Source organism: Vanellus vanellus (assembly GCF_965231255.1).
Source record: "Vanellus vanellus genome assembly, chromosome: 5".
Lineage (NCBI taxonomy): Eukaryota > Metazoa > Chordata > Aves > Charadriiformes > Charadriidae > Vanellus > Vanellus vanellus.
Window position 1 is genome coordinate 27,993,469 of NC_138910.1, and position 134,266 is coordinate 28,127,734.

Below are 134,266 nucleotides of genomic sequence, written 5' to 3' on the forward strand. Positions count from 1 at the left end.
ACCCGAAAGAAGTAATTTGGAGAGCCGGCTTGGGTTCTTGTGAAGTTTTCAGATAAATACCATCCTAACAGGCGGCCTCAGAAGCCACTCGGCAGAAAGGCAAATGCCTGACTAGAAACATGGTTCAAACCACTGCTCTGCTTCTTCAGGAACTTTCTTCAGCTAGATAAGTTTGCACTGCCACCTAGCTTTGGTGAAATAGTACAATTCGGGGGCGGGGGGGAATAATAATAATAAAAAAAAAAAGTTACTTTGCTCCCCAGTACAGCTAACTGGAGAATGTACAACTTCTTCAATAAGTGAATTTATTGCAACGGCAGTATGCAATATGGCCTTTCTTGCCGTGCCTTTGACGTCTTTCTGAACCGCAAGGAGGAATGAATGTAGTACATCCATACACTTTGAAGCCGCACCAGCATATGGGAATTAGCCTGAGACTCAAAAGCAATACAGAGTGCCTTCAACAAGCACTCTCCCTAATATGGCATTTGGTGCCATAAAAGCCAGTGTCCACAGATTCTAAAGGTAATGGGGACCATTTTGTCATTTACTTTCACTTCATTTGATGCCAAAGATGTGGATCACTCACGTAAATTTTCTCTCTAAAATCTGCAGTGTAAAGACAAGTGAATGTGCGCATATTTTTTAAAAAAATCAAAATAAAGTATGTGAAGAATGAAGTATTTTCTTGCAAGTCTATGAAAACATACACAAAATGCTTATCTCCCAACTGGCTTTAGTGAATTTTTGCACTTTAACCAAAATATCCTTGAACAAAAGTTAGTTTGATATTACAGCATATTGTGAAAAACATACCTCAAATACTGGAAGAAGCATTAAGATTCTTTTTAGTACAAACAATGCAAAGAAGTGAAACTAAAGCATTTTATTTATCTTTGAAATAGTTTACGTAAGTCAGTACATGTGATAATGTTGCCTTGGAAATTGTATAATTCCTATTCAGATTTTATTATTAAGATGTAAATAAAATGTTGGCTGCCTGTTCTTAGGATATGAAGCAAATTCAATTAGCTTTTATAAACCAGGTAGACAAAAAAATGAATGTACAATGTCCTGATGGTGGCAAGGTTATAAAGTATCACTCAAATTCATTTTATTAAAAAGAACCCCAACAAGTTAAGCATATGAATACTGTTTCTTCTGCAAGTTCAATTATTTTGTTAATTTTCAGTTATGTAATGAAAACAGTTAAATCATTTAAGTGCAGCTGGAATCTCCTTCTTAGACAACTATAGGAAGTTTGGTTTGAATTGTCTTAACACGTTAAAAATACTTGATGTGGTGTAGCATCAATTATAGTAGTTAACTGGAGACTACTCACTGCGAGACAGACCACGGGTATAAACTGAAGTGAGAGGTTCCAGATGGACATCAGGAAAAACATCTTCCTCATGACGACAGCCAGGCATCGGCACAGGGGTGCAGAGGGATGGTGTCGTCTCCATCCTTGGAGGTTTCAAGGCCGGACTGGAGGAAGCCCTGAGCAACCAGATGTGGTCTCACAGCTGGACCCGCTCTGAGCTGGTTGGGCTAGAGCCCTGCTGGGGCCCCGTCCAGCCCAAAGGATGCTGCAACTCTGATCCTGCTCTACAGCCGCTAACTCCAGTGCAAAGAGCAGAACTGGCTACAGGACTCCTATAATAATTAATTGCCTACGAAGCGGGCATTTGATTGTCTGTGAATTTGGCCTTTACTCCTGGCCAGCTTTGTCTGCAGAAACAGCATGAGATTTCCAACAAGTAACAGCATGTTCTTAGAAGACAAATAATAATAATCTGCAGTACTTCTTTGCCTTGTGTATTTATCACAGGTGAGAATTTTTCACAAGTAGTATTTAAAATAAAATAAAATATAGTAGCTATAGCTCCTATGTAAGGCCTTAGGCCCTTGATTTAACAAAATCTTAAAGGACTGGATTTCACATGATACTTGACTGTTTACTGAAGAAAGAACTTGCAACAACTCATTCTAGTCACGAGACAATGCAGCTTTCATACCGTGATTTGTCAGCCGCCCTCTGAACGATTCAGAGACAAGTGACCAGGAAAACGTTCATTATCCCCGTGGTCCTGCAGATGGGCGAACTTGGTCTGCTACTTTTCGTCGCCTCAGAGAAAGCCAGTTCCCAGAAAGAATATAGTCTTAATTTTCTGTGATCTGAACTAACAGTATTAAATAAGTTACCAAAAACCCAAACACTCCTAAAAATTACGTTTATGCCCTATAAGGAAGTTATAAAAATTTAAGTCAAGTCAAGTTATTTATCATAACTTTATTTGCAGCAGCAGCAAAAACTATGCTGAATATCATTTCAGTTCTAGGGTATACAAAATATTTTTAAATACTTATTTTGTACAAAGAGTAGTCTTTAAAATATATTTCCACAAAGAAAAGCCGTATAAGACATTAGCATATTCTTTTGTATTACTGTTTAACTAGAAATGATTTGAAAGCAAATACATTAAGGCAACATTAAAAACGATAACTAGAAATAGAAGTACTTGATTAAAAAAATAAATAAATCTATATTTTGCCACCATTCTTCGGCATGAGGTGGTACCATACCTCCCCTCACCAGCTCTATTTGAACTGAGCTACCTGACAACACAGATAGCAGCCGCAGACTTAAAAGCTTCTCATACTATATTTATTGCAAAAGCTAGAATAATTTCAAAGAAAAAAATATTTTCTTCTATTCTGATGGACACTTCTCAAACCCCAAATTTATAAGAGACCAATGTAATCAGTTTTCATTTTTTCTTGTTAAGCCTGTTTCTTTACAATTAAATACCACCTCATAAAAATATATAACTTTATAAAAATTTAAATCCAGAAATATTACAAACATCCCTGCTAAGCTTCTGCTACAACGACTGAATTCAGCGAGAGAAAACCTGGGACCTTGGAAAGCTGTGCAGAGAGGCGAGAAAGGATTCTTTAATACTGAACTTGCAGCGTGTCCCTTCTAGATGCAATTGCACGTTGCTTGGGAACTCTCCAGGTCATCAGTGTTCACTCCGTAGAGATTAATAAGTTGAGGATGCACCCTGTGAAGTCAGGAAGTCAAACTTTTATCAATTTCATTAACTCTCGCAAGGGGTGTGCCACTTCTGAGGGTTGGGGGAAGGGGGATGGACAAATACGTATCAACTGCTATATGGAATAAAATCAGGTGAATTACATTTTGATGATTCCTATAAGGTCATCTTTAGAAGTATGTATTATATATCCTATAACATGATCTGCCTTTTATTTTACGTTCCAGACTCTTACTCTGAGCTTTGTGCCTTCAACTAATCCTGCGTGCACTGCAGAAGCACGAGCCACCGCCCGTTTAATTCCACTGATAATCCTCCCGTTGCCCTGTGTATTCATCGGCTCTGTCTCAGCTCCTCGATAGGGAGGCTATTCTTAAGCAGCACTAAGTTTCCCATAACTGAACAACTACATGTTTTTATTAACCTCAAACATGCTGCTTTCCAAGCAGGAATCCTTACCCTGAAATGAGCTCCTCCCCGGAGTCACAGACCTTTATATACATCTGTTCTCCTCTAAGAAACAGAAGGGCAAAGGAACAGGCAGAAAGCAGAGAAGAAGTAGAGCTGGAAGCTGAAGAAGCACCAGAAAGGAGAGGCCACGTGGGTCATAACAAACCTTCCCAAAGATGGGCACAAGGCAAGAGGGCAGAGCCCCAAACAACGGCAAAAGGGCCAAGACCGGGCAGGGCGGAGCGCTACTATTCTCATCACATTCACAACACCCAGTTTTGGCACCATCTGTATTATCTACAGACAAAATACATTTAAGATTGCGGTACTGATCTGTTCCAGGTATACAGTCCATAAGCGTAATACTTAGCCTTACCGCACGTGAACTTCTGATGCTTCTTTCATTAAGTCTCCATCTATATTCCAAGGGTAATTTCCTTCTGCAGAAGCAGTGTTCAAATACGTATGTTCTTTGGCATCAAGCCCGCTTTTAAGCTTCGGTTGTACTTTCACTTCTTGAACCGTGTAGGTCTCGACAAAGGGAAAATTGAACTAAACCAAACACAGATATATATTAAATGAAAATGAAAGATATTGGGGGTAGCTTAGCGACAAACTGGATTATTTGAAATTAAAAAGCTTGCTTTTTTTTTTTTGTGCGTCTTAAGTAAATGGGAACACTTAACTCAAGCTTTGACCGCATGAGGCTTTCTTTATATGTTGCAGGCAGCATTTATAGATTAACATGCTATTTTTTTTCCTAAATAGTGCCTCAGAAAAAAATGGTAATGTTCCATTTGCATTCCCATATCGGACTCGCTTAATCTACAGGTGAGGTGGTATATTTTGCACACCCCAAAAATGTAACGTGCTTTCAGGATATGCGAAAGCCCAGGCGGATTTTTTCCTGCGCTCTGTTCATTATTACCAGTAATCCTGTCCTAAACAAGGCTAGTTAGAATTCCAGTAAGTGGTCATCTTCCGTTTAAAGGAGGGTCCACATCTCCTTGTCTAATTTCTAACTAAAACTGCAGAGTAGAAAAGCAAAGCCTTACTCCAAATGCATAAATGGAAAGCATAAACTATTTCCTAAATGCAGCTATTAGTGCTGTCACATGGAATTGTGACAGCAAATTGTGACCTCTCCCCCAAACTCTCTGACCATCGACGAATTCAAACCTAAACCTTCTCGTAAAAGTGATTTCACATAATCCCGAAGCACTCGAATGAGTACCAGTGTGCTTAGGCCACGCAGCGGGTATTTAGGACAGCAGCGAGGCACTATGTTTGGATGCCTCATTTTTCCTCTTCAAAGACAGAATAATGAGCACAATTTTGAAATGCAGTTCTGCAAACGCTCGTAACTAGATGGAATGCATACCTGCTAGAAATCAACGGTCACAGTTGGCTGCTGCCAGCACGGCATGCAGTGATTTGCTGAAGTTATGGACTTTACCTATTTCTGACAAAAATTGTTACATGATGCCCCCCCCCCCCACCAGTCTGTGTTCTGGACCTCTGCACTACACAAAATTTAAACACACCACACATTTCCTTTATTGTGGTGAAAGGGCTTTACACCCATAAAACTACGGTAGAACACAAATACAATTTAAACCACAACAGATGGGCTGAAATAGGCTAATCGGTATTAGTCTAGTGATTTAAAAAAAAAAAAAAATCAGATAAAAAGGGGGCTAATGTATTCTGACAGGAAGCTAAGTCTCCTTATGAGGATGCTAACATTAACTCTTGCAGCCTATCTACCTTCATGATTAACCGTTCTTTTTATAATCACCAGAAAGAAATTAACAGTACCTGATTTTTTACGCTGGCGTATCTTTTCAGATGTTTTACAAACTCTGTTCGAGAAGTATTTTGTACAACAATAAGAGCCATGCTTCCATTATTCAACCTGAAAAGCAGACCAATTTAGTTCCCAAAAGAAAATTCATTAATTTGGAATTTAAAAACCTCTTCAATAGTCTAGATTAAAAAAAAATAAATAAAAAAAATCTAGAAAGAGTAAATTAGTAGAATAGTCTCAATGTTTTATTTACATTTTTTTGCCAACCCCCACCCCTCCCATAGAACAATATGAACTATGCAACTGAGGTTATTTAGCATTAATATATTTATAACATACACTGTAACAATAAAATTGTACTCCCTTATCAATATCCATAATTTATTGAATGTAATACATATAGTTTAAAAAAAAAAAAAAACAACCTGCTTTTCTACATAACTGATGGTTTTTAAACATTGGGCATCACAAATTTCTCTTTTTGCTTATCTCTGCAGCAAAGTATAACGATTCCCATAAATGCTGTGAGGCAGAGCTTTACCAAGAAACCATTCCCACGACGCATGCAGGCACACCCCCATCATATAACCTCCTCTATTAACACTCACGCTGCCCTAACAAAGATCCTGATCTTCAACTACGCCACCATTCAAACTCTCCAAGCAGTTCTCAGTACAGTTTTACTTACACATTTCACCAAGCACATAAAATTTAAAAGCTAAGGGAATTTCGCACGAGATAAAACAGTCATATACTAGAGACTAATCAAGAAGAGACCCTACAGTGCAGATACTCAATCGTCCTAGAGTATCCAGTCGCCATTGATATTTTAGCATCTTTGAGAGTTTGGGCGAGACAACGAGCTAGTTATCAGTTCACGGATTCCTTAATGCAACTGTACCTCGTCGCAGGAGTGAACAACCTGAATCTCAGTGCAACCACGCCTACATCCTGTTTAAGTTATGGAGACAAATCAACATTCACCAATAGTATCTGATGAACATGCCAATCACTGCTGAAATTGTATTCTATATAGAAATTATGTATGTCCTATCTTCTGAATATATATTTATTTATTTATTTATTCAGCATGCATGCTTGGAAAATATGTTGAGAATGTTTAAAAAAAAAAAAAAAAAAAAATATATATATATATATATATATATATATTTCCAGCCTATCGCCACACATTTCTCCCCACTCATAGTTCTCTGCCTACTGAACAACTGCATCGGGAATGTTCTCAGACTACGATACAGCACCATCTAGGAAGGTAATTTTTACGTAAGCTTTAAACAAGTCACCTGGCATTGCATTACTTTGCTGATTTGGAAAACGCTGATGGTGAAACTGAAAAAGTTGCCTCCTTATCATATTTGCTGCAATAAAAGGGCACAGCAAGCTACTGGGCAATGCATTTGGCACTATGGACTTTTATCTTCAGAGATGACTACGGAGTCTCATTAATTCTCTTGGAAGTCCAACTTGCAGCCAAGAAGAACACCACCTATCCTCTGAGAAACAAATGTCCCCTACAGCTCACGTAGTGCAGACAGTTACACGTATCTTGACACGTTTCTGCATATTTAGACTAGAGTTACGGGCAGCAGGCAAAGCCTTCTTTCCGCTTCAAACGTCTTCACAAGGCAATAAACCTCTTGGGGAAAATAGGACAGAGCGAAGAAATCTAGATGAGTTTAGCTGACACTTCCATAATGGGTCTTGAGTCTCTAAAAATTAGTGCAACATTTATGTTTCCCTTATTGAAAAGCCTTACTGTCAAGATGCTATTCACTATGAGAAATTAAGCACTTGTCTGAAGAGTCTACTTTTCCTATCCTACTAGCTGACTGCACTCCAAAGATTATTTTTTAAAAGGGGGGGAGGGGGAGGGAGGGAGAAGGGTGGCCTTATATGAAAGGATGGGGGGGATCCACTGAGCAACTGCACTGCGGGAGAAACAGGCTCATTCAAACCTGCAATAATTGCATGGACTGGTCATAAAATTCCCTGTCACTGAGAAACAGGTGCCGGAACAGATGGAAAGAGAAAGCAAAAGCTAAAAAAAAAAAAATAAAATAATTTCTTCAATTCTTGTCAGAATTTTTCTACTGACTGGTATATAACATACTAAACGCTGAACAAAGTAAGTTCCTAAGTGGGGAACAGCACCAGGGCACTCTCTTGAGGTATATGAGGCTTAGCAGGACCCCTGTAGCAAAGAAAACTTCTCAGTGAGAGTTTCATCAAAAACATTTGTTTCTACGTTGTTTCCAAGAAGTACAATTCTACCAGATCAGCCAGTACTTTTGAAGAAAAATACCTGATCAATTCTAAGGCACATCTATTTTCACCTAATGATAATCAAATGAAACAAAACAGACTCGTTCTACAAACTTCCCTGAGTGATGGGGATGTCCTATTTAAAGGATACACACTCATATATACGAGTTTCTGTGTTTGTTTTTTGAGGGAGAGTGTTGCGTTTCATGTACAACTACAAAGTTCGTACTTGCTATTATGCTTAATCATCTGCTGGATACATCAAGTACAAATATTTATCACCCGATAACTGTTTTGATCACCTCAAAGCATGCTCTCGACAATGAGTTAAAGGCAAAATGAGTCAATATCAACAACCAGATTACATATTCACTTGTTTCCGAAAAGCCTACATGTAGAAGCTGCATTTCCCAAGTTCAGGGAGAAAAAATAAAAGGGGGGGACGGGGGGGAGGAAGAAAAAAAAGGCGACAAGAGTGAAATTTCAGTTCTTCATAACAGGAGAAAGATTCACACTTCATTTTTCCAGGTCATAAAGCAGAAGATGAGGGTCACTTTTGTATTTGAAAAAATAATAATAAAAAAAAAAATTCTAAGAATGAAGTTTCTACATATAGCCAAATCCTATGACAGATGACTGCTCGATGACTACTACTTAAGTCAGACTTGCCAACTGGTTTAGTCACAGCAATTATCCACTCATTATTCTAGTTAGACTGCTTGACCTTATTTGCCTGATCCAAAAACTGATTACAATTCCTGGGATTATTGAGTCTGCTGCAGTCCGTGCTCCCTCCCCCATTCCAGAGGGTCTAGACTACCTAAACACAGGCTCGTATTCTCGGAAAAGCCAAGGTCTTAAGGTAAGATGTCAGAATTTATAGACATGACTAATTCTCTAAACCCCTACTGACCTCGTATTAGGTGCCAAGCCTCTTGGTGCCATCGAACACAGACAAGGGATTGCCATAATGCTCACATTCAGGAAGTGACCCTGAATTTTGTGCCATCGATCCTTGCTACCTAAACATAGCAGAGCAATTCTATATTACTCCAGTTTAACCAGCCACCGTCCGCTTTTAAACAACCACAAATGCAAAAACTCACCTTTTTTCTTAGTTTTCTCTTTCTTCTTCCTAAAAGGGTGGAAACGTGTAAGTAAAATAATTTACAGTCATTTTAGCACATTTAAAATCAACAGCTACTTTGGAAAAAAAGTAAGATCTCAATGGAAGAAAGGATTAAGGGAACTGAACAAACCAGTAATACTGACTGGAAGACTGCTTTGTAACAAATCCTCTGTAGTCTACAGGGAACATTTGAGAAAGTGTAAAAATTTGGACTTGTCAAAATAATTTGTTTTTAAATACTGTTTTACCCAGTGATCGAATTTGAACAAAATTAAGAATTTGTACAATTTTATCTTCAGAGATACATATTTTTGTAGCTTTAGTGAATTGTCTGACTCGGTTTTACTTACCTGTCATTCTCATGAGAGTCTTCCTGGGGAATTTGTAGAGGTAGAAATGATAATTCGCATTCCTCTGGCCTAGAAAAGTATTGATATTTACTATCATGTAAACCACTATTCTAACCGCTAGACAGATTTTATCCAAGCTAAGATGATTTTAAGGAGATGCTGAACATGAAGAATTTATCTCCTCTTTAACACATAAGAGGGATATACATCACATCCGAGTTAAATCTGTCTGCCATTAAGAAGTCAAGACAGCTAAACTACTGGTGTCTGTATTTTTACCACATTAATTTTTGTATTTTCCTCAGAAAAAAATTAGGAACGCTAGTAAAATATAACAGGTCATGGCATACTTGAGATCTGCCAGTGTTTTGATAAAAGCAAAATCCTTCCTCTGACTGGAGGGCATCCAACGGTGTTTTTCAGCCAAAGCTAGAGTCCTTGCACCAAAACCAAACATAGCTGAGAACCCAAACCGCAAAAGCTTGCTTGGAGTACTGAAAGTACAGACATCTACTGGTTGAATATGTCCTAAAATGTCAAAGATAAAATCAGAAATTACAAATAACGTCTCTATTTCAAATGGAACACAACTTAGCATTTCTTTTGCACCTAATTTAGCGGACGCTTCTCTCTTTAGGAAGTCAAGTTTTACTAATGGAAACCAGACTCAATCTAGATACAATTACGACTATAAAACTAGTCATTTCAAAGAACAACGTTCAGATGCTTCGAAATGTTAAAAAAGCTATGGCAAAAATTCAGCTACTTCATCAAGCAGCAAAAGGTCTGACTCAATTCTATTCAAATTTTCAACAATTAATATCAAAGAAAATATGATTGCTACATAAATAGTTGCAACCACCAAATATTTGTAATGACTGAAAATTGTACTGGAGGAAATATGGGAGCTCTTAAACATAGGGTTTAACTGTATTCACGCTTAGAGTTACAGAATTTAGACATCTAATTCTGTTCGAGATAGGGTATATAAATTTTTTCTGTAATAGAACCTGGGTGGTTTCCATTAGATTGAGTGTCTGTGATTATAAAAGACAGTTTTAGATTCTGTCTGTAAACACTTGTGTATTGCTATCTAAGAAATAGAGCAAAGGCTCTTCCACTGCTGAGTGCAAGGTCTAGAAAATAGATACTCCAGGTGGACCTTCCCCATTATTCTCTTTTTTTGATTTGGAAAAATAAAAGTACCCTAAAGAAAGATTGCTCTGAGAGGAATATTAAGAATATGAGCTAAGCACTTACTATTTCCTAAGACCTGAAAAATAAGGTTTGCACAAGCGACCTAGTTTTTCCCCTTTAGGATAATTACATTTTCACATTCAAGAACCTATTTATTGTGCAGACCAAATGGCAAGTGATAAAGTTTTTCCTACTAATGAAGCTTTCTTATGGAAACTGTTAGTATTTAAAAGAAGTGCACCCAGAGCTAAAAAGCTGAATGATACTTTCTCAGTAATAAGACAATATGATAATACTTTTTTGAAAAGTCCAATCCTAACCACTTCCTCAAGCTGAAAGTACTGTGTATTCTCCTATTGTCTTCAGCAGGTACATGAAATTAAAATAATCAAGTGATTAAGCAACCAATCGTTGCGTAGTAACACACACAGAGTAACAGTATTCACACAATCAAGTCTGGAAAAGGTTACCTATTGCATTAAAAAATCATCACTAACAGGGCATGAATACAAAAATCAGACATTATTTCGCGGCAGATTTTAGTTGCCAAAAGATGAGGTCCACAACCTTTCCTACTAAACTATACGCAAAGAATCATAACTTTCCCAGTACACTATAAATCAGGATAGAATCATCTGGTTTTAAAAGTCTCACAATATAGTTTACAGTGATATAGCATAACTGTAAGCCTTTACTAAACAACTGGTTATGGCAAACTTCTAAATGCTGCTTCGTTATTTCAAATCTGATAATGTACGTAAAAATATTTACCCATTATGATGTGCAACGTTGCAGTCACTGCATGCTTAATACCATAGAGAGTGTGGGCCAAAATATTAGTAGTACCTGTAAAAGTGAACATAAACTATTGTAGAAATGAGAGATACAGAATAGCAAGAAAAAAAAAAATATATATACAACATTTTTTGAATGAAGAAACTGGGACACTTATTGCATTTTGAGAAAAGAAAGCCTCCCCACAAATTACTTAGTCTTGGTAACAGCAGAAATGCTGAACAGCACAAATTAAAACCATTAAAACTTCCAGCAGTCTAGAAAATTCTCTCTGCAAATTCATTCATAAAGTGCCATAAAAACCAATGGGGGGGGGGAGGGTGTGAGGGGAAGCTTTGCAAAAATTGCTAAACCACCTTCCTAAAAATCACTTCTTCTATACGTAAGTGCTGTACGGAGCAAGTGTACTGGAAGGCAGATTAGCTAATAGATATTTGGGGAATATTTTTAAGTTGGCAAAATACTATAATACCCAGCAGGTGTAGAACTGTACGTGTCCCAGACAAAATTCTCCTAGATCTAGTCTAAGATAGCTGCTGTGCCTCCTGCAGGCTACATTTTACATTCTTAGAAGCAATAGCGAATAAAATTAAGTACTGCACATCAGCTCTACGTACGAGAACACATTAATGAATGAAAAACAGAGAGAACGTAGAATTTGACATGCGTCTGACAAATTGTCGACCGGCATTCGGTGCATTAAAATGGACACATCTAACCTGTCTTTGTCATTGCCTGGACATTGGCAGACCAGTTGCACTACTAGCCACCAGAGAGAAGAGATTAATTCATCTTGTAACAAGGGAATGAGTAGTAAATCAGCCGATAAATAGAAAGCAAAAGTCAAGTACTAGCAATGCGAGCACGGAGTTGGAAGAGAGAGGGGAAAACTGGCTACCGGTTTGTAAAAGAAAGAAGCACGGTTCCGGAGACCCGTGTTTGGTGGCGATTGATACATCAAGTCACTTCACCTGTGTAAGAAACAAGGATATATATGTAAACTTTGCCCTTCTGCTTTAATGTATAGGACATTGTGTATCTGTGTGTCAGCTGACGTAAACAGCAATTTGTTTTAAAAATCCTGAACAAGGAATGGTCGCATCTTCCCGAAATGAGTACGGTTTAAACAGAATTCCAAGTTGATTTTTTCACTGGTCACATCTCTGGCGTTTCTTAGCCAAGCAGGAGGGCCACAGGATTCACTTCTGCAAAAATAAAGAATCAGGGCCTGCTGCCACCAAGCAGACAGAATATTGAGCTTCTTTATATAACTGATTAAGGGATGAATAATTCAATAATGGATTAATTAAAATAACAAAAGTTACAAAAGAACAATTTCGAACCTATCATTCCATAAAGGAATGAGTCCAGTTAGATTTTCAAATCATTTTCTTGTTGCTTGAATTATTTAATATGTTACAGCAGCAATAGACAATTCTGGATGTTAAATTTGCCTTAAGTTTTATGGAAGCATTTAGACTTGTCTTTTAAAAGTGAGGGAAAGAAAAGAGGAAAGGGAAAGGCCATCACATTTCAAACAAGAGGCACTCAATATTTAAACAAGTATCACATACCAGACTGAAAAATTATGTTTGTCCCAAAACTGCAATCTTTGATGTCACATTAGTGGTAGGAAAAAAAATACTAAATTTGGAAAAACTGACATACGTAGTTACAAAGCTCTAAAGGCATCTTGTCATCCTTATTTGGGAGTATATGCTGCTTTTTTTTTTTTTCAATAATTTCTCTAAATAAGAACTTGTAAAATAACTGGGAATTGTATCTCAGTATCTCACAGAACACCTATTACATCCTTAGAGCACCTTATTCTCTGAAAGTAATTCAGAATACTCAGAACCTCATGGAAAGCCTTTTCCTAACGTCAGAGAGAGGACCTCTGAGTAAGGCTCTCAGGGTTCCTACTATGTGAAGGAAACAAGTGAAGTACAACTATTAAGATAACAGATACAAAACATTCTTTGAAGTTTACATCTCCAGTGGTACATGGAAGAAGTCTGGTTATGTACAGTTTTATTCTTTGAACAATTAAAAAAGTAATTTCATTCACACATTTCTCAGAATTTTGTAGGTGACTATCCTATTAATTTCTTTCTCCTTTTCCTTAAAAAAGTAATCTTTAAATAAACCCAGAAAATTGGGATGATGAAGTACTTTGAAAGAAGAATAATCTGACAACTTCAAAAGCTAAATGCAAGTCTTCACTTTTTTCTCTGAAAAGAAAGTCTCTCTAGATACACTAACAGAAGTCCAGTTTACTGCGAATATTACAATTTCAATCGTTTATAGCCAATATTTTATATCCAACAACTCAACTGAAAGTAATTGGAATTTTCTTTTCTGTACAATATGCATAAAAAAGAAAAGGCAAAAACGTAGCTCTAGATACCATTTACTATACAAAATCATGGAATCATAGAATGATTTGGGTTGGAAGGGACCTTAAAGACCAACTAGTTCCACCCCACCCCACCATGGGCAGGGACACCTTCCACTAGACCGGGTTGCTCAAAGCTGCATCCATCCAGCCTGGCCTTGAACACTTGAAGGGATGGGGCAGAATAGTGAGGTTTTTTTCAATTCAGTGACATAAAATACAGTTCTATAAGGAAAATTCAAGCACAAAAAAAAAAAAAAAAAAAGGTTTGACCTAAAAAGCAATTATTCACAGAATGATACAAGTATGTGCCCAACACAATTTCATATTTGAATGACATATGACATTTAGTCTCTAGATTCCACTAATTCTGCTTAGCCAGTGAAGCTAGCTAAAGTAGCAGCTCAAAAATACTCAAATATTTCCTTCAATCAATTTTTTCCAACTCTTATAAACTTTTATGGGAACCTCCCCAAAACAAAGGAAATCGCACAGACAAAGAGCAGATCGTTACAAGTCATGCAAATCATGATTATTTCCTGTAAATTGGCAACAGGGAAGTTGCTATTCTGAAAAAAGATTTTTCTTTGTCACTGAAAAGCACTAGGCTGAATATACTTCTGAAAATCTGTCTTAAAACTGGGATTCCTCATTTTAGTAAGAGTAATTTATCAATACAGATGGCAGCACAATAACAAATGACCACAGCTGAAGTCAATACCAATCTTCATACTGACTTTAATGAGAGTTAAATCTCATTCTTACTAAACAGGATAGGCACGAGTAATTGCATCCTTCTCTTAAATCTGTGGAGCTCATTAACATTTGCAGAAGTAAACAAGGCAAAATCCCACCCTTTCGTGACTCCTGGGAAAACAAAGTTCTGCCTGTGTTCAAAACCGTAAGTAATGCATCCACCCTTTCACAAGCTGAAGAGCTAGAACTTTCACAGTTTTGCAGTAGCAAGTACCATCACCTTCTCTAAAAAGCTCTTACTACATGCCTAACAGCATTTTGGTTCCAGTAATGACTGAATAATGTGTCTCATTAGCTAAATCCTATACAAGCAGGATGCCACACCAAAAAAAAAATAAAAGCTTATAAACAGAACCAAAACCAATTAAAGTTATCGTCGAAAAAATATTAGACTATAAGCTTCGGTGATTTAAGTGGTGATTCAACAATAGTGGTTTTAATGCTATTATTCATCTTCCCAAGTCATCTAAACCTTTTTCTCCCCCCTGTGTAAGCTTGGAATATTATTTACCAGTAACAAGATGGTTCCCCTGAACACTATCGTATTACTTCAGAGACTAATAACCTTCTTTGATGCTTAAGTATGGGCTTGCACCCCACACAGATTAGTAAAAGTCACATGTTTACATCTCACTCCAACTACTCAATTTACTGTAAAAAGGTTTCATCTATACAACTCCAGCGTCTCTGTCACCAATGTTTTGGGTTTTTTTTAAAAGAAACAAAGAAGATTTTATTATTCAAAAAAAATATAATTCTGTTCAAAATATTAACCCATTTTCCTGACATCACAAACAACTTCCTACAACCTCCTTCCTATGAAAAGTCCAAAAGTGTCATAGTAAAGGACAAAGTATCTGCAGGTCATGTAAAGCACGACTGATGAAGGTACCAAACAGAAATCGTAGAGCAAAAAAATTGTCCTTGGAAGTGCAAGCACTTCTGCAGTACAATTAACTTAATTAACCAGACAACATGAATATTCATAAGGCTGTTAATGTCTCCCCCATCCAAACAGATAAATGTGATGTAATGACTTCCTAGTCAAGCATAGCTAAAATTCTGATGAAAACTGCACCAACATTTTGGTTCTTTGCCTGAAATATCACAGAAATTAACAGTCCCTCAGTAATATTTTATTTTCTGAATTAATTGGAAATAATGAATTTATTTAAATGAACCATTTAGGACCAAAAGGTTCCCAATCATCAGATACAGATCGTCTCTTGTTCTGTAACAACTGGATAGCTTTTTTTAATGTCCTTCCAGTTCCCCCTCCCCTTTCTCCCATTCCCCCCTCAGTACAGTTTCTTAGCAGTAGTTCCCATGGCAACAAACACTCTTGCTAATGGCCAGCAGTACAACCGCAGCCTTCCCCACATCTCATCCATTTGATTTGGACCAGAATAAGGCAGCTCAGTAGAGTATTTTAGTATAAACACACTCCCCTTCGGACCTTTCTCTTCAGGAGGTAACCTGTTTCCAGAGCTGCGCCTTCCCACCAAGTTGGCTGAAACTTCAAAATGCTGTCTTAACTACTTATAATAGAGGATAAAACCAGATTTTAAGCCACTCAAATAATGCTATCCCATAGTAGAGTTTCTATTTTTACTCGGCTGCAGAATCATAGTAATTTGGTATAATGGATTTCGGGGGGAGAGTTGAATTAATTGACCATTGCAAGTGCAAGGTCCTGCACCTGGGGAGGAAGAACGTAAAGCACCAGTATAGGTTAGGGGCAGACCTGCTGGGAAGTAGTTCTGAGGAGAAGGATCTGGGGATCCTAGTAGACAGTAAATTATCCATGGCCCAGCAATGTGCCCTTGTCGCCAAAAAGGCCAATGGAATCCTGGGCTGCATAGGGAAGAGTGTGGCCAGTAGGTCGAGGGAGGTCATTCTCCCCCTCTACTCTGCACTGGTGAGGCCACAACTGGAATACTGTGTCCAGTTTTGGGCTCCCCAGTTCAAGAGGGACAGGGAACTGCTGGAGTGAGTCCAGCGAAGGGCAACTAAGATGATTAAGGGATTGGAGCATCTCCCTTACGAGGAAAGGCTGAGAGAGCTGGGACTCTTTAGCCTGGAGAAGAGAAGGCTGAGGGGAGACCTTATTATGTCATACAAGTATCTAAAGGGTGGGTTGAAGGAGGATGGAGCCAGGCTCTTTTCAATGGTTCCAAGTAACAGGACGAGGGGCAATGGGCACAAGTTAGAACACAGGAAGTTCCGTTCAAATACACGGAAACACTTCTTTACGGTGAGGGTGACAGAGCACTGGAACAGGCTGCCCAGGGAGGTTGTGGAGTCCCCTTCCCTGGAGATTTTCAAGACCCACCTGGATGCAGTCCTGAGTAATGTGCTCTGGGCAATCCTGCTTTGGCAGGGGAGTTGGACTAGATGATCTCCAGAGCTCCCTTCCAACTCTGAAACTCCGTGATTCTGTGACCATTGAGTTCCATCTTCTTCATGTACAAAAGTATCATAATTATCTGTTCCCTAACTGTCTAATTTTTGGAATATCAATAACATGGAAATAAAATAACCTATAGATTATTTTAAAGGACCTATTGAGAAGTTTCTTACACTACCATTCTATAAATTGTCCTCACCCTCTTTTAACAGTCTATGGCATTGTGTGTAACAAGATATACAGCATTCTTTGGGGTTTACGGATCTGTCTTGATCATGACATATTTGAGTTAAACTGAAGAGAGTAAGCACTAAGGATGAGGCATGGTGACCTAAGCACGCCCAAACAGCTTGGAGTCAAGTGCTGGAGAGATCCCGTCTCAACACCATCAAGATATTCACAGCGACTAAGCTGAGAAGTGATGGTCCAACTGCTGTACTAAAATTCGTTTGCTTCATGTCTTTGAGGTTATTGTATCTTTTATCAATACATTTCCAAGCTTCTTAACTTGAAAAAAGCTAGGGTGATCTTGCAGTTTTACAAGCAACTGCTTTTAGAAGTGCAAAGCAAGTCAGAGCACTTAAAACCTGCTCGCTCAGTTCAGAAGTGACTTGCTCCTTTTTTTTTGTAGAAAACAGAAAACAATGATTTGCTGTTAACCTGGCTGCAGGAATTTTTTCCTTACCAGTTAAAAACATCTGAGAAATTACATGAAGTAGTCACATCAACATCCACACCAGAGGGTAGTGTCCATGCAAAAATACTCCTTCTCTTTTAAAGAGAAGTGATTCATACACCAGTCCAGAATCAACCCTGCCTGTACTAATTCTAGTTAAGCCTCCCAGCCCGGCTCAAGTTATACTCCAAGAAGAGCAAACACGAGAACTGGGAGAAGAGGCAACCCCCCACCACAAAATAAAGAAACAAACAAAAACCCTACAAGATGCAAGTACAAGTTAATAAAGGAGCAAGAGGATTTTTCCAGAGAGATGCATACATTTTCAGGTCTGTAGAAGTAATGGAAAGAGAAAGCAGTTTTGTGTGCACAGTAATTATATATATATATATATCAAAAAAATGCATTCCTGGGACACCATTTAAAAATAGACCCTAAGCATGAATCCAACTGAGAATCCTGCCAAGAAAACTAGAGAGAGGAGTGAAACAGCATGGCTTATATTAAGGAAATTCTAGAAAACAAAAGTTTTCATTTGGTATCATTTCTGGCAGCATATAAAGGCAAAACTTAATCTTTGCATGGATCGGCTGAAAATTATTTTAGTTTTCTTCTTCCTGAGCTTCTTCCTTTAGGCAAAGAGCTCATCTGTGCCATTACTATAAATTATCATAATGATTTAAAATCTAGTCATTTGTAATCAATCTAAATCACTAATTTAGGGCATTTATTCAACATCTCCCTTAAGTAACTGAAGCTTTAGCACCAAGAACTGCCTTTAGTAGCCAAAACTGTAAAAAAATGCCGGAGGGACTTAAAACGGATGACCTACAAAACGTAACAGTAGCTTTTAGTCTCACCTGCTGGTATGACTCCAAGAGGCACTGGGGCTCTGACAGGAGCTGGAATATAGTCTGTGTCTTTTCCAGCATCTATCTGGGCTTTAAGTAGTAGACCGTGAGCAACTTCACTGACGGATCCGTCTCCACCGACACAAACTACCCTATTACAAAACAAAAATGCTCAACAGTTCAAAATAAACTCTTCCCATAGCTGAGCAAACAAGTGGAAGGCAGCTGTCACACACCATATATAACAATATTTCAAATAGTTAAAAACTATTCTTTAAGAACGAGTTAGGGCTTCACTGTCAGATTAGTGAATGTTAACTAACAAGATATAAGCATCCTTATTTCTGCTTTCTTCTACCTGAGCAGGAGTAAATACATTTAACAACTTACAGAATATTTCTCACCTTATCACACCGTATTCATGCAAACTGATCAGATGGAAGAGTTAAGCACATGCTCAAGTGCCTTAGTGGAAAAGTTCTTTAAGTCTTTCAATGCTGACCCACACAAGCATTCCAAAGCTTTTTAATTGCCCTTAATAATAACAACTCACCAAATACTACAAAAGAAAAAAAAAAAAAAAAAACAAACAACAAACCAAAAAACTTGAAAATAGCTAATTCCACACACTATGCAAGCAGTTGAGGGATTTAGCAAGGTATAAAACCCTAGTGCCAGCAATCCTTTGCATGAAGGTACTTAATCACTGCTTCTGGAGCATGTAATTAAACTCCCACCTGCTGTGGTTATAGAGAGAAATGCATTTGTCTGTAAAAGCTCTGTTACAGCAAACATCTTTTTTTTCTTTTCTGTTTGTTTTTTTTTATTATTATTATTATTTAAGTAACTATTAAACTGATTTTCCAAATAAGTAAGGTTTGAAAGTTAAATGTTTTTAAGATAAACACATTTTAATCATAAAAATAGTAATAGTACACTCCAAGCCTTTACAATATAAATATCAGATTTACTTTAGGAGGCACTTAAAATATCTTTTTTTCATGTATCTGTATGAATGCAGCTGTGAAACTATGTCCAATAATTCAACCAGATAAAACCGGCAAGCTCTTTATAAGAAAATACTCATTATGTTATTAAATATTTAAATTAAATTATCACAGCTCCTTTAACCTTCTTCTTCAGTTCCTATCATTATTTCCTAGCTATTTTTTAATTTCTCTATTTTTAGGAATATTTCCTCTATCTATCTAAACACTGCCCACATTAAAAAAAAAAAAAAGCGAAAGTTTTAAAAGTTTGGAGCACATTTTCTTCCTGCTCATAATGAGGAGTTATCTCCTGTCTTTTGTCTCATTTTTGGTTTAGATTGTTTTATTCCTAGGCTTAAAAGCTTCTGCCAGAGCAGCAAAATCAGTTAATCTTTGTAGTCTGATAAATTGTACACTTGGAAGTACTTACGTGGATTGTCTTCTGACTATTAAAACTTTTCAATACAGATACATTTTCTTCTCATTTTGGGGGGCTGTGTTTGTTGTTATTTGAAAGAGATGAAGATTCCAAGGAATAACAAAGAAATGCTGCTAACTTTAATTTTTATTAATTTAGCATTAATCATCGAGAGTAGCCTTTTTGGCTGGAAAAAGAGATGCCACCAGGGACCAGGGAGTCCAAAGCTAATCAGTGAGAACTACACATAAGGAGTAGAAAGTCTTAAGCAAACAGATTTGACTAAGGTCTTGAAGAAGGCTTCTCAGAGGAAGAAACATCTGTCTAACCATCAGACAGAAGTTTCTTAATCAACTATTCCCTAAATTCTGACTAACCCAGGCTACTCTAAACAATATCTATAATTCCTTAGGCTCCTGATTAGGGAAGAAATACACGCATGTATATTGTGTATTTCTCTCACTGTACAAACAAGAAAACGCAGCTGAGATAGCAGCATCACAAATGCACTCTCTCCATTTGTCACCAAGGCTTGGCCCCAAGGCAGGGGAAAAAAAAAGCATGCTGCCAAGTTGTGGCAAAGTACCTAAATTTCCAGTGTCGGAAAGGGAAAAAAAAAAAAAAAAAAAAAGCGGACCGCAAAAGGTGGAGTATATGAAATACATGACATATGCCTATGACCTGCAAAACAGAGTGGGAACTGGGGAAATCAGAGACCAAAAATTATATATAGAAATAAACAGCTTTGACAAAGAATTACAAGATAGCAGTATTGCTTACAGGAAGCACTGAGATACAAACTTCCAATTCACTACTGCAAACTGTAAGCTTCAATTTACTTCATACGCTGTTTAACACGTAAGGAACCATAACTCTCTTAGACAGAAATTCCAGATCAGAAACTGTACGTTGCTATACTGCTTACCTGTTATAATGAATAAAACACTGTTGGGCCTTGCCCTTTATACATTTTTACTTGAACTGGCTTTCGGTCAATCTGAAATAGGCAACACTTGAAAAGCACGAGCTGAGTTAGAGCAGCAGAACAAATGGATGCAGGCACGGCCTTCAGTCCCCACCTAACCCATCTCCAGTCGCTTCCGAGCTTGGGCAACGCAGATCAGGCCTACATGAGCTCCGCCATGTAGGAACAGCACAAAACCTACCTTACCTCTTACCACCACATACAGTGCCTTCCGCACCTTAAAGGAGGTACAGAAGTGCTTGAGTATTTTCTGAACAGGGCACTAAGTGACAGATACGGTATCCGACTGGAACAAAACTGGAGAGGAAGCCAGGGCAGAACAGTAAAGAGCTGAAGCCTGCCAAATCACAAGCAATGCTGCTCAATACACAATCAAAACTTCTCAAGATTTAAGGGAAATAGTGAAAAGACATTATGTCAGGTGGCTGCTAGAATTGCTAAAAGCGTGATTTTTCATCAGTAGGACAATTTCACTGTTGTGAAGTTAATTTTCAATCCAAACCAGATCCCACGCATTTTCAGGTTTAATTTTCAATAAACCAAACATGGAATTAAAATTTTATTTGGGAAACACTGAGGTGGTTTTGGAGGCCTATAAGATATTTGTATCTATGGCAAAATTTCTTAGGCTAGACAGCAATGAGGAAGTCACAAAGGACTTCACAGGAACATAATCAAAAGTATACCATAAGCCTTTAAATGATTTGAAAAAGAAAATCCCATTTTCAAATATTCTCTTCCTGTTCTTAACAACTCTAACGATAATGGAGAAGAGAGAGACCGGTGATGTTTTGTAGCTTGCTTTTTCAAAGTATTAGTCTTTTAGCACGATATGAATGCTGACCTCATCCTATCAGTCTCTGTAGATTTTACTTGAAAATAGCAATTAAGGTATCTCTATGAACATCAGCGTAAAGAGTTACCCTTGCAACTCTTCTTCCCTATGATCTTATATCAAAAAGCATCTCAAGTTAGCTATTTAATAAGATGTCTTTCTGTATTGTGCTTTATTGAATGAGTACAAAGATGGGATGGAGGCCAGGCTATTTGAGAAGTTATAAAACTCATTTTTCAAAGACTTCAGAAATTTCATTTTTGCTTATAACCTCTGATTAAAAAAAAAAAGCTAATTTCCACATGAGACAAAAAAACAACCCAACACTTAAACAGTTAACTTAGAAAGGACAGGGTTCTTTTCACCTCAGAACTCCTAGCATCTTATCAACTTAAGGGTTATTTTCTTCCAGCTTCTTCTGTTCCTATTTGCCCTTAGTTCGGGCTACTGGAGAGAAGTCTTACAGGGGAAGTACTCCAGTGACTCTACCCAATGATCAAAGATGAAACAACTCAAATGTGACTCCGAATAGAAGGGGTTTGTGCAAGAAGATACAACCCAGGCTTTTTCTTCTCTGTCTTCATATGTGCTTCCCAGGACAATCTGGTTCCCCAGCTAGCACCCCAAAAGGCATGTCGTAATTGGAAAGAAATTAGCCTCAGAATCTGGAATACATACATACATTTTCAGATATATTTTCTGCCCTTACTCTGTGAGTTTCTAGAACCAATAGAAATTTATTAAACTATAAAACACTACTTAAGCCTGCATATTCCAATATGAGTTGTAAGAATGCTCTAAGACTTCCACAGTATGCAAAACTATTCTTATGTATTATTGAATCTTATTATTGAATGATTAAAATAAGAATGCCAAAGATTGCAGGATTAATCCACATAGCAAGGTCTTTAAAAATGATTGAATGAGCATTTTCACTCTTGACTTCAAGTAAATTTGAATGTTGGGGGTTTTTTTAATGGAAAAATCATTCAAGTTACTTTTAGATAAAACGTTCTTCTTACGAACCATTTGAATGGATAAGAGTGATAAGCACTTGCGCCTGTCTTGCAAATACGAGGCTGAGGCTTTCATGAAGCATATTTAAGAAAGCTTTATGTTTATTTACTGTTATTTAGGAATCTAAAGCACATAACTATTGTCAGTAAATAACAAAAAGCGTTTAATGAGAACTGATTTTTCTAAGGCTTAATATATATGTGAAGCAGAGTAACGCATGAAATACTAGCATAGTTTTGGATGGAATAGAAATAAAAAAATAGTGTAATGAGGTTTACTAACGTTAATTGTCACTAGCCAACTTACCCATCAAATGCTTGGAGTTCACATTCTTTAAGAACTGAGAGAGCATGTCCTTCATATTCAGTTACTGTGGAAAATAACATTATTTACTTATCAGAAGATTAGATAATTTAAGAGGTTTTTTTTTAATTTTTTGCCCTTCAAACCTAAGGAACATAGAATAATTCAGTTCAGATTTTTTTTTTTAATCATTAAATGCATTAAAAGTATGAGAAGGCACGTTTTACAGTTACATGAAAACTCAGCTGCCATCAGACACGTGGCTATTTAGTGCATTTAAATTCAGAGAATTAGTGAATATGTTTGTCGCACCAAAATGCAAGTTTTAGCATTGACGCAGTTGGTAAACTTCAGGAAAACGTAAGCATATCCTCAGTTAAGATTGAATTATTTCAGTATCAATCAAACTTAATTGCCTTTGTGTTAGGATATGCAAATTGCTAAATCAAAAAATATGAGGAGTTAAACGCAGAAGTATGAAATCAAGCCAGATACCAGTGACAACAGAATATAACACACAGAGGAAGGTGGCACAAGTATACACCAGAGTTCATAGCCTCTGGAGGAAATGAATCTGTCACTCCACATTGATGTCTCTGTGTTTGCTGATACCCTATATAGTACTGTAAATGCCAGTGAAGACAGGATAAACTGGCATACTACAGATGGCACAAAGCATCATAACTACATTTAGCATTTTCTAGGCCGGCTTTGCCAGAAGAGACAGCCCAGCTGCAGCCACCCATCAAAGATTTTTGCTGACTGACATGACACTTGCAGATGGATTTTTTGTGTAAGAATGTGCATCATTATATGCAAAATTACATTAATCTTTCATGCTTGTCTGTCCCTGGTGCTAGTATAGTTCAAGGCTTATCTCCAGTGTTTCTAAACACTGTTAAAATTATTAGTCTTGGTGTCTAAAACAATCATTCCGTATCTGTACCTGTTATAACCGTATTTCTACAGACTATTCAAATGCTGCTTCCGAGAATTGAGAACACCTCTCTCTCCCCCTGTGTATGCACACACATTCGAATGTGTGTATATATAACTTTATTTAAAAAAACAAAAAACAAAGTAAGAGTGATAAAATTTTTACACTTCACACTAAACAATTGTATATCAGCATACAACTTCAAAATCTCCCAACCAGTATTAGCAAAGTTCCAGTGCTTGGTGTTTTGGAAATTCTTAATTGAAAACTAGAGTTATTTTGATTATATCAAAGGCAGAGAATTATCATTTCGCTACAGAAATATCTATCACTATAATAGCTTTCAGAAATTATTTACAGAATTTACTTTCATGCAGGACCTCTTCTGGAAGATCAGAACACAGTATTTCAGCTGTTGTACTCAGGTTTGCTTTTACTGATGGGAATTATCCTTTTATCATTATGTGTAGATTGTGAAAAAAGTGACCAATAAAACTATGCATCAAGCGAAAATGCAGAAAGGTTCAAATATCTTACCATTGCTTAACTGTGAAAGAAACTCTTCCCGTGAAAACACACAGTTGGTTACCAGGCTACGTGCCTTTTTAAATTAACATGATGACATTTAGAAAGTTATGAGTACAGTCTAATTAAAATAGTACAGTCAGTAAGATTTTATTTTGTAAAGGAAAACACGCTCAGTGGTTTCCTAAGATAACGTATGTAAGTTACATTTACTATTACAAAATTAATTCACTCAAAGAACAAGGACACAAAAAGAAAGAGGACTCTACAGAGAAATCATTAAAAGTACTAAAAATGACTAGTCTTAGCCAGATTGATGTGGACTCCATCCTCTTTGCATCTAATGGCTTAAATTTGGAAATTATATAGGAGGACTACTGCAAGGCTTAACACTGGGCATAATTCCAAGGAATTTAAAATTTGATGAGAGAACGACAGCGGTACAACAGCATCTGTTTTGAAGCACTGTAACAAAAAGGTAATGAAAAAATGAAGTTTCCAGGAAAAACTTAATGAGAACAGATAGAAAATCAACCAAGTAGAAAACAACTGAAAAAATCCAACACAGACATAAGACGACCATGTCTAAAAAGTTTTCTGCGGGCCTGACAACCTGCAGAGGACACATAAAAGTCAGTCTGATAGGCAGAATAAAGCTAGATGTTTGAATATTTGGTTCTGTTCCAATTCAGGGCAAAAAAGGCAAAAGCAAACACAAAACCAAAGAAACCCACACAATAAATTTTGTTAAGAGGAGGGAAGAGCTTCTTTCACCATTTGATAAGGATTCAGATTACATATTTGGCAAAAATATTATCACAAAAATATTATTTAATGCTGTTTTCAACCATTTCTATTGCATAATTGAAAAAGTTTTCCTTTTTCAAGGACATTTTGTTCCCAACTTGTAAATTCCAGGATGCATGAAGTTTCACGCAATACCATTCTGAAAGAAGGGGACCGACAGCGTACCTCATTTGAACAAAGTTACACACACTCCAGAACATCGTAACACCCTATCTCACATAGTCAACAAGAAACTAAGGCTTCAGCCCCTGCATGTAGCAATGTATCATTAGTTCAACACTTCAAAATGTGGGACACTTCAATACGACGTATAAATACTGGCTCTCGTGTCACAGACTAATGTCAACAGGATTAAAACTGCTAATGATAACAACAGATTATCTGGTGTTGACAATGGATAAAAAAAAAAATTAAATATTTACTGTATAGTAAGTTTAAACCAATGTTATTTGTCCAGTTCTCAATCACTCTTTTTTCCTTTGTGTTCTGCCCTAAAAATGGGGATGTGGGGAATGTTGTTGTTTTTGCCTAAACATCCAGCCTGTTATTGTGCATAAACAGAAGCAGAAGAGTCAAAACTAGGGAAGAGAAGTAAGACAAACCAGGAGTCTGTTGGGGTTACCGTTATTTACTTTTCTTTAGTATGCATAAGACTTTGCAAGATAATATATTTCTAAAACACTACTTCCATATATCACTATTTGCCAGTACTTGCTCGCTCCACCTTTGGGATACCTACTTTTGTTGAACTGGATTTTTAGAAGAGTCACCGTTCTTTTCTAACAGCCGCGTCCCAACTGCAACACTCAAGCTTGCCAAACTCTTAAAAGACTGTATAAAGACCAAATTTTAAGTATTGCTTAGCCTTAGCTACAGTTAAATTACCATTTCAGTTTAAATTTGCTAATTCGCACTTTCTACTGCACTAAACACTTCAGAGATTTGTTTATTCCATGTAAAAAAAATAAGCCCTAAAAGCAGCAAACCACAATTCACTCCTTCAGACCTATGGTTAATTTCGCTAAAATTAATACATCTGTAGTGTGCAAAGTAGTTTGGCCAAAAAAAAAAAAACAGAAAACCCTACCAAATTCAGAGATAACTGGAGAAAGTAAATGCTATTTCAGAACCCACTTATCTACATCCATGCCTTTGACTGCTGTATATCCTTGAGCAGGAGAGAATACCGCCACTCCAAACTTCTAAATAAATAAAAAGTTTATTCCAACGGGAGTTAAAATGAAGAATAAGAGCTGGCAAGCCTCATCAGGTAGGAAGCAATAGACAGCTACCAAAATACGAGACTGGATGAGGAGAGCTCTGTCTTTCAGCATTCCACTGTCACAGTTTGTTGGGTTTTTTGGTGTTTTGGGGTTGGTTTTTTTTGGTAACCTGCAAGTACTGTATTGTATTGTGTATGCACTGGAAGTCACTTCAGAGGTTCAAGTTTGCTATAAGATCTTTGTGTACAATTAATTTTAAGCTTTAAATACGTGTATGTGAAAAGACTAAAAGTAAACCTATTTTCGGTGTAAAAATTGTACAAAAGCCTTCAACTTTTACTACCTAATACACCTTTGTACACCACTATGTACGTAAATATTGGCCACGTTTCAAAAAAACCTGTAACAGCAAGATGCAGACTCCAACCACACAAAATCCAAAACAATTATGGGAGGGAAAAAAGCCTGTTCAATTTACTTGAAATAAGGCACTTAGTTTTATTAGAAGATGGTACCAGTAGACAGCGCTTTCACTCAGCACCCTCCATCCCCACCCTCCTTAGTTTTTTAAATACATAGTTCTTAACTATTTATTTCTCTACGAGTATTTAAAACTGTAATGTAGTTTTCTCATTTTGCCTGTAGGAGGAGTGTTAGGCAGCTAATAAGCACTATAGTATTTGGACATTGTCAAAATAAGCTTATTTTAAGGATAAGCCATTAAACATTTATCTGGCTATAACAAGTAGTTTATTTTCAAAATTTAAAAGAAAAATAATTAAAAATTAAACTACAAACTGTATTCAATTACATAAAATGTTTTTAAAACCACTGCAAATTATATTCATAGCTTATATTAAATTCTATTAATTAATCTAAAAAACTATTGACACAGATATGCTTATTAGTTTAGGATTCCAGGTGACATGACATAGCTAAAAATGTAATCTTACACAGGTTAATGATAATGCTGCCTTTAACACAGTCTAACTAACAAGACTATGTTCGCAGTAAAGATAAAAGGAACACTAACCAGTAGTAAGGAATAAAATTTTAAAAAGGTAATTTTCTTTAAACACTTTAAATACTTGTTTATAATTAATAACTAATTTAACAATATGACATAGTCAGTCTAACTAAGGTTTGCATGACAAAAAAACCTTCTTTTAAAAAATTGTGACCAACCAAGGCTAAGTTCAGTTTCTGAGACAGTATTATCACCAATCTGTTTACACTGCCATCTATGCCTTGCATGTGAAAAATATGTTGGTGAGAATCAAAACTTATATAAAGCTTCTGGTATTCTCTTATCAACAAAGGGAAGTTAAGAAATTATCATCACAGAATTCTAACACAAACTTTTTCACACTTGTTCTCAGGCATCTTTAATCTTCAATTGACTTTACTTCAAATTGTGGGCTAAGCAATTTAAAAATACATAGATACAGGTAATAAAATCAGCAAGATAAATCTCATATACAAACACTTATTGCATTATTATATCCTCATGCCTAAATTAGATTTGCTCAGAATGATTTTTGTCCTACAACCTGAACTACTCATGACTTCACAAGAAGTTTAAGGGACAACTGTAGGATGAGCCCTCTGTCTAGTAGTTTGCTTAAAGATGGAACTGATTACTTTGCAAGCCAACCACAAAAGCCACAGGTGTTAAAATATCTTGCACCAGAGTTTACACTTCATGAGGATATGAAATGCACAATCGAGAATCAGCAGTGTATTAAAGGGAATTGTAATACTATGGACAAAAAATTATTTGGAATGGGAAATACTAATATAATTTTTCTGGAAACTTGGGTGGGTTTTGGGACCAAATTTGATGCAGCATTAAGTTTTGGTCTCGTCACAGAAGGGGGTAGAAGTAACGACCAGATCATTAATATTTTACTGCTTTAAGAAAATGTACTGTTCAATTTCTTATAAAAAGTCAATCAAATGAAACAGCCAAAGGGCAAATTCAGGACATAAAGCAGAACACTGGCAGAAACTGGGGCCTTAAACCCAAACCTGCAATCAGGAACCCACTGCTGAACAGAAGGCAGCATCACTACAACATTAAAGTTGTACCTTCGTGTTCTCCAGACACCAAGTCGTGCCCACGTGCCTCGTGAGAACTGCCCTTGTCATCACAGAACTTAATCACTTCGGCTTCCAGGTCATCCCTGAAACTGAGTCAGAATCCAGAAATAATGTGTCCTTCGGATAAGCCCCTCTTATGATGTCAGGCCAATAGGTGTTCTCAGAAAAGAAGTCATATTTAAGGATATGTGTTTGTCAGAACGCAGGAACAACTCTTAGCGAGCATATACAAGAGCGTCAGATATTAAATGCTGTTTATAAAAGATGTTATAAAAGTTTCTTTTTCTAGAATGTTTGCTTGAAAAAAATACAAAAAAAAAAAATATTACTAGTATTGATAGCTGTAGGGGAAAAATATTCAATGAATACCAGAATTACTAAAACATTTAGGCAGGCCTCACCTCGAGTACTGTGTTCAGTTTTGGGCCCCTCACTACAAGAAGGACATTGAGGTGTTGGAGCGTGTCCAGAGAAGGGCTACAAAGCTGGTGAAGCGTCTGGAGGACAAACCTTATGAGGAACGACTGAGGGATCTGGGGTTGTTTAGCCTGGAGAAGAGGAGGCTGAGGGGAGACCTTATCACCCTCTACAACTACCTGAAAGGAGGTTTTAGAGAGATGGGATCTGACCTCTTCTCCCTGGCGACAAGTGATAGGACAAGAGGAAACGGGTTCAAGTTATGTCAGGGCAGGTTTAGATTGGATATTAGGAAGCATTTTTTCACTGAAAGGGTTATTAAACATTGGAATAGGCTGCCCAGAGAGGTGGTGGATTCACCATCCCTGGAGGTGTTTAAGAAAAGGGTAGATGAGCTGCTTAGGGACATGGTTTAGGAGTGGTGGTGTTTTTATCAGGGTAGGTTAACGGTTGGACTTGATCTTAAAGGTCCCTTCCAACCTCACTAATTCTATGATTCTATGATTTTTTGACAAAATAAAAATATATTGTATTGTATTAACTACCGTTCCTAATGCACTACTTGCAGGCAAAGCCAATAAGGATTAGCAGTAAATTCAAGTTGTCTCGCATGCTTAGCTGCCAGTTTCACAAAGGATTAAACTATGCTTTTGAGGCAACTTACCTGTGACATCAGTTTTGATGTCCGCAAGCTTAAAAAGAGGTGCAACTTGTTCATAATAAACATGAGTGGCTTCTCTTTTGTGGCTGCTTGGATTAACAAACACTTTTAAGGATTTTGGTCTATTTTGAAAGCCTAAAAGAAAACATAAAACATTTAAGATTACACACAGCCCAGCTATCTTTACAGCTTAAATGAATTTTTAATATTACAACCATTACAGTACTTTAACAGGATAAGTAAATCATAGTCTAAAAAAAGTCTCAATTTCTTCTTGGATGGTGAGCTATTTATTTACAGTATTTAAATTATTTACACTATTTAATTACAGTAATGATTACTTTTCTCTGTACAGCTAATAAACAGTAGAAATGAATCACACACTAACCAAAACATTGTAGGAACCAGGAAAAAAAAAAAAAAAAGTATGTGTCATAACCTAGTTAAAGCCTGATACAGGAGCAGGGTGAATGTGGAAAAGTTATAAAGATTGGGCAACAAAAAAAAAAAAAAAAAAAAAAAGGCAAACCAAAACCAAAGCAAACATCAAAACATATCCTTTTTGGAATTTAATATGAAACACTGCCAGCAGACATATGACAATAACACCCAACAAAACTGATACTACAGTCCAATACTTTTGTTTTCTGAGACTGCAAATCAAATAGTGCAAAGGAAATTCCCTGACCTTGAAAGAAGTCTGAAGAAATACAAAGAAATAGAAAACCTGGTAATATCATTCAGAAATCTGAGAAATATTGTTCATTTTATTTTTTTAAAAGTTACATTTAGGTCTTCAAAGTAACGAACTCTGAAAAAACAACACTGAGAAATACTGCTATGCAAACAGTACCCTGTCTTGCACATTGATCCCATTAAGTAATTTTATTATTTGGAATATGGCATTTTGTTGCATTGTAAATAATTCATGCTAAAACAATAACATTACTTTTCAAGTTCTCTTTTCTAGAATTCCTACAGTTGCTGTGATTCAGTGAGGTTGGTTTGTTACTAAAAAAGCAACTGGTGGCATGCAATACTGCTGTTTCTTTGGTAGTTTTTTTAAAATATATTATTTGAACAACTTTGTATTCAATTAATAACTTTATAAATTCTAAATTTTCTTTTAGTATCAGGTTACACTATCACTTTCTTGGCCAAGTGAAAGCTAGAATATCTGGCAAGTACACTGCTTTCAAAACTCAAGAACAAAATCAGTAGTAGGCCACAACTCCAAAAGGAATGCAGAGTGAAAGCCTGGTTTCCCGCCCCATGTAGAGCGCTACTTCAATTTTTACAGCCACATGTACCTTCAGAGCATCAGCTGAGACTTTCTGAAGCTCTTCCCACCTACTCTACCTCAACACCTGAACAGGAACAATTCCTCAGAGAAATTATAGCTAATTACTATTTCAGCATCAAAGGGGAAAGTATTCCTTCAGCTCAAACCATAACAATTATAAAAATCCCACAGATTATTTTTTCACTTATTTAAACACATCAGAGAATCTGTAAATGAAAACTAGTACTTTATCCAGTTCGTGTTAGTAAATCTGAAAAGATTTCTTAGATACTGAAGGAAATTGCTGCTGTAACCTGAAAGCATACATAAAACCCAAGATTACTAATTATATTTATGGCAAAATGTTACACACAGTGCCATGTCATTGCATGGCAAATTAATCCTGACGAATCCTTAATGCCTGATGAATCCTGAATGTCTTCAGCAATAAGCCTTAGTACCTATATTTAAAAGTATTGGAGATAAAAAGCAAATAGGGAACTTGCTGAGGCCAGCAGATGTGCTGGAGGGCAGGGCTGCCATTCACAAGGACCCCGATTAGCTACAAGTAAGGTTTGACAAAAGCCTCAAGATGTTCAAATAAAGACAAACGTGAAGTCCGGCACCCGGCCTGGCAAAACCCTAACAGTGCAGGCTGGGGATTGACCAACTGTGTAGCACCTCTTTAGAAAGAATGTGAAGTTCCTGATGGACAGGGAGCTGGAACAGGAGTAAACTGTGCCACTGATGCCATGAAGGCCAACTGCTTACTGGGCTGCATTAACAAGGAGGACAATCAGAAGTTCAAAGGGTATCACTATGCCCTTGGATTCAACATCTTTTGAGCCTGACTCTTAAAACCTGCATCCACATTTCGGGCTCCAGCACAAGACTGATAAAGTGGATTGAGTCCAACGGGGGACAGTGACAACAAGGGGCTGAAACAGGCCACATAGAAGAGGCAGAGGTAGCTGGCCTTGGATAGCCTTAAGAAGATAATCTACCAAAATGATGTCCTTAAGTATCTACTGTGGAAGCAACAAAGACCACCAAGCCAGACTTCTTGCAGGTGGCAAGAACAAAAAGGCAACAGACATAAGTTGCAGCAAGGAATATTCCAATCTGAAATAAAGAAGAAACACTCCTCACGATGAGGGCGGTTAAGCCATGGATCACATTGCCCAGAGAGGCTGTGGAATGGCAATCTGTAAAGATTTCCAAAACTTATCTGGATGTGGCTCTTAGCAACCTGATCTTGTTTAGAAGCTCACCTGCTACGAGCAGGAAGCTGGAATAGATAATTTCCAGAGGTACATTCCAATCTAAATTAGTCTTGATTCTCTGGAAGCAGAAACAAGCACTGCAGATATGTACTGTAGTATAATTTCCAATCATAGGAATTACCACAGAAATATGGAAGACTACACAAAAGTTCCCAAAGACTATTAAAACACATAAATCATCATCATAAAGACATTATAATAATCATTATACAAGACATTTAATGGAAATCCGCTATCTGGTATTGTTTCAGTCTTTTAGAAATCATAAAAATATTAAGACCAAAAAAGTAATTTCTGTGACTTGATTATTCTGCCTAAAGTGTCAACAGAAATTAAATTGAAAACTACAAGAATAAGGACTCCTGATTTAAAAAAAAAAAATTAGCCACATTGATAAATACGCTGTAGTATTTCTTACCTTCTCTACAAGAGATCTATGTGTGATCAGTTGGCCCTAAATGCTCAACCCCCACCAACACCCAGAGCCACAAAACTGTAAAAACTGACTACAGAGTCTTTGATTTCTGAGTAAAGCTTAATAAAGCTTTAAACTTAATATACATATATATAAAAATATAATGCATGAAGCAGAGGGAAAGAATAGGAAAGTAGAGAACTTGTATAAGTAGAGAAAGGTGATGAAGCATCATAAATTCTGTTACCCAGACAGTGCGAGTTACAATACTGCTAAACCACCATTAGGAGAAAACTGAAGGGAAAAAAAAGCAAACATTGGTATCTCACTTACGTGTTTTTTGAGTTTTAAGTGTAAATATTTAAGCCCCGGGTGGCAATATAAAGTTTTAAAAGAAAGCATAAGCAGGCAAAAGAATACAGACTTTTCAATTGATGGGGAAAAAAAGCCTAGGTTTTTAAGGAAACAGTTAAATTTTTGGTTTGGGTTTTTGGGTGTTTTTTTTTAAAAAAAACAAAAAAAAACAAAAAAAACGCATTCATTAAATGATTCTAAATCAGGAACTGTATTTATGGTCATATACATTAGGTCATTGTTGAAAAGTAGATCAGAGTTAATACATAAACCCTAGCAAGATTTTTCAAGAACCAAATGAATTCACAAGATAAAAGTGTTAGAATACTCCCTTTATGCCTAAATGAATATCAATTTACTTTTTTAGAGAAGTAAACTATATTATTTATAGAAATAAACACCACAAACAAGGCATTTGAGTGGAGTTATGGTACACTGCTGATGTGGTTTTGTTTGTGCCAAATGATTGCCAACTGACATGAAAGGATGATCATGACAAAAGTTATTATTTATCATTATTACCATTAACTGGACATGTTACAACCCACCAAACAACTGACTTAAATGAAAGACTATCCAATGTCAAAAATTTACATTTTCACACAACTGTATAGTGAAACTTTTTTAAAAGTATTTTTTAAATAATAGCAATCTTTTACTTTTCTTTAAACGACATCTATATGAATGAATCAATCTCGTTTACTACAGTCTGCAACTGATGTCAGTCTGTCAGCCTTTTGGTGTCCCCCTAACTGGTATTCTGTTATTGTTTTCCGTGGCTGCTCCATTTGAAACGAACCAGCAGCCTAAAGCAGGAAGGCCAACTGTTCCTCTGGTACTAACAAATGTGCTAATATGCACTAGTTTAAACTTGATCTATCAAGTGAATCAGTGAACCATGAAGGGTGGTGGGTCAATCAGGGTGTTCTGAAAACAAAGGCTCATAGGGCAGCAGAGACGCTATACTCAGACATACATCTGTGCTGCTTTCAGTTCTTAGCTTTATGAAAATGGGTTTATGTTACAAAAGTTAAGAGGCTGGAATCATGTCATTATTGCATACATTTATAAATAGTCTATGCAACAGTAAGAATATTATACATGAGGAAAAGTAATAATATGAGACACATTTGCGAATGTAACTATGGAGACACCACTGTTAATATTAACTGACCAAAGTTAATGTTTAACATTAATGGTTTAATTAAAACTTCATGCATGAAGTTTCAGACATTCGTATCAAATCCCACTGTGAGAGATACTACAGAGGAGTAGATAAAAATAAAATGCGCTTCATGCAATTTTTTGCTACTTTTTCATTTATTCTTAACCATATTTACCCTCTTCTGATAGTTTACAGAGTTTTTAAGTAAAACTTTTTCAAATCAACTTTTATTAAAAATGTCTTATCTTGCTAAAAAAATAAATAAAAGGATAAGCATTGATAATTATGCATTTTCTCTTTGATAATTATGCATTTTCTCTCATTTCTGGGGCTATCAACCCTTTAAGTAACACTGGGCATTTGCATACACAGAGGATTTTAAGTTAAACAGTGAATTCCACTGACACAGCAGGTCCACTGTACATGCCCATAAGTCCAGTACAAAAAGATGCGAATGTATAAATCGAAATCACCGAGAGTCAGGTGTACGATAGGTCTGACGCGAGATCAGCAGCATACTACAATCTGTCTAAGCTGCCATTTGGGACTTTCCAGGAGCCAGTCCAGAACCAAGGCTCCATAGGTGCACGCTTGAAGAAGGCAGTGGTTGTTTTACATCAGTTTAACAAATATGCAATATACAGAAGATCAATTTTCCTGAACACTACATCACTGAGCAAGTTCTTCATATCTAGCTGGCATGCATATGAACAGCCGCAATGTTACGCAGAAAATAAGAACTTCTTTAAAAGTGGGAAGATGGTAGTACATGTGTTTTGTTACCCTGTCACACACACACATGAAAAGACATTAATAGCAGCCACAATAACTAAACTCTAAACAACTATATTATATCTGCGTGCTCACTTATATGATGACAGGCTTCATAAAAAATTACAGCCTAGTTAAACTTTAAATTGAAGTACTCTGAACACAAATCCAAAGCAACAAAGGATACCCACTATGAAGACAGTAAGGATGAACAGGAAAAAAAGGAAAAACCAGGCAAGAAACGTTCATGTCAGACACAAAACACACAGTAAAAGGGAAACTGTACATGGTGTTTCAGAAAAAAAAAAAAAAAAAAAAAAAAAAGAAAAGAAACCTTCACTAGAACGAATCTCCAGATAAAACTCTAGCTCATGTCATCACTGATAAACTTGCTATTGTTGTTCCTTAAATTACTATTTATGCATAAAAATCTAAAAACCTGTCAGAGTATGGTAAACAAATAGAAATGGCATTTATCTTCAAAGGAGCAACACCTTTTCATCAAATTTAGCGATTCTGACAAATGAAAGCACATGTTTACCAATAGCCATACCCAAACACACACTCTACTTTGGCAAGTCACCTGTTTTTAATTTGCTCCAGCCTAGAAGTAATAAAAAGCCTTCAAATAAATAATGCAGCAGTTAATGAAAAATTACTTTGTGATCAGAGAGATTAGGAAAAAAAAAAAAAAAAAAGATATGTACACTTAAATTTTGACTATTTTAGAAGGATTACATTTTAACTTTATCCTGCAGTTCATAAGAAAACAATAAAGAAGCCAATATGAGTTCATTAACATAGATGTCACAAGCACTACCATGAAAACAAGCTGTGGCAAAAACTATGAAAATTCATCACTGTTTCAAACACAGATACATCAATGTGCCTGTTGAGATTTCAGTTAGTGAGGAATCAACAGAACTTATCTGCACTTTATACTTTTAGTCCAGTCTTGAATCCCGCTGGGAACTTCTTGCCAATGTTCAGTACGTTTTAAATAAGACTTTTGTTTCTGATTTAAACCATTACTGTATCATCACTGTTTAAATTAATGATAATGTGCCACACTAAATGCAAAAATGCTGCTGCGTTTTTGCCGGTTTTCTCGCTAGAAATGCAGCTTGAATATCTACTCAGTCTTCAAAATGTAACAGCGTAGAACTACTTTTATTGCAATTACAGAACTTAAAACAATATACACATTAGTAAATGGTATTTTGGGGCTTGAGTTTGGTTGCTGTTCTTATGTGTCCTGTGTCCGTGTCCCCCTTCCCCCCCCCGCCCCAAGTCCTGATTGTTCCTGCAATACAAGGAAAGGAGAAAAATGTAAGGATTACAGATCAAGAAAAATCTGTGCAAGATTACAGCTTCTGGAGAAAAGCTGAAGGAAGAACTAAGAACAGCAACATTGCACACAGGGCTTTTTTTCAGGTTCAGGTAGCTTCCAATTACAAAGCTATAAAACAGAGACTGCACCTCGAAAGTCAAGACAACCTGAGCAGGAGATACTGAAGCTTTTTTTCTGTGAACATATGGTATCACTGCTCCTGATGGATGGAGGGTAATCTGGGAACAAAACAGACATTTACTCCCTATGCAGATGTCCCTGCCTTTATGGGTAGCTGGAGATCTGCAAGAATCTTGGCACTTCTGCAAATTTAGATATTTCGTAATAAAGTCTTTCAAAAAAGGGCAAGGGAAGGCACTTTTATTTGGAAAATCCAAAGCATATTCTAAGCAAACAGTGTAAGAATGCACATACAATGTAAACATTGTAAGAATGCAATATGAGTTTTAATAACTCATATTATTTTACTTTCTCCAATGTCTGCTTTTGACAAAGTCACTTTAGTGAAGTAAACTATAAATCACTATTGAAAGTGTTATTACAAACACTACAGATGTGTAAGATTTGAATTCTGTAATCTGGCTCAGTATTAACAATTCAGCTATTACAAGACGGATTGTTTTTCTTCTGTAATAAACAAACTCATTTGCTATAGTCTGTAAACAGAGACATATTTTGGAGCTAAATCAGAGAGTTTGGTTTGTGGGGGTTTTGGTTTTTTTTTTTGCCTTTTTTTTTTTTTTTAAAATCATAAGTGTGCTATATTCTATGTCTTTCCAATGTTGATAGTATTAAATTACAGTGAAAGGCTTTGGTTTGTTGGGTTTTTCCCTAAATGGTGAATTTTTTTTTCTTAATTTTGATACAGCTTCCATGAAAAAAAAAAAAAAAAAAAAAAAAAAAAATTGCAACTATCCTTAAACTTTAAACACTAAACAAAGCATCCTGAAACTGGCATTAGTCCAGGAAAACACAGAAAGATATTTTTAAAATGAAGAATTGCCTCTCATCACTAGCTAGTGTCCATACATTTTGTATAAAATTACACAGTAAGAGTCCTACAAAACCTTAAGAGCCTGTGAATTTATGAAGAAGAGGAAAGCCTCTCCCATTAGTCTCTTAAAGAATCTGCAGGTCTCAAGTGAGAGCTCTTTAGGAGCTCTTCAGAGACTTCCGAGTGACCCGTTTAGGGTCACTCGGAAGTCTCTGAAGAGTGCCCAGGACTGCAACATCTGTAGTACCATTAGATGTGCTGCAATTCCAAGTGAAACCATCAACAATATATTTTATTTCTTTAAGAAACAGATTTCCCAGAAGACTCTTCAGTCAGAATATAGTAAGCTACTTATTTTTAGTAGCTTCCAAAACACTTCCAAAAAATAGCATCAATTAGTTTAATTTTTACGGATGCATTAGTCAATTATTGACATTTTCCTAGATGTTACACTTCACCATGTAAAACTTCAGTAGTAAACATTTCCCAGCAATAATATTCATATCTGTGTCTTAATTTCCACAGGCAAAACATTTTTCTAGGCTTCACTCAACTGTATGTATTGCCAATAGAAACAAGTCTGAAATAATAATGACATCAACCCCAATTAAGTGCTTACCATTCAAAATTTCCTTTAGATGTCTAAACCATGATTGACAATGATCTTCACTTAAGTTATTTAAATGAATAGCACAGTCTGTTAGTTTATTCTCTTCTTTATTCAAGCATTTAAAAATTGTGATACCCAACAAAGTACCACCCTTTTTTTGCCCTACAAAACGACGACGTTTCAGTTTTACTGAAAATACATCTTTCATTTCAATAATCTCCTCTTGAGCCTGTAAAACCATACTGGAATCACCTGTAGGGAAAAAAAAAAAAAAAAAAAAAAAAGAAAAATCAGCGTTCTCAATATGATTACGAGTAATATCTTAAAAAAAACCCAAACTGTTATGTCTTCATCTCTAGCTTCACTTGTTGCATCTGCTCATGCCTATATTGAAACTCATTGCATATCATTTGCCTCAATCACTAGTCTTATATTTTACCAACTTTCTGGTATGTAGGTTGGGCATCCAGCTATACAAATAACATGAATTCAAAGAGGTTATTTAATCCCTTTCCTGATATTGAAAATAAAATGAATAAAATACCACTTTTTTTTTTTTATATTTGCATTCAAAAAGCATATTCTTCATTGTATTCCCCTAAATGGTAGCAATTATAGCACTTGTATTCTCCTAAATCCTGGATCAGAAAGTGTGCTATGACCCAAGCTGACTATATGGTCAATGTATTTTTCACTTGATACACCTTCTGCCTTTTGGGTTCAGGCTAGAGACACATCAGAAAATAGTTAAAAATAGAAAAATAAACCAAAAGCATGTCACCCATCTTATCTTTCATTTTTGAGTTACCAATTTACTTTAGAAGACAAGTAAAAGAAAAACAATTTCAAAAGTTCTTGCGACAGTTCAAGACCCTCACCCCAGGGGAGATTTGTGTTAGCGCTGGAACAGTAAGTGAAGGTTTTCTTATCTCGGGAATGTTATAGACACGGACACTGTGGCTGCAAATACTATAACTTCAGTGACACTAATTCCAAATGCCTTTTGGAGATGTACCAATTGAACCACTGTGGTACAGGCTCTCCTTCTGCTCTCTTGAGCTGTAAAACACCCGATTCCTCAAAAACAAAGGCAGCTACGCAGACTGACGGTAAAATGTCACCGTTCCTGTAGGTGTCGGATACTCTGGATGTGAAAAGAAAAGTTTTCCTGCTTTCTTTGTAATTACAGCCCATCCAATATGCTAGACCAATAAAGGTCCCTTTGCAGCCCAAGGCAAGAAAAGCTAGAAACCAAAAACCTTTTCCAAATCTAGCAGCAGCTCATTCAAGTGTTTTTTCAATGGCAAAAGCCATAACAGGTTCTGTTTGATGAATATTTGCTGCATGATGTTCTAAAGTGCTTGGGAGAAGCTGCGAAAGACCTTTTCAACTGTCATCCTGGAGAAGATGGACAGCACCGTAGGTGTGAGACTGCAAAACCACGAATCACTGATTTCACTACACCACATGAAGCTGGGGGCTTCAGGGTGTCATACTTTTTCTGAGCAGAAAAATAAACAAGCCTGTGTCAACCCTAGTAACAGACTGAGGCTGGCATTTCTCAACATCATTTCTTGAACCAGACTATGCAGTGATCACCTTTCTATCCAGAAATCCTGGAAGACTGCACCCCAGCAATGCTAACACAGCTGAAGCTTAAGGCAGTATTACCTCTCCTGACAATTCTCAACCAACCCATTTTTTCCTGTTCCGTACCAAATAACCTACTGCAGATAGAAGCATGACCTCATTATACTTCCTATATATTTTTACAACTCGTTACATTTTACCATCTTAATTTCTCCATACATCAGTTACTAAGGTGTAAAATCGGACTAAAATCATTCCATTCTTAGCAGGAATACTGTGACAAGTAAATGTTTTTGTGCACTGAGATAGTACATGGGAAATTTCCTGTATTGCAGATTTTCAGAAGTATGCAGCAAATAAACAGGAGGAAACTCAACAAACAGAAAACAAAACAAAGCTTAAAATACTTTAATCATTGCTATAAAAGTATTTTCTACAAGATACACTGAATGAAACCAGGGTGCTGAGAGGAAAACAATTGTACGATTCCATTTGAACGATAATTTTGCATAGACTCAAAGGGTGAGTGGACATTGTGCAAGCAACCTTAATACTAACATTACCAAATCAGAGATCTTGATTTTTTCAAATTTTAGATTGTTCTTCTAAAACATCTGGGGGTAAATGCTGATTTTATGCATATACATCACAAATAAATGACAAACATTGGCCTATTTGTCCTGCACAAATCGGGTAAAAAGAAGGCCCATTAAAACACTTTTTATTCCCCCATTAGCTTGAATAGAATGACATTTAGTCATAAGCCAGGTCGTGTCTATTCTTTTCGTGCTACTATTTCAGCCAGATTTTTATTTGCTTTTACATCTTCCTCTTACTCTGTATTTGTCAAATTCTTGTGTTGCTCAGATGCGTCAAAACTTTTGAAATTTAAAATAATACATTCTTACTAGGCAGCACTACACTTTCAAAAGTAGTATTTGACTCTAGTTGTTCTACTGGAATAATTTCCAGTTACAGCTTGGAGAAGCACATAAACTGTAGGAATACGGAATCATACAAAAGCATCATCCACAAGTTTAAAATTGTAAAGGAAATACTGAACTAGCTAGTAGCATTAGGACAGCCAATTTTTACTAAAGTTGAAAAGAAATCTCCATAAAAGTCCCTAGGCACACTCTATCATTTTCATCTTCTATTTTTACTAAAAATAGTATCATTGCAAATACAATAAAGTTTTATAAAACAATTCAGATAAAGAAAATTTAAGTAATGATTTAAATTCATAAAATATTTCTAGTATGTGATAACAACCAAGTTTACTATAAAAATAAAGTATATCTTGGATCAGACACTTTTTTAAACTTCAAAAAACCCTATTGTTTCGCTAGTATCATATTGGTTATTGCTAGCTGTTTCAGGACATTAACTGTCCTCTCACATTACTTAGAAAGATATTGGGTACCATCTGTTCTTCCAAGAGATTTAAGTATACATCTATTAGATATCATGCTATTTATTTAATTCAGTACCCACTTCCTATTGTTGTATCTTCTGAAAAAAAAAAAAAAAAAAAAAAGAAAAGTCAATTTAATTACAAGGAATAAAGATAATCTCTTCTACCAGGCTGCTCTGTCATCGTGAGAGCAGAGAGGGAACCTGTATAAAGTAGGTTACAGGCGTTAGGAAGAGTAAAACTAACAGCACTTAACATTTAACACAGATCTAACAAAAACAGAATATATGGCACTTTAAAAAAAAATTACTATAAGCCAAGGGCTTGTCTAAATCAATCTCAGCACATCTGTCTGATGTAGAGCGTAAACAGGATTAGAGTTGGATTTATCTGCTTGACGCTAATTGTACTCACAGTTTCTGCACATGTCCACTTTTTTCTTCCCCCAAATACAGCATGAAGAAAGCCTGCCTAGATATATGAATTTCTAGGAAGTTTTATTTATCCTCTCACTGATTTCAAGCAATGAGACTACCCTACATTTTTCCTATTTATGGTAGTCTAATCTCTTCTTTAACAAAAAAATTATGTCTAAATACACCACACTGAGCTAAATAAAAGGGTGAGGGACTAATACACTCAAATACAGTTTAATTATAAATCGCAAACCAAATTTTAATTAGTTAAGAGTGTTAAACAAGGCTTTAAACAAATAGATTATCTCATGTTTACAGCAAAATTGATGGGAACATACACAAATAAAAAAGCAGTACTACTGAAAAATACAACGGTTTGTAAAGAGAAGTGTGTTATTAAAATATAAACACCAACACTTCAAGAACAAAACACTTATTGGACTGTTTTCCTGCTATAGAGGCCCAACATCTAGAAGTGGTACTTGACGACTTAATTTCCATAACAAATACCTGGAGTACAGGGAAAACAGTAGAAAATACACATGAAATGTGACTGTGTAATTAAAGTATGAGAACTGGACAAGAGGAAAATGTGTTATACTCCCTTGATCATAAATTCTTTCTATGACCTTTGGCAAGACACCCAGCCCCACTTAACTACATTTAACAGATAAATCTCCTACACACTTTAGGCTCTCTGTCCCATTACACTCTCAAAGTTTACGTCATTAATAATTGATTGCTATAACTGAGTGCAGTGTAACATAACAGAAATAATTACAAATAAAAATCATCAAGACTATACCAAATAAAATACAGTGATCAACAGTAATTACTATAGAACTGATTACAGATCATCCTGCACTGTACGAACGCTATTTTCAAAATAAGCGTTCAGTATGGTTATGGACGGGGCTTTGAGCAACCCAGTCTAGTGGAAGGTGCCCCTGCCCATGGCAGGGGGGTTGGAACTAGATGATCTTTAAGGTTCCTTCCAACTTAAACCATTCTATATACAATAAAATATAACTGCATTAATATAAAACCAAAAAGGAAATAAATATAATAAAAAATGAAATTAGTTTTGACAATATATCTACAAATGCAGGCTTAGGAATATTTAAGATTAATGTGATAATGCCTAATGCATATAAAACAGCAACTATTAAGTCCATTTTCCCCTTGTGTCTGCAAAGCACAGTAGGAAGCAACTGATTCATAAAACCTCTACAGTTTTCAGCTACAACTATGATTGAGAAGGACTGGCAATGAGAAATATAAAGGAACAAGTATGATCATTCTTGCCAGAAGAGCTGAGAATCACTGTATAGCTCGTCGGGCTATTTAACATTAATTTAAAGACTCTAAACATGAGACAGAAAAGCTATTTTCGGAACATATGAATTTTCAAGGGTTTGGGTTTTTCTATTTCAAAAAGACAGCCCATGCACCACCTTTGGCAAAATTTGAAGCTATGCCTGTTACTCTCTTCTGCAAGCACAGAAAGCAAAATTGCACCTTCTGCTTGCCAAGAGTACCAAAGCGTAAGCTGAGGAGAAGGTGGTACAGCGAGGGCCAGGTTGGGGAAGGGCTGTTTTTTCCTTGAAAATTACCTTTACGCTACTTTAGTCCTCCTTTTAAATGGTATTGTAAGAGAAGCATAACACAACCAAAGCCCTAGTCTAGAAAAACATTTCTCAGACTGTGTGTAACGACCTCCTCGGGAGCAACAAGGAGTTCAGAAAGTACTACAAAGTACTAAAGAGATGCATCTCAGTTCCTCCAGAGCTGGAGAGTAAAAGCAGGGTGTAACTACTAACTTCATCTTTTAATGGCAGCTACTCACTTGCAGCAACAGCTGTATTGCTTCAGGGCAGAAAATTGAGCTTAAAAAAATCTGGCAGGAACACAACCAATTTTCAATCTCCTTCTCTAGAGAATCTGAGGTTGAAAGGGATGCATTTTGCCAAGACAAAGCAATACCTCGCTGCTAATCCCTCTTCCAATACAGGCACCTACCCCGACTCACCTGCCACAACTGCATAGTCCAGCCCTTTTCCAAAACTCTATCACTTGGCAAAACCAAGCTGAGTCAATTCAACTCCCTAAAGTAACATAGACTGTCCACTTTATTTTCAGGTTTTGTGCTGCCACAGTCTTCTGACAAGTTGTTTAATATAATCAGTTCAACACAAGTCCTACGAAACCAGAGATGCTTCACAGTGATAAGAAAATACACAGCAGGGAAGAAGGAAGGACTGGGACTGTCTCCTTTCATCAGCAGGAAGTCAACATGGTTTGAGCCAATCTGCTGTGCATTTTCATTTCCAATTCCTAACTCCCCAAAGATCACGCACACAGATCAACAAGAGTCAACAAGAACTGGGAAAGATGCGTTGTGTTTTTTCTTACTTTTTTGCATCTTACCAACTAAAAAAAAATTATAACTCTCAGAATAAAACTCCACTTTATAAACCTATAATGGCACATTAGGTTAGTTTCACAGTATAGAAAGTTACACACTATTTTAATACAGCAGTAAAAAGCATTATTCACTATTTCGGCTTAGGAAGTCATCTTATTTTAAAGTACTATCATAGATAGCTATCTCTAAAAATAAGATTGTTATGAAGAATAACCTATATACTAAATATATAGATTTGTTCAAACAATATATACTTCAGGCTCCAATTTTTCAACTCAAACTCATCCAAAAAAAAATAAAAAAACCAAACCACAAACAGAAACACCCCCAGTAATTTTCCAATGCAAATCTGAGATCATGGGATAAAGCCTTATCCTAGATAACAGAAATTAAAATATTTTATTTCTCTGTTTAGTAGTTCTTACAAATAATAATAAAAAAAAAAATGTGATAAATACAACAATATAAACTGGCCGCGATGGTCTTGTGCAAGTTTCAATGCATTCTACAGAATGTGAAAAGTTTTTTTTCATTCTTTGCTCAGAGTATTTCTCAACAATTTTACTATATTCATAGCATGAGTAAACACATCTAAAATTGCAATCTCCTACCTTTCATCCTCCCCTCTCGTCTCTCTCCATGATTCAAACTGCTCTTTCCCCCAAGACCCCTTGACCAGCTGATTCCAATCCCTGTTCTCCATCATCTCTTTTAAAAACTAAGCCTCACACTTCTGAACATCCTCACCAAACCTATAGGGCTGTTGCAGATACATGCCCCTGTGCCCAGCATCGTACCATCCCAGCAACTGCAGGAAGAGCAGCTTCAGGAGACATTTGGTGTAGTCCTTGAAGTCCTGAGTTGGACCATGCTCAAGGACTTAAAATTTGGCTAAGTTTCACTACACCTTTAAAAGATGGCAATAGGCAAACCTCTGACGAAAAAACCACCACTGCCAAACTGCCTAGTTCTGGCTGAAACAAAAAGAAAGATGATGCTGGCAACTGGCAGAGGAAACACGGGAACAGTTCAATTAATCCCATAGCATAAGGGGAGAGTTTAGTACAGTTCAGAGGTCATCTTTCCTGGAGCAGACTCCTCCTGGCGGGTAGCCAGACCTGGGGACTTCCCCTCTGAGTGCAACCCGATCTCAAGAGTGACACTTGCACCCAGCATACGGGGTCTCCGTGATGTCCAGCAGGCCATGGACAGGGCCCATCTTCTTGTAATGAGGCTCATTAGACATCTGCCCAACAAGCTTTTATTAATGTCTTGTTCTATCTCTGTTTCAGAGCAGTGAAGTGCCTTGCTTATTAATTACAGGCTAACGGCAGAACTTTGTCAGAGAAGCATACCAAAACTGGTAGTTTGAAAAGACGACCTTCTTGAATAAATACCTCCATGGAAAAGCGTGATTAAAGCTTAGCACAAGGCGTAACGCTGTTCCAGGCAAGAAGCATCACCTTAAGGAAGAGTTTCCCCTTCATTCTCCAGCAAAGGATTCGAGGGAGATGATTAAATGAAAAATAATCCACCTGACAAGTTATGGGGAATAATGCTGTAGAGAACAACAAGACTAGCTGAAAGGAAGCAAGACAGACAGTGAGTGATTCTGAACCCGAAATACTGGAGAGGATGCATGCAGCAAAGACTTTGCTTTTTAATAGTTATATTTCCTCATTAACACCACACCAAGAAAGAGGTCACTGAAAATAAATTTACGGCAGAAAGCTCATCATTTTATGTTAAGAGTATGGCCCACATACTGCCTGATTTCATAATATGATTGGACAAGTAGCAGCAAACCTTTTATTAAGTGCCTGAGGCTTTAGGGCTTTTAATATCGTAACTTAAAGGAGTTATGTAGAAGACTTTGGAGTAACAACAGGGTGACAAACATCAATGATTTCCATCATTTTGTAAAACCTCTGCAAACACAAGCATCAGATTAAATGACTAGTCTTACATAGACCAACAATACAACCATCATATAATATATATTTTATATATATATATTCATTAAAAGAGAGAGATTTCTGAAATAAAACAGAAGACTGGGATCTAATGGATTACATTATTTAATACAACAACCTAGCAGAGCTGAAAGATACTAAAGTATCCCCAAAGAGGAAACATGAGCTTAATTTTACATTCCTTTGAAAAAAAAAACCTCACACATATGCCCTGTTTTGTACCTACTATTTCATGTCAGAATCGTGGCAATTACTTCTGTCACTTCAGCAAATGGGGGGGGGGGGCAATCAAAATAGCCTCTTATGGCCAAAGATATCACTGAGTTTATGAACCACAATTTAATAAATAGTTCTACTTGGACTCTTACCGGCATAAAACTTGCTTCAGCCTCAAATACAGATGTACAAACCACCCACAGTGCTAAATACCAGTTTCACTTTCCGAGAACTCTATGTGCCTCAAATTTCTAGAAGAGATCAAAATTCAGATAAGATTTTCAAGCCAACATTTTCTTCAGGAAAAAAGAACAGACACATCCCATTCTAAACAAAGTACAATTTCCTTCCTTAAGCTATTGGTAATTTATGTATATTAGCCATTAATGCTTTTATGTATTGAAGCATAGCTATTAGCTGCTAGATAGGCTCATCTATGAGCTCATTGTTTAACAGCTACGTTTGGCTTTATCCTCATTGATCTTTGGGGGTTTTTTTTGTTTGTTTTGGTTTTTTTTTTTAGGAGCTTTCTTCATAAACTCAGCCATCCTTTGTATCATTCTATCTGCGCCTTCTACACTAGCCCAAGGGTAAGAGACAGCAACAGCACCACCAGAATCCTCTGACAAGCATAAACCCCTTCCTTCACCCCAACGCTCTTCAGCTCAGTCGCCACATAGGAATAGGAAGAACGTAAGCGACACCACTTTGCCTGCAGGGATGAATGAATCCTATTTTGTTCACGTACACCACACTTGTAACAGACTTAAAAGAAAAGCAACAAGAAACCCCACAGTATTTTGTTAGATGATCTTTATCATATACATGTTTTTTCCCCCCTTCCTCTTAAGGGAGCTGTTCATATTTCTCAAACTTTGTAAAGTATTTCAGCATATTAAAAATACACATTATACATGATATGTGTATAATACAAAAATGACTTGGAATGCAATGCAAAATTTAAGGTACACTTAGTCAACTGTGCAGTATACAAATTACCCCTTCATATAAAAGGAAAGCTTACAAAATGCAATACTCCAGAAGCTTTCTGGTATTACAATTATTGTTATTGTATGGAATTGACTACTCTTGCAGTGATGCATAATCCTGTGATTGTGGAAATTACATTCTCAGACTTTCATCAATTTTGAAATTTTGTTTGTAGCTTAACACTATGACAAAGCTCTCACAGAAGATTTGATACCAATATGATGTGACACAACTGAACCAAACCTTAATTTCACTCACAGTAAGAAATCACAGGATTAAGTAACACTGTGCAGTCTTTCAGAAAAGTTTATTGCTTCCAGATGGATGCAAGTTTCCTTTCAGCACTGATTGTATCTTCTGTACACAGGGTGCCAATGTTACCATAAATATAGACAAAAGCAGTTATAAAGATAAATTATTAAAATATTGACATAAACAGGCTCATACAATACTGGCTCTCTCCACAAAGGAAGGAGAACTACATTAAAGTGATGTGTGTATCACAAATGTTCAATATAAAAACAGGTACACCCTTTTTAGAAATTACAGCCCGTACATGAACAAGCACAAATTTACAAGGTATCCATAAAATGACTTCTAATTCAAACTGCGTGCTCTTTGCCCCATGTTGTGTAGTGCCATGTGTTTCACTGCATGGTGCATACTACCAAGATGTCCACCTGTGCCCATGTATCTGCGCAGCAAGCTAAGTATATGCTTATTTCATTTAGCAGCAGAACTGTTGAATACACACTGCAATACACTTACGTTGAAATAGAACTAAAATTGTAAATAATAAATGTCTTTAACCTAATTTAAATTTTGAACCATGTACATCAGACACTGGCAAAGCGTATCAACAGCTCTACAAAATGTTTTCCAGACAAAAAACATTTCTGGGGAATATCTGATTAGACTGTAAGAAAATTATATATGCTATTTTGGAAATCAAAATACACTCAAAAATTACCAGGTAAATTCAGTATTTTGAGTTGTTTTAATATTTTATGTTGTTATCCAGTTCAGGAATTATAAGAATAAATGGTAATAAGTAATTTAAAACACAGTATGTGAAATTTTCATAAGATTCTCAAAAATCAAAAGATCTCCATCTTGGTTTTGAATTGTGTAAGAACCACTGCATAAAGTAGAATAAGTTAATTAATGCATTTTAAAGAACATGCAGAATCCATAAAATGCTTTGTGAATAAAATTTTAGCATTGAGCACCATGAAATTCAAAATTAACTACCGGCATAGAAATAACTTTCACTTTTACATCAAACCACATTAGTATACAAAGTTATATGGAAAAACCTACTTATTTTCTGACAGGCATATCAACTGCTTCAAAACAGAGACACTAGTCAAAAAAACCAACCAAAAAAAACCCCACCTCAAAATTTTCCACGATGACTTTCATCCTTGCATGCGCCAATAGCCTCAAACAAGCAGTCTCCTATCTATTTCGAGTATATTCCTTGACATCTCCTGTCTACTCCTCTTAACTCCAGTACGGTAACTGTAGCTACACACCACATTTACATATCTATTCCTAATTGCAGTCTATTTCTAATCCTAGTACAAAAAAGTACTAAAATCAAACAGAAAGGCTGCTGATCGACATATCAGAAAACTCAAATTCGGATGAGTTTTCTCTGTTGGATTAACACGTGTCAGATGAGAAAGATACAATTCAAACCCCTCGTAATACATAGGGATTTGTACTACCCCAAACTTCTAAATGCTAGCATTACACCACATGGACATATACGTAAAGAGATTGCTGCTATGAAGTTGAACTAAATATCTTATTTGCCGATCCTAAGAATTTTACGCACAGAATAAAGACCCTGCATATGGCTGCAGGATCAGAGCGAGAGTCATATTCAAGGCACCCATACAGCAAATAAAAGAGATGCATCTTCAGACTGTCTCCAACAGGCACTTGCACAGTATGTGCATTACTGTTACCGTTCTATCTAAATTTTCTTCTATTGCAACGTTAAACTTACCTGGTGCATTTAAAAGTTTACTTAACAAATCTGAGTTTCTACACCTATCCAGCCACACATTACAAACCAGACAATAATCTCTGGTAGCCTTAAAGTGAAACACTGCACAAAAATTATCATCACCTGTGTTCAAGAATTAGTTACTAGAGATACCTTGGCACACATCTTTAAGCTGTTGACATAACAAATGGATGTTTTACATGGAGGGTCATCTTCTACCCCGTGAACATCAGAAATCTTCTGAAGGAGATTTATGGGAAAATACCAGCTAAGCATATTGAAGTTCCAATTTTTCCTGATCTTGAGGTTGATGAAACTAATTACTCTTCCGGAATGGTTTGTAATGGTTTCAGACTCACATCCTACACAAGTTTAGATATTGTATTTGGAATATGACTTCCTTCTCCACAATAAAAATAAAAAAACAAGACTATAGTAATTATAGACATATGTATGAGCAATATTTTTGAGGCACTAATGGCTAAGAAATACAGGTTTCCTATACAGTCTGATACTGTATTTTAATTCTTAACAACATTTAATAAAATTAACCTCTTGACATTTTGTCAGACAAAGAACACATTCTTTATCAATCCACCAACAAAAATAAGTACCTTTCAGATGGAAGGCTAGGCAAACTGAAGTTCAAATTCTACCACGAAAGCTTGCTTACTCGTGCAAATACAGATGGAGTTACAGACTAGCGTTGTGTGTGCTTTTACATAAAACATCATTTAAATATAATTTAACGTGTTTCTGGTACATAAGACCAGCAATACCAGATCAGAGCAAAAGTCCATCTGTCCCAGTATCTTATGTCAAACCGTAGCCATAAGCAGATGCTAAGAGAAGAGAAGGAATAAAGCAAGCATTTATTCTATTTTCCACTAATACTTTTCCACTCCTCACCTGTTTTCATGTGGGACACCCTGAACTGACTGCAGTTTCTACACATTTAACAGCACTCAAATGAGGCCTTCCATCTCCAGCTGAATCCACAAAATCTTTAAGCGTTAACAATATCCCTTGGTAGTAAGTTTTGCAGTTCTCTTACTTGCTGTATGATTATTCCTTTTGTTTTGAGCCTAGTTCTTCTTAGCCTTAATTAGATGCCCCATATTTCTTATATTGGAAGACAGAAAGCCATTGCTATCTACTCTCCAGGCCCCATCTCAACTGCCCGCCTTTCAGACCAAAAAGTGCCAGCCTAGTCCATCACTGTCATCCAGTCGCCGTCCCTTGCCATTAACCATTGTCACCCCCTGAACCTTATCCAGTCCCACATCACCTTTGTCGAGAACACCAGAATTGCACACGCTATTCAAGATGTGGTGAAATAACCTTTGGTTTATAGAGCATACAAACATCTGGGTTAGTCTCCATTTATGTTCTAATGATCCTTAACATAATAATCCTAACAACTGTTTAAGTGACAGATGACATTTCCCCCATAATACACCTATGATTATATATGTTAGGAATGGTCTAGCTACAGCTCCTGATCTTGATCCCAAGCTGATGGCATTCAGATAGGAGATCGATACATTACACTAATCTTAATTATATCAACTCTTGGACTCACTGTCCCATTGCCTAGTCAAATCTGTAAAACGGCCGTGCCTCTGAAGCTCTGCTGTAGGACATAACTGACACTCTCTAAATGCCTTTCACTCCTATTTTAACAGTCCCCATACAAACAAAATCAGCATTTTTGCTTTTCTGTGTTTATCCCATGCCATTTTTCTTCTCCATACTCCTTCCAGACCACATTGTTAATATACGAAAGGCACTTGGAACTTTCCAGGCAGCCTTCACTCCATGAATTAGACAAAGAAAACAAACATTAGAAACATAAAACAAAGAGAAACATATTTAAGAACAGCTTTCTTTTTACTGTAAGTTCGTTTGATTAGTCTTCTCCTGCATACAAACTAATATTGCTAAACTGTTAAACTTGCAAATGTAAAAAGCAGCAGCTACTTTAACGAAGACAAACAAGCATATATGTATAAATTACATTGTAAGTTTAGTACTGAATTTCTGTGTGTACGTTCCACAAATGGTTTCCATAAAACAAGTGAGATCTAGGGACAAAATTTCAAAAACACCACCTGTTTGTTTCCATCATATTTTAAATAATTAACTCCTCAACAAACATAAGTGCAAAAAACCCCTTTTTATTTCATTTTTGTTGGTACTACAGTAAAAAAAAAAAAAAAAAAAAAGAAAACTACAAACATTTATCAGGTACTATCTCTTTTCTTCTGCTAAGCATTGTTTTCTAAAACAACTGCAGTTATTACTACTCTTCCATCACAAAAGATCTATGGAACAGAAAAGGATCTGGAGGATATTCTTAGTTTAATCACAGCTTTGTTTAATGAGCGTGTTGCAGTCAAGTGACCAAGAAACATTACATTTCACATGAAATACTCAGAAGCATTCTTTTTCCTTTAATAAAAATAATACCAAGTTAAAAATAGACATCTATGTACAATCTTCTCCCGATTATTGTAACGTATCAATTTATTTAGGTTTAGTCTGGAATGTGCCAACTGCAGGATTTACTAAATCAAACCACAAATGCGTTTAAAGTTTGACGTCGACATGAGTTAGCACCATCTATAGCCATCTAACTGTTAGTGTATATTATTCACTGGTGCTATGATAATTTCGATCCCTAACTAATTACCTCACCCCCAGTTACACTACGCAGATGTGACAGAGCAGGCCTTTGGGAAGTCCAAAACCATCCAAGTATGAAATCGTTCAGTACCTTTCTTGACAGAGCTGTTTGACAAGGCTCCAAAAGGCCCCGCGACAAACAGTGTACCAGCGAGAAGACTTGGACAGGAGCAATCTCATTTTGAATCATCTTCAGAACAGTCAACAGATCAGCCAGACAAAGATGTGCTCTTTTCACACAGAAAACCATCAAATTATCTTGAAATTTTTCCTGTTTACTTCTAGCAATTTATTTACAAGAATTTTCACTTAGGTTAGAATAACACGGGTTTTTTAAAGCCATTTTCCTACATTATTTCTAAGTGAAAATACATATTCTATTTCTACTACACTGTACTAAAACAATACAGAAAAATATAAATACAAAGATGATTTTTAAATATCTGTCAAACAGGGCGGTTTAATAGAACAATGAGCATTTAATTACTCAAACTCAGAACAGCGCCTGCAAAACAACATTATATTTTGTCGTAAGTATTTATCACTGTTACCCTTTACTTGATCATTTGTATGTCAAATTTTGTTTTTCCAAGACTGTCTGCGCTGTGTAAAGATCTGTTTCCAGGATACGTATAATTGTGCAGTACATAACATCTGTTGCTTTGCGTTTTCGGAGCTTTGCAACCCATACTTTCCTATATTCACTCGTGTGTATGGACTGACAGAAGAGATATACTGTCACAGTTCAAATAAACCCACAACTACGGCAATTACTCTGTACTGAAAAGCATTTAAGCAACTACCATTTTACATAGCCCAAATAGACAAGAGCCAGGAAATCCGGAGTTCAGAATTGAATTCTGCTCGTGAACTGACCATTTGTTTAAAATTGCAACACACAGGCAAGGAACAGCTACACGCTAGATTAGAGAACTCTGAGGTAAACTGAGTTACTGTACATTTTTTTTTTGTCAAGAGATTTAATATATTCCTACAACTAAATGAGAAGCCAGGGGAGGGAGGAAGTTGCACCAGATCTTAAACATAAGAAGTAGAATTTTCTTTTATCAAATCCCTTATAGAAAGGCTACCATACATCAAGGATCACAGGAAAACTCAGACCTACAATTTTTTTTTTTTTGTAAAGCACCTTTTATCTTTTTTTTTTTTCTTTTTTTATACAAAAATATTTATCTGTGTCTGTTACCACTAAAAGACCATGAGAGGAAAGAGCAGGTTCCATACTACTAGCAAGGAAAACTAATTGTTCCTTGTAACATAAAGCCAAAGGTAGGCGTGGAAAATAATTTTTAATTCTTATCCTGGGATCATATGAATAATTTATGATCCACTCTGGTTTCTGAGCTTCTATTTTACAAAAAGTAAGCATTGTGTGGCTTACAATAATTCTACGTGCTCTTGCTTACAATCATGACAAAACCTCCAAAGTAAGTGTGGCTTGAAGCATTTTCTTGGCTTTGCAGCTCATCTCTGAGCACCAAACTCACTCCCAAAAGATAAACTCAGCTAATACTATCCTATACCATAAACAAGCCACTCCTGATAACTGTACCTAAATAATGGGGACTGGGATGTTGTGTGAAAATCAGCTTATTGATTCTTCTCCAAAGAGCTGGTGATATTGGTAATTCTAATAACACAAAACTTCCAGGTTTGTGGGCCATTTCTTGCTGGAGTTAACTTGGGGGGGGGGGCGGAATGTTATGACTCCATGAGGAAACACACAACAGGAAAGAGACCTTACAGGAAGCAAAATGTTCTCATTCAATAATGCATTTTTAATCTGAATATTTTGATAATAACAAAATACATGTTCACAAAGAAATTTGGGTTCAACCAAGAAAGCTACAAACACATTTTAAATGAGGTAACTAATTCTTTTTCCTGTAGCAGCATTGTCACTGAAAAGTATGAAATCAATTACTCTTAACTTCAAAATCACGTTTGGAATTAATACAGTTTGGCATAAAAAGGTGTAACTAGATGACAACGCATATCAATAAATGAAGCTAAAGAAGTACCAGAAGCCTAATTATTTTTCAAAATATTAAGTCTCATGCATGCTTAAATACACATTTAACTTTTAAAACCATGAACAGTATTACGTTAAAGTAACTACTGTCTCTATACAAGGATACATTGTAAATTGGAAAAAAAATAATAGCCACTTTTCCAAATCACAAAAAAAAAAAAAAAAAAAAAAAATCAGCACACCACTTTTTCCTGCAGAGGGCCACAGCAAAACAGTTGGATAGTAAAATCTGAAGACCTACAAAAAGGGGTTCCATGCTTAGCCAGATTCTTCGATGTCTCCAACTCTTCATCATAACTGCATAAATCCAGCTACCCAGATAACATCTACATGTGAAAGACGTTATAGTACATCTTGGTAATTCATCCAAGAGGAGGAGTTTCCAACACGCTCAGAACTCACTTTTGGCTGCATTTACAGGGTCATGACTTCCCTGCCAGTTGCAGTGCCACATGCACAACTGAATTTTAGTTGTGCTTGCAATTTCACTTATTCAGCTACACCTGAAGATATGATCCTAAACTGGTATCACTATCCAAAGGATATTATCTGCACTTCAACTAAAGGGGGAAGGGTTCCTAAACTGCAAGAGGGGAGTTCCAAAACTTCTTCCCTAGTGAAATAATTTGAGAAATACCATCCGTATACTTAGTCTGCAGACAAAAATATTTTTGAGACCACCTAAACAGTTGGAAGGAGGAAGTTCTAGTCACTATCAAGTTAGCAGTTTAAAAAAAAAATATATCATTAAGTGGTATTTTAAAAGGTTAATTTATTAACTTTACAGTTGCACTCAACTCTGTAGTATGTCAGAGAATGGTGAAACCCAATTAACTCAAACACTGACAGTTAATGTCTACGAGACAGAAATCAATTTAGAAAAGGATCTTAGTATAATGCAATTCTATAGCAGTCCCAGTAGTAAATGACAAAAAGGTCACATTTTGAAAGGAAACAGCAGATACCACCACAAAACTAGCAGATGTTCCTAAAGGATCATCTGTACAAAAACATAAGCATATGTGAGAGAAATCCAACACTATCACAAAATCAGTTGGTGTCTAACATAATAGCAGTTCCTTATGGCAATATGGTGATACGTGTATCACATACTCAACACATTATGGTTTTTTGTCTGCACATACTGTTACAACATAAGTCATAAAAAACAGGACCACTGATTTCCTCGAAAGGAAAACATTAGTTCCACGACCCACTGATGTTAAGGTACACAAAAACTGTTCAGTTCTTCAGGTTTATGTTCTCAGATTTTCAGCCATTGAGGCTTTTTCATAAATTGTCTAAGAAGGACACAAATATTTTTAGAGCACTACGTGTACTGAAGGAAAAACTTCCTTCTAAAAGCAATGCATAATATAGTTGGATATACCTAAATGAAACAGCAAAGGGATTCCTTCTATCCAATAACTATTTGGTTTTTGTGTAATTGCAACATCTATTATTTACCTGCTGCTTTTGTAACATACATCATTAACAAATAAGATATCTTCAATGAAAGGAAAATTGTTTATCTAAGTTTTGTTTATTTTGACTCCAAGAGTAGATGACAGACTTTCCGGTTTTATTTTTGTTTCTATTTTGTAACTGTAAAATAAAGATAGAAATGCCTTAATCTTAGCATGTCTTTTGCTGAGATACAAAATAAGAAAATGCAGAAGAACATCATATTCTGATTTTTAATTTGTTTATTACCATGCACAGTTACAACTACGGAGGCAGGCTTATATGGATTTACCATAGCAGAAGACACCATTAGGCACCCACAACTATCTCACACAAGGTGCTACAGAACCACATCCTACATGCAGTCCAAGGAAAGAAACAGCCGCAAGGAAAGTAAGCAGCAGTCTCAGATTCCAAGTGGCCAAGCTAGTCATCAAATTTTGTATTTTTTTCTTGTAGACATTATAAAAAAAATAATAAATTATGAAAGAATTTCAGGACTTATGTAGTTTCTTGGACATTTACAGAGCACTGCTTCTAAGTGTAAGGCATTACCAGAAAGAAACCATGCCTTTTCCAATAAGCTACACTCGAAAGTCAAGGTAAGTTGGCAACATTCGATGCAACAGGAAAGGCATAAAGGTGCATAGAAGAGGGGTACAAATTCAGGGATGATATGGTAAAATGAAACCCAAGAAAAGATTACAACAGCATCTAGAATATGAAAGAGGGGTAAAAAAAATAAAATAGTGTTTCTCAAAGGCTGAAGAACAGGACAATTCATAAACTGAAACACGATATTTAGGCTTAGATAAGGGATTTGCCTGCGTTCTGGTTTTAATGGTTTTAAAAGAACATTAATTTACACTGAGGAAGGGCCTCTTAGCCCTATAGCACTATCATGGTCACGAAAATAGCACTAGCATGGACAAAGATTGGTTAGTATATCAATAGTTTTTTAATATACACTTTCGGATTCTTTCCATCATGGTATATAAGGAAAACCATCGATTTACTCTTGCACACCTTTGCAGAGAAAGCATAGACAAAAGAGTTGGCAGTTACTCTATGAAGTTGGATAACTTTTTTTTTTTTTTTTTTAAAAAATGAACTTGCATCCTACCTCTCTTTACCTCACCACTTTATTATGTCTCCTCTGACTTTCCAGGGATTTCCCTACCGTGTACCACACACACCTCACACACTATAGCACCACCCTGCATGTCTTCCTATCTGCCCAGCAACAGCTTCAGTTTCCCCTCCATTCACTAATATCCCTCTCTGTAGTACCCACAAATCCCTCCCACACTCATATGGCACTTCACCAAAACCCTTATACTCCCCTTAATGTATCAGCTCACCCCCACCACAGTATTCTTGATTGCTCCTTGATTCCAACCTATCTTTCTTCAATCGGCCTGCTCCGTAGCCAAAAAACAGCACCAGCAACGTCTGGCTTGTTACTGGTGTGCCAACTGCCTGATGATGCGTAATGCGCCAAGCGCCCAGCCAGCCCTCGCTCGCCAGGCAGGCGGAGGAGATGAATAAAGCAGAGCATCGCCTTATCTCGAATAGTATATGGCAAGGTGTAATTATCACATAGTGCAACAGAAAAATGAAGAAAAAAAAAAAAAAAAACCACAAAACCAACCACAAAACCAAAATCCATCGCCTTTAGGCAAGTCTAAAACTTGCCATTTTACGGCCTACAAGAGCTTTAAGACAACACAAACCACAGTATCACCAACAGAATGAGTTTTGCATTAACAAGAAAAGGCCATGAAGAAGAGTTACTACGTTGTGTGAAAGCTAAATAAATCTTGTTATTTCAAACTCATGTAGCTCGTTACAACTCACTAACACTTATGCAGCTTAACCTGTATGTAAACCCAAACACACACAAATGCAATTTGCAAGGTCTGGCACAGAAACATTCTCTGCAACAAACACTTAAATGCCTAATCTCTCTCTCTTTGGAGGCAGAGAATTAAGGTACCTGCAAAAGCCACTACTAGACACCCAGGGTATGTTAATCCCTTTCAACATAAGCAGAGAGGTGCATAAACATGTGAAATACAACAAAAACACCAGAAAGCATGAAACAACATAAATTGTTCCACAAACATGTAGCCATGAACTGATCTGCTGATAAAGGATAAAAGACACACAAAGAACCAAGACATTATGTCTAAAAGTCACCTGAAATAAAGAACAAATTTTGAAACCTTTGATTAGTATACTCCATTTCCCTAAATACTTTTATTTTTTTTCATGAAAAGTTGTAAATTAATAAGTTCTTTTGCAGTTTCATGCAGCATTTATCTAAAAGACATTAATTTTATGGACTTCCATGAAAAAAAAATTTAAGAGCGTCTTAGAAGTTCAGACACCATGGGATTGTTTAAAACTGCATGCTTTCTTCCTTGAATGTACTTCTTAAAGCCACATATTAATGTGATACATGTACTTCTCACTCGTAGTTGCACTTCATATTCTTTATTTTTATGTCTTCCTTAAAAATAATTTTCCTATTTGGACAATAGATAAGCCACTTAGAGAAACTGTTCTCTACACATCAGAAGTAGAATCAAAGGCTTTGAATTTGACCAACTCCAGTAATTCACATTTTGTAGCAGCCAGTTCCCATTTCCATTATTCCTGACTGACCGATAGACTGACAGATGTCTTACTTTAGAGATCCCAAACAGACTATTGGTATCTATTTCAGCCACATCTGTTCCTAAATAGCCTTGGCAGCAGGCCACTATGCACTCGGAATTAATTTTAAGTCCTTTATTGCTAACTCTTTCACCGTTGCAATACATCAGTGCTTTTTTTTCTTATTGCTGCACTTATGTAGTATATTTATAGATCTGTATTTTAGATTAATATCAACAAGAACTGTAGTATACTATACATAAGAATAGTGTACTTAAACAATACATTCATCTTTTTTACTTCATTATGAAAACATATATTCATTAATACATTCACCTCCGGTCTGTTCCAGAGATCTTACTTTCTTAGCAGTCAATTAATTTAGAATATTATGTTTGATTACTTATACTGAAAAAGCAAATTTTATTCAAGTTATTATTATCCAAATATTCAGTCCAGCCTACATGCTGTCAGTCTGAGAGAACAATTTCATATACCCTTCAGTCAAGTACACTACACACACAAGAAACTACACGTATAAAAAGTTTTCCATAATGATCAAAAGCCCCCAGATTTCACATACCAGTAAAACACTGAGAGAGTGCCAGTCCTGTTCCATTTCCTATCTGCCAGAAATCTGCTGAAAAGCTGCAATTATTGTAAATCGGGAAATTCTGTGGCAATCTTTAAAAAGATGCTGAAGGCTTTAAAGAAATATCAGGATTAAAGTTCTCATTCAACAACAAATAATAAGCCATATTGGACAAACAGCATACAGACAACTGAATTGACACTATTTGTACTGAAACTGTTCTAAGACACAAATGATTCCCACATCCACTGCTGCTGATCCCCGAAATTTCATTAGCTTTTAAATTTTAGCCCCTCAAAAAAAATATCCACCCTAAGCATTTGTTCTTAAATGTAAATTATTTTTTTTTCCATCATTCAGTCATTCTTATTATCTTCTGGGAACTTCTAAAAATCACATAGAATTTTCAACTCTGTACTTAAGGTAGCTTTCTCTGCTATGGTTTTGAAGCAGCATCCAAAAGAAGCAGCTCTACAGTTTGGGGCTGGATTATTAATACAGAGAGAGAAGTCTTGGTTTTAGTTCATTTCAGTGATTGTATCTATAGCATAGGAAAAACACACAGAAAGAAGCCAGAGAAAAAAAAAAAAAAAAAATTAGCAACTACTGACTGTGAGCTCTACGTCTCATTGCAACGCTCACTGCATTGTTAAAAGCAAGCAACCAGCTACGGGTCAGAGGGTATCCGGCTCCAGTGAGAAGAAAAGGCTCAGCTGAGCTGTGCACCCGGGCTGTAACTGCGGCGTTTCCGAGGGGGCAGCTGAGCCATGCCTTGCACTGCCCACATTCCCACTTGACACAGTCACTCCCTCAAGCTCCTCAGCCAGTTGCCTGCCCAGGCCTTACTTCAGCCCAAAGCTTTGACATAACAGAGAGCACACAAAATTCATCATGGGTCATGCTTATTTGTGAGGGGGAGAGGAGGCTGCTGGGGAGCTTAGTACAAGGTGTGGAGTGAACAACAAAGGAAACCACCAAAAATCCTCAGCGAGCACTGGTAGCCAGAAATCTGTAGGAGACAGAAGTTGCAGAAATCAAAAGGAGACCAAAGAAGGAATTCTGCCCGATAATCACGCTGTCAAAAGCTCCAAAGAAACAGTGCAATGGGGCAGAACTACGCATACGTGAGCATGACATGATCAAGCCCAGGCACAGCAGATGTCACCTGCTTGGGAACTTTAAGCTGGAGCTTTGAGTTCTATTTAGGCGAAGCTGAAGGAGCCAAGTCCACCCGAGCTACCACATGTAAGGACATATGATGGGAACCACAGAACTGCAAATGACAAACGACAACTTCAGCAAGACAGGAATGCTTTTGGGGAACTATTGGAGGTGCGAGGTTAGGGAAAATGGGAGAAAGCAACTACCTGGCGGTTCTCTGACTTGACAGACTGGAATCCCTGCCATAGAAGGAAGGCCTTTTCCTAAAATAGGAACCACAGAGGTAAAACCATCCTGACCTACTGTATCCAAGATGGAAGGAAAATTGGACAAGATTTTCGCTGGATTCATCCCTGTGAGGGCAACAAGCCCTACACAGTGAATTTTTCAGCTCCTACTCACCTCATCTGCTGTCACTGGCAGGCTCACATGGAGCCACACTGGCCTGAAGGAAGGGGTCACGAGTATCCTTCTGAATGCTGCTCAGGTAGACCATTGTGTTCCCATCACTAAGTGGCCAGAAGGATCTCAGAAACAACCTAATAGTTTTCCTTTTAAGATTATTTCATTCTCAAGGAGAGCCTGGAACAGCTACAGATGACATAGTGGTTGCATCTATACCAACAGAGGAACTGAAAATCCCTTTATCTTCAATGTCAGTACTTGACGTTTAAGAATTTGAAAATCCTATAGTAAAAACTCATAGCCTACCACAGACTTCAGCAAAAACCCTGCACTTAGAAGACACCACTGTCTTTTCTATCGAAGCTAGTAAAGAAGCAGGACATCAAGAGCTTCTCAGAAACCAAAATACTCAGCAGCTCAGTGCTATATGGTACAAAACTGCATTGTCAGAGACAGAGAAGTATCAGCATATATTTAATACATGTGCAGTAAAAGCCCAAATTCTGATAAAATTGACACCAACTTGTCAGCGCTGTTTTCCATACGACTCCTGAAGTTCTGCTACTTGCAATATGCCTGACTTTAAGCACTGTGTATTTTATTACCTCTCAGGAACTAAGACAGAAAAGCTCCCACTATTTGTGAGTAGTCTAAGGATGAAAAGATCTTATGTAAAGTAGCAACTTAATGAGGTGGATTTTTCCTAGGAAAAAAACAAAACAAAAACACTACCAACCCAGAATATACTCCCATCCCTGGAAGTATGAAGCAATACATACTGGAATTCATTCTCCCTATCTGTATGTTAAAATCCTTCACTGGTGACAATTAAAAGACAATTGTTCCTGTATATGACAATTCAAGCTACATTAAAGTAGCCAGAACATAAAGTGGCAATCAAATTAGAGCACTGCACACAGAACTAAATAATTAATAAATCACACTTCAGATCATATACACAGAGACCTGTAGTTAATCCCAAAAGGGAAGGAAGAGAGGCTACAGCACTAACAGCATTACTAAGGCACCCAGACTGGCTCCACAAGAGGAAAGACCATACGCACATCACTGCAGCTGTCATCAGAACTCAACGGTCCTGCTGTAAAGCAGGTATTTTAGTCCAAGCACAACACTGCATTAACACGGTTACGCTATTTGGGGGATAAGAGTCAATAGCCGTGCATGGCACCGTGTTAGTTTGATTTCAGTAGCTCTGGTATCCTAACATGGTTACATGAAATCAAGCGTAATGACTTCAGCTGTGAGCATCTGAGTATTTCTCTGCTGCAGCAGCAGCACTGGAATCGCAGGCTTCCACACCACTCTCAAGCTTCTGCAGCATACAGGCTAACTTGAAGAGGAACAGATTATCATAACATAGAAAAACTAGTATGTGGAAGAAACTTCGTTTCTCTGTATGCTAAGTTTATGGCTGTTGGATCTTACCCATATGAAGTTTTAAGTTCTGTTCAAAATAACATGAAAGTAAAACTGGTATTTTAGGCCTGGACAAGCTAACGGTGCCATACCAGAGGGCAACTGTGCTGTCTGGAAACTCTGCATTCCTGAACACAACTTCTCCTTCACATCAGCACTGGGAGGTCACTGCAGTATACAAGCACTTTTAAGAGTGCATATTTCATTTTGAAAGTGAGTTCATATTTTCACAGTTTCTAGGAGAAAAAAAAAAAAAAAAGACTAACTTCATAAGTTTAAGAAGCATTCCTTTTCTTCTAAAACTTTTGTGTATAATGTTTCACTTGATCAAATCCTTTATAACAACACTTTCTCACAGCGTGGTGCTTTATCAGAAAAGCACAAAAGCACAGAGCAAGGACAACCTGCCACAGAAGCCTCATCACAAAACCCAGGCACATCTCACAAAACCATACCCACCTACACACGCTCCAGTTTATGTACCCGTCAAGGAGATTAAGCCGAAAAAAGCTGATGCAGCAAAACCAAACCCAAATCCTCTTACTGCCCTGCCTGGGGCTAAGAAGCCATAAAAACAACATCTCTTACATTTTGTCCTTTTACGTGTCACCCGCCAAGAAGTAAAGGCTCTTGCCTGGAAGAGCTGCTCCAGATACGAGACGCTCACTGCCTTACAAACTATTTGGGTTTTTTTTAATCACCAGCATAACCTCGAAGGGAAGACACACGCCACTGACTCCAACTAGTTTGCCGTAATCCCGCTTTAAGGCGACTCCCCATCGCCCTGCCCGGCGAGGCCCCGGCCGCGGGGAGCCCAGCCTGGCCCCGGCCGGCCCCGCGCTGCCGCCTCCCGCCCCCCGCTCCCGGAGGCGGCCCGGGCCCGGGCCCGGCCCCCGCACCACCCCCCGCCCCGCCCCGCCCCGGCCCACCTGTGGGGCTCTCGGGCAAGATGGGGCTCCAGCGGAGCCGCCGGGCGCTCAGCACCACGTCGCAGCTCCTCTTGCTGATCTCGAAGATGCCCCTGAGGAGGGGCTCCTCTCCCGCCTCGGCCGGCGGGGCCGCCGCCAGCGGGGCCACCCTCCGCCGCCGCTCCTCGGAGGAGCGGGGGCGAGCGGCGCCCACCGCCACCGCCTGCGGGGGCTGTTCCGGTGGCGGGGGGCGGCCGCCGGCCGTACCCTCGGGCCAGGCCCGTCTCTGCGGGCGGAGGAAAGGAGCCGTGGCGCCCAGCATGGCGGCGGCACCGCCGCCCCGCGACACCGGCCCGCTGGCGGCGTCCCGGCCGCTGCCAAGGCAGCGCCCGCCCCGCCCCGCGGGCGGGGCCGCGGCCGCCCAGGGGCCGGCGGGAGGGCGTCCGGTCCGGCAGCCGCCTCGTCCTTCGCCGGGCCGCCCGTCCCCTCGCAGGCAGTGGGACAGGCTGAGCCCCTCCTGGGGGGAAACCTCTCCTTTTGCTGCTGAGGGGGAGCGGAGCCCTTCGCTGCCATCGGCGGGGCGGCACCGCGCCGGGTCACCGGGGAGCGGGCCGAGGGCAGGCCGGGGACACGGGCCTGCTGAGGCTGCCCCGGGCACCGGGACAAACCCGGGACCCCAGATTAGGTACGGTGCTTCGTAGGGTGGCGGCGTGGACGGTCCAAAGGCCCTCTGGCTTCTTACAGACTTGTTCTCCTGAGTTATGTCCCCAGGGAGAGCTGTGAGGGAATTCTCCAGCTGCAGGAGTTCTGCCTTGTCGGAGTCCCACCTCTCTTCTGCTATCCTCTTATCGCTAAAATAATAACGATTATTTAGCTTTGGAAAGCTATGACATGAAGTTGTCATAGCCCTGTCGTACTAAAAAGGTCAAGTCTTTCACAGGTTGTACCTATGGCTTAGCCTGAAGGTAAATACCATGATGACATTCGCGCTGCCGAACAGAGTATTATCACAAACCCAGGTTACCCTCCGTAACAACAGGAACACAATGACTCAGAATCAGGTATAAACTCGTACAACGTAAGATTCTCTGTCAAGTGTGCCAAGGGAGAAAGCGTACCCGGAATGTTGCAGAGCTGTCCTTCACCCTCAAAGCTTAAACGCAGCGGAGGGAGACACACTTCTTTGCTGCCGCTCTGTAAATCATAGATTTCAGCGTTTGGAGGTATGACAGATTTCCTCACAGGTGCTGTAAGATTCACTGATGACAATCACATCAGAGCTCTGGCATCAACTCCAACGTATAAGGTGCTCCTGAGCCTGTAAGGGCTTAACTGGAAGCAAAACAGCAAGGGTTTTTTTAGTTCCGAGTTGTAAAATGTCATGGTGGCTTATTCGTGCACAAAAAGGACAACTTTAAATGAGCAGTTTAATAATTTTATCTTTAGTATTTGTAACAAGACAAATATACATCGTCCCTCTATGAAATAAAGCAATAAGTTAAAAATACTGCCTTTTGCAGATCGATACAAATTACAATTCAAACTGCATGTCAAAATATCCAAGGCTCTTCCTGTGATTTATGTTACTCTAGAAGAGAAATGCTGTTACAGGTAAGGAAATCTGATTGTCTGCAATCAAACCAGCTGAGAGTCTGTGAGGTGACACATGATTTCACAACTATTAAGCTGTCTCCCTTAATAGTTCCAGAAAAAATCTGTACGAAGCTGCTAATTACGTAGCTGACAAAACAGTTTTAAGACATATTTTAAAAGTCGCTATGATATATATATACTTATACAATATATATATACAATACAGCTTTTTGATACTTATTTCCATCTATTACCTTGCCGAGTTTAAAGTACGCTCTGAATATTTGTTAAATATACAACCTGTAAGCACTCTTCATTTTGCATCGAGCCATTGATACAGCTTTCACTGCAATGTAGCCCTCACCAATTTGCCTTTCTGAATCATAACATGACTGCATAAGGTTTCTGCTTGCTTAAGGCTGTTAGTGTCAATAGTCTTATTCTGACTTTAATTGTGTCAATATTTTTTGTCCCTTAGATCTTCTTTGTTGGGATATAAGTGTCTTGACTGCAGAGTAATCGGATAAAATAAAGTGTAAACAATTGAAATTATGTGTAAACTATGGAAGTTTTGTGCAAAATAATATTTTTTTGCCTAAAGGTAACCGAGTAACAAGGCAGGAAAAACTGCAAGCCAAACAAACAAGCTTGGCTTACCAATTTATCATTCTGGTACAACAGTAGATGAACCAATTAAACTTGTGTCTGTTATTTGGCATCGGTGATCTTTAATGTGTTTGCACTGATGTCATTCAAAAGGAGAGCTAAATCATTAACTAGAAGATAAAGCACAACATGAAACTGGATATAGTTGAATCAATTTTGAGGCTGTATGCACTTTATAATCCCCTGTAGTCATTTCTATTTGTTTCTGGGACTATTTATTAGCCCATCCCATCTATATATATTATATATACCAGATAATTTCTCGTAAGGTACAGGAAAGGATAAGCTGATAACTTAGAACCATAAAATAATACTGTTTTCAGGACAGTGGAATACTTACAGTTCCTAAGAGACTTGTAATACCCTTCAGCTAATGTCATTAAAACTTCTAACACCCTTTGACGTTGCTTGAAAGGAGTATTAAATGAGTAACTGTTAAGATACTAAAATCATAGTATCATTTAGGTTGGAAACAACCTTTAAGATCATCGAGTCCAACTGAAAAAAAAACCCAACGCTGCCAAGTCCACCACTAAACCACATCCCTAAGTGACACATCTACATGTCTTTTAATGTAGCAGACAAAAACATAAAATAGTAAGGGAACTGTATATAGTAACAAAAGCCACAGGAGGAACATACAAGTCCGTTCACTCTTGGTTTGCTGCTGTTCACAAATCCTCAATCCCCACACTACTTTGTTAAGTCTGAGACGGATGCTTTTTCCTGGGTGGAAAAAATAATATTCTAAGCAAGTCTACTCTAATAGACTTTTTTTTATATATATATAAAAACTTTCAGATTTGTACATTGAATTTGGAAAAAATACAGAATAGTCCAGCAATATAATTTTATCCCTTTTCTAGGCTATATCTGGAACTCCTCTCACACATAAGACTTCCTTGTCCTTTCTTGTAAGAAGGGTTGTGGGTATTGATGATCCGATGTAGTATCTGGTGTGATGCTCCCACATTAGAGAAAAAAAAAAACTGAGGCACAAGAAAAACAGTAAATGTGTAACAGGAATTGTATAGTAGACAGCAAAATAGTGTAGAGCACTGACCCTACATGTAATGGCCTTGATTTCTTCTACATCTTTGATCATAGCCAGTATTTGGAAGTGGAACATATAGGTACTTGTGATAGCAGAGCGATCAAGGGACATCTAGAAATACAGTATGCTGCACGAGGAATAGGGATGATGTAGAAAGCATTGCAAGTCACCCAAAGTGGCTAAAATGTGTTTTACTTTCCTGTTCTCTCATGTGCGTTTTGATTCAATTGCAACAGGTACGTGAACATACGAGATGCCCTATTCACCTCCAAATAAGGTTTAAGTTGAAGGAATTTTTTTTAGATGAATACTGCAAATTAAATTTTGCAGCTCTTCAGATAGCCTCCAGAAGTATTCTTCAAATATTTATAAATATTTAGTGTTTTCCATACATGAAATAACTCTTTGCCTTTGAAATTAATTTACCTTCTTTGATTTAAGGGTGACTAAATATGCAGCGCACAAGGACATTTAGTTCATCAGCAGTTCTCTACAAGACATAGCTGTTCTCTTTTTCTAGTGATAAGTATGGAAAGTATGCATTCTTACACTATACCAGGAATAAAAAAAAATAATCCTAGAATTGAGTCCGCAAAACAGTTTTGTGCTGTGTTTTATAGTCTGGATCCCGGGTTACTATATTATTTCATTTTAGTTACTTACAGAGCCAGTGGAGCTGCCTTAGAAATTGTCTTAATATTTTTTGTTTGATTGTTTTAAACAAACAGCTGAAGGAAAGAAAAAGGGGCAAAAAGGGGGTGGGGGGCACGCCAGAAAGGGGAGCAAAGCCCTTGTCAGAGCACAGCAAGGGCCAGCTAATCCCTAAGGGCCAGGGTGCAAAGAGGGACACCAGGGCTAGCAAGGCAGGGGCCTTTCTGTCCAGGGCCTACCTGGTGGTACCTGAACGAGGTATCCCAGGGAGGATGCTAGAATCCCCCAAGAATCCAAATCATCAGGCAAGTTCACAATGATGAGGCGGGGTTGAGGCCAGGACAGGCTATCAGTTTGCAGATCTGGATTAGCAGGGCCATAGCTGAACTGGAAACCAGCATCTGTAACAGAAGAGCTGGTAGCTCCAGGCTGATCTTAAATAGAGCTCCAGACCCTTGGGCGGGGTTGGTGGGGGCTTGCAGATGGGGCTGGTCAGGGTTTGTTAAGGCTCGGTAGTGCCCTCAGGGATCTCACAGCCAGAAGCACAGGAGGGATATCAAGAAGTGGTGAGGGCAGACTGCCCTATAAAAGGAATGGAGCTGAAAATGACCACAAGTCAGGTAGGGCCCCATATACTTGACCAGGGTGAGCAGAGCTGTGCATAGCCAAGTTCAGCCAAAAGTCCAGGCTAGACAAACCCATTGCAATGAGGTAAGTCCAACATCAAGCTGAAAAGCAGAGTCAGCAGGTTAGGGTCTGGTCTGGTGACAGGAACCAGCATCAGTGCTAGCCTAGCAGCCACCAAGGAAGCATATACTGCCAAGGCAGATCCAAGGTCAAGCAAGGGTATCAAGTCTGTGGGGAGGGTCACAGGCATGGCTGCAATATCATGAAGGCAGATGCCAGGGGTAGGAGTCTCTTCTTAAACACAGGTCTTGAGTGAGGGAGAGAAAATCCCCCCTCGTGGTTTCTTAGAGCTTGTTCTCAGCAGTCTGGACCTGGAGAAGATGTTGCTCCATGCCAGGATGCATGTGCCTGTGCTCAAGGTGGCTCAACTAGGAGAGGGGAGCATCCTATGGGCCCAGACAAGAGGTAGTAGGAAACGCAGAGGTGAGCTAACCTCCCCTTAATAAACAGTGAAATCTCTGGATGAAGGAAATAATCTGTTGCTGTTTAGATGCTAAGAAGTTGTGGGAGTCTCGGAAGTCTTTTCCAGAAGAACCCTGTGAAGTGAAGAAAGAGCAGAGGTAGAACAACCTCTGGCAGAAATAGCAAGTGAGGGAAGTACAGCTAGTGTTTACTGAAGGACAGCAAGCAGGTAAAGCATGCTATTGGAAAATAAATCCTCTCCCCTCAAGAAAAATGGGTAGAAAAATGCAACGAGGTGAATAGGCAAGAAATGGGAAGGCCAGTTTTTGATTCATGGGCATGTGATGCTAAAGTTAAGGAATGGCAATTCAGACAAGAAGAGATGAGGGAATGCTGTGGGGAAAATACCTTATGTCCATTCTGGAGGATTCAACTGGACATTTCTGGTAGCTGGCTTGCTTCAGTGGTTCATAGAGATTTGCTTCTGGAGAAATCTGAATTTCAAAATTGGCAGCATACCCTTGGCTTGTATGTTTTTCTGGCTACGGTGTCTGTTTATACAACGAAGGTTTGGTGTGTAGTCACTTATACCTCAGCTGTTCATTGCCAAATATTAGCTCTCCTAACTATGTTCCCTTCTCATATTGCTACTCTAGAAAATAATCTTTTATAGTTCTCAATATTAATTCATGTCTGTTGTGTTGTTTTTCCTTGACTTTGAAGAAGAGACATTACGCAGAATAAGTGAAGTCATAAATTATTCTGAAGAAAAATGGCACCAATAGTCTAGAGAAGTGAGCATTACTATTACTATACATCTTTCTATATGTCTGAAAAGGAGAAGGAAAACATTTAAAATATGAGGAAGAAGAGCAGTTAAGGAAAAGAAAGTCTGAAGTTCTGGAGATGGACAAACCTCTGCAAAGAGGAGAACGAGTGAAATTTATTATGCAGGAAAAAGAAGCAGCAAGAATGGAGTCTGAAGTTGAAGTCCTCCCTATTAGCACCAGGAGCTGAAACTGATCTTATTCAGAGTAGAGGAAAATGTGATAATGGGAAGGAACATAAAATGAGAATGTGTTGATCTTAAGACATTTTATTTTTTCTTTGCATTAAGGTTGATATGCTATCTTTTTAAGGTAATAAAGTTTTACTCTGAATCTTGTTTTCTATTGTTCTTTCACCAAAATGTTGGAAAGTAGCCTAAATCTTAGTTGCTTCTATTTTATTTATACAATGCAGTTAAATCTATGCTGCGAAGTACTACAAGCTAGGAAACTGACAGCCAGGGCTGATATTCTATGTTTTACATACCCTGTAGGCAACCTAAATACTTAAGAGAATGCTTTGAGAGCATTGTCAGTTTTAATTTTGTATTGCATAGCTTCTGACAGTTTGTTAAATACATATATGAATTATTTAAAAAACACTTATGTACATATTTAAAGAACAGTCTACTTGTAGGTCTTCAGCTCACTGTTTCAACACATATTCATGTACTTCGTTTTTCAAGGCTTTTTGTAATATGTGATTTGCAGCTAAGCAAAGAGTGTAGACCATTTATAATTTCTGAAATAATTACTATACAACCCATCTTGGTCAATAAAAACAAAGACCAATTTCTGCATATTTTCCTTGATACAGCAGCAGGCAGAACTCCAAGTTTTCATTTCTGTGAGTTCTTCCTCAATAGGAATGAGTGAGAACTGAGTGGGTTTTGTTTGGTTGGTTTTTTGTTTTTTTGTCTTTAGATACTATATATATAAACAAGAGAAGTGGAATTTAACTCTATAATTTCTAAAACTATTTGACAAAATGGTTCTTTATACAGAAGTACTGTGTTGTTAAAAAAAAAAAGAGGAGACATTTTTAATATGTCAAAAGCAATTGTTAAAGTCATGGTGGATCCACTTTTGATCTGTTAGAATAGTGAAATAATTGCAAGAATTTTTACTGTTACAGATGATAGAAAAGGTTTGTTTTACTTGCTCTCAAGACTTAGTTTAGAATTATTTCTATTAATTCCTGTTACCTCTGGGATTGTATGTTGCTTTTTAATATTAGTTTATTAAAATTCTGGAATGGTATCTTTTGGAGAAAGTGATGCTCTGCTGTCTTCTGGTGAATTCACGAATCTTGGTTCTCCTTGAATCTCTTTCCCTTCGCTCGGGCAGTCCTCCTGAAGGCACTGGGCCAAAGTCTGATGTTCAGACACATTTTTCACTTGGGCTAGGTAAAACCTAAGGCTTCGGCCTCTTGGACATCTTCTGGATGTAACCAGGAATTCCACCATTTCAGACCCCTCCATCACAGCTGTGATAGTTAGCTGTATCACAGGCAACGATGAGTCTGCAACCTCTAGACCCTCTTCTGTTGCTTCAGAAAACCAAGAAGGGAAAAGCTGCAAGTCATGTCTGTTACTTAGGCACTGTACCTGCAGAGATCTCGCAGGGGTCTTCTCAAGCATGCACCAGTGGCATAACAATTTCTGTTGTCAGGAGTATGGCATAAAGAGGAAGGGAAAGGCCATTGGTCCCAACACGCCATAAAAATAGAGTCCTAGGCCTCCGCTGGATGACCCACTATGCGTGTGGGTATGACTCAACCCCAGAGTTTCCTCCGCCTGTGGAAGTTAGATAATCCCACTGTAGCCTTAGTTAATTAGTGATATGTTCATAGGAGAGGAGCAGTGTGAGTAATTCTTTCCGTTGAAAAGGACCTTGATAGACCTTCCTGGGGGAGTCATGAGCAGAGATTTCAAGATTTGGCTTGATATTAACAGTAAGAAAAACTAAATATCATGGAAGCAGCAGCAAAGGGGGACGGGGGGTGGGGGAAGATCTCCAATATTTTATGAGGGTGGGGGAAAAAAAGCCCTAAACTAATTGAAATAACAAAACTCACAAGTGATTCGTAAAATGGAGCCTCTAGTTACCAAAATGCCTAATTAATTTTCCTTATTAGGTTGCTCATAACATTAAAATACTATTTTCTCTAAAGTATCACAGTAGCAAACATTCAGATAGCCTAGGTAGATCTTTTAAGTAAATTGGGTTGGCTAGAGGAGTTGAATTTTGTTATTAACCGTGGAAAAAGAAAAGGTAATTGAAAAGGTTTCTTGTGGTTTGGAAATGCCTTCCAAATATTCATTAAACATTTAAGCAACTAAATTTGCAGAATATGTTCCTGACATTGGCACTGGTTCTGTGGTATTTCTCTCATCAGATGGAAGTACTGTGTGTTATGCAGAGTGCATTCATGCATAAACAATATCATTTTCATAAATTAAAACCTCCCCTGCAGAAGGAACATCTGTGCCTGCCTTTGAATAAAAGATGGTGGCATGTGAGTTGCCCCTTGACTGACTAGAAGAATCCTTATGTTTAAGAAGAAGGCGCATAACCAAAAGGCGAGCAAGCCTGGGTCAGCTTTCTCAATTTTATCTGAAAAAAATTGTCCTTCATTTCCCCGCCTCGGGTTATCTAGGGTATATTTAGCTGTGTCGCCACTGACTGGGAAAGGTTAATCGGGTACTTGAAAAGTTGCTTTTTGCTTTCTTCCTTTTCAGATGCAGCCACAGTTTCGGAGCGCGGGGCTGCGGGCTCGGGCAAAGCACAGGGAGATGCTGCGAAAATGCATCACCCGGCGTAGCAATTAATTTTCAGCGTGCTTTTAGCACGAAAGACCGGCTGTGAGGGTGCTGCAGCACTAATACAGGTTTGCAGCGCTTACGCGTTGGGTTTCCGTAGCTATAAACACCTTTAAAATAGACGTCAGTAGCTTGATTTCTCGTGGGGAAAAAAAAAAATATTAAAAATGCCCTCATCCACAGGAAAGGCTGTTCATTTTCTGCTGGGTTTAAGTGAAATATTTCTGAAATACCTCTGCTTTGCGACAGAGCTTCACGTAAGGTATTTCGGGGAACCTCTTAAATCTGTTTCTGTGGGTCGGAGGCAAAGACCTGTTGATAATTGTTCCTGGTCATTAGGGGAATTGCTCTCCCGCAGGTTGTGTCTCCGGGTTTCTTAAGCCCCAGAATAATCAGTGAAGATTAAGGAAACACATGTTTCGTGTCTGGGAAGAAGGGGGAGACGGCGAATCGATAGCGCTGGATGCGGGGGGAGGGAGGGGGGAGGCGCACCTGCTGCCGGCGAGAAACGGCATTTTCCCGGTGTGCCGGTCCGGGGAGGGGGGCCACGGGCTGGAGGATGTCCCCCGAGTTCCCTTCGTGGGCTGAGCGGGGAGACCCGCGGGTGGGCGGCATCGGCGGGGGCTGAGCCTGCCCTCCCCTCCCCGCCCGGGGACCACCGGAGCGGGCGCTCGGCGCAGCCCGAACCGGCAGCGGCAGCTCCCGGGCGAACCGCGCTCCTGCCCCCGTTTCCCTAATTCGACAAATCAGCATTGCAAATGGCCGGTTTCGCTGTAAACAAACGGAACACAACACTCCCCTTCCCCCGGAGCCCCTCACGGTAAGTAAAGAATCCGTGTCCCTTTTTTGGGGTTGTTTTTTCTTTTTAAAGTCCAATTTTATTCTACAAATAATAAGTGTTGCACCTTTCATGAGCTATTCGAATAAAACAATAATCCCATAGGAATTACTTACACTAAGAAAAAAAAATAATAATCACATTTAAGGAGAAATGCAACATTCGACCAAATGTTCAATACTATGTTGTTGCCAAAGGATGGATGTTCTTCTAAAATCCCAGTGTGCATTACACCATAATATACAGGATTACAAACAAAATTACAGTACAGATTGATTCCAGTTGAACCAGCGTTACATTTCAAACAGCACTTATTCTGGACTGCATTGTACATGCAATAGCTATTGTTCTAATTACGGATTAAATGGTTTGAATTTGTTTCAAGCTACCGTACTAATCGACTACAATAGGTATATAGCCCGACTTTAACAACCTGATTAGTTTTAGGTTCCGATTTATAAAGATGAGCATATGACAACCACGGATTGTGTGAACATGTATAAAATCATGCATTTATAGCGCTTGGAAACATTAACATCTTCAAGTTCTCTTCAAAAAAAAAAAAAAACCAAACAAACCACGGAATGCCAAGGGGTTCAAAGACTAAAAAGAAACAGTGCAAATTGTATGTGATAGTCAAGCAGCTTTCGATTTAAAAAGGGTGTTGGCATTTGCTTATAATCTTTATATACAAGTTTGTGCAAGTAGTGTGTTGAATTGATATGTTTTAATAGAAAATAAGTCTCTCGTTCTTATATCTTCTCAAGACCTAGGGGATCTGGTTCTTGTTGTAGGGGGGAAAGGAAAAAAAAAATAATAATAAAAAAAGATTTAATGGGAAAGAAATCGCCCGGATTGTGCATTTTTTTTCTTCTTCAACTATCTGAAAGGAAAGAAGTGCTAAGGCAACATAACTTCTCTAAGCACTTTTCTGCTGGTTTAAATTAGTTAAATTATTTTGTATAAATTAGATATAATTCTACCTTTCCAATATGTATAAAAATTGATGAAGCTGCATGGTTTAAAATAGGAAATTCACGTTATAAAAAGTCATTAAAAATTCTGTACAAAATCACAACAAAATAATTCAGCATGGGAAAGGTAACAAGTAGTAAAACGTTGGTTGAAAAATATAGATTTCATATATATTTTGTAATTGGCCCATCGCTAGTTTAAAAATTGCATAGATCCTAATTATTGCTTGTGATTTTTTTTTTGTGTGTGTGTGTGTGTGTGTGATCCCGATCAGGTAATTGTCGCGATCCCAGTGCCCCCACCCCCAAATTTACGGCGTCGCTCCGAGGAGCGGAAGCAAGACAGAAGGTGAGCGGGGACGCGGCGGCCCCCGAAGGCAGCGGCGGGACCCGCCGGGCTGCCGCCGGTAAACCCGGCGGCGGCGAGCGGCGGGGCTCGGTTCTTCCCTGCCTTCCCCTGCCGCGGGGGCGGTGGGGTGACGTGAGGGGAGGCTCAGTCGTGGAAGATGGCGTTGAGCTGGGCGCTGAGGACCCGCTCGTGGTGGGGGTGGCCCTCGTAGGGCGCCAGGCCGTCGACGGGGATCTCGCAGCGGGAGGCGGACGGCGGGAAGATGGCGGCGTGGGCGGGGGCGGCGGCCAGCGCGGCGGCGGCGGCGGGGTAGTGCATGGTGAAGGCGTAGCTCTTGTCGAAGTCAGCGGCCGGCTCGTGCTTGAAGGAGAAGTTGCCGTTGACGCTGAGGGGAGGGCTGAGCGGCCCGTCGAAGGCGGGGCTCGCGCCCTCCGCGAGACCGCTCTCGAAGAAGGGCTCGAGCGCGGCGCCGTAGGCGTGCGGCGGCTTGAGGTGGAAGAGGTGGGAGCTGTCCATGGTGCCGTAGGGCGGGCTGGGCAGGCCCGGAGACTGGTAGGGGTAAGGGTGGGCCGGGAAGGGCCCCCCCCCCGCCGCCGCCGCCGCGACGTGAGGCGGCACCTCCTGGCTCTGCTCCGGGAGGAAAGTCCGCGGGTTGAGCTGCAGGCAGCCGGCCACCAGGTTGGTGGTGGGCTGCGAGAGGCCCTTGCAGAGGGTCTGCACGAAGGAGACCAGGTCGGGGCTCTTGCCTGAGCGCAGGATCTCGGAGAGCGCCCAGATGTAGTTCTTGGCCAGGCGCAGGGTCTCGATCTTGGAGAGCTTCTGCGTCTTGGAGTAGCAGGGGACCACCTTCCGCAGGTTGTCCAGGGCCGCGTTCAGGCCGTGCATGCGGTTCCGCTCCCGGGCGTTGGCCTTCATGCGCCGCAGCTTGAACCGCTCCATGCGCGCCTTGGTCATCTTCTTCTTCTTGGGGCCCCGTCTCTTGGGCTTCTGGTCGTCGTCCTCCTCCTCCTCCTCTTCTTCCTCCTCTTCGTCCAAGTCGTCCTCCTCGTCCTCCTCCTCGCCGTTCCGCAGCGAGTCCTCCTCGGCCTCGGCGTGCAGACCTTCCAGGTCCTCCTCCTTCTTGTCCACCTCGTGCTCCTCGTCCTGGGAGCTGAGGCACTCGTCCGTCCAGCTGGGGGGCCCCTGGGGCTGGGGGTCGCCCATCAGCCCGCTCTCGCTGTACGACTTGGTCATGGTGAGCCTCTGCGCCGCCGAGGAGACACAAACAGAGGAGCCGTGTCAGCACCCGCACCGGCGGCCGCGGCTCCGCGCAGCGACGCGACGCGACCCGCCCCCACTCCCACCCGCCCCTCCGCCCGCCCTCCCCCCCCCCCCCCCCCCCCCGAGGGAAGCCCCGGCTTCCCCACGGTGCCAGCGCAAACTTTTAATTGTCTCCGCGGTCCTGCCTTATAATTAAGTTGACATATGTTCAAATGCCATTATGTAACTCGTTGATATTAGCGGGGAATATAAGAAGATTACGCGTGCGGGAGGCAGCCCGGGCGGCACGGCGCGGGTGGACCAAACGATTTGGTTTAAAAAAAAAAAAAAATCACCAAAACAGAACAACAAATAAACAAAAAATACACTTGCCGAATTGAGGAGGGGAAAAGGCGGGGGGACGGACGGAGGCAGGACAGCCACAGGGACGGATGGCCGCCGGTGACGCCTGTCCCCGCCGCTCTCCGCCGCCTTGCGCGGGGCTCCCACGCCGCCCCGACGGGCGCCGGCCGGCCGCTCCCCCGACCGACGCTGCTCATCCCCTCCCGGCGAGCCTCCCCCGGTCCCGCCTCCGTCCCCGGGACTGCCGCTGGGTGCTGGCGGCGGGGTGGCGAGCGGCGGCGCTGGACGGCCCCCGCCCGCGGTAACAGGTGCGGGACGGGTCCCGGTTTCCCGTCTCCGCCGCACACGGGTATCTTCCACCCCCCGTTCCCCGCGGCGGCCTTTACCGAGGGGTCGCGACCGCCCCCCGGGCACACCGGGGAGGAACAATGCCGCCTGCCCGCCAGGGCGCAGCCTGCGGGGGGGGACCGCGGCGGCCGCCCGCCGCGCACGGAGAGGGAGCTGGAAGTTAGGAGGTGTATAGGTGGAAGTACATGGACATATATAATATGTGTGTGTGTGTAGGTGGACGCACATACACATTTACATACATATGTATGGAAGCACACATATATATGTATACACACACATATATGCGTGCGCGTATGGTGGATACAGGTGTGCGCGCACACGCCGGCAGGAACCACCGCCGGTTCCCACGACCGCAAGCGACAACATAGCGCGAAGCCGCTCCGGTAGAGGCAGGTGCCGCCCGCCCCGACCCCGCAGGCTGCCCGGTAACCGCCGCCGACCGCCGCCAACCCCCTATCCCGCCGGTGTGTGTGTGGGGGGAGGGGGGGACGGGGACGGACGGACGGACGACGACGACCCGACACTCGGTTTCCCGTTACCTCCGTTGCTCAGCCTCTCCTGCGCGGTGACGGTCTCATAACCTCGGCGCGGCTCCTCCGTGCGACGGCGCCGCGCGTATTTTTGTGTATTTTTATATATTTTTTTTTAATTATTTTTTTTTTTCCCCGAGGTTGCGCAGCGCCGGGCTCCCCCGTTATATAGCGGGACCGAGGATGCGCGGCGGGGGAGGGATGGCGGGAGGGGGAGGGGATAGGGCACCGGGACCTGACTACCGCCGCCCGATGGCCACCGCCCTCAACGCGCCTGCGCCCCGCCCCGCGCCCCGCCCCGCCCGCCGGCACGCGCCATATGGCCGCCCACGTCAGGCGCGGCAGCGGCGTTCTCTCCCCCCCCCCTACCCCCCACGTGACGCCCCTTATTTGTATGCGGCCGCGCGCCCGCCCGTTGAGCCGCCACGCCCTTTGTGGCCCGCCGGGCGCCGCCATCTGTCACCGACTGGACAACCCCCCCCCCCCCCCGGCGGCGGTGCGGGCGCGGTGCGGAGCGGAGCGGCCGCTCCGCACCGCGCCCGCACCGCCGCCGCTGGGGAGGTGGTGGTCCGCCTTCCCCGACCCGCGGATCCGCATTGTTCCCATTGTTCCGGGGTGCGGCCCCCTCCCACTCCCCCTTTAGCAGCTCCTAACGGGCGCCTCTGACCCCCGCAGCATCCCTGTCCCCATCGTTCCCGCCGCCACAGACACCCTCCCGTGGCTTTCTCCGGTTAGGGGGTCCCGGGGCTGCTGTGTCCCTCGGTCTGTCCAGCCGTCTGTTGTCGCTTTCCCCGTTTTTTGTTGTGTTTTGTGTTTTTTTTTTTTTTTTTTGTTGTTGTTGTTGCTTTTTTTTTTGTTTTTATTATTGATGGAAGTGCCGCCGGTTAACGGGGAGTTTGGGTGGGTGATGGCTGGAAAAGTCTTTAAACGCCTCGGCGGAGTTTGCAAACGCCGCCAAATTCTAGAGATGCGCTTTAACGAGGGAGATCATCCCCCCACCCCCCACCTTCTTCCCCTCCGTGCATGATAACACGGGGAGCTTTGCTACCGGCACGCGTTACCCCGAGATTTAATCAATAACAAGAAAAAAAAAAAAAGAAATACTTTATTTTCGCCTTTAAACGCGAAGCCAGTCATTCCGCCCCGCGGAAACCGATTCGCCAGATATTTTTTCCAGGTCGGGTTATTTTTAAAATGTTTCTCTCCCGTTCGTGACCTACATAGCCCTGGGGCCGGCGGGGCGGCGAGGAGGGGACTCCGGGGGATGTTTGCCTCCTCGGTAATCAAACACGAAGGGCGACCGGCTGCGTTTCGCTCGTTTCCAAGCTGGCCCGTTCTCCGGGCGAAGCGAGGGGCGGCAGCGCGGCGTGTGCCGGGATGGAGCGGGGCACCGCTCGGGCCACCGGCGGCTGCGGCCCTTCCCTGGGGCACGGCCGGGAGGGCAGCGCCGGTGCCTGCCCACTTAAGGGCAGCCGTCGCCCGTGGCGAGCCCTTCTCTGCCCGCAGAGGCGGGGACCGGGAGGATGCCCGTGTGTGTGCCGCCGGGCCGGCCGCCCCCTCGGGAGCGCGACGCCGTTAGCGGGGCGCTGCTGAAGCGGGGGCGATTTGGATGCGGGAGAGGTCTGAAGAGGTTTTGAGGGTGCGGGAGAGGGCCGGGGCTGAGCCAGCCCTGCCTCGGCTGCTGGAAAATGTCACCCGCGTTTGGATGGGACGGAGTGGGAATACACCCGGCGTGTGGGGCGTGGGGGAAACAGCAGGCAAAAAGCACCGGGAGGAGGGCACCGGCAGAAAGCTGAATCCCGGGGAGCGGTGAGAGCTGCGGGATGCCGCTTGTGGGCCTCTGAGCGTGTTCAGTACAGTCAGCTTCCCCGAGAAAAAAATAAAGTCAACAAATTGTCGATAGGCAGATAGACAAATAGAGAGGCAGGCAGTGGGACAGAGGGGCTTAAAGCCCGCCGAACCCGGCGCCGGGGGCTGGTTCTGCCCCAGGCGGGGCTGGGCGAGGGGACACGCGTGGACGTGGAGGAGCCGGGCCGGCAGGTACGAGGCGCTCCTCGGTGCCGCCCGTCGGGGCGGAGGACGGGCTCTACGCTGCGGGGCTCTGCCGTGCCGGCTTCATCCCTCCCGGCTCCGCTCGCTGCTCCGGCAGCGCTTCTCCTCCCGCATCTCCCCGGCAGCCGGCTCTGCCTTCCCCACCCGGGCGGTCCCCTGGCTCCGAGGCTTCGGTTTCCCACCTTCCCTGCCTCTCCGTTTCCCCCAGCCCCTGGATTTTATCGCTTCAAGCGGCTCTTTTTTCCCCCGACCTACAGACTCCTCCTTCTCCATCTGGCTTCTAATTCGGCTTCTGCTTATTTTTCCTCTCGAATTCTTTTTTCTTTTTCTTTTTCTTTTTCTTTTTCTTTTTCTTTTTCTTTTTCTTTTTCTTTTTCTTTTTCTTTTTCTTTTTCTTTTTCTTTTTCTCTTTTTTCCCTTCCTGATCCCTTCCCTCCCCTCTCCCCCCCTCCCCCCGCGGCGCGGCACGCGAACCGCACGCGTCCCAACAAAGCTCCGGCCCGGCCCGGCCGCCCCCGGCCCCGCCGGCTCCCGCCTCATCTGCTGCCTCCGGCGGGAGGGGGAAGCCCCGGAGCCGCCTGGGGCCCGGTGCGGCGGACGGTTGGCGGGGAGCGCAGCTCCTCCGCGGTGCGCCGTCGGGGCTGAGCCCTGGCCCGGCCGGGCGGGAGGGGGCTTTGTTTTGGGGATGGGGGGGGGTGGGGGGGGGGAGTGGAAGCAGCGCTGTGGAAACGCCTTACAGTTGTCCGGAGCGCGAAATCCGCTCCCGAGGAAATCTCTTGGGTTTGCGGCATTATCTTAATTAAGATAATTGATTCATATTGCACCTGCGAGAGTGCGGGAAAAGGATGCCTCCCCAAATAGCTTAAAGCTATTGGAGAGAGGAAGCCGCGCTCATAATTTAGCGAGTGATTTACTGCCTGGGCAGCCCGGGCTGTTCGGGCTCTCTCCTTTCGCTGTCACGTTTCCCGCTCCCCCCCTCTCTCTAGCGGGGCACGCACACGAAGCCCGAGGGTTGTCCTAAATAATAAAAAAATTAAAAAAAAAAAAAAAGAAGGGAAAGCGTCCATACCCGCTCCCCCCGTCCCCGCTCGGCCCGTCCCATCCCATCCCATCCCATTGCGGGGCCGGGGCTCGGTGGGGGCTAGCTGGGGTTTGCCCGCCCGGACCCATCGCCCGGCTCCCCCGCTCGCCCCTCGCTGCGGCGAGAGGAGGGGACCGGGAGGCGAGCGGAACGCTCCGAGCAACCATCAGCTCGGAAATCACGGGGGGTAAATAACACTTTAAAATACCGCTCTGGTACCAGTTTGGGGCTGGGGAGTGCCTGCATCACACAGGCTACCCACTAGGATACACGTACAGCTGGACTCGAAATTGGTACGAATGATTAAGGTGCCTTTTCTGCTCTTTTTTTTTTTTCCCCTTCAGACTCAGTGTATTAATTTTATTGAGCCTTTCCCCGTTAGATAAATGCTGTTGTTGTTTTAATTCTATAAATGTAAACTTCTATTTAGTTAATGGAAAATACATCACCACCACGGTTTAATTATCAGCTTTTTAAATGACTCTTTTAGTCAAGTGCACACAATTATGAAATCACGATAGATTTAAAATATAATTCAAATTGATTAAAAAAAAAAAAACAAATCAGAGAAGTACGTACCATTAAAGCAAATGTCTAAATTGTACTGGTAGGCCAGCTACCGCCTGAGCTAGAGTTTAAATAACATCAGCAGTCTTTGCTATCAGTGTCAAACCACCTCTGTTATTAGGAAAAAGGATTCTTATCAGACGGGATTTAGATGCTGTTATAACTGCAAAATCTAATTATTTTTGATCCAGGCATTTACCCCCAGAGTCCCACCTTGTTTAAATAAAGTGTTTTCTTTCCTCTTGAACAAATGCATTTCCATTTGAATTAAATATTGATAATTTGACCTTTTAGTTCCTTTAACTAATCAAAAGGAAAAAAAAATCCAAATGTAGATCCTAGTGCCTTGCCCTAGTGGGTCTTTCCGCTTGAATAGACACTGAGATTAAATGAGTCAAACTTCCTCTTTCATTGCACTCTCTTTGCACTAATTGCTTATGCAAAAATGCAGATTTGTATTAATTAGTAACTCCACTGATTAGTTCGGTGGTATTTTCACGTAATAAATCATGCTGCAGACACAATTTTTGGCACGTCCCCAGTAGTGGCTCAGGATGCAATAAGTTTTCCATATTAAATAAAATCTTAGCCTAAATCTACCTTTTCGTTGCAGGTACACTGCGTACCACCTGCTGTACGCACCTGCTACGGGAAATTACCTTCTGTCCCTGGCAAGCCTCTTTCCTTTCCTTGGTAATGCACTCCTCTTCACAGGGTGTAGACTTTAAAATGGGAAGCATGAATCACAGAATCAAAGGAGGAGAGAAAGCTGATGTTATTTTTAATGCTTTCAAATGAATAATGCTCATTTTTAAGGGGATGAAACCTATGTAAGATACATCAGATGTAGATTTTTTCTTTTCTTTCCTATGCCCAGCCACGAGATCTCCTTTTACAGCATCACTCACTGCATGCCCAAGTTATCATACATAAACCCATATATTTTTTTGCATTTCTTTCTCTTTTCTTGAGCTGCAGAGGCTGAACTCTTACAAACGCGATGCTTATTAACTGGAGTTCGTATCTTAGTCAGGCACAGAGGCCTCAGCAGCAACAAGAATCCACAGTATCTGTAATGGTATCTACAGAGAGTACCAAAAATGTCCCCCGCTTGCTTGAATCGTGACACCACTAGAAAAATCTCTCCTGAGCACACACAGGCTGATGTGTGCGGTAGCTTAGATCGACATCCAAAAAACCTTTCCCAGTTCTTTCAAAAATCATCCTAGATAATACCTTTCTACCTTTTTCCCTCAGACAGAGTTGTCCATACTTCACCCCTTTTCCTCAAGCAAGTCAACATAATATATCGGTATGATATGTACCGCAACAAATAACGTCGACTAGCGCAATACTTGGCAAAAAGAATAAGAGGCTCCAAAGGAATATAAAAGACGATGAAATGGGTTTCGTTTCCTCAGAGGTGACGCTTTTGGGGGCAGATGCTTAAAAACCTTTGCCTCTCTCCTGCCAAGACTCTCCCTCGCGTAAGCGGGGCCGCTGCCACGAACGCACTTGCAGGATCCGGCCTTTGGCCCTCGGTCTGAGCAGTGCAATGGGGTGGAAGAGCAGCAAACACAGGTGCCAGCAGATTATCCAAAGCTTTGCTGAGATTAAAATCTTGTCTCAATATGAGTTATTGCATATTCTCTAAATAGAAATCTCCTTAGTGGTGGCTTTAAAAGGTCTGCTTTTGTTTTCCTCTGAGAGAAAATAATGGTTGAACCCCAGGCTGTGCACATAATAGCTTATGCGTTTGTTCCCTGTGGCCACGCAATCTGAACATTTTGCAAATATTTTGCAGTTCCCAGCAAAGATACCGGTTCTGTTAGCGTTCCTTTATTGAAGAGAGAGAAAGCAAAAGTCAAAGCGCTCGTACAGGGTTATAAAAAAATGATCCTGATTAATTTCAGAACATGATTACTTGTTTTAGCAATATTCCGAGAATAAAACAAGGAAGGTTAAATCAATGATCCACAGGGATGGAAAAAGAGATTCAAATAATCATTAAATCTTATTACATAATGCGGCTTTGTTTTTACCTCTCGGAGTGAGTTCACACCTGGGCCTGTGCTTTAAGTGCTCCGCAGAGAGCTGGGCATGATGGAGAATCATTTTCCCATCACCGTACAGCGTAACTTCTACAGCTATAGGACAAAACTAGGCAACTGAAACTCTCGCTAAGCATTTTAAGTGCATCTGGTGATATTCTTCATTATATACAGCACCACATTTTGAGTGCTTGCCTTCCTCTGCCATTCCTGTCATCATTCCCAGTTTACCCCCATGATTGCCACTGGTATTTCACAGTAGTGTAGGAAATGCCCAAGAGTTTGTGTCGTCACTTGTGACTGCTTTTCAGAGATTCTCCTGGGATTTTAACCACCCCAGCTATGAGTGTGTTTTCCCCAACACTCCACCGACACATGATGAGCTCTTTCTCTGTGTCTCAAGTTGGTGTCTCAACCTCTTATCCACAAAGGACAGGACGAGCATCAGATAAAACATTTGTTTGCCTTCTTTTTACTCCAGAGGTGCACTGAAAAGATGACAACTTGTCATCCAAAAAGCATCTTTGTTCTTCTCTCAGTTCCTGCAGAGAGTGTGGTTCAATTGCCCTCCATTGGCTGGGGGCAATTTTAACGTTCGCCTAAATGAATTACGGACATATTAAGGCCCTGGGACATAGATCAAGCACAACATAGACATTAACAGCCTGCAATCACATTCCAAAGACTCTCAAAGGCGAGTGTCCATTGGGATCAAACATATGTCTGAAATACAGAACATTTTATTGTAAGTTCTTGCGCAAAAATAACTTTCTGTGATCTTTCAGTGGGGCAGATGCAAGGGTCCAAGCGCTTGGGGCTTGCAAGCCTTGTTCAGGTGCTCAGCGCAGGAGAACTGATCGCCACTGACTTTAAGTAATTGTGGGAGAAGGGTGGACAAGCTGGAAAAAAAACAGTACATGAGGAATGATCTACACACTGTAGCCTGCCAGGTGGCCTTTGGAGGAAGGTTGGCCTTAGTGGAGTTCTGGCACAAGCAGCCAGTGACACGATAGCTAAGGATGTTCTGGCTGGAGTCATCTTGCAGAGAGAGATCCTGAATGCAGAACTTTAGTCCGAGGCTCTAGGAGAGAAGATTTCTGAGGTGCTGTGGCTGAGGCTATGCCAGATGCACATACACTTCTCTCATGTGCTCAGGTAGACCTTTCGTATTCATCTGTGGTGACTCTTGCCCAGGAAAACATGTCTCTTTGCTAGTCATCTTCCGAGCCCAGAGAAAAGTACGTCCTGAAAACCTGTAGCTCTCTCATCTGGCTTAGTCCTTCTGTCAGAATTTTTTTTCTCACTGCTGACCCTTTGCTTGGTTTACGTGGATTCCCAAGAGAGGAGGAACATGCTGGTAAATCACTGTTTCCTCCACAACTGAGCTCCAGTTACATGCCACTATGATAATATAAATATTTACTCATTTTGTCCCTCTTCACCCTTGAAAGAGGATAAGAGCATCTGGCCCTTTGTTAGTAGTCTATTGTCAGTTTGCTAGAGCATCCACTTGTTTATGTTCGCTTGTACAAGAACACATAAATAACCCTCCTCTCCACTGTTTCGCAGAGCACAGTCACTGTTGAAAGGAGGTGTTAAACCTCCCCTCCTGACGGGAGTGGAGAATTCTCACCTGATCGCTCTTCAGGTGGCTTGCAGAGCTGCATTTGGCAATAGGGAATATAAAGCAGTGGAAAAAAAAATCTGGTTTTTGCATTTCCGTACATTTATCCCGGTACTTCTTGCTGTGGTATTTGGCAGGATCTTTTTGGCAACACAGAAAACCTCAAAACCAACAGCAGGGCAATGAAGATTGAGACCTAGCATCTTTTAAAATTGACTGGAAGTGTTGGTGGAAGCAGAAATATAGAGTATAGTGTTAAGATGTACTTTTAAAGATCTATTTCAAACTATCGTCTGTAGTTCCTCTGTATCCATGTTATCTCTAGGTAGACTGGTGCTCTGCAAAGCTATCAGTAAATAGAAGGAGTACATATTCTTTCCAAAATGAATTTGAAGATTAAAGTTGGCCATGTTGATTTTGATTTAGAGGGAGAAACAAAAGCAACTATCAGCTGTTTGGGGTTTTTTATTTGGTTGGTTTTTTTGTTTGCATGTTTGTTTTTAACTACACTTTCAAGGTTCACAATAGCAAGAATATATACTTCTGAGAAATTTGTATTTCTATAATAAATTATTCTTGAAAAGGATAAAATACAGATATAATTATAGACTCCTGGCAATTTCAGTTGGTGTGTCAGGTACATAATCAAGTTCAAAGGTAACGTATAGTCCATTTCTTCTACTATATATCCACAAGTAGTTATAAGTTTCTTGGATCATTTTGATTTTAAATTATGTCTTGAAATTTTGGGGCAGCTCATTCAATAGCTGATGTGAACAAATGTGGGTAAGAGCTGTGAACTGGCAACAGCAGAGCTGCGGAGCCGGTCTGGTCGTCCGTTGGCAGCACTGTTGTATTCCCACCCTTTGATTAAGGACCTCGTTCTGAGAAAATGAGCCCGAATATGACAATGTAGGTGCACGCTTAATATCAAGCGCGTGAGGGGTCTCAGTAAAAATAGTGTGGTTACTTGCACGTCTTCTAGCTCACAAGGCTACAGTGCTAGGAGCAGGGCATTATCTCACCAAGCTTTTGGAAGGGATGAACACTTAATTTTGCTGCCTTGCAGTCAGGTAAAAGCGGCAGCTTGCTGCTGCGCGAGGCAGGAGGGCTCAGTCCCTCTGCCTCCTTTTCTATTTCTCTCTTCCCTTTGCTAGTCGGCGTAATCTGCTCCATCTCCTGAACCAGATCTGGTGCCTGTGAGACTCAGTTTAGAAAACTCCTCCTTCTCACTGAACAGTTTCCATTGGCTCACGGAAGACCTGACAAACACCTTCACAAGTGCAGGGTAAGGGGCAGGAATGCGCAGCCAGGAGCAGAATAAAGACAGGGGAGAGGGGAAAAGGGAGTGGGAGGAGACCCTCGCTTTTCCTGCTGCAATGGGGTACTGCGTTGAGCCATCGTGTCTGATGGAACTGCACCTCCTTGCTAAACCATCCAGGATGGACCTGCTGAAAACAGGATTAGCAGGCTAGATGAACCTTTTTGATCTGGTCCAGTATGGGAACACTGTGTTATTAAGTTTATCTTACTCTGTCCTTCTTGTCTTTAGCTTTGTACGAATCAGCCAGCGGCAGAAGGGGATTCCTGACTATCCTAGTTTGGATCTCTGAACAACTGATCCCTGAGATGTCTCCAGCGATGCTGAAGTTTCCCTGGACGGCTTAAGCCCATGTCATCCTACCCACTGCACCGTCCGTCTGCAATGTGTTTTCTTCTCACTCCAAGTTCCCCCTCATGCATCACCTGTGCTAGTTCGTTCTGAAGAACAGATGCCCAAGGCTGCTTAGATCTACATTTTTAGTCTGAAGAGACGGTAGCTTTCATTCATCCGGGCAACAGCATTATTGTAGTCAGAAACAAAACTAGCGAGTTCCGTGGGGAAGAAAATATTCTGATGGTCTTTCACACCAGGTTGGAGTGGGTTCTGTAAAAGGATTCACTAAGTGATATTTGGGAAGAAACATGCAAGAGACATTAACAGACTCGGAGAAGGTGGCGTTCAGGATCCATCACTAGTGACACAGGACTTCTTGCATCTCTGCAGCTAACTCCTCCTTCCAAGGTGCGGCCAACAGGATCAATGTACAATCACTTTCAACCATCAGAGGGTTGTTTCTAATAACCTTAATGCTAACATTTATTTGATTACAAAATTTAGTATTTTCTATGAATTCTTTCTATAAAGAGAAGAAAACCTCTTTTCTTTAAATGCCTGGAATTCTTATGTAAACCTTACATTAAACACAATGAACTTAAACAAGGTGGGTTTTTTTTTGTTTTGTTTCTTGTTAACAGCAAGAGAACACATCTTAATTTCTTTGCATTAAGATGCAAATTGGAGATAATATCCTTGACCACGATGTGAGATGGTTAACAAGGGACTGAAAAGAAGCCTTCAATGAAATATAGTGATTAGGAAATTAAATGAAGTGAAAAAAAATACATTTGATCAAATATTTTGCTTCATACAGGCAATAGAAAACAAATGGAGTACCTGTACAGAAGTTCACTTTGGTGTATTACTGCTGTGGCGGAGAGATGAATGGCGATGAGGGTAGTGCTGTGCAGATGAGTGGGAGGAGTGGGGGAGGCAACAAAACAAGGTAACTTAAAACCATTTCTGTGCTCATTTACCTGCTGCGTTCCCAATCAACTTTCCAAATAAATTAGAGAAGATGAAGAATGTCTTCAATTTATACCAGCTGCCAGTTGCCTTCCACAATTAAAATGTGCTCCACAGGCTGCAGGGGCCATGGAGGCTCACAGCAGTAGCGTTGGTGTCTCCTGAATGGTCCCCTGTGTTTGTCATCCAGGACCGTGCTATCCGTATGTGGGAGCAGGATTCTGTCTGTGGATGCTTGGTTCTGCTCTGGAATTGCAGTAATATCTTTGTACAAGTTTCCCTTTCTCTCCACCTCTGTCCTCATCTCGTCTCAGCACATATATCCTCGAAGATGGCACAAGAGAGGTTGCTTTAAAGTCAGCAAATAAAGTGATGATAAAGGCCCTCCTCTCCTCTTTGCAAAAGCTGCCTGCTTTCTCTGGCAGAGAAAATGGGGGTGTGTTTTTATTGTGGACTAAATAGAGCAAATATTTATTAGATGGTGAAATTAAGCAAGCTAACTCCCCTTAAAAAGCTATTTTCACATTTGCATTTGTTTGAATGAAAATCTTTCTCACATATTTTAGATATGAAATAGCAATGCTTCATGTGCTTCATTTATTTGTTTATAAGTAAATTCATATATACATATGTAAATGTATATGTGTATGTATTGAAGGATAACAATGCATGGTACAAATGATACAAATCATATGCAGAAAAGAAATATGCCACTAGATCGCGGCATTCTGTTTTATAATTTGCCAGAAATAAAGGCCTGTGTTGACATTTCATCTTTTCACCCCTATATCAGCTTCAGTGCCACGGTCTTCCTGATGATCATGCCTGCCAGAAGATGGCACTGAAATAACCTGTCCTACTGATAGGCTTGAAGAAGAGGAAAACTCAGATTCACAAACTGGCTTTGAGTTTGTGGATATAAAAGAATTCAAAAGGTACCTCTCCTGGATAACATTTGCTTTTAGGAAAGACTTTTTTTTTTTTTTTTTTCATTTTATTCTCAAGCATGATGATGAAGAGGCTAAAAGTCAACCAACCATCATACCTAGTGAATGCCATCTTAGTTTGCCTATTACCTACAAACACATTGCCATTTTCTCAATTAAGTCCTCTTATCAAACTACAACACTGCTGAGCTTTCAGATACAAGACAAAAGGGTTTTGCTGAGAATTATTATTTATAATTGTTGCTTTATGACTGGACAATCAAGTCGCTTTGAATAGAGCTGTACTTCTGACTGACAATTCTGCAACGTCATGCGGAAACACATTTTTTAAATTTTAGTAAAAAATTGAAAGTATCTTCTATTTACATGAACAATTTTGCCTTTTAAAGCCATATCTGGTAAATATTAAAGACTTCTTTGGCTTCATGCTGAATTTCAGTAAAAGCAGATTCCTCTCTTAAAATGCAAAGCAGTGATTTCAGATAGGTTCCTCGTGTTGAATGAGAGCTGAAGGGGCATAAATCCTTCAGAGTCAGTAGCAGTTAAGAGTCAGACAAGAAGAAATTAACCATATATAATATTTTGGTGGAAAAAGGTGGTAGTTGTTACAGAAAATGTAGAGAATACAAGATGGAAACTTGTTCATACCTCTTTCTCTCCAGTGTAGTTTCTCATGAAGACTGATGAAAATGTCTTCAACATGGCCCAAATGGCACTTAAGCCTCAGGGTTCACTTCGTGTCTTTTGATGCATCCCTGATCAGGCTTTGTTTTGGGATGTGTGATGGTATAGGACCATTAACCGTTACCAGTAAGTGCTAATGTTAATTACATTAAGCACAATCCTCCAGTTGGTCCATCTGTTACTCATTTCTTATACGTTACCTACTCCTGCTTGGGGTTTTCTCTGTGCTCCAGGAATACATCTAGTTGTCTTCTGGCTTTTTTTAGGTGATGTTAATTCACGTATGCCTCAGTGAAATACTTTTATCCCTTTCTAAATTTAGCTTTAGTTTTTCAAGTGATTTTTGAAGATTATTTTTTCCAAAGCATGGGATTTCAATGTTTAGTTATGGTGTTGTACCTGAATGTTTAGCTTAATAAACGACTTGAGCATCTTGTATTTCATATAGCGTCTCTTGAAAAGATCAGTCCTAGTATATTTTTGGATTAATTTGGGCTCTTTTCCTGAGATTTGAATACCACATTTTGTTTCTTTGCTATCATCACATAAGGACTGCGTTGGTTTCCTCTTCCCTTACTAAATTTCACTTTCTTTTTCAGATAATTATCAACAGAAAATGGTACTTTCAGTATTATTCATCTGCTGCTTTACTTCTGGCCGGAGCCCGGCTCTGCTGCCGGCTGAAACGCTAGCGACACGGACAGGTCGCGGGTCTACAGCTATCCGCCCGTAGCGCGTCGTGCACCGCAGCCGGCTGCTGTAAAGTCATAAACCGGCATAAAGCGGTCAGATTAGGATTTAAATAATTGCAGTATGTTTAAACGTGGGCTCCTGGCTGTTGGTTACGGCGGGAGCGGCGGGCATAGGCGGGCGCGCAGCTCCATCTCCCGGGCGGCGGGGAAGGAGACCCGCCGGCAACCGGGCTGAGCCCGCCCCGAACCCCGCCACCCCCGGGGCTGAGAGGGAACCTTCCGCTTAGGAATGCCGTCTGGACACTGCAAAGGTTGTTTGCCTCTGCTTGGGGTGTAGCTCAGCCTTTGCCTGGCAGGGCAGCACACCGTGGCGCGGCTGGAGAGAGTTACAGAAAATCCCAGTTTCTGGCTTGGGGACAGTTCTAAACCTGGAAAGCTGAGCACAAAACAAGTTTTGGGGGCAGGGACATGTTTTCCTCCTCTGTTTAGTAAGTTTCTGACAGATAAGCAGTGATCCGTCCCTGAGAAACGCTTTATTTGTAAAATTGGAGGTTTCATAAATCTAAAGGAGGGGGTTGAGGTTAAGGTTAAGTTTAGGATCTGGGAAAATAAGTGCTGCAGAAGCAGCTTTTCTACTGGATTTTGCAAAGCCATGAGAGGGGTACAGTCAGAAATGAATGCCTGGTTGTCAAACTTGGAGGAGCCATAGGTGTTTAAGCTCTTGTAGGCTGACAGTTGCAACTCAGTTTAGGGTTCGGAAAAGAATTTTTCCTGTTTGATGTGGTGAGGCTCCCTGAGGTAAAGGGAAGGTAGGTCTGAAGACATCTAACGGTTTTATTCAAACTACCTGGGTGACAGGGCAGTTCAGGTCAAGTTTAGGAAAATCACATCCCAGAAATAGTTTCCTGTGGTGAAAACAAAGCTTACAGAAGTGTCTTACCTGCTCCAAAGGCCGATGAGATCATTTGAGAACAGGCGTCTGTATGCCTTATTGTCCTGGTTTGAGCTAAACCAGAAGATTGGTTCTGTTTTACCTCAAACCAGGTCCCTTATTCTTAATTTTGGGGTAGGAATAGCGCTGCTGTGCTTTTGTGAAGTCTGTAGGAGAATATGAGAGAATAAGGACCGCGGGATCAGATTTACATTGTGTTCTTGCAAGGTCTCAAAAATGAGTAAAAGCTCGTATGAAGTGAAGGTTTCATCCTAATGTCTTCGGTAGCTCTCCTGAACGTTAGGGTCAAGGCTTGTATTCTGGTAGTCGTACGACTAATTACCAAGCTGAAGTGAGGAGAATCTAATGTGATATTCTTAATTCTGGGGTAGCTTAAACAACACTTTATCTTGCCTGTTTAAGGGCTCATGTTTGGTTACAGAGCAGAAAGCAGTGCTACACATTTCAAAGTCGACGCAGGGCTGGAAGCGATAGATGTGACTGCTTCATACTTAACTTCAAAGCAGCCATGAATTTCTGGGGTTTGGTCAGGGCTAGTGTTAAGGTTTGGAAATCCACAGAAGCAGGTTATTTGTGGGTTGCTTCAGAATTTCAGCAGGTTATTTTATGAAGCCTGATGAAGTCAGCTTGGGGTTTGTAGTTATGGATTGAAAGAGCTTAATTTTTTGGGCAGCAGGTGGTGCTTGGTCTACATGATCATTTTAGTAGCCGTTAGCCATTGAACGGCTTGCTATGACATAGCATTCAGTAGTGCGTGCTACATGTGGCCCATTTTTCACTGAGGTCTTTCAGCAGGACAAGTGATGCGATTATAGGAGTTTGCCATGGGATCATTGTTTGTGCAAATCACCAGGAGAACTGGGATTAACCAGAGGATGGAGCATGTATGTTGTTACATTTTTAGCAAATCATGATCAGGATGATTATGATCAGGAATATCAGAAATAAAGGGAGAGAATGCTTCCCCCTGTTTCATGTAGTCATGGAGCCAGCTGACAACATCTGTCTCTGAAAAACAGAACAGGGTATCCACATTCAGAAAGGACACACACAGATCAGCAGGTGATGGTGATTTCCAGGCTCCCATGGACATCCATGGGGTGGAAGCCCCAAGGGAAGTGTGGAGTATGGTCATCCAGCTCATCTTGCCTGGCCACAGCACTCTGAGATGGGGCTTTGTCCTCAGTGCTCTCCTTTCCACGGCCATGAGCTCTGCTTACACACATGAACTACGGTAACATTTTCAGACTTGCACAAGTGACTTGGCAGCCTACGTCCCATTTCCAAAGGCGACACAATTAATCAGAAGGCCAAAGATGTGCTCCTGCAGCAGCCGAAGCATCCCTGAGCCAAGCGGGCTGGGAAGCCATGGTAACACAGGGCTCCCCCTTCTCCTGGCTCTGCCGAGGTAGAGATGCTCAGCAGGGATGAGCACAGCTACTGGTACTGGCGCGAACAGCAGAGTGTGGCTGCAGCCAGACAAGACAAATTAGGATGTGAAAATCACGAAAAAATAGCGAGCATTTTTACCGTCAAAATGTACCATGGAAATACATGGGTTACGAGGGTGTCTTTGTTTTACCTGGAAGTGCCGTGTCTCTCCATTCCAGCTGAAAATTTTGATCTCGGATCAGCCAGCACAGCCAGCTCTGGGGAGCAGAAGGACACTTCTTTGGCTTGTCTTGTGTAGCCCGTAAGGGCATCTGTAGATAATTGCTAACAGTAAGGGACTGAGAATCTCACGTTGCTTGGAAGTCAAGAAAGCCATCGATCATTGTTCTTGCTTACTATACCCTGAAAAAACAAGGTGGTGATGTCATAGATATGTAGTCCTTGACAGTTGTTGACAAGGCAAAAGCGTGTCCCTAGCTCCATCGGAGCTGCTGGCTGGCCCCAATGACAATGTCCCATCTCGCCTGACCCAGAGCCCCAAGGGGACATCCAGCCATCTCAGCACGTGGCCAGAGGATGGGACTCTCGAGACCCGGGTGCAATCGAGTCCTCTAATACAAGAAAGGAGCTATGACACAGCTACAATAATATAACACACTTACAAAAGAGGAAGATTTTCACTGAAATAGCATCTGTCGGTGGCTGCCGCATGCTGTGCCCGTTTCTGTTAGGTGAAGCAAATCCCCACCCATGCTGACAGCTGTGACCCTTGCAAACATCGCAGTGTATGACAGCTGCTGAGTAGTTGTGTGTGAGCTTGTGCCATTCAAAATGTTGAGACTTTTTAAATCTAAATGCCTATTTATAAAGTATTCCCTTATTAATTGGAAATATATTTTGTTTTCTGAAAGTGCTAATATTATCTTGACACAACATGACATATCTTGACACTTGGAAGAAGGTTTACAGGTTCCAGACATTGACACGGCTTTTCAAAAACTTTAAAAATTAAACTGTTTTCATTTAGGTGCCAACAAGTTTAAATGTTCGCTCTCGCAATTCCTGTAGAAACTTGGTATTTTTCTGGTATGTGATATTTTCAATGCTGACACTGGGTGGTGCTGCAGTTAATAGGTTCGTATTTTTCCGCAGCTGTTTCTCTGCTGTGGCTGATTCGTTCCTCTCCTTCATTTGCAGATACCGCTTGGGCTGCCGAGGCCCCTGAGAAAAACATTATTCACATTCCCGAGGAGCCATGATCCATCTTTCAGCAGTTCTTAAGTTAATGATAATAACTGGGATGATGATAATGATAATAACAGTAATAATAATAATAATATATAACTGCCTTTATGGTGCACATTTCCTTACAAAATGTGTAAGCAGCATTCTAGTGCAAATAGTGGCCTGGTCCAGTAATTACCAGAGTCAACACGGAAGGGAAGCTCTGAAAGGGATCTTGAGAGGTCATGGAGTCTGTCCTTTTCATGCAGGGCCAAGGATAGCTGGAGGTCTGCCCCACCTCTTCTTGAATACCAGTTCAGGCTTTATGGGAATAAAGCACATAATGCTTTTATGTGTTTTTTCATACACATCTGCCACATGGGATCTTTGCCTAAGTGAGACGAGGCACGTGGGGTTTGGCTATTCCAGTCCCACAGGCAAGAAATAGTCATATCTGCTAGCGGGCAGTGGAATAGAGATTCGTGCTTGTCCCAGCATTTCTGTGGGGCTTGTTTGTAAGTTCACAGGTGCCGGAGGAACCACAGGAGGCAAGAGGAGCTGCGCGGACGTCCTGCTCTGCTGCTTTGCTCCTAGAGTCTCCAGGTTTTCCTCCCAGCACCCCAAAAACTTGGCATGCCCACTGGCTTCCTCCCCTGCCCCAGGAACCCTTGCAGATGCTCCTAGGGTGAAAGCAGGCATTGCAGGTGGTCCTGGAGTGATCAGCAACAAGGTTCTCCCCTTGCGAAGGAGGTGCATTCCCGCGTGGGAGGTGGGCGACGCTGTGATGAGAAGCTGTCTCTCTGTTCCCGCTCTCGCTGGCTCAGCTTTCCACCTTCGCACAGCAACAGCCCTCAGTTTCAGGCAGGAAATAACCTGTAGGGACAAATGATCTTAATTATTAGGACAAAGATTACTCGTTTAAGTGCAGACTCTTAGTACTAATACACAAAATAATCAAGATATGTCATTGTAATTAAATTGAATCTGTTCTTTTCTCCCCAAAGATTTCCCTTTAAATCTAATTTATTATTTGGTTGGTTAATTAGTATTAAAGACCCAAAGAAGGGGTGGTTCACACATGAGCTAGAGCATGACTGCTGTTACGGGCTTCCTGGGAAGCGGTCAGGTTACAGGCTCCAAAAACCAGCGCTTTAGCTGACAAAATATGGTGAACACAGACACATTGAAGAAATCAGGTGAAGAAGCACAACGAATGTGCTCCTGCCTAAACAACGTCGGCAATAAGCTGATGCGGAAAAACTGCCTTCCTACGCAGGAAAATGTGTTCTTACTTGGTGGTATCATGTGGTGAAAGCCTCAAAACATATGGTAGGATCAATTTTGGTTTTGGACACGTGTTTTAATGCTTTTTAACATGCGAGCTTCATATTTCATTGGTCTTGGTAGATAAAAGTGAGCTTCTTGTCACATCCTGCTGCTTTGCAGAGGCTGATTTTATATGTGTGGACTTTGGAGTTGGGACAGATGGAGGGAATTATGCACTGGCAGGAAAATAAGAGATGCCCATCGTCAGATTGTGAATGGGAGAAATTAGAACATGTACCACTTACTTAAGGTCTTTTTTTTTTTTTTTTTAAAGGAAAAAATGGGCTGGAAGTTCCTTTCATTATTTGAATAGAATATTACATTTTTCCAGAAGAAAAACATGTTTGTTTGTTTTTTTTCTTGGTTTATTTTATTGTAGCTGTAGTTCCCTCTTTCTGTTAATATCTGAAGATTGGATATGTTTTCTAATAGCAGAATTTCTGTTTAACCTTTGCCTGTGAAATAAAGTTTGTTTTCCTTTGCAGCCTGAGGTCTGTCCTTTTTACTAAAGGATTGTATTACATGTGATTTTCCCCTGGAAATTAGAGAGCAACCCTGCCTCTTCTGGGAAGTGAGAGAGTAAAACCTAGTCTGTCTGACATATTGAAAATGTTTTGCTGACCTCTTCTTCTGAATTGTGCTCCAGTTTATTTTAAATCAGCTTTAAAGTCAATGTCAAACATTGCTTGAAGTCTCTTATTTCAGTGTATAATATACCTAGTGACTTGTAAGTCGTTAATTTACAGATGCATGTTTACAGATGCACTTGTGTATCCTGTTACTCCTGTTGAAACTCACTTACTGTGGCATGGGAAAACTCCAGGAGGATTTTGCCACCATTCCCTAAGAACCTGTTTCCAGAACTAATTCCAGTACTTTTTTTCAGGAAGAAGTGTTTTGGGGTTTTTTTAAATGTACTTTCTACTTCTATTCCCAGAGAGATGTATACCTGTTAAGCACAAGTGCATAACTATTTCTTCTTTTCATCAGTGTCCCATTTTGTCTTGTCAGAAGATTTGATTTAGACCCTCCCTGGTCTCAGGGTGGTTTTCGTCTCCCAGGGCTGGATGCAAGCTGGGCTTTGCAAAGGGAACAGAAGCCACAAATCTCATGAAGAAAAATGAGCAATAGTTCTTTGTACACCACGTACCTCGTGCATACCTATCTTATCCCAAAACAAGCAACTCAGCAGACAATAAAAGCGGATGTTGCCAGGATCTTGCTCAGCCAGAGCCCAGAGACGGCCAAGGTGCTTCTGCACCTTCCTGCTGCTGGTACTCTCTGGCAGGGCCTCTGTCCTGGTTGAGGATGCTCTGGAGAGAGCTTGCACCTCTGCCTGGGTTTGGGTGCCGGCAGATTGTGTGTTTTGTACACTTTACTACTCATAACAGTGAATTTGTAATTAAAAATATTTGGCAAGAAAGTAAAGATTGTGTGGTTTTAGATTTGAGAAGGTAAAAATCACATTAAAAATATATTTTATTAGGAAAAAGAATTCAGATAGCAAAAAAAAAAAAGTGACTCATTCCCTTTTGAATGAGACCTTCATGACAAAAGACAAAAGGTATGTTTCGTCACGAATGAAGAAAAACTTGCTTCAAGCTGCTGCTTAATAAGAGTGTAAAACACGTGCACTGAGGTTTAAATAAAGATGAACAACAAGAGAGGGTCTGAGATGGACCTCCCAAACCTCACTGTAAGATTATATACACAAATAACTTTAGTAGTATTATGGTGCAAGCCTTTTTGTAGGATAACAAGAAAACTAGTGCGAGCACCCAGCTAATTCACAGAGCAGAAACCAACAGTGAAGAACTCAACCTTCTTCCAGGACAGGTGATCTAATATAGAGACTGTATATAGGAAGCAGTGGGAAGCGAATAATCCCACTCAGAGCCAAAATGAACACTCCCTGAGGAAGCTTTGCTGGCTGGCAGACGATGGATATAGCAACACGATCCTCTCACGAAGAGCAGCTGTATCCAAACACTCCTTCCCAGACCTCCGGCACGGCTGGGCGCTGTGGCCCAAACCCAAATCTCTCTGGGTTGTGCTCCACTCGCCGGAGCGCAGCCTTTAGGATTCTGCTTCATTTGAAGCTTTTCACAAAAAGTTGTAAAAAAACGCGGCAGGAGACACCGTGTCCGGGTGGAGACGTAAGAAGTACCTTGTCCTGCCGGAGCAGCTCTGGCAGCTGCTGGCTGCAGCGGGAGCAACTGCCGGACGATCCCACACTGACCTTCCCTGCAATGGCAGGTTTAGCCTCTTGCTCCTGCAAAAGGAATAGCTGTGGGATAGCAGGTCTTTTCTTCCTGTTGCTGTTGTTTACTGTTTTTTTTTTTTTTTTAAAGGTGTAATGTTTTTTTAATGTAATTTCTGGCCTGGTGTAATGTTTTTTTAATGTAATTTCTGGCCTAGCCCTGTGATTCACACAAACAGTGCTCAACAACCTCAGTGCATACCAGTGGCAGAATTGGTTTTCATAAGTTGCTGCACATAAACACATATAAATACCTTTTTAAAACGCCCTGGTCCTCAAGACTTGACTCTTATTGCTTCATACAGAATACAAGGCTTCTAACCAGGGCTAGAAATAAAGTGACTGACTGAAGGATGTATGGCTCAGCTTACAATATTTGCCTCCTCCAGACTGTGGTGAGGTACCACCGATGCAGATGGGTGAATCTCCGCAGAGGATTAGTCTCTTAACTGCAGCACCATTATTTTTCCCACTTAAACTTTTGTTTAAGGCTTTCTGCTGTTGCCTTATCTCTGTACCTGTAACTTCCCAAGGCAGGTGATTTTACAGCTTCTGCGACCGACAGCCTGCAAGACACAGAGTTTCCATCAAACAGCAAAAGAGCCCCAGCAACAGGAAAACTTCTGGAGGGCACAGAAACTTTCCCTGATGTATTTAAATGCAAAAAAGCATACGTGATGCGCTGTCAAGGCCATGACAGAGGGACGTATTTGTATATCTCCTTTTGCTTAATGTTCCCAGGAAGAGCTTGGCTGTGATCATGGGCGCAAGGAGGTCCGGGTGCCCGCGGACAGGCAGGTGCAGCTCATGCCAAGAGCTCCCCAGCCTTTCACAAAGGGGAACGATCATTAAAACGTAGTCCGGGTGCTGCTGATGAGCAGTCAGGAGGTGTCAAGAGAAAGCTTTCCTTCTGGAAATTGTTTTGTTTGATTATTTTTGGTTTAGTTCTCATGCGCAGGCTGCTAAAGCGCACAAAGGAGTTGTGGCCAGATGCTTTCTCTGTGCTTTGTGCTCTGGCTGAACCTTGTAAACAAGCTATAACCCTCAAAGTAAATTTTGGGTTCCTTTTTCTAAGCCTCCTTTTGGTTTTGTTCCCCTCCCCCCACCTGCTCAGGACTTGAGGCTTGCTGAAACAAACATTTATACTTTTCCCCTCTTCCCATATTTCTTTCACTTTGCAGGGGAAAAACCATGCTTTCTAGTTTAAAGTTTGTTTGTTTGTTTTTCAAACTGTATATTGCAAAAAACACTTCTGTAAATTACCTGAATCTTTTAGGGTGTGCACCTTTTCCTACAGTAAGGCACCACAATGACTCATGGCTTGGCACTTTCGGGCTGGTTCAGAGCCTGCTGCTCCCATGCACGGGTACCTGATCCCTCACGTTTCCCTGGCTGCCTGCTGCCCACTGCGGTGTCCTTGTGAAATGTCACACTCCAGGGAGAAGACAGCCTGGAAACAGCTTCCCCTCCTGCGGGAGGTGTATGCTCCCACTGCTTTAAAACCATGCACCGTGAGAGTAGATGCTACCTTGATGGTTTTTCTCCTCTAAACATTTAGTTTATTATAGCTTAAAGATAAAAGATTCGGCGCTGTACCTGTGCTGTGCTTGAAGCATATATAATATCTCTGTGAGGGCAAAAGAGATAGCAGTGAGCCATGGCCAAGGGAACAACATAGAAGAATATGTTATGATCAAAACATCCTAAAACACTTTTGGCAGTGAATGACAGCTGCCAGCGGGATATGCTCAGGAACAGACGAGGCCGCGTTACGTCTCGTGAACAGCCACAGGGCATAGGGACACCCAGGCCGTTTCACGTAGGGGATAAGTTGGGTCTCAGAAGCACTTTGTGCACCACCTTGGGGTCACCTTCCAGGTGACCTGTTCATCTGGCCAACACCTGGGCCACCGTGGGGGGAGACTGCTGCTGGCGCTGGCCCGTGAACCTCTCCTCACTGCAGCTGCCCCATTCTCCCCCAGAGAGCACATCCCGGAGCGGGGGGACGACACGGTTTAGCTTTCTCCTCCAAAAGAGATGTGTGCTCTTTGCCCGGGCGCTGGGCTGGCGAAGCTGCCAGATCCCTCGCGCCGGCGGCGTGCTGCCAGGCACCAGCGCACGGCGATGCCGTCCCCGTGCTGAATGGGAGGAAGAGGTGTTGTGCGGGGAACACCCAGTGCTGCCGGCCCGGAGGGGCTGAGGCGGCGTGCCACCCCCAGCGCCTTCGCAGGCGCCCCTTCACGCCGCTCAGCCGTCGGGACGCTGCTCTCAGAAACCCTCACCGAAGCGGGTCGGCAGCCCCTGCTTTTGCTGATCCCTCTCGCGTGGCAAAAGCCACGGCGGTGGGTGTTGGCTGAATCACAAGTCTGGGATGGCTTTGGGGTGTATACGCTGCATGCCTGCTCTCAGCTGCTCCGGCTGTTAACCCGTGACCTTACAGCCGGCCCTTTCCACTGCCTCATGCGGCTGTGGAAAAGAGAAGCCTTTCCTCCTGAGGACTGTGGTTTTCTGTCATCCAAAAATACACTCCTCATCATGCATCACTTGCGCCGCTATTGCCGCTGCCCATCCAGGCCCTTCTAGAGAAGTTCCTCTTGCCTGGTCCCTGTTTGACATTCTCAGCCGGAGAGACTTGCTGGAAACAGGCCGTCCCGGGAGCAGTTTCTTATGGACTTGCTCAGATGCATTTGTGTCTGATGAGCTGCAAGTTCCATTTAAAGCAATTTTCCATGAACAGGACATTCAGAGCATCCCTCTCTGGAGTGGCCTCCCCGGTGTCCAGCCAGGGGTGGGCTCTCACTTCAGTGCGTCTTCGTTGGGGTCATTAATAGGCCTCTCCCCTTTCCCAGCTGCATTCATGGGAAACGTGTGGGAACTTAATTTTTCTTCCCCCTCTTCTGAACGAGGCAGAAATAGGCCAGTGGCTCAACAGCAGCTTGGGAAGGAGGGGAACAAGGTGATGGGGAGCACAGACCCAGGTTTCCTTAGGAAACCAGCCCAGAAACAGGATGGGTGTATATATAGAAAGAGGCTTACAGTTTTATCTCCTTTATGATGAGGCAGTGCCATGGAAAGTAGCTGGGTACAGGGAAAGAAGCTTTTCAGGACGTTATGTTTCCTGCAGTGTTCTAGCTGGGACAATGCGTTTCTTAGCTGGGTAAAAGGGCTATTTCAAAAGGCCTTTTCTCCCCCCCCCCCAAAAAGCCTCGCAGCCCCTCCTACGTTTCTGAGATTGCATCTGGAAGGAAACAAAAGACGCAAACATCAGACCCAGTGTGTTAACTGAACAAGATATTTTTTTCAGTCAAGCAGATGGTGAATAGAAATCTACCATAGAAACCAGCTTACGCAACTCTTTTCACAACCCGTGTGTCCCTGGTAAATACAAACCGCCAGATAGAACAGCAAGATAGAACAAGGCAAAACAGCTTGTGCTATTAAAATAGTGAAGTAAGGAGCATACAGTAATTTACAATGAACTTGCGAAGGGTATGTAAAAATACAAAGGCGATGATGTAATCCAAGCGCTGTTGCTTCAAAACCCTGCCGTTAGGGTTTCTGTTCGTTCGTGTGGCCCACCAAAACCCTACAAATCAACAACAGCGGTAGGGGTAAACCCTCCGTGGAAGCACGAGTCGGGCAGAGGTAAAGGCGCACGGGGGCTGCTGGAAGCTGCGCAGGCTGCGGCTCGGCCGGAGGCACGGGAGGTCAGTGCAAGCCGGCCCAGTTCAACCCCACTCTGCTCCTGGCTGGAGGGAAAAGCTGTAGGAGAAAAGAAGAGGTGGCAAGCTGTGAGGGAAGAAAAAGAAAGAGATGCTGCAAGAGAGCACGAGGCAGACGCTCCCTGGGCAGACGTGGTTGCTGTGAGGTGGGTGCTGCAGAGATAATCCACAAAGGGGGTCCTGGAGCGCGCTGTGACACCAGGTCCTAGGTGGACGTCGGATGGCACCAAAACCCAGAGTCACCGCACAGCCACCGCGGCTTGTCCTGACTCCTTCCAGCAGGATGGTCAGGACATAAGTGAGGATGACAAGAGCTGAATGACAAGAGGCAGCTGAGAGATTTGTACGTCTTGTATGTTATAACACCTCACAAGTTAATTATGTGGATTAAATGTTTACCACGAAGACCTGAGCTGTAAGACAGGATTCATTGTTTGATGGCAGACAAGTTCAGCCGGGATACTCAGTGTGGTACCTTAGCCACCGTCCGCCTATTCAGGCTTCAGATTGTGGGTATTTCAGAGGGTAAAAGCTGTTGAAAACAACTCATTTTAGCTCACCCAGATCAGCATTGTCAGTCATTATGGATAAGAAAACGTATAGAAAGTTTGAATTTTCCTGAAGTGTTTAAAGGGCATTTTCTTTTGCTAGGATAACAGGATCCAGTCTGGCAAAGACTGGCATTTGAGCTTTATGTACTGTGAACAAACCTGCTGATTTTACTGCCGGTTTCCTAACTCTCACTTTTTCCCCTAGATTTAAAAACTTTTGTTTCAAGCAGTCACTTGAGTCTTTCACATGGGTTGCATATACTGACAGCAGCTCTCCCATGCCCACATCGTTCCTTATGGGATCGTAGTTTTGATTGACTTGCATACAGCAGAAGCTCCCGGAGGAACTCGTTGAACCATATGGGTCCTATCTTTTGACATAACAATTATTGCCTGATAATAACACAATAGCAATAGCAGCATGTTTGGGAATCAACAGTGAAATACTAATGAATGTTAATGCATTGTTTTAATTTACTACATTTGCTTTGTTGGTGTACTTATTAACCTTCTGGTTTGTGGTTAATAAGACATTCTATTTTAAGGTATTATTATCTGGGGAAAGAAGAGAAAAACAACACTGATGCAGTTAGACATTTCGTTCTTTGTTTCATTCACATTTTGCTTCATAATTGACAGCAGATTTTAACCAATAAGCCCATAGACTGGAGGGACATTGATGTTATTTTAACAACGCAGTGACAGAGGGATACTTTAAAAAGAGAACGCACAGCTTATTTTAGCTGTACAAAAGGACATTATGGCCAGGAAATGCCACGCATTGCAGAAGGCAGCCCGAGCGGCTATACTGGTCACACAAGCTCCACCAGAGGCTATACTGGTCACACAAGCTCCACGCTGTGCTGAGCGCCTGCCCAGCAACGCCGGTGGCCACAACGGCCCGACTGCAGGACGGAAGCCAATGGCAAGTGGAGCACAAGGCTGTTCTGTGGGATCGCTTCCCATGGGGGAAGGTTTCTTACTCCCTGCTTTAAATTACTCCCTCCTTATTCTTCTGCCCTCCCATTGTCATGCTTTATGGCTCCTACGGCCATATTGACTTGTGGCCCATTGGTGTCTGCTTGGCTTGGTTCAAGCCGTTTAACTGGCTTGTCATAGGATTTGGGGGCGCTGGGGAGAGGACAGAGGGATTTCATTGGGAAAAGGAATAGCCTTAAGCGTCCCTCTTCTCATCCCCCTTTCTAGAAATCTTTTCCACTCTGGATGAGATTGACGGGTGTATCTAAGGGATATATTTAAGAGTACAACTTTCACTGACAAGTAGTGAGATTCGTGTCTCTAAAACCTTCTGGCCTATTTGAAAGTTTCCCTTTTAGTGACTTTTATTGCCACGGTACAGAAAGCAGCGTCCCTCTTCTACATTAGCTGGGAAAAATGCCCTCAAAACCTGAAAAGATGGAGCCTGGAAGTGCAATTTTCCAAGCTCAGACAGCAGGTATCTGCTGGAGCCCCTACTCCCCCCTAACAACCTTTGATGAGCCCCACCTGTGACCCCTCACAGCCTGCCTGGGGCCCTATTCCAGCGCAGTCAGGGGTCATCGCTTCTTTCCTTGGTGACGCTGCAGGGCGCTGCTCTCCTGCAAACCCGATGGCTTTCTCCTTTTGCGCTGGCCAAGACCATCCCTGGGAGAAAAGTTGTACCTCTCCAAAGCCTTGGAAAGGAAATGTAAGGTGGAGAACAGTTTTACGATTTGGTTTCCTAAATTAATCCACTTTCTTTATGGGTACGAAACTTGCACTTTAGGCCTTGGATTGCTTGCTTACGCTGGGATTTTTTGGAAGAGTTAAAGCACACTTGAATTGTATTATAATTTTGGTGTCTAATACTCTTAAATTAATTTAGAGACCTCTCTTCTAAGCCTTTCCTGTAGTTCCATCAACAAGATGCTTAACAATAGCATAGGGTGGTTGGCTTTCAGGTGTAAGTAGTCTCTGCTCCCAGAAGAACATTATGTTTTTATTCACTATTAAGATTTCTTTTAAAAGTTTTCATTTTAAAGTAAAGGGAAAATTCCTTGCATGTTGGGAGGGGGCCCTGGATTTTCTATCACTGTTTATGAAAGCATGTATGCATACGAAGCAGAACCTGCCATTTCCAGCAGCTTCCTCTTGTACTAGAGCAGCTGAAGGAAGGGGAAGAAAATAAACAACAAAGGTAGGAGGCCATTTCAGTTCATTTCATTTCTAAGCCATTTCATCCATATTTTCAGAAACCAAATATTCTCTTGTCTGGATTGGGGAAAAATATATTGCTGATGAATCGGGTCACTCTGAAAGAAGGTGTTTCCCTTTTCTTGGGGCCTGTATTTGGGCGTTCCTCTTTAGTGATGGTGACTGCCCACCCCTACTCAAGCAGGACAGGGTCTGTGTCCCTGTCTTAGGGTTGGGAACAGGAACACGCATTCATGCACGGGCTAAATAAGTCTGCCTTGGAAATATCAGAGCTCACCAGTCTTTTAGTGACTGGATGCATACTAAGGCTGTTATTTCTCTTACTTCCTTCTGTTCACAAATGCCAGCAAGACATTGCACAGGCTAAATTCGCTACACTTAATTCATTACACTGGACTCTTCTTTCATATTATCCCTTCTCAGTCCTCTTCCCTCTGAGGCAGCTATTTATCATATACCCTGCTGGTGCAGTTAATGAGAAAAACAAGGTCTGCTTGTGCTGACTAAGGCAGAAACCCCACAACTTTCCAACAGCCTCAGTGGGAAGGAAAGATATCCGTGTGCTTTGTCTCTTGGAACAGTGATAGCTGCAGCCTGAAAATGTTGGCATTTGGTCTGTGCTCAGGAAGTCCATCTCTAATCTACAAAGGTTGCCCACAAAAAGCAGTTGTACTGTCAAGTTACCGTTCTTACTACAAACACAACCACTCTCCAAAAAACTTCAGACCTAACACGTAATAGAACACAACTCTAAAATATTTAAGAACTTATTTTGCCCTATAAATTAATTCCTCTAAAAGCAAACATACAAATATTTGTTTTGAAGTTTTTTTTTTGCTTTGAGCCTTTTAGGTATGTGTATTATACAACTACCAACTGAGTTTTTCAGAGGTATGCACACAGTATGTTGCTTTTTCTTCAAAACCTTTGATTTCTTGGAAGCCGTATTGATCCATGGTAGAAAAACATGTACAATTCAGTATGGTTTTCTTGTAATTCCTTATTCATTCCGACCCAGATTCCAGTGCCTGTCTCCTACAAAGCAAGCTTGGTACAGCACATTGAGGACAGGCTGATACAGTGTTCTTTTATCACTGTTCAAAGTATCCTCCAGGTTTTTGAAGATTTGACCTGAATCAAACAATTGCAGTTCAGTGGTATTATTGATTTGCTCTGTGATAGGCCAGGTTGAGTAGGGAAACATTTTAAGGGTCACTTCAAAGAAACCAAAATGTACTCTTTTGAATTTATACTCTATAGGAAGGATGCTGAAGACATGACAATTCTGGCTACTGTGAACCTGAAATTCAAGTGAAATCTCATAAGGCATGGAGTTATGTGAATAAGAACCAAAAGGGAGCTTGTGCAAATCCCTGCGGATTGAAAGGCTAAAGCTAACACATTAGAAACATGACAAATGAGTGGATAGTGGGCTGTTTATGAAGCGGGAAGGAAGGGGAAAGAACTGACTTGGTCCTGTCTTTAAGATAAGACTAGATTACATATTTCACATCAAACTCTTTCTCTTAACGGCACTCAGAAAACAGACAAATGTTATCAGTAGACCTCAGATAACACTAGAAATGTAGCCTCATGTCTATTTTTTTTGAGCTCTTAATTTCTGCTGTCATCAGGACTGAAATGCACAGGTTTCTTAACTGCTTCTTTGTGTGCAGACTTACTTGTTTTCTGTTTAAATGTTTGATAAAGATATGTTAGTCCGAGATCATTCTTGGATAACTTTGAATACAATGAAGTTGATGTGTGGATTTCAGGTTCACCCCACTGCATGGGAAAGGCTTCTTTGCTAAGATCAAAGCTTTTTTTATATTGTCCTTGAAGTCTGAAAGAAAGTTAGTGGTACTGGTGATCGAGGTGGTGGTCTGCTCTCCAGCAGCTCCTCTGCGTGTTCATGTTGCTCAGTAGTTTGTCTCCCCACACTTTTTCTCCCCGTGAGAAAGTGGTGTACGAAAGGATCGGTAACTTGCTTGGTCCTGCTATGTAATGGTGCACAACCCACTCAACTCTTTCTTACTTTTCTCACTTGGAGGAAAAGGTTTCCCTGATCTGAGCGTAGTTTTAAGTATAAGACAACTGATGTCTGCGAAATACCAGCTAAAGGGTTTACAGCTCCACTAACTGGAATGGATTTGTGCAGATTTAAACTTCCAATAATATTGGTTTGGTGATCATATTGAGCTTGGGAGGTAACCAAGTGTTACAAACAGCTATAACTAACATGTTGTATTGTAGGCTGGAGTCATTAGAAGGAAAAAAAGTCTAGTCAAAATAACTTCAGGAGTCTTACTACCAAACAGGCTGATAAGGCCCTCTTCCATCAGAAAGGGATGTGACAGCGCACAGAAGTATTTTGTCATTCACATCTAGGAAAAGAAAAATGTGTTGTTTCAGTTCTGTGACAACTCTTCATCATTGATATATATTAAGAACAAATGTCATCCTTTTCACAGCTTTCTCCGGAACAGCCAAATAAACTGGGTGTATTTATAACCTCTTGAAGAATACAGGCACTGGTATTTAAAGTGCAGGTGGTGATTCATGGAAAACTGATAAACATTAATGTGAAAAACAATGGTACTGAGCGCTTGCATTGTGCTCCCTATAGCTGCCATTTCTTGTATCTTACCACTTAGTCACACATCCTGAAACACCCAGAGATCTTCCCCGCGGTACGGATCTATTTGTGTCACGAATATCACCATTCTTTTTAGATGCCTTGTTTTCTTAATACGGTACTTGATATGCCTGTGAAATAATACTTCTGTCTCCAAAAGATGAATTTGTGACTGTCTCCACTGAGATGCTAGTAGACCAGCACCATCACAAAAATTGCTACTATCATAAGTGACACCTGCTTTGGCAGTTTTACAGAGCTGTAGGAATTTATTAAGCATGGAAACATTTTTTAACCCTAGGCTGGTTCTTCAGTATTACAGCTTAGGGTTTTTTGCGCTTTTTTTCTCTCTGTGCGTCCTGAGTAAACACAAGATGCCAGAATGGGCAAACCAGAGTCTTTTCTAAGCATTTACCATTGTGAAAAGGGGGGTTATTTTCACTTGAACTAATTTCCTGAAACATTGTATAACTTTCTTTGTTGAGCAAAGATAAGAGGCTGAACACAGTTGGTACTAATCTCTCCTCTAAATTGTAAACAATGGGGAGTTAGGCTCTACAGTAGAAACAGGGGAAGTTAGAAACTGTAATTCTTCAATTCAATCATAATTTCATCCTATGAGTTTCCAAAGAGGTGTCACTTGTGTACTCCTTTGAATAAGTGATTGTAGGTGGGGAAACTGAGATTTAGAAAAGGGTCTGGGAGGACTTTTTTGTTGCTGATTCAAAAGATGAAAAGAATTGACAAGGGTTTGGTGATCTGATTCACATGGGACTAGAAACCGCCTTCGTGTGCACCCTGCCCAGGAAGCTGGGTGCCCGGCCGATGGATGAAAGCATCCATGGGGGAGTACATGCAGAGTGAGGGAATGGGCTTTCGGGTACCTTTTTGTAGCACATCCTCCCTGGTGGTACAAGGTCTCCTTTCTGAATCTGGAAGAAAAGGTTTTGGGATCTGGATTTCCCTATGTGGCGAGTGAGTGCTCTCACTGCTGAACAAGGAGCTGCAAAATCCCTTCTTTGTCCTCTCCTCTGTAGTTAATGCATAAAGTCTCTTTTGTGCCCAAACTGTCTATTCCTGGCGCTCTCGGCTTCGTGACACAATGCCTGTAAACAAAAGGTATATTATGGCCTAGGATGGTTTTTTTTTTTTTTTTTTTTTTTTTTTTTACTTAATGTAGTTAATGTTTCTCTTGGGTTAGCCCCAAGAAATTATTTTCCCAGAACAATTTTAACTTGTTCCCTGTTCAAAATTGGTTATAGGTAGCTAGTATAATTGTATCTAGACTGGGTACATTGACGTGTCATTGATCATTGGTATGGTTATACCATTAAGGATGTGGTTTCTCCCCACCAGATATGCCAAACCACAGTAGCTTTCTGATAAAACATTTAAGGATAGATTAGCCAGAAGATGCCAGTGAAATTTTTAATAGGGAAGCTTAGCAGCATTTATTGGCCTTGGAACTGAATTTGCCTCCACAATGTCAGTTGTTGGAGATAGTTGTGCGTAAGTCCTAGGTTGTGCTGTATTTGCATGAGAGGAGACTGGGTGGTGGCTCTTTCTCCAGTGCACAGCTGGAGTTGAGAAGGTGAGAATGAGCTTCTGAGCCTCTCCACAAAACCTGCGGCTTGACTTCAGTGTGGTGCTATGATCCCAGTAAAGAGGAGCTGATGGATCATCTGTCTGCTGAGGTAGGAGGCTGGTTCACACCACTGGACTCCGGATTTAATGAGTAACTTCCCAAATGTTAATGAATATAGAAATGTAGTCTTCCTCTGGGTACTGCTGTGGACTGCATTTGGCTGCTTGTTGTATCCAAAAATGTGCCTATAGAGGGTTAACACAGTTCTAGCAGTGAGCTTTGCCTGTTAATTGCAACCCCTTGCCCTCCTGAGTCTGTGCTGCTTCCTGAACTCGGATCGGAAATGACAATGAGGTAATTGCTTAAGTGAAAGCTAATTACATTATTATTGTCTGTTCACTGGTCAATAATACGTACTGCTTGTCATAAATAATAGCGTTGGAAAGGAACGCCTAGATCGATTCAATTCACCCTCAACATCAAACAACCCGCTTTCCATTTTTGCTGCGTGTGCGTACAAAGCAGTGAGCTCGTTCCTTCAGCTCTGTCTTCTCCCTCTGTGTCAATGCTTGCAGAGAGGGAAATGTAGAGGGGCGACAAGACCTGCTCAAATACACGCAAGTTGGTTTGGAAGGAGGAGCAAGAATCGTGCTGCACTTCAATGCGAGCTGTGAAAGGAGTTATTTTTGTCACAAAGGGCTTGCATAAAAATATATTTGTAAACATCTCTATTGTTCGCGAACAATAGAATGTAGCGAATAATGGAGGGAAAATTATGAACGAATGGGTGTAGGTCTTATTTCTGCTCAAATTTTGTTTGTTTTTTTTTTTTTTAAGATATGGAACTTGCATATCGCAGCAGAAGAATGGGATTTTATGTTAGGACTTACCTTCCCACAGCAAATTAAGAATCTGTGCCAGATCCTATCAGTGACAATGACTATAGCTTTAATGACACCGATAGCTTATGGACTCTGGCCACGAAAGAGGATTTCTGATGTCTTGGTGCAAAAGAGATGAGAACTTTAAGGGTGCCAGTTGCACATCAGTAGCATGCAATGATTTTAAGTGTTCCTCATTGGCACTGGGCAAGTCTTTTGACACAGATGCTTTGGCAACTTGGAAGAGATCCCGGTTAGTATGACAATCCTTTGAAATTTCTGAAGCATATGAGATAAATACCACCTTCAGACAATGATAGCCACAGTCTGAAGAAAGCATAAACTAAGGTATTTTCTATACTGCTTGTATATTTTCCTGTGGGGAAAGGGAAAAAGAACGGGGAAAAATACATACCTGACTTTTTTAACGTATCATCTCCTCTACCCATCCATGGATTGCCTTCCTCCAGTGCTGAAGGGGTCGCAAGCACCAGGCTGAGAGGGCATAGCTGTTCTGGGATAAGGTAAACTCCATCTCCTACAAAAGCAACTCTTTCTCTGCCTGCAGTGTAAGGAACTCTCCTCATCTTTTCCAAGCACTATTTAAGTACTTCACATTAGATATATATTGGGTAAAATGTACAGTACTACACCTACAGAGGTAGGTGCGAGGTAGGTTTCCCAAGGGGTAACTCTGAGAAGACTTTCAGTTTTGGGGTATGCTCAGTAGTTGAGTGCAAGTAGTCAGTAGGAGCCTTGGTCTCAAAAGCCTACAGCCACTGAGGTGGCCCTGGGGCTCTGAGGACCAAAATCTGTTCTTAGGTGGAAGTATGAGAATCTCAAACCCACAAGAAGAGTCACCTTGATTTTTGTTGGTGTTGCTTACTAGCTCATCCCCGCATTCATTGTCATTAAGGAAATTTACTTTTGGGACAATCTCCAGTTTTGTTGTTTTTCCCTTCCACTGTAATTTTTCCTCTTCTAATTCTCATTCTTTTCCCTACCCTTAAGTAGTCTTTATTTTTTTTTTCCCCCCCAGCCTTTTCCCCACTCCCTGTATCCGAAACTAACATTAGAATCATCATTGTTAGGCTTTAACAGCCCAATTAGATTAACAGCATGTCGTTGTTTTCAGAATAAATCCTGATTTATATCATTATGATGCATTGGACCATATACTAGTTCCCAGTGGGTTATTTTCATAAATAGAAGTGCCAGTATCTTGCTGAGTTTCTGTTTTTGTCCTGTTTGTATAATGAAAGGTTAGGCTCCAAATAAGCCTTTTGGAGTTAGGTGGAACTACTGAAGTAGGACAGACACCCGATATCACTGCCCTACATTTGCAGGTGCCCGTGTGAAATCAGATACACTGGGTCTCGAGCAGACTTTTGCAACTTGCGTCAAGTATGAGGAAAGCAGGGTTGGATGTAGCAGGCCAAACTGGAAAGAGCCTGTTAGTTGTGGGAAGTAATGTTTCATTTCTTCTGGTCACTCTTGTGTTGCTTTCACATCCTATTTCAGGCTATGAATAGTGTCTGAATGAATCTGAAAGCTGTTTGTATGCAGAACCCACAAGGTTCTCATACTCCGTCTTCCTCAGTCAAACCGTAAAGGTCATACCTCCTGCTGGTGGACATTGCTGGTTCCAGCTAAGATAAGCTGTTGCTCTCCTTCACTCTGGCCCTTTACTAATCTCTCTTCCATTTCCAGTGGGAGTGTTTCCCAGGCACATATAAAGTAGAGAAATTATTGCTAGGAAGTGGCAGAATTGTGGTATTGTTACCTGCCTGAAAGAAGCCCGAGCTGATGGCTCTTCAGTAGAATACAATTTTGATTTTCGTCTTCAGATATAAGTTATACCGAAAATGTTAATCAACTCGCATAAATTTCAGAGTTCGCTGTAGTGAGTCTGATATACACCTTCGGGCAAGACGTTTAACACTATCAAACATTCCTTTAAATCTCAGTTCGCTGTAAGCTGGTGAAAGAAAAGAATATTTTCACTGGAACCTGGCTATGGGCTTAGATGTGGAAACGTCCATTTCCAAATGGCTGTGAGGACCTCAAGGGATTGTCTTACATGTTGTTTGCTGCCCTGTATCAGTTTCCTATGGGGAATGATTTGACGTATTTTAGGCAACTAAATTGGTAAGGGACTTCAGAGGAACAGGATTTCTGCTTGCAATAGTTTTTTGGAAGTGATTGCAGCCCCAGACCTGTAATAGCAGATACTGCTCTGTTTGTTTATCCTCGAGGGGTTCAGCTAGACCAGCCTGAGATACCTGCTCGCGTTATGAGAGGATACAAAGGTGGTGCAACGTTCACGTTGCTCTCACAACACTGGCAGTAAGGAAAGCAGGTGGATTTTGAATGCACGTGGGAGAGGTTCATGCTAGGAAAATTGTCCTCCTGGATAAGAAACAAGTTAGCAAGCTACAAACTTGTCTGCCTGGGAAAACCAGTTGGACGATGCGTGTGTTTTAACGTTCCTTAAATAATTCCCATCAGAAGTTAATTTTGATTAATCCAAATGTAAGTGGCCTCTCTTTGGTTTGGAAGTGAATTCAGCTAAAACAGCAACTTACCTTCTAAGCGAATTTTTCTGCAAAGTCAGGGAAGCGGTTTAATGGAGCTATTTCTAATGAGCTAAAGGTGTGAACTGCTATTGCTTCTATCCTCCATGAGAGGAATGTTGCATATAGACTTTCACTATTAAGTACAAAGAGAATGAAAAGCATTGGAAGCTTTCAGCATGCCATCAGTAGGTCTGACCCTTATCCCTACTGTAGCCTTGATTTCACCTGATGTGAAACCCAAGGGCTTCGTCTCCACTCTTTTATAGAAGAGCTAGAGCTTAACATCCTTCTTTTTTTTTTTTTTTTCCTCTCCTTATGGTGAGACATATCCTTTTGTCAATGAAAACAAAGCCTAAAAGTGTTGCAAATATGCTTTTTTTTCTGGCTGTCCCCACGTATGCTTTACCTTGAGTAAGCAGTGCGTGCTACCTTACCGAATGAGACTGACTATGCTGGGTTTTTTTTACGCGATCAGCATTAGCAGATTTCTTTTCTAAGGTATAGTTTAATGATGGTGCTATGTATGTAGTGATGTAAGGAGGGGGTCAGACAATTAATCACTTGATAGCTGATCCACGTAGCTGATTATGTGCATGCTCTCACTGCATCGCAGTCACAAATCAGTGAGGTCGAAACGCGAATGAAATAGGGAAGCGACACCTTTCTTGCTTTGTGACTAAAGCAGACTAAGAAACATGTACCTGAATTCTTAGCATGTGATGCTTGGTAAATAATTGTTGGAGTTGGTTTTGTGTAGAGCTGAGCAAAATGGTGCTGTTTATTTTTTTAACTTAGATTGGCCGGCCAGATTTGGGGCGGGGGGGGGAGAGGGGGGGAGGACATCTCTGGTTAGCTGAAACATTTCACTTTGGTTTTTAAAGTGTGTAGCCATTTAAAAAAAGCAGCCAGATTTAAAGATAAAAACATTTAGAATCGAAAAAGTAGTAAAAAGTGCTCCGTAGTGCTATGGTTTTTTGCTAATTTATTATTAAAGAAACTCTTTGAAAGAGATGTGTAGGGAGAAGAGTCTTGAAGCTCTTTTCCACTCTGAAAGTCAAGTTAAAAATTAAGGTTAAAATCTTTGCTAAGTTTTAGCACATCAGGATTTCCCTTTCTCAACACTCATTCAAGCAAACTTAAAAAAAATACTGTTACAACTGATATTTTAATTGCTCTTTCATGTGCTTTGGCGTGTTTCACGTTTCTTTGCTTTATCATGCAAAATCCCTATTAAAGCATATTAAAACCAATTTCCTTGAAACAATTTCTTTAACAATAGTTACACTCTGAAAGGAAGTGTAGCAACTAATTGTACTTTTTACAGATAACTTTTTCTGTTTTCTTTATGCTGTCATACTTATGCTTTAAGAGTTTTTAGTGAGTTTAGGGCTTAATCTAGAAATGGCCTAATTTGCCATACTGTGGGAAGAAGGGATAGCGAGAAGTCCTGGAGTGAGAAAATAATTAAAATGCTAATGAATCTGGCCCAAGCAAAGGTGTTTACCAAACAGACATGAAGGGAAGGAGTGTAGTTTGGAATTGCAATAAGAGATCAAAAGATGTCTGAAATATGATTGCAAAAGGAAATTAAAATATATATATTAAAGCATAATTAATTTAATTAAAGGTTTTGTAAAACAGATTCAGAAGCAGGCACAGAAGCGGATGATGCAGATGAATGTTTGAGATGAGCAGCTGATGTAATGTTTAAACATGTTAATAAAAATATGGGAGCTTTTCTCTGCCAAGAATGAGGGGATTTTTTTCTATCTAAATACAAAGTGCTGATCTGTGGAGACAGAGGAGGACGAGGCAGAGACACACATGGATTCTTGAGAGGTGCATTTGCCAGACTTGCCCTTGTTACTGGCGTGTCTCAACTGAGATGGGACAAACTCTTGTTTATCAAAAGACGCTTCTGTCTGGATCTCCTAGCGCGAAGCTCCTTAATATCTGAGCACCGAAAGGGATCGGCCTGGCTTTGCAAGGGGGAATGGACCAGGGCAAACAGAGGAGGAGGAGGTTGGCTTGCTGATGTCGGGACTGGAATTGGTGCTATTTGACGTCAGCTCGCCTGGCTATGGGAAGCACAGTGACCCAGCAGGTGATGACACCTTCTTTGGTCATCACTGAAAAGGGGACTGATTGCTCTAGAGGTGGTTGGATCCAAAGTCATAAATAGTGGTACCTTCTGTGCGTAAAATACAGTCAGGGGCTGCGAATACATCCTGCCTGAATCCTCAGGGCTTAAAGCGGGTATTTTGTGGCTCAGTCACTTTAGTGCAACTGTGCCCCAGGACGGGGAGGTTCTGCTTCTGCTGTGCAGTGAGTCCGGTACAGGAAAATCTTTGGTCATTCTCTCGCTGTTTTCATCTCGGTGGCTATTTTCAGACCAAAACCGATGCGTGTAAATTGTTTTACCCGCAAAGCAAGAAGAGGCGGTTTTGCCAAAATCAACAGCAGGTTTCAAAGCCTTCCAGGTTCCCTAGAACACAAAGGCTGACTCAGAGCTGTGACTCACCATCAGGAAGCAGCAAGCCAGGGATCTCCTTATCTGCCTTTATATCAGGGGTGTGGGAACCAATGGTGGGGTGGGGTGGGGCAGGGTGCATGTCGGTTGAAGAGTAGAGGAAAGGTTAAATATTATGACAGTTTCCACTTCTTTGGAAAAGGACTGGAAAACAGTCATCCTTTCTTATGTCCTTCCTCACTGGCAACTGGAATTGTTTTAACAGGGGAAGCATGTGAGCACTGTAGACCCATTGACAGTTGTACAGTAAATCAGTCTCTGAGTGGATTATTTACGTGCAAAGCAGTAGACTGCTTTTTAAAGTTTTACAAGTGATGAGAGTAACTCCAGGCATGCAGGGAACGGTCGTTGCTAACCTTCTAAGGACTCTGGGCTCTGTCAGTCCGCCCTGCCTGGCTCTGCTGTCACTCCACCTTCCTCCCCGTGTGCAGCCATGCCGGCACAGCAGGTGACCTGTGGCTGAGATTGCGCAGGGCTTTTGCGCTCCGCTTCCAAAAGACAACCTTCGCGCCTGGATAGCAAACAGAGAACTTTCACTGGGGCTTTCTTAAAAGCAAAAAGGTGTTCCGGGGCCTGGGATATTACCAGTGAATAATGAGGCACAGCATCTCTCTTGGCAAAAGGTGCTGAAGGATGCAGAGAACTTCCTGCCTTTAGGCCCATCTGCACGATGTGCTCCCTTCAATCAAATAATTACTTTAAGCTTCAGAAGATGCTTAATGGTCTTTCCTTTCACCTCTAATGCTAGGCTTTAGAGGCTTTATTATTAGGCTTTATTTCATCGCTATCATTGTTATTGGGTTCGTGACAAACTGTCGGGTGACCAGTCAGACTTCTGCCCAGCAGCAGATGTTCTCGCATTGCTCTGTAGTGGGCTGTGCATCTCTTTACCCCCGGCTCTACAAATTTTCCTGACCTCATTGCTTATGGCCCAGGATGAAAGACCTGAACTTTCTCAGCACGTCCTGGATTAGCTTTGAGGGCTCAAAGATTTCTGTATGGTCTGGCTTGAGTTTCGCTTGGTGGGAGCTTCCCACGCACCTGCCTCTTCTCAGATCCTTTTGCTAATTGGGTCACGCCTCAGACCTGTTGCTAGTCTCTGAGCAGGCTGGGCTTTCCCTTTCTTACTTTCTCTGTCTCACGTAGAAGCATGTGTCTGGGGCAAGTGAGGGTGGTGGTGATTAAAAAAAAAAAAACAAAACCACCAAAAAAAAAAACCCCAACAAAGCAACCTTTCTTCCTTTGGCTGGGCCCCAAGGAGACAGATGTTCCTGGGAAATGGCTGCTGCAGGGCAATGCAGAGGAGTAACTGCAGCCTGTGCAGACACACCCAAACCAGCTCAAAACGAATTTGCCTGAGTAGCAACCGAGCCCTGGCCCTGTATTTTTGGCTCAGGCTGCCACATGTACTCTGCTGCCGGGGTTGGGGTTAGCCCTCCCGAAATGGTCCCTGGTGGGTTCCCCAGCCAGGCTGTGATGGAGATGGGCCCTTGGGCACCCTCTGGGGCAGCTGCTCCCTTGGCTGCCCCTGCCAAGAGGGCTGGCTGATCCTGCTGGTGAAAATGGAAGGGAAAAATAGGAGAGGAAATACCTGTTTTTTATGCAGGGCTCAGTTCAGCACTGTGTGGTGCTTCGTGTAGTTATTTACACCGGGACAGGCAGCAAAGGATTTACTGCTGTTGTGTTAGTAGGGCTCGATCGCATTTGAGAGTGGTGCAAATGGCTTCATGGTGAAAGGGAACGGTGACTTGGCTCACAGCAAAGTAGACTTTAAAAGGTATCGTCTGTGCGATACCTTTGCGATACCTGTGCAAACCTCAAAGATCAGGTTTGATTTGACAACAGAACTACCTGCTCATCTCCATTTATTGTACATAAGCATATGTGGGAATTTTAAATTTACTTATACATGTGTGCCTGAAATCCCATCTTTACAGCAATGCTTGTGGAATAAAAGTACATGCCTTCTAGCGTAAACTTAATTTTGTGAGCTGTAAAGCATCTCAGGCAAGGTACCCTGTCCTGCCCTGTCCCAAGTGTCAGCAATCCCAACCCTTCGATTGACTCTGCTATGCCTGCAGCAAAAAAATAATGCACAATCCTCTGTCTTTTTCCCCTCTTTGAAATACAAGTTTTACCAAAAAGATATCATGTTCGTAGTCCTGCTGGGATCAAGAAGAAATATGTGTTTTAAGAAAATTAGTAACTTCCTACATTTTTTGCAGCTCTTCCAGGCATTTCTCTCTTCAAGTCCTATTTCTTCCTCTTCTTTATCCTTTGTTGAAGTCCTAATCCTGTGTTTATATCTCTGTCTGTTGCCATAGAAATAACTGATGTTGCTAACTAAGCTTGAGACTTCCTTGAGGGATAAAGGAAAGGGCTATTCCTTGTAATTGTTTCATGTGTGTGAAAATAACAAGCCTCCAGATGGATTTCTCTTCAGAGGTCATGAATTTTAACTTCTCTACCACAATATGAAAGAAATGAGGTCCTTTCAGTGGCATTACGCTTAGCTTTCTCCAAACAGCAGGTCTAACATTGTGCTTCTGCATCCTGCCTCCCCAGCCTGCTTCAGCTCTGCCTGAAAGGGACCAACGGATGGGTCAAGCTTTCTCCTTATCAAAGCTTTGCTTTCGCCATTGATACTGCAAACACTTGCCCGTTAGCAATCCGCCTGAAAATGTCAATACTCCTTTCAGAAGGAGCTATACGGTCAGTGCAATGTCAATAACTCTTATTGCTGACCCAGGATTTGACTAAGGGGCCTGGCAGCGAATGTGAGGTGTGGCGGTCCTGTCTCTGGGGCCCTCGTGCTTCTTTGCTTCTCAGAGTCCTTGCTTCTGTATACTGCTGTGCCTCTGTCTTGTCTGCACCCTTTAAAGTCAAAATCTAAAGCTAATGTCTTTATTTTGCCTTTATGCTCTGTTTGAGACCTGTTACTGCAAACGACCTCATGATTTAGATTAAAAACCAGCTATAGGAGGGAAACCCGTGGGACTTATATTTAAAGCCTCATAATGTCACATCTTGCTTGTCTTTTTGCCTTGAAGTAGTGAAATGGTACCACTTTTTTTTTGCATTTAGCTTATTGAAAATGTTAGTTTTATTTAGGAGGGGGTGGTTTAACTCTCTTTTCCACTGTAGGGAGAAACAAAGCAAGGTATCCTACAAACCAATGCAAATGTAAGAGGAAGTTTCGGCCCTTGGGAAGGCTGCTTTACATCCAGTCAATGTTTCCCCACAGCGCACCACAATCACCTTTGGGTAGAACAATCTCTAATGCAGCAGCTACTTCTTAATGAAACGGGGCAGTTGTAGTTGAGTTTGCAGTCTCTGCTCTACTAATTTTGGATAATCCCTGTCACTGAACAACACACCGAGCCACATCCTGGTGGGCATGTGCAGTTCTGGGTGACCTTTTATCTCACTGGTCTTTGAAGCACCGTTTCATGGATCTTTCTTCTCCTCCCTGCTCTTTCCTGAGTTCTGCTTTGTATCCTCTCCCTCAGCTGTCAGATGAAGCCCTACCAGTTTTTTGTACACTCCACCTGTTCCCCCTCTATTCTTTGCTACCTCAATTCTTTACCATTTTTTTCTTTCCTTAAAACACTGCAGGATCAATGACGTGGGTTCAAAATGTCAGTAGTTGAACTGCACAGCTCAAGTTTATTACGAAAAAACCATTCTTGGATATAAACTTTATAGATGTTTGAGGGGGTAAGTAAATATCCTGCATGTGAGTAAACGGAGGTTTTTTTTTTTTTTCTTCAGTGTCACAAATTATTCAAAGGCAAAACAAGCAATAAAAAAAGAGATCCCACAGGAAGCTGAATTTCTCCCTGTACTAGCCAGGTTTAACTTTCATTTTAAAATTGTCTGCACTGTAGCGATGTGATGTTCATGGTGTGGAAAGAATAAGGGAAACAAGCAACATGATCCTTGGAAAACTGTTGAATGAAAAAGCAGTGTTGCACTTTGGATGGTCACTATAATCTGTTTGGATGTTCCTTTTTTGGTTTTATCTTTATTGCATTGTGTAATTTCCTTGGTCTTTAAAACCAGATAGTGAATATATTTAAGTCAATGTCCCCACAGCGCTTTGGCCAGGCTCCTATGGTGGGCGCTACTTTCTTGGGTCTGGGATGGAAAAGCACTTGGAAGTACAGTAAGCCCAGGGGTTGGGTGTCGCTCCAAATTTGTGAGCACTTTGTTGCTCCAGGCACACTCATGCTCATTTTTCCCCTGGGATTCCTGCTTGTGAAAACACTTATTTCTGCTTATGGCACCGAATATTCGAGTAATGACAATCTTGATTGATAGAGGCTGAACAGTTTCAGAATTTTCGGCACAGCCAGAAAAGCCCATTTTCCTCTCAGTTTTTGCCTGGCATTTGTGTCAGGGTTAGGAAGAGGCACTGAAATGGCAGGAGAGGAGGGATGGGAGGAAGGTGGAAGTGGAAGCAGTTGTGGGAGAAAAATGTGGTTCTTCTGGACCAGTTGTTTCAGGTCAGGCCTGGAGATGGCTGTCCTTCTGCAGAGCTGGATGCTGTTTTGCTGTAGCATTTGTATCCACAACCATACTGACCTAGAAATATCCAGATGTCTCCATATTTCTTGTTGATCTCTCAAAAACCCAAATCAATGGTGTTGGAAAACACTTGTTTTAGCACATGCTAGGGAGTAATAGTTGCTTGCCATAATTTTAATTGCAGAGATGTTTGCAACGTGCGTTTGTTCAGGGTGTTTTTAATTTTTAGAGTACTGACCTCTTCAGAAGGAGCAGGATGTTGGGATCCACACTGATTCCTAATTTGACTATCACTCACCAATTTTTGGGGGGGAAGTTTTTTGCCAACTATGTCATAAAGAGAAATCTGCTTTGACTTGATAAAAAATTAGCCTGAACAGCAGTGAGTGCAAATGACGAGAAGCAGAGCCGGCTCGTCTCCAGCTCGCCTTCCTGTTTTCCTCGTTAATACTGATTTTTGGGTAATGTCTGACTCCAAAGTAACTTGAAAACATCACAGTAGTGAACAAGTCCAACACGGCCAGGTTTGAATCTAGTCCTGCGTCCAGGGAGGGACAGATTTGTCCTTTCAAAACCTGAGGTAAGTGCAGAGTGAGGCTATGACTCGGCCTGTCTGTTCCTAATGATCTCGTGTAAAGAAAACAGATGTTGAATACAGATTTTCTTGGAAGCATAATATAGCAGTAATTTAACAGCCTGGAATTTGGTTATAGCATGCTGACCTTTAGCAGTCCTCTCATAATTTCTTGTAGCTTTCTGGTTAAAAACTTGCTTGGAAAAAACCTCAAACTCTTTCATCTCCATTTTTTAACTGAATACCTCCAAATGAATGCAAAAATAAAGTTTTCTGGATTTTTATCTTTTTTAGGTTCAGTTTTCTGAGTAGCTACAGGAAAATCAGAAGCAAATATTCACTGGCATAATTAAAGCTGGTATTTAAATAAGTAAGGGCAGGAGTCCTACAAAAATATGCAGTTGGAAACAAAATGGAGAGGAAAAAAATATATGTTGCAGGCCATAAAGTGAAATAGCTACTTCAGCTCGGAAAGCTCTGGGAGGATGGTGCCTGACTCAAGGAGAGACAGGAGGAATCCTGCCTTCTGCTTCCTGGCCTGATTTTAACGTTCTCTTCTCCTGCGGCTCAGTCCTGCCCCATGGTCCCTTATCTGCCCCGAAGGTTGGTGCCCTGTTCTTTGATAGTTGGCTTTTCACATTTAACACTCGGGGCCTTTTTCCCCTGTTAAGGGCTTCTGTAAGAGTGAAGTTTAAAGGTGTACAGACAGGAGTTGGCTTTCAGCGAGCAGTGGAGGGTGGTTTTTTCCTGTGACTTTGGATGTTACTGAGGTGCTGCTTGAACTCAACCCGTTACACTTGGAGCAGGGATCGAACCACGGGCGGTGACCAGCGTGTTGCCCCACAGACTATGGTACCGGCCCTAAATAGGATTTCTTCTCTTCCAGAATTCGCTAGTAAACTCTTTAACTATTTTTAATTTCCAGTAGGGTTAAATACTTAATATAGGGTAAATATTTTAAAATGCCTTTTATGTGGATCACAATTACTGTAAAATATTTCAATCAATCATCTGGGTTTTCACACTGAATCAATGCAGGACAAAATTGTGCCCTGGCTGCCCAGATTTCAATTTTAAACTCCCCTGGGAGCTTTAATTAATGTTCTTCTACGTAGGGAGGTGAGCACTGAAAATTTATTTCTTCATCCTTCTCCCTTTAAAGTCAATGGAAAACCTTTGCTTAAGCTCAGTGGATGAGGAGTACCATGCCATGCTGGTTTTTAAAACACGTGTTTTCAGTGTGCACCAGAGGAGCGCCTGGCCCCTATGACAGCTGGACTCTCTCATTACCAGCGGCACAACTGGTGCTCCTGCAAATGGGCACGGGGTAGTTACAGACTCAGCAGTGCCAGCTGAGGACACGGTAAGGGCAGTAATTCATTCTTTTGTAATTTGTTTTGTGACGGGGCTATAAAAGGTGCTCCATTCTTCAAGCCTGGGTCAGTTTATCACAGAAGTACCCTGAGGTGACAGGAGGCTGGAAAAGGTGATTTTTAACTTCCTGTGCTTTCAGCAGTGACTTCCAACCCCGACTTACAAAGCACAGAAGAAAAGAATCTGAGGAATGTACTCAATGGCTATTGAGCAAAACCCAGATCCTTTCAATAAAAGTAACCAAGTAACACTGAAACCCTCAGCTTTACCCTTCCCTGCCAGTGCCGGCGGATGGGAAAGGGCTGTCTGAATAGGTGCTCTCCCCTCCTGGAGACCCCCCCTCATCAGCACAGGTCTTCAGCACTACCATAAGAACACGGGTATCCGTTCCACTTAAAAGGGAAGGTAATTTTTTTTTCCTTAAGTTTTAAATATGTTGAAGCACTAACTACTGTTTTGCATTCATTTTGTGTTGCTACTGAAATTTTTGGGCGCGTAGGAGTAATAGCTAATGGAGGTGTAGAGAAATGCTGAGATAGAAGCTGTAAGAGCCAAGAGGAGCTGCTGCATGGGTTGTTTCTGGGAGAGGACCCTGAAAGAGCGGGGCCATGGCTGTGCTGGCACAACTAGCTCATGCTGATGTGTGATGCGACCCTGAGATACCTTCTGAGAGCATATCTAGCTCCTCAAGCCCAGCCTATCAGGCACCTGGTCATGCTATAAGATAGCGGCACCAAAACATTTACTCCTTTTTGGGAAAATAAGCAGAAAGCCCCACACCCTGCAGCATTTCATCTTTTGCCATGATTTCAGCTGTGGAAGTCTTCAGGGTGTGAGGCTTGGTAGCATGTGAACACAAGAATTGCTGTTCTGAATGACAGCAAAGCTCCACGGTCCCGTCTATACCTCTGACCAGCACCAAAGGCTTGAGGAAAAGTGTGTGGCATAGGATGTGCGCAGTGTCCCGTTCTTCCTGCTCCATCCCAGCATCCGTCAGGATCAAAGAGACTTCCAGAGCACCAGCCTCCATCCTCGTGCTCTCTATTGCTTCTGTTTGACCTGGTGTTTGCTCTGAGGGTCAGTATGCCCATTTGTGGTTTAAAAAACCCAATCAAGCAAACCCCCCTAAACCCTAACAACTTAGAGGAAGTTGTGATAAAATCCGCTTCCTTTGAGATACCACTGTCCCCAGCAGGGTCTCTCTCTTCTGTCTCTCCGCACCCAGCAAGTCAAGGGATGTGATTATCCCACTCTACTTGGCACTTTCGTCCAGTTCTTGTCCCCTAGACACTGAAATATCAGAGAGGGTCCAGAGGAGGGCCACCAAGATGGTCAGAGGTTGCAAGACTTGACATATGAAGAAAAGTTGAAGGAACTGGGTTTGTTCAGCCTGGGGAAGAGAAGGCTCAGTAGGACCTAACCAGAGCCTCCCAACACTTCAGAGATAGTTATAGAGAAGGCAGGGGATATCCTTTTCATGGATGTCATGTGCATTCAGGATACACAGTGACAGGGCAAGAGGCAATGGCAGCAAGTTGCTTCACAGTAAACTGGATATCATAAAAATATTCTTTGCTGATGGGAACAGCCAGATGTTGGAACAGGTTGCCCAGAGAAATGGTGGAGTCTCCCACAGGAAACAGTCAAGCTTCAGCTTCACAGGACCCTGGGTAACCTGTTTGAAGTCCCTGCTTCCCTAGATGTTTCTATGATCCTCATCCACGAGCTTCTGTTAAGCCACGGTGCTACTGAAATAAATTTCAAACTGACATTTTTTCATATGGAAGTAATTTTCAGTCTGACTTTGACAGAATTTTTCCCCAGCCTATAAACTGGAAAAAAAAAAAAAAACAAAAAAAAACAACAAACCACCCAAACCTTTTTTTGATTTAAAACAAATAGCTTTCCTGGGTTTCACTCATTATTTTTTAGCTCATGCTACCCAGCAGATGAAGTTTGTAGTGACTTGTCACAGGATAAGCAGCATCTCTCCTCCAAAAAAGAGTTCACTTTGTGGTGTGTACCTCTCTCCTTACTTTTATTTTGAACTTTGTTTTGGGGGGTTGTTCCTCACCTTCATGGTTTTGAAGCAGAAGCCAAAGGTACCAAAACCTACTCCAGTCTTAGGCATACAGGGTGAGATGAACAAATTACTTCTCTCTTGGGAATGCTGGGGGTTGCCCGCAGTGGGGAATGGCCTGTAATAACATGTGTGTTTATATGTATTTAAGAACTTCTAAGCACTTCATTTTATATCTTAAGATGTAGAAAAAAAAATAGAAGAACATATGAAAAGCAAACACTTTAGTGGCTCGAGTCAGATTGACAGGCTGCTGGAAATACTTAGCAGGGATGGGAATGCTGCACAGTGTGGGGGGTGAATTTGCATTGGCAACATGGGCAACCTTGTATGGACTTTGCCATGTGCAAGTGTGGTGAGCTAGAAAATGGGGGGAAATTCATCCCGTGTAAACGTGTGGGATTTCTTGTATCATAAATTGGAGCTGACTGTGGTTAATAGAAAATATTTATTCTTGTGGAAGTGGGAACATGTTAGGCTGATGTGAGAAATTTAATTGAGGTGTAGAATAACAGCATGCAAGATATACTAAGTGAATTTGCTTAAACTGGAGATTTTGTTGCAAACAGCCATACATACCATACCTATAGCTATCCTTTTACAGAGCTGCTGCTTTTTCAGTCACAGTCTGAGCTTAGCAAGAAAAGAAATCTGGGTTCATAGAGAAATTAGCCTGAGTTTAAAAGTTTATATTGTAATCAGGTCTTGGACTGAGATGTTGCTATTAGACTACCTGTGAAACTGCTCCCTCCAAGCTGTAACATTAGGCAGAGGAATCTAAAGAAAATGGGGTAAATTTGTTTAATTACCTTGGCATGTTCCCTCTCTCATGCAGGAAACCAAGTCCCTTTGAATTATTTGCACCACATACGTGTTGGTTTACACCCAAGATCTGCTCGTGACTAAACTAACCAGACGTCTGTGTGGGCAGGGAGCAGGTTTTTTTGCTCTGCTTCCAAGCGTGGACAGTAGGATAATGTACATCAGAAACCAGGACCCGCATGAAATGCAGCTGTGAGCCAGTCTGCACCAGCTATTCCGTGGATGGTGGGGGGTCATCCAGCACAAATAGCAAAGTCTGTGTGGAATTACCCCCCTGTCTGGGGGTGTCTGTGTGCAAAAGCATTAGCTGGCACACAGTGGGTGTACCAGAATGCATCGGAAATTCAAATTACCTTTTCTAATGCAGGGACTGCGAGTGTTAGCTTTTTGCTGCATCTGTAGCACTGACAGGGCAGTGACGGGGAAGCTGCCTTCATCAGTGGCTGCATTATTACCTTAAATAAACTTAACTGGAAACTCCAGTGTGGCAAAAACAAAGCAAAGTTCTTCATCTGGATCTCTCCCACTAATGTCCTTTGCAGCTGTGCGTAAGCTGTGAAGCACAAAGGAGGAAAACTACGGAGGTAAGCAGAGAGAGACCTCTCTCCCGAGCAGAGCTGCCTGTCGGCGGCGTGGTACCGCGTCCTGCGCGATGCTGCTGCTGCTGCTGCGCTGTGCTGGCTGCTGCGGCCGTCTGCTGCAGCTGGTCCTCCATCACTGCGAGCGAGCAGAGCGTTGTGACTCTTGGAGTGAAGCAAAGGCCTGAAAAATACCATCACGTACGTGGTACCCATTTCAAGGTGGCAGTGCTTTCTGGTGAGAGTCAAGAATCAGGCCAGAGCCATAGATAGAGCCTGGACTGCATTTTTTCTTATTTTTCTCTGAAGTTGAGGAAATGCCAGAATAATCTTACAGACTTGTTTGTTTGTAAAATCAGGAATGGCATAAAGGATTGAGGAGATGAGTAATTGTTTTTCATTGAAATATTTGAGAAGGAAATAAAAATATTTTTACCGGAGGGCCTGAGAGGCCCCCACTTGAGAGCTCTCCCTACCCTTTACCTTGTATCTTAAACCTATACCGTATCAAATACCGTATCAAAAGGATTGTGAGGAAGCAAAGTAATACTGATCAGAATGACTGTCAGCAGTCTCAACATGCTTGTCTTCAATTTTCCGTGTTGCAGAGAGGAATTGGAAGGACGGTTATCAGGCAGGTTTGTAGATACCTCCTTCTAAGCTCAGGGACAGCCCAGGGAATACAAAATTTTGAGCAGTCGTGAGCTGACTGGGGGATGGAGCTGACTGCAAAAGAGAATGAGGAAAAGGTAGGTAAGTTGGAGATGAATCTAGAAAGTAAACAAAAGGTGTAATAAAAGAGACATCCTGGAGATGTCTCCTGCACCAGAAGTGCAGGTAATGGATAGCTTGGTCAGTAGGCTATAGGAAATTAATCTTCTACATGGCTCTAGCGGATCATGATGGAACTTTTCAAGGTGAAGACATGCTACAGCAAATAAAATGGAGGTTATGACAGCCTTTATCCTTGTACTTTATCTGTAGTGCTGAAAGGCTAGAGATGGCTAAACCTTTGAAGTAGTTTGTAAGTATAGCCAATAAGATGTATCTCAGACGTGAAGGTTTAGAACATTCAAGAGAGATCATAGAATCATAGAATGGTTTAGGTTGGAAGGGACTTTGAAGATCATCAAGTTCCAACCCCCCTGCCATGGGTACAGAAACCTCCCATTAGACCAGGTTGCCCAAGGCCACATCCAGCCTGGCCTTGAACACCGCCAGGGATGGGGCCTCAACAACTTCTCTGGGCAACCTGTTCCAGTGCCTTACCACCCTTAAAGTGAAAAATTTTTTCCTAATATTTAATCTAAAGCTATTCTCCTCCCATTTAAAGCCATTCCCCCTTGTTCTATCACTACATGCCCTAGTAAAAAGTCCTTCCCCAGCTCTCCTGTAGGCCCCCTTTAGGTACTGGAAGGCTGCAGAAAGGTCTCCCTGGAGCCTTCTCTTCTCCAGGCTGGAGAACCCCAACTCTCCCAGCCTGTCCTTACAGGAGCAGTGCTCCAGCCCTTTGATCATCTTCGTGGCCCTCCTCTGGACCTGCTCTAACATGTCCGTGTCCTTCTTATGTTGGGGTCTCCAGAGCTGGACGCAGTAATCTGCATTGCATGCCTGGCAGAAAGACTGCTTCTGCAATTTGCTATAAAGCAAGGGTCAGTATCGAGCCTTTCCTAGTGAGGTTTTGCCAGACTCACCTTCAACAGATATCCAGACTTCTATGGGATATCAAAGCAAGGGAGAGACTGTAGTTCGGACAGAAGGACAAAGGTCTGAATAAAGTAACTGTATGAGAAGCACAGAATTACCAATGGATTGGATGAAAAGATGGGAATGAGGAAACAGGTCTTTAGAGGAATGAGCATAGCATCCTCAGCCTGTGAAAGTAAAGAAGGTATTAGTGAGAGGAAAACCAGGAGAGAGATGGAAGGCAAGGGAAACGATTTCTGTCAGAGATAATGGCTGATGGGTAAAGAAGGATAGGGTGGAATCTGAATTTCATCTGAATTTCTCTAAGACCAATATAAGCTTTTTTAAAAGAAATTACAGAGGATGCGAGATGAAAGCTGGATTGGAAAAAGGTTCTGAGTATAAGTGGACAAGAGAAATTCCCTTCAGGGTGGGTAGCTATTGGAGCTTGTCTATTTAATGAGTTTAAAGATAAAGGAAGGTGATAGCATTGATTGGAGACCAATAGAAATCTATGGGAATATCTGGGCAAAATGGCATCACAGGAGAACTGGAGCAGGCAGGGCTGGATACAGATGCAGGATTTGTGCTGGTGGGAGATTGAAGAGAGGGAGATGACCACCACATAGCTGGGACCTTCAAGAAGCAGAGGGAGAAAATCTGCGTGACAGAATGACAAAAGTAGTGCAGGAGGCAGAAAGACGTTAAAAAAAGCAAGTGCTGGGAGACCACTGACTTGCCCAGCTTCTGCTTAAACCTTACAGATGTACCTTTGAAACTTTTCCCACCTGCCAGGGTAAAGCTTCAGTGCCTCATTCTCCTCTGGACAGTGAAGATTTGCAAGGAGCTGAGCCAGCTTTAACCCAGCAGTGACCTTGCTGTCGTTTCGGCTAGGCCAGGCTAGATGCATGTCCTGTTGCACAGAGAAGGGAAAGTTCTTTTAACTAATCAAAGTTAGTGGATGGGATTCTGCCAAGATAATGACTACAATACTTCTAAATTGTATCCAACAAATAGACACAACGTGAGAAGACATTTGTCTTCCCACGAAGTTTGTGAACACTCCCTAAGTGGTTGCAGGACATCGGGTTCTGTACTGCTGGGCTTCTGGACAGACAGAGATCCCTCCAGGTGACCCTACCGCTACTATGGGAAGAACAACCTTTTGAAAGGGGAACATGGCAGAAGCTTAAAAAAAGACGGTGCAGCATGGCTGATTAACCGTTCCCTGGGGAAATTCCTTTACTGAGACAGCAACAGAAGTGAAAGGGTAAAAATATCTAATCTGACAGAGGAAGAGAATGCGTTAATAAAACAAAAATTAACAGATTAAAAAAAAAAAAAGAGAGAGGGAATGCTTTTGGTTAGTTTTTTTGCTTGTCTTTCCTCTAGTGTCTGCTCATGTTTCTTCTTGCTGCTTTGGTGTTTTGAGCATCAGAATTATTGCCATATTCTTGAAGCTTGAAAGCAAATGGGAAATCAGCAGTCCCAGCCCTAACCTTATTTCCTGTGCTACAATGCAGAGACAACCCAAGGGACCCTTAAGGTCAGTAAGAAAGACATTCCCTATCCTTCTATTTAGAGGTGTTTTTTTGTTTTGTTTTGTGTTGGCGGTTTTCTTTTTTCCCCCCACTTTCCTTACTTGCTCAGCCTCAATGTTGGCAGCTAGCACTGTATGCATTTTCTGATCTTTATCTCTGACCTTACCCTCTGTGAATGGTCAGCTCCATATCTCCTGTCCTCATCCTGTGCACTGAGGTCTGCAGTTCAAGGCAACTTAATTGTTGTTAAATGAAAAAAATAATTAGAAAAAAAAAATATCTTGCCTGGAGTAAAGCATTGGTATTTCTGCAGGAGTGCTCAGATATAACAGCAGGAGAAACTGCTGAACCAGCCTCCTTTCTCCCTCCCTGTCACACCTCACTCTCTTCTGAGCCAAATGAATCCCCGCATTGCCCCAACTTGTGCTGGTGATCCAACGCCAGCAAAGCCTGGCTCAGGGCGCTGTGTTTCTCTGGCCCCATGTCTGGCTACGCAGTGTGTATCCGTGACTGTACACAGAAGGTGTGACGTGGTTGTTATAGCCCCTGTCCTGATGGAAGGTGTCCACTGGGAAGAGCACAAGGGGGAGAAGTTGTCTTTTCCAGTATGGCCAAAAAGTTTTACGGAGCCAGAGTGAGATGAATATTGGCAGTCACGGAGCTTTTAAATTACCAGATCTCCTTATCTATGTTTCTGTTGGAAAGAAAAATGTGACAGGAAGAGGTGTTTGATTCTGTACAATAGCCACCCCAGAACAGTGTACAACTGATGTGTTTAATCCTACTAAATTCCATTGATGGATGAGGTAGGAAGATATTACTGCTATCTGCTTTTGTACTGGACTTTAGATTTAGGCCAGGCTCCTCCAAAGCTGATCGAAAAGTGACTCTAGGTTAAATTCAATAAGCTCTTATTACTCTTGGTTTAATGGAATAAGCTCAGTTTTCCTCACTGGTACTATTTTGTGCTCTGTTTGAGCAGAAGAGGAGCAGATCTTCGTGCATTGTCTTCCTGGATTGCACATTTATGATCAAGTTTCTTGAATTCAGACTTTCCAGTTGGTTGTAGTTAAGTGCAACTCTGTAAACTAGATGAGGGAACTGCCCCTAACTCTCCTGTAAGAAATTTTAACTGTAGCAAATGCACGTTATACTGTTTTATTCAGAAAATTATAGACTTTTACCAAGTGTACTGCTACCTAATTGATTTGCTACAAGACTTTCTCTGCCAGTCCTGTGAAGCAACTTGTGCAGAAAATAACCAGATTTTAAATGTTGCACTGACTTCATCGAGTTATTATTTGTAGTTTGGATAATTATCTGAAATGTTATCTATCTGGAATGAATAAATAGCATTAGCAATTTGATAAAGGTTGTATGGCCGTTTTTGAAATGGTAATTCTTTATTGTTATTTTTAAAGTATCTCTGGTAACAGCCAAACAAACACACAATTTGAGGCCACTTCTTAAAACTACGTTAATCTACTGGCCAGCTTTGGATTTTAGTTAAAAATGTCTGGTAACACTGGAAAAACATACCTATTTGGCAAACTGTCAACTTTCTTCTGGGTTAAAGCTCATAAAATTTTTTTTAATTTATGAAGATTAAACAATAACAGTTTGTTTTCCATTTAGTATCGTAAAAAAATCATGACATGAAATATGGTACATTCTGCTAATAAATATAGGCCAAATTAGTTGGTTGGGGTTTTTGTCAGCTCTTTGTCCAGGTCTGCATTTACAGTCTTTGATGGTTTCAGATTTATTTTTATGAATTCAGTTTTAACTCTGAAGGCTGGAACAACCTAGTGTACAATCTATCACTCCAATAATATTTTTTCAAAGATGAAGTAAGACCAAGTAATCTGTTGTATTTTATATATTTGTTTCTTTTTAAAGAAATGACAATTATATATTTGCCTGAATTTGACCTATTGAACATTGCTAGGATGCTACATTTCTGGACTGAACAAACAGTTCTGCACCGTGGATCCTCAGCTGAACATTGTTTTCTTATAACAACTGATGTTTTAAGCAAGTAGAGCCTCAATGTGATGTTAACCAGAATATTATCTGTTTGGGTTACAGGATTTTCTTACATAATACTCTTCGCTGTTACTTCCAGAGTTCGGCAGCTGTTAAACAAATATTGTTCCAGAGTGTCTGCAGATTTCAGTGTTTAATTTCCCCTGTGCTATTGTTTGTCATTCAACAAAATATAAGTATGTGAGGTTGATCAATAGGAAAAGAAAGAAGGCTCATTAAACGCTGTCCTGGAAAAACCTACGCATTTCTAATCGATGTTTTCTCTAGCTCTCGCTCTGAAAGAGGCAATGTAGGAAGCAATAGTTATTTTTAAGGTACAAAGTACTTTTTTACTTGATGGCATACTAAAAATATCAGGAGGTTCATGGATAGGCCAGCTTGGTAATAGTGTCTGTGCTGCTCTGTGAGGAGCCCAGAATAGACTCTTTTTTTTTCCTAGTGGAAATTTGGAGTTCCTGTGCCCAAGGTATGATCATTCTTTTTTTTCTTAATACTATTTACTTAATATTGTTTCCTAGTTAGGCAATGACCTTTGTGTGAATCATATCTACTTTGTCTCAAACTAATAGTGAACGCTTTGTGCAGTAAGAGTTTAAAAATGGAATTAGCATATGAAAATTGTAGCCAGCAAAGGAATTATAGAGTACAGCTGAGCCATTAGGTAGACTGAGGACAGCGAATTGCTCTCGTTGCTAGAAATCTCCGACAATTCCTGTTAGTTGGAGAAATGTGTTTACAAGCTCATTAGGGACATTTGCCAACTTCTCAACTTCTCCTAAAAGGCAAAGCTCCCACTGCCTTTGGGATTTAAACCTTAAACACGCAAATGGAGAGAGCTGCCTGTGAATTGCAAGGCAGGTGTTAGTGTTTCACAAGCGTGAGGGGGGAAAAAGCACAAGGAACAGAAATGTAGAGTAATACTCCCTATCAGGTAAAAAAAACAACCAACCAAACCAGAAAACCCACTGAGGATAAAACTCAATGCTCTGGCCAGAATGAGCTTTGAACACAAGATCGTCAAGCAGTGCGCCTAATCCTAATGCTGCATATGACTTTTATTGAACACATAAGCAAATAGGTATATTTTAATAGATATTCTACCACAAACTGCCTTGAGTTAATTGGAAAAAATTTCTAAGTATTTTTTCTTCTTTGTTTTACATAACTCCATAGAGAGCAATGCTATGGAAGGGGAGGGGAAATTACAATATTGAATCAAGAATTTTAGAAAGGGAATAAATAAAATGTGCAGGCTATTAATTAAACTGGTTTCCAAATGAACAATCTAATCTCTTGTCTGTGTAATGTCATTATCGGCAATTTGAAAGGGCTCAAATATTTTTCCTCTTGTGCTTTAACAGCAGATGTGGACTAGACTGAAGTGTGTTAATTGAGAGAGATTGTTTTCCCAGTTGCCAAGAAACAGAGAGTTTTCTTAGAGAATGCAGTGTTGTGCTTCCAGCCTCAGTGTCCCCCTGTTCTCCTGCAGGGTTTAGGAAGTCGATGTTCTGGTAACTAGGTTACCTCTGACAGCAGTGGCACGAGCTCAGCTCCACTAATGGATGGAGAGTACCAGTAGGCAATAGCTGATGTTCAAACATGTTGAACATTAAAAGAGAAGCTTTTTTGTTCTGCCAATGACTTTATACCTTCGGGAAAGGGAATTAGATTTTCATGATGAAAAGAAGAGACGATATATTTCAGTGAAGATTGCTGTTAAAAACGAAGACCTTAATAGACTAATAACAAACTCATCCCAAGCTGGTTGCCAGCTACTGTGAACAGCTATTTGCTCATGTGGTGTGAGTGCTGTGGTTGCACTTTGTAAGTTTGCTCCCAGATGCCAGTGATCCTGCTGTATTGTTCCTGTCCTATTATTGACAGCAGAAAGCGGGCCAGGAAATCCTGAATCTTTAACTCATAAGACTAATGAGCCAAGAATTATGATTAACTTTGAGTTAAGAATGTTTAATGGAATGGGTGATGGATGTTTGATAACCTTTTCTGATGTGGTGTGCTTATTATGGTATTTTCTTTTTTTTTTCCAATTATAATTATTCCACTTCATAACTGAGGCTTTTGTGTTTCTTAAACTGCAGTCAACTCTTTTGTCAAGCGTTCATGCCTCCTTGAATTCCCAGCTGCTTGTTCCCATCCCAGTCTTGCCACATTCCCATTCCCAGTGTGCCAGCTTGCTGCTTATGGTCCTTCTGCTCTGTAAGCCTGTTCCACGTTCTCTCTGCCATGGAATTGAGGGACAAACAGGGGAAAATATCTTCTTGAGGTGCCTATTTTTCAGCTTAATGTGGATCCCCTGCTGCCCCAACAGTCTTGGTGTTAAGGGATGAGACACCTGCTTGGGTGTGCTGACCAAGCAACCTTTCCCTCCCTCCTCTTCCTCAGCCCAGACCTGCCTCATCCCCACGGAGGTGCCTGATGCCCTGGGCTGGGGGCTGTCCTCGGGCTGACCTGCTCCCTCGCTTGGGTACAGCGGGACAGGCCCTGCCAGCCGTGTCACGGCTCCGGGGGTGCAGCTGGCCCCTGCGGCAGCCGGTGCTGGTGCCCTCCAGGCTGCGTGCCTGGAGAATGGGAGAGGCTCGCCTTGCCTGCTGGCCTGTGGCCCATCTCTGGGCTCTGTTCCTACCTGGATTTCAGCATTGATGGCAAGAGAAGTTTCCATTGGAAGCGTTTAGTTTGAAAAAGTTTACAATCTGCTTTAGCAATCTGTTCTGGTTGGCCTAGTGGAAAACATGCCAGTCTCCGCCTCTCCATGTCCCTTCATGCCTTTCGGAGCGGCTAGGCTTCCTGACTCAATGCCTATTTGTGTGTCTTCTTTTGTGATGTGTGCACAGTCATCTGCAGCAATTACCCTTAGAACAAGATGATTTGACTTTCAGAAAACTTTATCCTGAATGATCTGGAGAATCAGTACAGCAGAATTTGTGTCAGAGAATATCAGGTCAGATTCACAAAGGGATGTAGAGTGCTAAAGTGCAAAGTAGGGGAGAACCTATCACCTACACCCGAGAGCAGCCTCCAAGAGCTGTGCTTGACCACTTACATGCCCAGACATCCATGGGTATCCATGTTTTTGCCAGACAAGCTATGTAGGCTCCTGGATTTGCACTCAGCCTGGTCAGAGCCACAGCAATTGTGGATAAGCATCACTGCACCTTGTCCCCTCATAAAGCCACCAGGGATTCCTCCTGCAGAGTCTGCCTGTGGGGCTGATTTGTGAAGTATGATGTGAGTGCATGACTAAGATGTAGTGATTAAAAGGAGGTCAACAAAAAGCACAGAACTTGCAGCCCCACTGTCATTGAAAATTACAGTAGGTTGCAGGAGGGAGCATCGTTATAGAATAGCCTGGAGGCCCTCGCTGGGAGGTGAGAAATGAGCTCAGCATCACTTGCAGCTAAAAGGAACTGGAAGTCACATTTTACCCTGGACAGGAAACCTTAAACTCTGCAGCTCTTCTGCTGAGGGGGCCCCTTCACCCTTCTGTGTGATGACCAGCCATGATGTACCAACAAGATATGCATGGGTGTCCTGGTTTGAGGTAAAAAAGAACCAATTTTGTTCAGTAACTTCGCTTCTTAGCTGGGCCTCTCTAACTGCTGAAATTAACTGCATATTGTGCAGACAATGTTCGCTCTCTCAGAGTGATAAGACCTATGTTTATAGCTGATGCTCAGGCATGGTATGCTCTTGCTTATACTTACTGCTATGACCCCCAAGGCCAACCAACTTTGTTATTTTCCCCTTTGGAGGGTCGGAAGCGGAAAAGCATAGTGTGGTCCCACCTGCAGGGAGGAGCGGACGGGACAGGTGACCTGAAACTGACCAACAGGGTATTCCATCCCATCTGCCTCATGCTCAGTATAAAAGCTGAGGGATCAAAGGGTCACGGGCTCTTCCTTCAATGGCCGATGTCTGAGGAGGACTCTGTCTGCCTGTGATCCCGATCCTGAATCCAGATCTGGAATCCAGTTCCCGTCCGTCACTGAGTCCAGCCTGGGACTGCCCCGGTGCCAGCTGGTGCCATGATTGTCATCTCAGGAGCTTGATACGGTTTTGTATATATTTTTCATCATTTCTTTTTATTTTATTATTAATATTTCATTAAAGTAGTTTAGTTTCTTCTAAACTCATAAGTCTCTTTTTCCCTCCTCTGCCTCTCTCTTTGAAGAGGGTTAGAGGGGAGCATCTGTCGGTTCCATCTGAGGTCCTCCAGGTCCCCAGTAGCCGATTTGGCCTAAACCATGACAATGGGGCCAGGAAAGCCTGGCACTGTGGTCTCACCATAAGAGACATTTCCTCCAGGGGGCACACGTAGGTCTTGTTTCTAGCTGCTCAGGCTGCTTCCACATTTTGCATGAATGCTGGGAAAGCAGAGGTCCACCTCAGTGTTTGCACAAAGCAGACTTGGAGTCCATCTCCTGTTCCCTGTGTTGCTGTTGTGGTATCAGGTGTAAGTTTGTTATTTCCTGAGGAACGATGTAGACAACTCACTCCAAAGAGATTTTGACTATAGATTTGGTCTATAATTTGGGTTTTGGATGGCACTAAAATCTGGAGAAGCTTTTCAGGCATTCTTCCATGTGGATGCTGTGAATGGTAACTAATCTTTCACTGTACAGGGGACGTGCTTGCAAATTCCATTCCTGTAGCTGAGCATCACCTGTACCATCAGATGGAGCAGCCGTCCTATGAGCCTCAGCACAATCTAACTGGGGCTGTCACCATAATGCTCAAAACCGTGAATATAATAAACCATGTAACACTGTAGGCCCTGGAGATGATGTGATTTGCAAGAGATAATGTAGTTACTTGCTATACAATGGAAGAGCTTCTGGCATTTTGTAGAGATAAACATTGCAACTTGGCATTTCGCTGTGAGCAATGAATTTGTGCCTGCAAATGTCATTACACCTCCCTTTTATCAATACTTCGTTGCTATTTGGAGCTGTCTATAAGCTGTATCTCTTCTTTCAATTAGAAGCTGCTGGACAACTCGGGTGCAATTCCCTTCCCTTCTCTGTACCATCAGACCACAAGTTCACTCTTCAAAAAGCAAATATTTTTCATCTTCTGGGTAAACTACAGGGTTAAATTCTCATGCTTTCTGTCCCTCAGACACTCTGGTAGTCAGAACAGGTGAAGCAAGAAATACGGCCTTGGTATTAGTAATAGTGCTTGCTAGTTTTCCATCTAACCGAAGTAATTTTTAGGCAGCCTGCTGTGGGTCTGGGTTCAAAGTATCCATTCTTGAGAATCAGAAATATTTGACTTGAATCTACAGTAGCTAAATATAAAAAGTGTAATATTCTCTGCTCCTTCACAACGCTGGGAAGAACTCCAAAGGCCTGGGTTGAAGAAAAGAGATGTCCATACATGGGGGTAAAAATAGCATGAGAGACTGATTGGAAATAATACATTCATCCTACGGCCATTAAAGGGAAACAGTAAGTCGAAGCAAATACCTCTTTGATGCTTTGCTTATAAGACTTCTCAGAAGTGCTTGTTCTTACTCTGTCATTCACTATCTTGAAGCTGAGATTATTCTCCCAGGCAAGGGAGCTGTACTTAATGCGTCCCTGTCCCTCTTTCTCTTAGCGTCTGCCCACACTTGCCATGAGTACCCAAAAATGTAGCATGCTTAGCAAAGAATGGTTTATCAAATCAAAGCATCTTGAAGCCCTGTCTTGTTTCTATCAGCTACGTAGTATGAAGTTGCAGTTTGTTACAACAAAAAACATGCATCAGTCCTACCATTCCTGCGTGCGTCCCTTCTGTCCCTGCCACTTTCTCTCTCTGGCTGGCACTTGGTTCTAATGGTTTGTTGCTGGCTCCCGTGCACCATGTATATAGTTGTTCTCATCCTGCAGCTAGACCGAAGCCCTTCAGGGGAAGAGCTTTCGCATTTTGATCTTCTGAGAAAACTTTTTTTTATTACTGTCTTCTCCCTGGCATTTCTCCCTTTACCATGCCTAAGATAAGTAAAATTGTATTTTCTTCAAGTTTTAACACATCCGTAAACTGTGAGAGTACCAGGCTATGAAACTATGAAAGATATCCTGCTGCTCGCTTGTTTGATTTGGGGTTGTTGTTTTGTTGTTGTTTTTTTTCTTAAAAAGCCGTCATGTTTCAGTTGCTGTTTTTCACGCAGTCACCCCTCCTCCAAGGTGTGTTACATGCAGCTGTAATACGTTTGTGACAAGAGCTGTCTCTGCAATGAGCACACACACAGCGAGCTGATTTTGGTGTTGGTTCTGCAGTGGGGATCCAGCTGCAGAGCGCACCCGGCAAGGTAACATGAAGGAAACTTTTCACCCGTTTCATAACAATGCCTGGAATTACAGGATCCTGATCCTTTTCAAACTTTAAACAAATGACCTTGAGCTTCTTCAGAAGGAATTTTGGGGTTTTGTTATTTTAAGATAGTTATGTCTGAAGGGAACCACATGCTGCAATCTGGAGTCTGAATTAACAAGCTGTAAAAAAAGGTTGCACAACTGTGTGCAAATAGGCAGCTGTTAAAGGCACCCAACCAACAGAGAGCCAAATCTGATAGAAATAAAACAGCAGAAACTATGTTCATCCTTACTCAGGCTTCAAATGGCAAGGGATTCTTTTCCTTTATTCCCTTCCTTCCACCCTAGGTTGAACTGATACAGATGCTTCTTGGAAAGGGTGGAGAGTCCTGAGAACAGCCCGGTTTATGAAGAGGTAAGAGCTCTCTGGGAGAAAGAAAAGCCGGGCTGGTGCTGTTCTGTTCAAGATTTGTTTGCAATTGTGTCTTCGTGTGCATGTGTGTAAGTGTGTGTGCGTCCATAAACCTTTGAGGATTGTTGCTATTTTGCATCTTAGCTTTTCCTCACATGGTGATTATTCAGAAACAAGCGTGGGACACTGAGCCCGTCAATGAATTCACTGTATTCCACCATTCTAAGGCTAATGTTGGCCTCACACAGGATGCGTTTGGTACACAACATCCCTTTCTTAGAGTCAATCTCATCATGACATTGGATGAATATTCTGTGACATCCTTTTTAGCTGCCCTTTTCTGAAATGCCCTTCCTTGCTTTGCAGAAAAAAGTAGCGAGGAATACTGTCTTTTCATGAGCAAAAAGAGGTTGAAGAAGCAATGAGGTCTTGCATTTGTTAGCACTATAATTAAGTGAAAGGCACAGAGCCACGCTGCTCCCTGTGACTCTTTGCACATTCACTAGCTCAGATCACAGTAGCTGGAATTTGGATCCACTTGCATCCACCATGTACCTCTGTTAACCAAAAATACATGTGTGACTGCCTCACCTGCACTTTCTGTGCCTGTGATACCTCCTCACTTGTTTTACTGAAGTAATAAGGAAGGAAGAATTGAAACCAGATCTCCTGAAGCCAGAGCGCAGCCTGAAGAATCATTTTACTTGTGCTTTCAACTACTTTTCTCCTCTAACCCATCTCTCGCAAAATCAGAGGACATTCATCTCCCAGCTTTTACAACCGTTTCTGGAAGCTCTGCCTTGGTTTGCCCATACAC

At 41.2% G+C, this 134,266-nt stretch overlaps 2 protein-coding genes across 2 annotated transcripts; both read right to left on the bottom strand.

Moving 5' to 3' along the window:
* Nucleotides 1–2,986: 2,986 nt before the first annotated feature.
* CERKL (CERK like autophagy regulator) lies at nucleotides 2,987–62,320 on the bottom strand (the record flags this gene model as incomplete). Its single annotated transcript, XM_082483748.1, has 13 exons — nucleotides 2,987–3,068; nucleotides 3,886–4,061; nucleotides 5,328–5,424; nucleotides 8,513–8,621; nucleotides 8,706–8,734; nucleotides 9,079–9,147; nucleotides 9,429–9,606; nucleotides 11,047–11,121; nucleotides 18,165–18,307; nucleotides 22,706–22,769; nucleotides 29,376–29,507; nucleotides 37,607–37,849; nucleotides 62,020–62,320. 13 exons carry the CDS (start codon nucleotides 62,318–62,320, stop codon nucleotides 2,987–2,989), a joined length of 1,698 nt encoding a protein of 565 aa, XP_082339874.1.
* A 10,685-nt stretch (nucleotides 62,321–73,005) lies between these two features.
* On the bottom strand, nucleotides 73,006–74,100 carry NEUROD1 (neuronal differentiation 1; the record flags this gene model as incomplete). The annotated part of the gene is made up of 1 exon (XM_082483496.1): nucleotides 73,006–74,100. The coding sequence occupies exon 1, from the start codon at nucleotides 74,092–74,094 to the stop codon at nucleotides 73,006–73,008; it is 1,089 nt and encodes a 362-aa protein (XP_082339622.1). The 5' UTR covers nucleotides 74,095–74,100.
* Between the last annotated feature and the right edge of the window lie 60,166 nt (nucleotides 74,101–134,266).